The 105,200-nt window shown below is 56.9% G+C and overlaps 6 protein-coding genes across 7 annotated transcripts; 3 read left to right on the forward strand and 3 right to left on the reverse strand.

Moving 5' to 3' along the window:
- Positions 1 to 14,226: 14,226 nt before the first annotated feature.
- Positions 14,227 to 15,502, reverse strand: C2CD4C (C2 calcium dependent domain containing 4C). Its single transcript, XM_056112862.1, has one exon. It carries the CDS (start codon positions 15,489 to 15,491, stop codon positions 14,232 to 14,234), a length of 1,260 nt encoding a protein of 419 aa, XP_055968837.1. The 5' UTR covers positions 15,492 to 15,502; the 3' UTR covers positions 14,227 to 14,231.
- An 8,774-nt stretch (positions 15,503 to 24,276) lies between these two features.
- On the reverse strand, positions 24,277 to 51,459 carry SHC2 (SHC adaptor protein 2). The gene is made up of 13 exons (XM_056112858.1): positions 50,852 to 51,459; positions 46,956 to 47,026; positions 46,364 to 46,424; positions 46,066 to 46,185; positions 42,721 to 42,774; positions 42,559 to 42,610; positions 42,364 to 42,490; positions 40,960 to 41,113; positions 40,405 to 40,462; positions 33,313 to 33,456; positions 30,883 to 31,199; positions 27,347 to 27,480; positions 24,277 to 24,290 (listed from the first exon to the last, which is right to left on the reverse strand). Exons 1-12 carry the CDS (start codon positions 51,317 to 51,319, stop codon positions 27,352 to 27,354), a joined length of 1,755 nt encoding a protein of 584 aa, XP_055968833.1. The 5' UTR covers positions 51,320 to 51,459; the 3' UTR covers positions 24,277 to 24,290; positions 27,347 to 27,351.
- A 2,728-nt stretch (positions 51,460 to 54,187) lies between these two features.
- Positions 54,188 to 58,165, reverse strand: CIMAP1D (CIMAP1 family member D; the record flags this gene model as incomplete). The annotated part of the gene is made up of 3 exons (XM_056112977.1): positions 54,188 to 54,737; positions 57,101 to 57,211; positions 58,036 to 58,165. Coding segments are annotated over 3 exons (789 nt in total), but the record flags the coding sequence as incomplete, so codon positions are not given.
- A 14,531-nt stretch (positions 58,166 to 72,696) lies between these two features.
- On the forward strand, positions 72,697 to 76,991 carry MADCAM1 (mucosal vascular addressin cell adhesion molecule 1). The gene is made up of 5 exons (XM_056112978.1): positions 72,697 to 72,757; positions 73,014 to 73,286; positions 73,766 to 74,089; positions 75,167 to 75,541; positions 76,657 to 76,991. Exons 1-5 carry the CDS (start codon positions 72,697 to 72,699, stop codon positions 76,764 to 76,766), a joined length of 1,143 nt encoding a protein of 380 aa, XP_055968953.1. The 3' UTR covers positions 76,767 to 76,991.
- A 978-nt stretch (positions 76,992 to 77,969) lies between these two features.
- TPGS1 (tubulin polyglutamylase complex subunit 1) lies at positions 77,970 to 81,239 on the forward strand. The gene is made up of 2 exons (XM_056112867.1): positions 77,970 to 78,401; positions 80,511 to 81,239. Exons 1-2 carry the CDS (start codon positions 77,995 to 77,997, stop codon positions 81,046 to 81,048), a joined length of 945 nt encoding a protein of 314 aa, XP_055968842.1. The 5' UTR covers positions 77,970 to 77,994; the 3' UTR covers positions 81,049 to 81,239.
- A 14,384-nt stretch (positions 81,240 to 95,623) lies between these two features.
- Positions 95,624 to 99,945, forward strand: CDC34 (cell division cycle 34, ubiqiutin conjugating enzyme). 2 transcript variants are annotated; one of them, XM_056112877.1, is made up of 5 exons: positions 95,626 to 96,007; positions 97,658 to 97,744; positions 97,833 to 97,930; positions 98,094 to 98,228; positions 99,396 to 99,945. In XM_056112877.1, exons 1-5 carry the CDS (start codon positions 95,831 to 95,833, stop codon positions 99,601 to 99,603), a joined length of 705 nt encoding a protein of 234 aa, XP_055968852.1. In that variant the 5' UTR covers positions 95,626 to 95,830; the 3' UTR covers positions 99,604 to 99,945. The 2 variants fall into 2 exon arrangements, with proteins under 2 accessions (XP_055968853.1, XP_055968852.1); XM_056112878.1 differs by lacking the exon at positions 97,658 to 97,744 and having other exon boundaries at positions 95,624 to 96,007.
- Positions 99,946 to 105,200: the final 5,255 nt, after the last annotated feature.

Below are 105,200 nucleotides of genomic sequence, written 5' to 3' on the forward strand. Positions count from 1 at the left end.
GGGGACTAACCAAGGAAGGAACCAGCACCCCTGCAGCTACCCCAACCTCCCAGGGTCAGCTCTCCAGGGGGCAACCAAACATCATTTTATCTTGCTTAAGTGGGGCTTCTTAGGACTGACCAGCAGGAAGGGCGCCTGCCTTGCACGTGACCAACCGGGGTTTCAGTTCCATATGGTCCCCAGAGCACCACCAGGTGTCATTCCTGAATGCAGAGCCAGGAGTAACCTTTGAGCATTGCTGACTGGGTGTGGCCCAAAAGACAACCAAAAATCCTACAAAATTGTCTTGGAAGGGGACCACACCAGCTGTACTTCCTCCTGATTCTGCACTCAGGGATCACTATTGGCAGGACTCAGGGGACCATATCAGGTGCTGGGCATCAAACTCAGGTCTGTCACATACAAGGCAAGCACCCAAACCACTGCACTATTGCTCCTGACCCCAAACCCTACAGATTTGTAAGTCATAAGGGCTGGAGCGATAGCACAGCGGGTAGGGCGTTCGCCTTACAAGCGGCCAACATGGCCAACCCGAGTTTGATTCCTCCGCCCCTCTGGAGAGCCCGGCAAGCTACCGAGAGTATTCGATATGCCAGACACAGTAACAACAAAGTCTCCAATGGAGACGTTACTGGGCCCGCTCGAGCAAATCGACAATCAACGGGAGGGCCTTTACCTTTACCTTTACCTAAGGGTGGGCCACCCAGATTTAAAGTCAGGCACCTCTGACCACTGGATTAAGAGTGTTCTGCTCCCACAACTGACCCCAAGGCTGGTAGTAAGATTTCTGGAATTTATACCACCAGGGAACTGTTAGGGGGTAAGGGGTAAAGTAAAAAAGTAAAGGCTCTCCCGTTGATCATCGATTTGCTCGAGCGGGCCCAGTAACGTCTCCATTGGAGACTTTGTTGTTACTGTGTCTGGCATATCGAATACTCTCGGTAGCTTGCCGGGCTCTCCAGAGGGGCGGAGGAATCGAACTCTGGTCGGCATGTTGGCTGCATGCAAGGCAGACGCCCTACCCGCTGTGCTATCGCTCCAGGGGGTAAGGGGTAAGAGTGGAAACCTGAGTCTGAAGGACAGTGGCAGGGGTTGAGGGGAGCAGATGCCACCGCATGCCCCTCTCAGTCCTGTTTGTATTCAGGACTCTGGCTGGCTGCACGCACCCCACCCTCAGGGGTTGAAGCGCTCATGTTTGTCTTGGCTGTGGTGCAACCCAGCACCTCCCAGAATGATGTTTGACAGACAACTGGGAGATACAGGCCAGTGTGCCACCCACCTGAATCAATCTCCAGCACCATATGGTCTCCTGATCACTGTTAGGAGTGATCCCTGAGCACAGAATCAGAGTAAGCCCTGAGCACCACTGGGTGTGTCCCTGAGCCACAACCACAACCAAAAAACAAATAGCTTTGTGTCCTGGGGCCCAGCCAAGTGGACACATACGATTTATCATCACACCAGCGTTCTGGAGAAAGTTGGGGGATATGGGGGCGCTGCAAGAGTGAGTGGCTGAGTCATGCGGCAGGAGATTATTTTCAGTCTTAAGATTATTTTCAGCTGCTTGGAACAACCTAGGATGAAGAGGTTCTGGAACCAGACCCCACGGGTCCCCAACCCAGTCCTCCCTGAGCCCCGTGTCCTTAACACGGCACCCCAAGGAGGAGACCTCACAGCTACAGGGTATGCTACAGACCCCTACAGTCCTGAGAGCCCAGGCTTCTTGGGTAGAGAAACTGAGGCTCGGACATTGGACAGGCATTTGTGGGCGGGGCCTGAGAGAGGAGACCAGGAAAGGGTGAGCTAGTAGAGGGCGTGGCCCTGGAGAGGGGCGTGGCCTGGGAGAGGGGTGAGCCTGCTGGCCCTGGGAAGCCGCGAGCACAAGGGGCGTGGCTAAATTTATGGGCGTGGCCTGGCGGAGGGCATAGCCTATGAAAGAGTGGGCACTGAAGGGCGTGGCCACGAATATGGGCGTGGCTTCACATCCGTTGAGGATGGGCATGAGAGAGGGGAGCCTGGCCCTGGGAAGCCATGAGCACAAAGGGGCGTGGCTAAGTTTGTGGGCGTGGCCCGGCGGAGGGCATAGCCTATGAGAGGGTGGGCACTAAAGGGCGTGGCCACGAATATGGGCGTGGCTTTACATTAGTTGAGGATGGGCATGAGAGGGGCCGAGCCTGGGAGGCTAGAACTCGGATAAGGATACGGTGGCTGGGAGAGCTGAAGCAAGCATGGGAAAGGGGCGGGGCCCTAGAGATGGGTGTGACTTGGAGGGGTGGGGAATCAGGAAGAGGGGTCAGGTAGAAGGTTGGAGCCCCAGACGGGATTGGTTGGGAGAGAGGCAGGGAGCCTGGGGGAAAGGGTGGGACCCTGGAAAGGGGTGTGGCTTGGGGATGGGGAGCCTGCGAGAGGGGAGGGAACAGAGGGGGTTGGGGTTCTAGGAAAGGGGGTGGGGTTTTCTCTCCCTACACTTGGGCCTGTCCTGTTGTGCGCTGCCAAGGTGCTGGGCTCTCTACAGAAATCCCTGGACTTCTCTTCCATCCCTCCTGGACATCCTCATTACTCCTGTTCTTTTTTTTTTTTTTTTGCTTTTTGGGTCACATCCAGCGATGCTCAGGGGTTAATCCTGGCAGTGCTTGGGGGACCATATGGGATGCCGGGGATTGAACCCTGGGCAGCTGCTTACAAGGCAAATGCCCTACCTGTTATACTATCGCTCTGGCCCCTCATTACCCCTGTTCTTTTTTTTTTTTTTTTTGGATCACACCTGGCGATGCACAGGAGTTACTCCTGGCTGTGCACTCAGGAATTACTCCTGGCAGTGCTCAGAGGACCATATGGGATGCTGGGAATCGAACCCTGCAAGACAAACGCCCTACCCGCTGTGCTATCTCTTACCCCTGTTCTAAGGCACAAATGTCCCCATATTTCTGTCACAGCTTTTGGAGTCCTCTGTCTTCTTCTCTCTGTCTCTGTCCCTAATCTCTCTATTCTTTTTGTTTTTGTTTTGTTTTGTCTTTGAGTCACACACCATGGCGCACAGAGATCACTCCTGGAGGGCTCAAGGCACCATATGGGTGCCGCAGAACGTGTGCAAGGCAAGCGCCCTACCCACTGTGCTATCTCTCCTACATCCCAGAGCCTACATCTCCCCAGCCCACTGATGGGGAGGGGAGCATAGTCTCATTTGCGGGTACCCACCATCACTCTCTAGGTCTTGAGTGAGGAATAGGAGTATAAAGGACCCCGCCTGGAAACCCCACCCCAGACCAAGACCCCACATATAAGGGCATGAATAGAGGGGACAGTAGAGGCCTGATAAGGTACTCTGAAGTGATGGCCGTGATCAGGGTCGCCCGATATTCATTCCATCACCACTGCAACATCGGGGAGTTGGGGAAACTGAGGCACAGGCTGACACAGTGACGGGACTGGTACTGCTCTGCCTCAATTTCCCCCATCTGTGAGACAAACCTTTCTGGGTCCGAGGCAGACATCAGCAGTAGATTGCCAATTGACATACTTTTTTTTTTTGCTTTTTGGGTCACGCCCAGCGATGCACAGGAGTCACTCCTGGTTCTGCACTCAGGAATTACCCCTGGCGGTGCTCAGGGGACCATATGGGATGCTGGGGATCGAACCCGGGTCGGCCGCGTGCAAGGCAAACATCCTACCTCCCGCTGTGCTATTGCTCCAGCCCCACTCTCCCTGGAACTTTCTGTGACTCCCAAGGTACCATTATCTCTGATGTGCCCAGAAAAAGCTGGAATTCCTGCTGGGGAAGCCCCTCCCTCTTCCTTTAAACCCCACCTCTGAGGTGCGGGCTGGCTCGAAGGAGTGCGTAGCCTATCAGAGAGTGAGCACCAACAGTGTGCCCGCAAATGTGGGCGTGGCTTCGAGTGGGGGCGTGGTCGGAGAGAGTATGGACACGGGAGAGGCGGTGCCTGGGCAAGGAGTAACATTGGAAGGGGCACAGTGATAGTCCCGTGGGGAGATTGCTACCCTTGCACTCAGCCTTCCTGGGTTCTATCCCTTGCACCCCATATGGGTCCTCTGAACCCCTCCAGGAGTGATCCCTGAACGCAGAGCTAGGTTTAAGCCCTGAGCATTGCCTGGTGTGTCCTAAAACCCCCCAAAATAAAAAAAATTAAACGATCCCCCTCTCCAGAGAAACCCCTCTGATTCCCCTCGCCCCCTCCCCCTTCCCCCTCTGTGCCGGCCCCCCTCCTCCTCGCTGAGTCCCCTCCCTGCTTCTGCAGGCAGGTTCCCAGAAGGCTCAGTCCAGGCTCCTTGGAGCTGCTGCCTGCTGACCCAGCCACCTGCATCCGTTGCCATGGCAACAGGTTCGGGTACCAAGACCCCCTCCTCCCTCACCCCAAGGGACGTCGTCAGTGGAGCAGCCAATGACATTTGAATCCGGATCATGGGTGCAAGAGGAATCTTGTAACGACGCGAGATTTCCCGATCTGCAGAACCACCACGGATTATAAGAGCCTCCTGGTTCTCAGGAAATTGTGTTCAAAGCAGGTGATTCATCCCTGCATTGTGGTTTTGGATGTTCTAAAAACACACACGGAAATATATGGGGAGGGGTCAGAGAGAGCGTGTGTGTTTGTATCCCACTGGCCAGGTTTAAATCCCCTGAGTACTGACTGCCAGGGGTCATGCCCACCAAGCCCGGAGTAGCCCCTGGACACAGCTGACCTGGCCCCCACCCCCTGAATTATCTGGGAACAGAATTAGACATCAGTCCAGGCCTTGGTGGGAAGAAACTGACCCAGTCAATGGTGAAAATCAGCTGATGGCTGGATCTGGTCCCACGGGTCCCTGCCGCGGATCCAGAAACTTTCTCTAAGTTGAAATTAAAACAGAATTACCAGCCATGGCAACCAACCATATCGAGGCCTCCCAGACATTCGACTCTGCCTGCCTTGGCGGGTCCAGAATTTGATTTATTTTATTGGGGTGGTGGGGGGAGGTCTCCTAAGCTGTGCTTGGGAAGTTTGGGGGGGGGGGCCACTGATTATTGGTCAACTATATGGGCAATTCCATGCAAGGACTGATAGATAGAGTGATGCTAGGTATTACATAGGCTAGGAATATGGGACTATATGAGGCCACCGATAATATTAGGATAGCCACATGCAAAGCAAGCACCCCAATCTCTGTATTATCCGGTCCCTTTTATTGACTGAGAGCAGGGAGAGCCTTGGAAGCAGTGTTCCGGGTATCCAGTGATGGTCAGCCATGTGGGCGAGAAGGTTCCATGCTTGGGGATTGGTAATTCTCAGGCCCAGTGATGCTCGAGAGTACTGGGGTCACAGCAGGATAGACGCCTGCCTAGCCAGTGGCCGACCCGGGTTTGATCCCAGCATCCTCTAGGGTCCCCTGAGCTATTGAGGAGTAATTCCTGAATGCAGACCGAGGAGTGAGCCCTGAGTATTGCTGGGTGTAACTCTCAAAAAAAAAAAAACATTTTTGGGTCACACCTGGTGATGCACAAGGGTTACTCCTGGCTCCTGCACTCAGGAATTACTCCTGGTGGTGCTCAGGGGGACCATATGGGATGCTGGGAATCGAACCCGGGTCGGCCACGTGCAAGGCAAATGCCCTACCCGCTGTACTATCACTCCAGCCCCCAAAACAACAACATTTTAAGATCGTTTTTTGTTTGTTTGTTTGTTTGTTTGTTTTGGTTTTGCTTTTTGGGTCATATTGGCAATGCTCAGGGGTTCCTCCTGGCTCTGCATTCAGGAATCACACCTGGTTGATGCTCAGGGGACCATTTGGGATGCCAGGGATCGAACCCGGGTTGGCCACGTGCTAGGCAAATGTACCTACCCTCTGTACTATGGCTCCAGCACCCCCCCATTTTTTTTTTCAAAGAGAGGAGGGATCAGAAGAGAGCTGAAAGAGGTCTGGTTCTCAGAAAATTGTGTTCAAAGGCGGTGATTCATCCCTGCATTGTGGTCTTGGATGTTCTAAAAACACACACGGAAATATGTGGGGAGGGGTGAATCTCCAGCACCACGTGGTCCCTGGAGCACCATCAGTAGTGATATCCGAGCATTGAGGGAATATTTGCTGAGTACCACCAGGCATGGCCTCCCCTGACCTCCCCCCATCCCACGCACACACACAAATAAATAAAAGAGAGAGAGAAAGCAAAAAGTACCACAAGTACCACTGTTTATTTATTTATTTTTTTTTTTTGAGAGGGGTACTTTGATTCACACCTGACTGTGCTCAGGGCTTACTCCTGGCTCTGTGCTCTAGGATCACTCTTGGCAGACTCAGGGGACCTTATGGAATGCTGGGGATCGAACCCAGGTCAGCCCCTTACAAAGCAAGCGCCCTCCCCACCATATCTTTGCTCAGTCTTGGTCTAGCTTGGGGCACTGCTGATCTCTGTCAGCACAATGGGGAAACTGATCAAGTTCCGGGGACCCCATCTGAGGCAAGGAGCAAAACCCCCATTAATGTCCTTAGATTTGATCTCAAATTCCCCAAGGGCAAATTTCCCAGGTACTCAGAACTCTGGACAGCCACTCCACCTTGGCCAGACACCCCAGGAGGGGATGCAGTCAACCTGCACCCACAAATTGCTAAGGAACAAAGGGGTAGAGTCTGTTTGTTCACCCACCAACTGTGGGGCCTTGGAATTCTAGAACTCAGTTTTCCCCAATTCTGCCCGCATTTAACAGGCCACTGGACTTTTTTTTTCTTTTTGGGTAACACCCGGCGATTCACAGGGGTTACTCCTGGCTTTGCATTCAGGAATTACTCCTGGTGGTGCTCGGGGGACCCTATGGGATGCTGGGAATCGAACCCGGGTCGGCTGCGTGCAAGGCAAACACCCTACCCACTGTAGTATCACTCCAACCTGCCACTGGACCTTTGAATGGGATTTTCCTCCTTCCCCTGCCAGTTTAACAGCTCACTGGAAAAACTGAGGTTGGTCAAGGGAGGGGTCCGGGTGTTCATGATTTACCGAAACCCCAAATTTTGACAAATAAGGAAAAAGCTGTGATGATGAACTGGGGTTTGGGGGATGAGGGGAGCCTGGCGTGGGAAGACTCAGAGAATAATCAGAGAATAATCGGTGACGGCCGAACCCAGTGCCTTGGGATAAGGCAGAGGAGATTGCGGGGCTTAAAGGACCGGGAGGTGGAGGGGATGAGCTTGCTGTGTTGCCATGGCAACCCAGACCTTGTGTTCCCAAGGAGGTGCGGGGTCAGGGTGCCCCTGTATCACTCTAAACCAAGCTTCTTCCTGGAGCAAGTGACCTCATCAGCCCAGCCTCCCCAGTCCCGCCCACTCCAGACCCATTAAGAGTCTTGATAAGTGGATGAGCCTATCAATCACATGATAGGTGGATTGCCCCCCCCCAACACAAACACACTAGATGGATGATAGCCCCGCCCCAAGCCCCGCCCCATTCGCCTCCACTCAGTCTTAGTAGCTCGTTTCCTTATTACCCATCCCAGCCTTGATAGGCATAATAGGCAGATGGGTGATCACGCATCTGGTCCTCTTTTTTTTTTTTTTCTGCGGGGGATGGGCACATCAGGTGATGCTTGGGGTTTATTCCTGGTTCCGTGCTTCGTGCTGGTGGGGATCAAGGGACCCATTGTGGTACAGGGCATGATCAACTCCAGGTGAGCCATGTGCAAGGGCAGCGCCTTGACCCCTGAACTATCTCTCCGGCCTTACGTGTGTGAATTTTAGGAAGGGAAATGCTCAGAACAACCCCCACCACACACACACACACACACACACACATGCGCGCGCACGCACACACACACACCACAGGGAGGGGGAAACTGAGGCCAGAGAAGTCAGGATTCAAGAGCAATTGGACAGGATCCCAGGCTCCTCACCCAACCCCCCCAAGAGCACTGACCCCCAAAGGCATCCCAACACCCACTGGGCATAAGGAAGGACCATCAGCCGCCTGGCCGGAGACTGAGGGGGCGCACCAGGCTCCCCCTACAGCTCCCTTCTTATTGCAATCATTTTTCTCCTATGTCCTCCTGCTGCAGAGCAGCCAAGAGAAAAACAAAGGCTTAATCGAACCCCACTCCTGGAAGGGAGAGTCCGAGGGAGCCGCCTTGGCCGCCTGAACCGCCTGTAATTGTTGCACTGATGTAATTACCTGCTTCCCCCCCTCCTCCGTCCTCCCTTCCTCTGGCTCCCAGCTCTCCCGAGGGGGGGGTGTGGAGCAGGGGGGAGGCCCTATCCAGACAGCGCGCCGCCAGGGAAATCAGGGGGCCTGAGTTCCATCTTTTAATGCCCTCCCTGCCGTGGGTCAGGACAGGACTTCCCGCAGAAGTGGAGATGCAGAGTAGATGGGTTGCCCTCGGGCACGGGGCGACAGATGCCAGGAAGCTTCATAGCTAGAGTGGCAGAAAGAGCCATGGCATACGAGCAACAGGATAGCTGGGGTTTGTGGCCGTGCCGCTGAGGCTGTAAGGGTAGGATGTGGTCCTAGCACCCCACTGCCGAATGCTTCTCCACAGCCCCCGGCCCCCCTCACCCCTGCTTACATGTTCTACTCAGCCCTCTTCGATTCATGCTCTGCAAATCTCATACCCTGGCCTTTCCCAGGCTCTCTGAACTCCAGCCTGGCTTCTGTTTGGTTTTTTTTGTTTTTGTTTTTGTTTTTGGGTCACACTTGGCAATGCACAGGGGTTACTCCTGGCTCTGCACTCAGGAATCACTCCTGGCGGTGCTCAGGGGACCATATGGGATGCTGGGAATCGAACCCGGGTCGGCCGCGTGCAAGGCAAATGCCCTACCCGCTTTGCGATCAATCCAGCCCCTCCAGCCTAGCTCTTGAGGCTCCTTTTCCCATATGTCAGATTGAGGGGTGCCCTAGGGAAGCACATGCCCTCCTTCAGCCCGAAGACAGACTGCATTCATGTCCTGTAGCTGGAAATAGAAACAGAAAGTCAACGTGGCAAACCAAGCAAGGAGAGATTATATTGCCCCAGAACACTGGCGTGCAGGTGGATTTCAGGCTTAGCTGAACCTAGGAGTCCACAGGTCACCTGGCATCGTCCATCTGCCTCTCCTCTTCCTGGCTCCGTGTCCCCTGGACTGGCTGCCCCATGAGAAAGGGGCTCGTCTTCGTGATGTGTACACTCCCACCCTCAGCCCTTACTAGCCCAGGAAGAAGTTGAGTGAGTGTCGGGCCGGAAGGGGACTGTGCACACGCTTCTTCACTGACCTGAGACCCTGGGATGCTCCAGGTGTCAGTAGCGGGTCCGCAGGACAGAGCAAGGAACTAAAAAAGGAGGTTGAGCTCCTGTGAGTGGGGGCTGCCCCAGAAAAAGGGGGTGCTCACGGGACCATGAAAGAACCGGGATTCTCCAAGAGGCTCAGCTGCTGTGATGTCCTTGTAGGCATTTCATGTACAGGCAAAAAAGAGGCACACACGTGCACCCAGGAACACATGTTACACACAGACACACATGTGCATGTAGGAACACGTGTGCCTGCAGACATATACGTGTGAGCAGTTAACCAATGCCCTGACCCTGGCCACACATACAGGCCCCCACAAGCACATAGAGACCTACCATCACGTGATGTACTGACACATGGACGTGGCTACATGCACAGGCCCATACGGTGTCACTACACCCCTCCACGAGGTCCTCCTCATAGACATGGGCCACACGCCTGCACTTCTGCACAGGCGCACAGAGACACACACTGTCCTGGCTGCGTTCACACACATGGTCACGTGGCCCCTGCATCTGTCCATGCTAAGCTGTCCACGCATGTGACTGGCACCATGAGCAGTCGTTCCCATGCACATGACCACCGGGCACCACCCATGTCCAGGAATGGTTGCACTCATGTGTTCCACGCTAATACACACACACACACACACACACAAGTCCACAGATAGCTGTTCTCACACACATGTGTCCAGGCATGCACCCGGGTGCACACACATATAACGTGCTCACAGACATGCACGCATGTGCACACGTGGCTGACATTCTGTGCTCGTCTGCATCTGGCCACGTGAACGCATGCATGTGGTTACACTTATCCATGTGCGACTGTGCTGACCTGCAGGGCCCTGTTCACACGCACAAGGTCCTACTGAGGCACCAATGTACAAGCGCAGGACTGCATGCATAGCTCCCATACATGTCCTCTCAAACGTGTGGTCAGGTTTACATGCTCACCCATGCACTCAGGTACACCTGGCACGTGAAGGTCTGCAAACGCACATGCAAATACACACAGGCGCCCAGAGAGGAGAGGAGCGGCTGATGGGGAAGCCGGAAGAAGGCGCCGGTTGCCCTGGCAACATACCCAGGGACCGACCATTGCCGGCAGCTCATCTGGATGCGGGCGGGCAGGCGGGCGGGCGGGCGGGCGGGTGCGGGGTTGCTCCGGACCTCCAGCCCACAAAGGCTCCAGAGACTGTCACGTCCAACGTCTGGGCCCGGGCCGGGAGGAGAAGAAGGAGCTAGGTCTGGAGTCTGGGAGGAGACCTGGGTTCTGGGCTTGGGGGCCAGGGGAAAGACACCCCTGCCCTGGAGAAGGATTCTCACAACCTGCCTTGAGAGCCCCAGAGAAACCCTGTTCCGGACACCAGGGAGAGCACAGCAGAGGGGAGGACTCTGCCCTGCACACAGCCGGCCTGGGTTCTATCCTCGCTCCCCTCGGGTCCCCCTCCCCCGCACCCCCTCCCCCGCCCCAGCACTGCCAGGAGTAATCCCTGAGCACAAGAGTCAGTCCTAAGCACTGCCGAATGTGGGCTCAAAACAAAACAAAAAGAAGAAACAGAAGTCTTTTTTTTTTTTTTTGCTTTTTGGGTCACACCTGGCGATGCACAGGGGTTACTCCTAGCTCTGCACTCCGGAATTACGCCCGGCGGCGCTCAGGGGACCATATGGGATGCTGGGAATCGAACCCGGGTCGGCCGCATGCAAGGCAAACGCCCTACCCGCTGTGCTATGTCTCCAGCCCAGAAACAGAAGTCTTGATCTGGCATGGGGTCCCAGGGCTCCTGGCTCGGAAGCAGCAACATCTGTGTGTATGTGTGGGTGTGTTTTGTGTGTATGTGAGTGCGCATTTGTGTGTGCACTCGCATGTATGTGTGGGTGAGGAGAGCCCCAGTCTTGGCCATCTCCTGCCCTGAGGTCTCAGCCCCTGGCACCCAGGCCTGGAAGTGGGCAGGGCACAGCATGGATCCGGGGTGGGGGAGGGGGGACAATTAACAGGTGGATCCCCTGGGGCATAGCAGCTGCTCGTTGGCGCTGGCGGGGTCAGGGTTCAGTCCATCTGCCCGGTTCCTGATGCTCCCCCAGGCTGGGCTTGGGACAGGGCTGTGTCCTCTGACACAAGACTCAGAACCTGCTGGCATCGGAAATGGGACTTTGGGGGCACTGGCAGGTCCCACCGCCTGCCACCACAGTGCCTGTTTGTGGCTGGAAAAGGGTCCCCAAGTGTATGGGTGTGGGGGGTGCAGACAGTGGGGCGCTGGGAGGGCTGTGCTCAGACTCCTGTCTTGGCCTCTGATGCTCTCGCCGAGCCTCAGTTTCCCCACGTGCCACACAAATTCCCACACTCCCAGAGGTTAGAGGATTCCTCCGCACTCCACTCCAGTCCCCACCCCCCCCAGGAGGGCCGTGTCCCTAGACTCTGCCTCCCCTGCCTCCAGGTGAGGGGGTCTCCGACTCCCCACTGTGGGAGAACAGTGGCCAGAGAGCTTCCTAAGGCAAAAGAAGGAGTAGGCAGGGAAGCGATGGTACACCCACTTTTCAACCCCGGGACCCTAACAACCCTACAAGTACCAATATGGGTTCTTACGCATGCCTCCCCCACACAGATATAAGGCACCTTCCCCATCAGAGACAGCCAGGAGGGCTTCCTGGAGGCGGTGCTGTCTCATGACCCCCAAAGTGAAAAGGTTGTGTTAAGTTTTGTGACAAGGGCTCAGATTTCTGGCTGGTTCCTGTTGGGATCATAATGCTGGGGCAGGTAGAATAGAAAATTAGGTCCTGTGTGTGTGTTTGGGTGGGGGTTGGGGGGTGGAAATCTCAGTGTTAGAGGGAGGTCCTTTGGGTGACCAAGGAGTTTGAGTCTCATACCTGCCCTTAGGCACTACTGAGCCCCTCATGGGGTGCACCCACCTGCGGGAGTCCTTCCCTACCTCTACACCCCCCTACCTCTCCACCCGGAGCAGGAGAGGGGAGGAGGAAGGAGAGAGAGAGAGAGAGAGAGAGAGAGAGAGAGAGAGAGAGAGTAGGGAGGGCGGGAGGGAGGGAGGGAGAGGCAGAGAGAGTCTCCGGGGTTCCCACCTTCCTCCCTGGAATTCCAGGCGAGATTCCTCTCTTGTTATGAAACAACAGAGCAGGCAAACCGCCCCCGTCTGTGGAAGCACCTTTATTGCACTAAAAACAGCGGTTATAAACAAATACAGTCGGGGGTGCAGGGAGAGTCTTAAGGGTTTACCCACAGTCAACTCCAAACACAGATACCAAACAGAGCAGGGTTCTAAAGTGTGAGGGACCTCTGGCTGGGGGGGAAGCTGGGGTGGCAGATAAGGGGAGGGATGGGCAAACCACCCTAAACATTGACCCCCAAGCCTCCCCCTTTCCCCACCCCACCCCCAGCCCTGGGGAAGGGGGGGAGGGTTCCCAGGATGCAGCGGGAAGAGGAACCATCCCCAGATGAGAGGAGCACGAGGAACAGGTCCAGGATGGACGCAGGAGGGGGCGGGTTCCCAGCATCGCCCTCCGTGTGGTTATCTCGCGGGACCTCACAGGCCCAAGGGGGACTCATGCTTTCCCCGAGTCTTGGGGGTAATCTCCGTCACCCATCGCCACCACTGTGGGGCTGTGAGTTCAGATTGGGAGGGACAGAGTCTGGGGAGGGAACAGCCCGCAGGGTCTCCTGGGTCCCCGGGACCCAGCAGGCAGCTGCGGAAGACAGGCCTAGCCTGGCTGGCAGCGGTTGGCCCCTGGTCCAGACATTTCATCGGAAAAAAACACCAGAGACCAATCCAAGGACCCAAGACCGTTGAGACACCCTCCTCCACTCCAAGTCTACATACAGGCCCTGGGGGGGTCCCTCTGCAGCCCTGGGAAAGGAGCAGGAACTGATGGCCACCAAGGAGGTTGCAGGAAGGCCCCACCCCAAAAAAGTAAGCAGAGAAGGCCCTGAGGAAGAGGCCTGGAGAGAGATCATGGTGGAGGGTGGGGGAGATGCCCAGCTCCCGGTGCTCAGGGGACCGACCCTTCAGGCTGTTCCCTCCCCAGAAGCAAGCAAAGCTCCAGCCCTTGAAGTGCATCCTCTGGCCCTGTCTTGCTTCTGGCCTAACAGGGCACTGTGGGAGATCTGTGGTTCTCAGACATGAGTGCCTTGTCCCACCCTCGGTGGTTGGGTGGGGGGGCGTACCCAGGGTGCAGAGAGAGGGGCTTCCAGCGGGGTCTGCTGGGGAACGTTTCTGGAACAGATGAAGAGAGATTCCGAGGGGCCTGGAGTCCTTGGTCTGTATACCTCTGATCTATCTCCTAGATTGGGATACCCAGCCACTTCTAGGTGGAAGGGATGATGAGGGGCATGGAACTTTCTGGGAACAAAGGTGAAACACAGTCTCTCATCCAGTGAGCAGCGACCAGCCCCTCTCCTCCTCCTGGGAGGAAGAGAGGTCAGCAGTCAATCAGGGAAGCCGGCTCAGCCTGAGTTTTTGCAGACTCCAAGGTTCTAGGCCTGGCTTCCGAGACTCTAGGCTCCGCCTCGTGGATCTATTCTTTTTTATTTATTTTGCTTTCTGCGGTCACACCCTGGGATGCTCAGGGGTTACTCCTGGCTCTGCACTCATACTGCTGGCGGGGCGCGGGGGACCCTAAGGGATGCTGGGAATCGAACCCGGGTCCGCCGCGTGCAAGGCAAAGGCCCCTACCCGCTGTGCTATCACTCCGGCCCCTCACGGCTCGCTTCTTCACCACCACCCCTAAGTCTACAGGCCCCACCGCAGGCCTCTGGGCCCCGCCCACACGCCGCCAGAACCGCCCCACGCCCCACCCCCAGACCTCCAGGCCACGCCCCAAAAGGACGGGCCCCGCCCCATGCCCCACCTCCAGGCCACGCCCCGAAACACCGGGCCCCGCCCCCAGGCCGCTTCCTTCCTTCCTTCCTTTCCCGCTTCTAGGCCCCAGGACCCTGCACCTAGGCGGACGGGGGCGGGTGTGCAGGGGGGCGTTCTACAAGAAGGGGAGCAGGGAGGTGAGGGGCAGCTCCTTCTCCCCCAGCAGCGTGTCCCGCTTGAGGCTGCTGCCCTTGTTCACCACCTTGATGCGCAGCGCCAGCTTGCGCACGCAGGCCGGCCCCAAGCCGTCGAAGAAGAAATCCTCGTTGAAGACCGGGTGGCGGCTGTTCTTGATGATGGTGCTGCGCTGCTTCTGCAGCTTGCCGGGCACCAGGCACAGCCCCACGCAGCAGTTGATGGTGCGGGCGTCGCACAGCCGGTCGTACAGGCCCTCGGCGGCCAGCAGGCGCACGCGCAGGCGGGCCTGGGCCGCCTCGTACTCGGCCAGCAGCCGCACGCTGCCGCGCTGGCCCAGGCGCACGGCGTGCTCGGCCCGGGGCGCGGGGCCCGCGTCGGGGCCGGACTCCGGGCTGGGCCGGCGGGCCAGGCGGCTGCGGCGGCGGCGCGTGCCGGGGCTGGTGTCGGGCGTGCTGTCGTCGGCCGAGACCGAGCCGTGGCGGCCCACCGACTGCTTGAGCTGGTGGACCTTGGCCTGGCCGTCCTGGGCGAAGCCCTTGAGCAGGGACACGGAGCGCGAGAGCAGCGGGGAGCCGAACGGGGAGGACTCGGCCGACGAGCCCGTGTCGCTCTCGCCGCCGCTGAAGCAGCGGCCGGGGCTCATGAGGGCTCCCCCGCCGCCCTCGCGGGGGGACGCGTCCCCGCCGTCGGGTCTGGCGGCCCCGCGGCGGCGCGCGGCGCCCGGGGAGCCCACCTGGGCCAGCGCGCCGTGCTCGCTGTGGAACAGGGACTCCTTGCGCCGCGTGTGCGGGCTCTCGGCCAGCGTGGCGAAGCCGTAGGACGTGTGCGCCTTGGGCACGGCGGGCAGGGACGCGTCGGCGGCGTCGGGGCGCTCGTCGGCCGCGCAGTCCTCGGCGCTCTCGATCTGGATCACGTGGCGCGTGGCCGCGCGCAGCAGGTTCTTGCTCTCGGCCGCCAGCTTGGCCGGCAGCCGCGGGCTGCGCGGGGCCCGGCGGGGCGAGGCGGGCGCGGCGGCCGCGGGGGGCTGCTCCGGGGGCGGGCCCAGCTCGGCCGGCGCCGGACCCTCGCCCTCGGGCGGCGCCACGGGCAGCTTCGGGGGGATGAAGAAGTCGGGGATCTTGTCCGGGGTGAGCACGTTGCTGTACAGGGGGCCCTTGGCCTTGTCGTCGCCCCCCGCGGCCCCGTTCTCGCCCGACACCCGCAGCCGCTCCAAGAACCACATGTTGGTCTTCTTCATGGGGGCGGCGTCTGGGGAGGGGGGCAGGAGAGGAGAGCAGGGGTGAGGCGCTGCAGGGGGCGCGGGGCCCAGCCCCCGTCCCACCCCCACCCGGGCCAGCAGGGGGGCCACCAGGGCGGGAGGTGGGAAACGGGGTGTCGCAGGATCGGTTCCCGGCCCCCCGTTTCTGGAGCGATCCCTTAACTTCCCAGCGCACCCCCGCTGCAGGGGGCGGGGAGGCGGGGGTCTTGACCACCTCCCCACCCACCCCCACACACACTGGCCAGCAGGGGGGCCACCAGGGTGCGAGAGGGGAAACGGGGTGTCGCAGGATCGGTTCCCGGGCCCCCCGTTTCTGGAGCGATCCCCTTAACTTCCCAGCGCACCCCCGCTGCAGGGGGCGGGGAGACGGGGGTCTTGACCACCTCCCCACCTACCCCCACACACACTGGCCAGCAGGGGGGCCACCAGGGCGCGAGAGGGGAAACGGGGTGTCGCAGGATCGGTTCCCGGCCCTCCCCCCATATCTGGAGCGATCCCCTTAACTTCCCAGCACCGAAGCCCAAGGAGGTGGGGCGCTCCCTCGGGGGGGGGGGGGTGGTCCCTACCGGGGGATCGCGGGGCGCTGCTCCCGCCCCCTCCCCAGCCCCACTTTGAATCTCAAAGCGTTTTCTAGAAAGGAGACCGAGGGACAGACGGACAACCCGACACCCCCCCCCAAAAAAAAAAAAAACAAATGAGTTCCTTCTCCTTCCCACCTGTGGCTTCCTTAGGGCCAAGGGTCCAGCAGGGGGGAGGGGGCGCAGGGGCGAGGGGTCTGGGGGAGGACAGCGCGGCCACCTGACCCCTCCCCCTTTCGTACCCCCCCCACATCGCAACGGGGGTGGGGGTGGGGTCCCAGCCGCCCCCGCGAAACTGGAGGCTGGGAGGGGGGGTCCCCGAACTCACCTGCCCTAAGGGGGTGGCGTTGGCCCGAGAGTAGGCGGCCCCGCCGACACGGACGTGGACACGGACGCAGACACGGACGCGGACACGCGGGGTCTGGGCGCGGGGACGCGGTCGCAGCTGCCACAGCGCAGCCGGGCTCCTGGGCGGCGGGAAGCGGCCCAGCCCCGCGCCGTATTTCTCCTAATAGGGCCGCCTTGGCGCCCGCGCCGGGCTGGAGGTGGCCGGAGAAGGGGCAGAATCAAAGGGGAAGGGGGCTTCCTGGATTTAAGTGCCCCCGCCCCCACCCAGCGCACCCACACGCGCCTAGTATACCTTGGTGGGTGTGGCGAGCAACTCTCAAGGAACGGAAGTTCAGCCGCAGCAGTTAATAGAATAATAATCACAGCTGGATGTGTTTCTCCTTTTTGGCCCCGTATCCCCCTTGCTTTTTTTTTTTTTTTTGGAGGGGGGAGAGACAGTGCTCAGGGGACCATGCGATGACGAGTGGACACCCCGGAAGTTTGCAAAACGTGCATTCCTGTCCTTTGAACCGCCTGAGGAGACGGGTTTCCTACTAGAAATAAGGACTTTGGGTCACCCGGCAATGCACAGGGGTTACTTCTGGCTCTGCACTCAGGAATTCCTCCTGGTGGTGCTCGGAGGACCCTATGGGATGCTGGGAATTGAACCCGGGTTGGCCGCGTGCAAGGCAAACGCCCTCCCCGCCGTGCTATCGCTCCAGGCCCCTGGACAGCACTGTGCATTCATGTCACAGACATTTATTTCATGAGGACCAGCTGGAGGCTGGACAGTGGTCTCCAGGGGGGTAAAAAGCAGTATCTCCTCCTGTTCCCAAGCCATGGGGCAGGTGGCCTCATGAGGACACCCCTGGGTGGGACCCCGTGGAGAGGTACACACAGTTTGGTGGGGAGCATGGCCCCCAGAGCAAAGGAACTCAGGGCCTGGTGAATGAGAAGGGCCAGTCTGCTGCTCATACAGTGGACCTGGGGCTGGAGTAATAGGACAGTGGGGAGGGCTCTTTTCTTTTCTTGCACACAGCCAACCTGGGTTCGATTCCCCGGCCCCTCCATAGGGTCCATGAGTCCTACTAGGGCAGAGCCTTGAGCGCAGAGCCAAGAGAGGGCCCTGAACACAGCTTAATGTGGTCCCAAACCAAAACCCCATATCAAAATAGACCCCCCAGGGGCTGGAGCGATAGCACAGCGGGTAGGGCGTTTGCCTTGCACGCAGCCAACATGGCCAACACAGGTTCAATTCCCAGCATCCCATATGGTCCCCTGAGCACCGCCAGGAGCGATTCCTGAGTGCATGAGCCAGGAGTAACCCCTGAGCATCGGTGGATGTGACCCAAGAAGCAAAAAAAAAAAAAAAAAAGACCCCCCCACCCCATCTCCTGTCTGCAGTTAGGATCACAGGGGACTTCTGAGTCCTCGTCCCCTGCAACCGGCCCCCTCCTCCCTCCCTGCATCCCCTTCCACCCAGCCTCGAGTTCCCCTTCCAAACCCCAAGTTCCAAGTGCTGCCACGGCTCAGAGGAGCAAGCAACACGAAATCATCTCCAGGAACAAGGGAGCTCAGTGGGAGAACTTGCCTTGCATATGTGAGACCCTGGGTTCGATCTCCAGACACACACACACACACACACACACACACACACACACACAAATGCTGATCTGCCGAGGCAGGAGAGATAGTACTGCAGGGAAGGCATTCGCCTTGCATGCAGCCAACCCAGATTTGATCCCGCCCGCATCCCATAGTATTCCTTGAGCCCCTCCAGGAGAGATCTCGGAGCACAGAGCCAGGAGTCAGCTTTGAGCACTGCTGGGTGTAGTGCAATAACAAAAGGTGCTGGTCTGATTCAAAGACTATCCCTGTGCTTGGGAATGTCCTGAGATCCCACTGGCCTGGAATGAACTGACTCGACAGCAGAGAGAGGTACTGTCAGCGGGAGACCCTGTGGCTCTCATATCCCTACTTGAACTTGGTTCCGTGGTCCAGATGGGGAAAGTTGGGCTCAGAGGGAACAGTGACATGATCCCCATCACCACAAAGTGCCACACTGGTCTGAGAGGGGAGGCCAATCTCCAAGATTCTTCAGTTCCAGAGGGCTGCCACCCCCAGGTAGCCCACCATACCTTCAGGTCTGGACCAGACAGTCCCGCAGTGTGCCAGCCCCCATGAAAGCTGTCTTGAAGCACCTCAGGAGGATGGTTGTGGTGGTCTTGTCCCTGAGGTATCCCCAAGACACATGGATCTTTTTCTTTTTTTCTCTCACAATATTCAGAAAAGGGTTTATTAAACTTATTTTACTCAAGCATCATTCTTGATGGGGCAAGATTCTCTGCCATCAGCGCCGAAGTGATAAGACAGGGGGTAAGGCACTTGCCACACGGCCAACTGGGGTTTGATCCCTGGCATCCCATATGATCCCTAAGCACTGTCAGGAGTAATTCCTGAGTGCAAAGCCAGGAGGAACCCTGGAGCATGACTGGGTGTGCCTCCCTCGTTGCAAAAAAGAAAATGATCTGTCATCTCTGGGCAGAATTTTGAGTCTGAGACACAGGGGTCACTGCGGAAGATGGGACCCACCTCTTTTCCTGCAGCACGTGGGGGTGGCATGAGGGGGACCCCTTCCTCCAATGCAGGACAAGGACATTGGACTCAGAAGCAGAAGCAGCGACCCAGGAAGTGAAAGTAGTGACCCAGGAAGTGTATGCTTGCAAAAGAGAGGTCAAAGCCAAGGCTTTGATGGACAGGTCAGGCTGAAGATTTGGGGGTTCTCCACTGCAGCCGGGTCTCTCCTCCTAATTGGGTTGGGATCGGTGTTGGGGCAGGTCATGTGCTGGTTCTGAGCTAAGCAACTTGGGACACTGATCTGGGGTTCAAATGCTTATGGTAACTCTTCCCCTTGCTGTGTGACTTCTGCCAGCTTCTATCCATCTCTGTGTCATCAGTGACGCATGGAGCTCAAACCTTGCCCTGCATCTGAGGCAGATGAGGCTTCTCTCACTGACTGAAAAAATGATTAGGAGCTAGAATGTGGGGAGGTACCACCAATACAAGATCCCTTGGAGGGCTGGGAAGGGAGTTGGGGCTTGGTCAGGCTTCAAGGTAGAGCCCAGAGCCCTGTGCTTTGCCACAGCTCAGTCAGCTGGAACCCCACCCATCCGTTCCACCCTGGTGAGGAGGTCCCATGGGGGTCGTCCCTCCCCGGGGGCATGGTGGCCCCTGCCCTAGGAGGGGATTCAGGGCCTAGCTGCCTCTGTCTCCCTGACTGGAACATTACATAGCCCAGTGCCTCCATCCGCAGAGACCCCTGCGAAGCCCCCCTCACTGGAAACCTCCACAGATGGGGAGACTCTGGCCCCAGGTGGAGGCTGCCCAGCCCTGGATGGGGGGGAAGGCAGGGGGCAGGAGGGCCTGAGTGGCAAAGCCCAAGGAAGGAAGAGGAGGGCATTCAAAGATAAGGGCCAAAGGGACCAGAGCCACAGTCAGTGGGGAAGGTGCTTGCGGTCCCCCAAGCCCTGCCAAGAGTAATTCCTGAGCAGAGTCAGGAGTTAAGCCTTGAGCAATGCCTGTTGTGGCCTCATGCCTCCCGCAAAAAAGACAAGGCCAGGAATAATCTGGCCCCTCGTGGCCCTGGGTCCAGGCCCTCTCCGAGCCCTGTCTCTGCCCTAAGATGGGAATGACACCCTACCTGCAACTCCTGGGGGCCCCGAGGCCCTGGCGAACCCATGGGAAGAGAAGGGACTGTCTCCCTGTTTCCAGGCAAGAAACTGGGGAGCCCACATGTTTGTGTTGGGGTATCTGCACATGTGTGCATGCCTGTGTGTATGTTGATGTGTAGGACTAATGTCTGTGTATATATGTGTCATGTGCAGGCATGTATATATGCATATATGTACACACATACCAACGTACACACGTGTATGTGTCTTGGGCATGTATACACATCCAGTGTGTAACATGTACGTGTGTGTTGGTGCATGCATATGTATGCTTGCATATGCAAATATGTTTACGTGTGCCCATATGCATTCATATGGGTATCGTGTGAATGCATGTATGTATGCCTGCATGACTACATGCGTACACGTATTGTGTGCATATATGTATACGTACCTTGTGTGTGCCGCGTGTCATGTGCATGTGTGGATGTGTGTATACATGTACAGTATACATGCATGCATGTATGTACCTGTGTGCATGTAGGTAGCTTGTGCAATGAACATAGGGCTTAGGTATTGTATGTGAATATACAGGTATACCTTCGTGATGGGTACGCATATATATATGCGTGCATATGTATTTGTGTGCACGCGTAGCATGCTTATTTTGTGTGGTGCATGCATGGGTGTACACCCAGATCCATATATATTGTGTATCATCTATGTGTGTTCATGCATGCGCATGTGTGTTTCTGTTCCCATGGTCCTTCTCGCTTCTCAGGGTCCCTCCCTGCAGCATGGGAGGATCCTTCCGGTTCACCCTAGGGACATTCCTGAGCATGGCTGCGTGGCTGATCTGAACCCCCTTCCCTCCTGACTCCCACCTTGGGGGTTCCCTGGGACCGAATAACCGATGGTGAACTGGAGCAGAAGACAATGGTGGGGACCCAGCTGGAGCCAGGCTCCCTGCTTGCACCTCAAAAGCACCCCAGACCACAGCACTCCCAGCTCACGGGCAGGCCTCAGGGAAAGCGAAGGGGCCCAGAAACCAAGCTCTGTCGCCTCTGAGTGGTGTGGCCGAGGGCCCGCCACCTTACTTCTGAGTCTCTTGTTTCCACATCTTTAGTACCCAAAGGGCAGACCAGGTAGAGGGAGGCGATTGGATCCTGGAGGACCAGAGACAGTGAGTGAATGCATGCAGACAAAAATGCTCGCATAAATGGACGGATAATGAAAGAAGAATCCTGGGGGAACGCATGCACGCTTGCGTGGACGAATGTAGTCATGAATGAATGAGTGAATGTTCCGCTCTGATGTTTTTTTGACACTCCCACAGCCCAGTGCAACCACTCAGCGACCCTTCACCCCATGCCTACCCCAACCCCAACATTCTATGCCCCACTTGGAAATCGTGTCTCCTCTGTACCTCAAAGCCCTAGTACTAAGCTATACTCCAGCTGAGCCCGTTACCCGTTTGTTACTCCCTGAGCTCGTCTCCAGTTGCACTGCTCGAATGTGCCTCTGTTGAGAACGGGTCTCCCCTCCCCAGCCCGCTCCATCAAGGTCCTTTGTCATTTCCTCTGAGACACCCCGCCCCCTCTCACCCCCCTCCCCGCAACCGCCACTCAGGACTTCCTGGAAACTGCACTCTGATGTTCTCTGCTCACAGTTGTTAGGATATTTTTAGTGGTGATTTGATAATTAGTGGTGCTTCACTGCTCATTCCACTTGGGCTGTTTTGGTCACCGGGGCATCCCCATTACCCTAGGAGATACGAGGAGCAGAACGCAGGAATATTAAGGATGTGATGTTGAGGGCAGGTGCACCGGTGAGTGGAATGAAGGAAGGGTGGATGCTTTACTAGGTGGTAGATGGATGATTGGGAGGGTGAAAGGGTGGATGGGTGGGGGGTTGAATGGATGGATGAAGGATGAAGGGGTGGATAGGTTACTGGGTGGTGGATGGATGGATGGCTGAATGAAGGGTGGAGTGTAGGTATGAATGGGTTGGTGGGTGAATGAGTTTAATGAATGGGTGGATAAATGTTTAGATGGGTAGGTAGATGGATGAATGGATTAGTGGACTGGTTAACAGATGTATTACTGGATGGATGTGTGGGTGGGTTAGTAGATGGAGAATAGACTGATGAGTGGATAGATGGATGAGTGGGTGGAAGGATAAATATATGAATGGGTGGGTGTATAGGTAAATGAATGTGCATGTCATGGATGGATTGATGGAAAGATGGTTGGATGAGTAGATATGTGAATGGATGGAGAAATGGATGAACGCAGAACGCAGAAGTGTATAGCTGGGTCGATGGATGGGTGGATGGATGGACAGAAGGATGGATATGTGTACGCCTGGATGGATGGACAGAAGGATGGACAGGTGTACGGATGAAAGGATGGAGAGATGGATAGATGGACGGATGAACAGATGGACAGACAAATGTTTGGGTGGGTAGATGTGTAGATGGATAGATTGACAGGTGAAAGGATGGACAAGTGGATTTGAGTTGATGGATGGACAAATGGACAGATGGTGGATGGATGGATGGATGGATGGATGGATGAGAGTAAAAGTGTGGATGGCTGGACAGATGGATGGCACATGGTTGAATGGATGGACAGATGGATGAGTGAACAGATGGATAGATGGGTGGGTGGGTAGACGTGTAGATGGATGGACAGATGGATGGATGGATGGTTAAGTGGATGGACAGATGAATGGTGAGCAGCAGAACAGATAGATGGGTGGATGGATAAATGGATAAGTGGGTGGATAGGTAGGTTTCTGAATGAGTGGAAACAAATGTGACTGGGTAGAGGGTTAACAAGATGCATGGAGGGACAGACAGACAGAGGCTGTCAATCCCCAGGTCTCAGGTAAGAAATGTGGCATCAGGACTGGACTTAAGTAGACAACAACGTTTTTGCACAAATAGAAAAAAATAAAAAGAAATGTGGCATCAGAGTCTCCTTCTGTCTGTCTCCTTGAATTTTGAGCTAGTGACTGACTCATCTCAATTTGCAGGTGCCCCCCTCCAGCCTCGCTGACAATAGAGAAAGCCCAGTCTCTCTGTGGAGATGTGGACACTCAAGGCTGAGCAGAGACGAGGCAGGGCTAAGGGATAACCCCCCCGGAAGATGAGGGTCTCGGGACGAGAAGGTGGGCATTGAGCACAACACTGGAGCTCAGGAAAGGGGTCTGGAGGGACCCCGAACCACGTGGGAAGCCCTCTCTGGGGTCCAGTAGGAGTGGTGTGGACAAGAAACCAGGAGATCTGGCCAGCTATATTGGGATAGCTTGAAAAAGATTTGTAGCATTGGGGGGCTTAAATTAGGATGTGTCCAAAGAAGTGGGGGATATAAATGGAGATGTGGGAGAGTTGGGGGGACTGGGAGGGGGTGACACCCTCCCATCCCCCCCACAGGGCATTTCACAGCCTCTGGGGACAGGATGGGGAGGCAGATCTGGTACCATCTTGAGAGAAACTTCCCCCTGAACCCCCCGGGCCCCCCTTTTCACATGCAGGTAGCTCTGTTCCTTGTGGTCACCCCATGTTTAATGCCAAGATTCCAGGTGTCCAGCCCAGGTCGACAGCTGGCATGGGGGAGGGTCCCTGCCACCCCCAACCCCATAGTCTCGGAGGAGCCTAGATGTCCCTCTCTCATTCCAGATGAACCTTAAGGTTGCCACCCTGTTTCGATGTCACCCGGGACCCCAGCTGAGGACCACACAGCACCCCAATAGTCCCCTCCACCACAAAGACAGTTGGGTACCGATTTTTCAGGAGGTAAAACAGTGCAGCCGAGATCAGAATCCATCTCCAAGCCAGGAAACCGGGGTGGGACTCCCCCAGAAAGAGCACCTCCATCTGTCCGGACTGAAAAAGGGGGTCTGGGGCTCCTTGTGGAGCTCCACCCGGGACCCCCAGAACCAAGGCTGCTTTTGATATATGTTCTTTAAAGGCGAGAAGAGGTTCTGTCTTTGGTATATGCACCCCTCCCCCACTCCAGCTAATGGGCAGAGGCAGGCGGGAGGGGGGTGCGCTGGGGTCAACCCAGCCCAGCAGAAACAAGAAGATTCTGGAGACCCACGCGGAGGATGGAGAGTCCGAGGCAGTTCTGACCACGGTCCAGAGGCCACAACCAAGGTGCAGCGATGGGATGGATAGGATCGAGGCTCAGGATCATCCCCTAGGGAGAAAGAGGAGAGGTCAAGGGTCAAGGGTGAGTATGAGAACCCCAGCTTGCAGGAAGTAAAGTGACCCAGCTAGGAAGGAAAGGGGATGTGGCTGGCTCGGCGAAGCTAGCTCCCTCAGGTTCTTTTTGTTTGGGTGAGCCATACCCAGCAATGCTCAAGAATCACTCCTGTGGGGGGTTCGGGGGAATCCTACTGGTTGCCAGTGATCAAACCTGGGTCAGGTCCGTGCCAGGCAAACGCCTTACCCACTGGACTGGGACTTCACCCTCTCTGCACTGTTACCAACCAACAGCCCCTGCACAGAAGTATGGGAAGAGCTGAGAGCAGAAAAGGGAGGTAGATAGAGCCAGGCTGGACAGAGCAGGGGAGGACTCCTGCTCAGAGATAAAAGTAAGTGCTCGCCTTGCATGGGCCTGACCCCCCTGCTTCCCACAGGGGCCCCAGAGCCCCCCAGGAGTGATTCCTGAGCAAAGAGCCAGGAGTAACTCTTGAGGACCACTAACTAATACCCCTCCCCTCAAAAAAAAAAAAAGGAGGCAGGTGTTGACTCAACTTCCTGGTGTTCCAGAGGCCCCCGCCCCCCACTGGCTGGGCACCTCATCTTACCAAGGTGCAGGCCTTGGCCTGGCTAGGGGCAGAGAGGAGGTGGCGGGAGCTGAGTGCCGGAGGAGGCAGGAAAGAGGCGTTGTCATGGGGACGGTGAGCCCGCCCTGGCCCAGAAGCTCCGGTTTGCACCCTGGGGAATTTCCACAGTTCCCGGCCCTGCAGCCCAGTTACTGATCTCTTCTCCTCCCCTGCCGGAAGCAGCTCGGTCGCCCCCAGGCTCAGCCCTATCCTCTGCTGGCTGACGGGTCCCCAGCTCCCCCAGCCCCCCTGGCTCACCGGAACAGGCCTGAGGGCCCCGCTTTGTTGCTTTCTCTTTGCTGGGCTTGGGGAGCATCCCGCTAAGCAGTTACACCTTAAGGTGGTAATCCCACTCCTGAGTGTATGCCCTCGAAGGCCTGGGCACGCACAAGGCGAATTCTAAGATGCCTACACAGGGAATGCGAACTCGGTGCCCCCCATTTTTTTTTTGCTTTTTGAGTCACACCCAGCGATGCTCAGGGGTTACCCCTGACTCTGCATTCAGGAATCACTCCTGGCAGTGCTGAGGGGACCATATGGGATGCCGGGGCTTGAACCTGGGTCCCCCACGTGCGAGGCAAAAGCCCTACCAGCTGTACTATTGCTCCAGCCCGGTGCCACCCTAATTTGGGACTAGCTCAGTGCTCCAAGAGGCAGTAGCTCTGACGTACCCACATCCCGGGGACATGAGCCCCCAGAAGTCAGGAAACAACCAGATCCCTCCCCCTCAGAGCGGGGTGCCAGGGATAGAAACATCCAGAACATGTGCCAGAGCCATGGCACAGGAGGAGGGCACTTTCCTGGCATGGGGTTGACCTGGGTTCAGTCCCCGCCACTCTTACATAGTCCCCTGAGCCCGCTAGGAGTGATTCTTGAAAGCAGCACTAGGAGTCAGCATCACTAGGTGTGGCCCAAACACCCTCCCCCCCTTCAAAAAAGAAACATCTAGGGGGCTGGAGCAATAGCAGTGGGTAGGGCGTTTGCCTTGCACGTGGCCAACACGGGTTCGATTCCCAGCATCCCATATGGTCCCCTGAGCACCGCCAGGGGTAATTCCTGAGTGCAAAGCCAGGAGTAACCCTGTGCATCGCCAGGTGTGACTCCCCCCCAAAAAATCTAGGGATTGGAGTGATAGCACAGTGGGCAGGGCGCTTGCCTTGCAAGCAGCCGACCTGGGTTGTATTCCCAGCATCCCATATGGTCCCTCAAGCACCGCCAGAAGTAATTCCTGAGTGCAGAGCCAGGAGTAACCCCTGAGCATCGCTGGGTGTTGACTCAAAAAGCAAAAAAAAAAAAAAATCTAGGGGGCTGGAGCAATAGCACAGTGGGTAGGGTGTTTGCCTTGCACACGGCCAACACGGGTTCGATTCCCAGCATCCCATACGGTCCCCAGAGCACCACCAGGTTAATTCCTGAGTGCAGAGCCAGGAGTAAACCCTGTGCATCACCAGGTGTGACCCAAAAAAAGAAAAAAAAAAATCTAGGGGTTGGAGTGATAGCACAGCAGGCAGGGCAATTGCCTTACACACGCCGACCTGGGTTCTATTCCCAGCATCCCATATGGTCCCCCAAGCACTGCCAGGAGTAAAGTAATTCCTGAGTGCAGTCAGGAGTGACCCCTGAGCATCGCTGGGTGTGACTCAAAATGGAAAAAAAAAACACATCTAGGGGGCTGGAGCAATACCACAGTAGGTAGGGCATTTGCCTTGCACACGGCGAACACGGGTTTGATTCCCAGCATCCCATACGGTCCCCAGAGCACCACTGGGTTAATTCCTGAGTGCAGAGCTAGGAATAACCCCTGTGCATCTCCAGGTGTGACCCAAAAAAAGAAAAAAAATCTAGGGGTTGGAGTGATAGCACAGCAGGCAGGGCGATTGCCTTGCACAAGGCCGACCTGGGTTCTATTCCCAGCATCCCATATGGTCCCCCAAGCACTGCCAGGAGTAAAGTAATTCCTGAGTGCAGAGCCAGGAGTGACCCCTGAGCATCACTGGGTGTGACTCAAAAAGCAAAAAAAAAAAAAAAAAGAAAGAAAGAAAGAAACATCTAGGGGGCTGGAGCAATACCACAGTAGGTAGGGCGTTTGCCTTGCACACGGCCAACACGGGTTCGATTCCCAGCATCCCATATGGTCCCCCAAGCACCACCGGGAGTAATTCCTGAGCGCAGAGCCAGGTGTGACCCAAAAAGAAAAAAAAAAAAGAAACATCTAGAACAGACTGGAAGTGAGGTGAGGGGAGAGAAGTTGGACGGGGCGGGAGGGAGGGGTCTGCTGAAGGGGAAGGGGACCAGGCTTCCTTTTGAGGGGGATGGAATGTGCTGCAATTACAACGGTGGTGGTGGTGGGGTGCCCAAGGTGTAAAGGGACTGAAATGTGCTGAGCCTGCGAGCCTGGGGTTGACGGCAAGGGCATGGCACACACCCGGCTCAGGGCTCCCGCTTGACCACGCCGCGCAGGTGCAGCTCGCTCTCGGCGGCCACGATGGGCTGCCCGTTCTGCACGTGGTAGTCGATCAGGTGGCTGATGCTCTCGAACAGCACGTCCTTGGTCCGCACCTGCGGGAACAGGAGCCCCAGACAGGAAGTGGGTGGGCGGGGCGGAGCTCCGGTGGGCGTGGCCGTCTAGCGCCACGCCCACGCTGCATCTGCATTTTCTTCATCTCACCCGACTTTCTGGGTTTGGAAGAGCTTGGCCGTTTTTTAGTTCCCTTTTCCTTTTCTTTCTTTTTTTTTTTCTTTTTTGGGGGTTGGGGTGGGGGAGGCACACCTGACGGTGCTCAAGGCCTACTCCTGTCTCCCTGCGCTCAGGGATCACTCCTGCCCGGCTCGGAGGACCCTATGGGATGCTGAGGATCGAACCTGTGTTGGCAGTTGCGTGAAAGGTAAATGACATCCCCGCAGTACTATCGCTCTGGTTCCAAGACGGTTGCTTTCTTTTCTTTTCTTTTTAGCCCCCTTTTTAAAACGTCTGGGGGGCTGGAGCGATGGTACAGCAGGTAGGGCGTTGGCGTCGCACGCGGACGACCCAGGTTGGATTCCCAGCATCCCATGTGGTCCCCCGAGCACCGCCAGGAGTAATTCCTGAGTACAAAGCCAGGAGTAACCCCTGTGCATCGCTGGGTGTGACCCAAAAAGAGAAGAAAAAAAAGAAACGTTTGGGTCTCACCCGGCAGTACTCAGGGCTGACTCCTGGGCTCTGTGCTCTGGAATCCTTCTTGGAGGTACTGGGGAGAGCTTATGGAGTGCCAGGAATCGAAGCTAAGGTCAATCGCATGCAAAGTGGGTGCCTTCCCTGATGTACTATCTCTCCGACACACTCCCCTTGATTTACTTTTTAATTTTTTGGCTTGTTTTGGGGGCATACCTGGCAATGCTCAGGGATCACTCTTGGCACGTTCAGGGGACCTATGGGGTACCGGGGATCAAATCCCAGATTGCCAAGTGCAAGGCAAATGCCCTGTCTTACTATCGCTCCAGCCCCAATTAAAAAAAAAATTTTTTTACAGGTTTAGGCCAGGGCTGGAGTGATAGTACAACAGTAGGGTGTTTGCCTTGCATACGACCAACCCAGGTTCAATCCCTGTCATCCCATATAGCTAGGCGTGGCCCCAAACCAAAACAAAAAAAATGTTTAGGCCACATTAGTCGTGTTCAGAGCTTGGTCCTCCTCTACACTCAGGGATCACTCTTGGAGGGGCTGGGGGGACCCTATATAGCATAGGGAATCGAACCTGGGTCAGCCATGTGCACGGCTGTACTATCACCCCGTGGGTTTTGTGATGGGTACGCAAATCAGAGAAGCCCTGTGTGGGTCAAATAAGAGACAGATACTGTCCTTTTGCCCTCCTCTCACTCCATTGTCCCCTACACAACCCCCACAGTTTCTGGGAGGGAAGCCAAGGCTGACCCTGGGACCTGTCCTGGCCAGACAATCCCCAGATTGTGAAGAGAAAACACACGGGCAGGTGTTCTCACAAACTCCCAGGCGTGTTGTTTCCTTCTGCTTTTTCTCAGGGTTGTGTCAAATGCAATTGCCTTTTGTTCTGCCTGAGTATGGAAGCTGACCAGACAAAGCTGAGGTTCTTCTGCTCATGTCTAGGAATAAGCGACACCAAACCCCAGTCTCTCACCACCGACCCCCTTCTGATTTTGTGCTTAGCATTTAGGCTTGCAGACCTCACTGTGAGTCAGAGAGGACCCAGGCGGGGTGAAACTCAGAATTCCAGTACAGGTGGACCCAAGTGACAGTACAGCAAGAAGATACTTGCATTAAAATGGCCAACCATGCTTTGATACCCAGAACCCCATATGGTCCCCTGAGTTCCATTAGAGGTGAGTCCTTTGGTTTTCTTTTTGTTTTGTTTTTTTTTTTTTTGCTTTTTGGGTCACACCCGGCGATGCACAGGAGTTACTCCTGGTTCATGCACTCAGGAATTACTCCTGGCGGTGCTCAGGGGACCACATGGGATGCTGGGAATCGAACCTAGGTCAGCTGCGTGCAAGGCAAACACCCTACCCGCTGTGCTATTGCTCCAGCCCCTCCTTTGTTTTTTTTGTTTTGTTTTGGTGTTAACCCTCGGCTGTACTCAGGGGTTACTCCTGGGTCTCTACTCAGGAATCACTCCTGAGGGTGCTCGGGGGACCCTATATGGTTCAGGAATAGCCTTACCACTATTCTATCATTCTGGCCCCAGGAGTGATTCCTGAACACAAAGGCAGGAGTAAGCCTTGAGCACTGCTGGGTGTAGTTCCACCCCGTCCCTGAAAAAAAAAAAAAACTATAATTCTAAAATTGTGAAACAATGAGAACAGAAGCTACAAACATTAGGGCTTTGTAATCCAGAAAACACTTCACGAACCTCAAGGATAATGGGTTCAGAGATATCGTACAACAGGTAGGAAGCCTGCTTGGCATGTGTTTTACATAGGTTCCATCCCCAGCACCCCATACGGTCCCCCCGAGCCCCGCCAGAAATGATCCCTAAGTGTAAAACCAAAATTAAGTCCTCGGGGCTGGAGTGATAGTACAGCGGGTAGGACGTTTGCCTTGCACGTGGCCGGCCAACCCGGGTTCGATTCCCAGCATCCCATATGGTCCCCCAGGAGTGATTCCTGAGTGCAGAGCCAGGAGTCAGCCCTGAGCATTGCCGGGTGTGACCCAAAAAGCCAAAAAAAAAAAAACCCCACAAAAGAACAAAAGTAAGTCCTCAGTATCTCCAGCGGTGGCCCAAAAACTAAGAAATAAATAAATCTCAAAGATGCTAAATTCCGGGGCTGGAGCGATAGCACAGCGAGTAAGGCGTTTGCCTTGCACGCAGCCAACATGGTCGACACAGGTTCGATTCCCAGCATCCCATATGGTCCCCTGAACACCGCCAAGAGCAATGAACACCGCCTGAACACCGTCAGGAGTGCATGAGACAGGAGTAACCCCTGAGCATCGCCGGGTGTGACCCAAAAAAAGAAAAAAAAACTCAGCTTCCTGAGAGCCAGGACTGCTTAAGTCAATTAAAATGTGTTGGGGGCTGGAGCAATAGCACAGCGGGTAGGGCGTTTGCCTTGCACGCGGCCGACCCGGGTTCGATTCCCAGCATCCCATAGGGTCCCCTAAGCACCGCCAGGAGTAATTCCTGAGTACATGAGCCAGGAGTAACCCCTGTGCATCGCCGGGTGTGACCCAAAAAGAGAAAAAAAAGATGCTAAATTCCTTCTTGTATGTGGAAGGGCTCACCCACACCATGCATGCCCAGCTCCATCTCCGGCCAATTCAAGACAAGTACCTTCAAGTCATACCCTTTATCCCCGCCCACCAGTTACGATTGGTCCTTAGACATCCAATAGGATGCGCCTTGTTGACCACGCCCCAGGCCACGCCCCCACGCCGGGCCCTTCTGAGATCCCGCACCTCCCTGATCCAACCCCTTTTCACCCTGGCCTGAGCCTTGCCCTGCCCCTTACCACGCCTTCCGGGTCCACGAGCAGCAGGTGCTTGGGCTGCCCAGCGTGCATGCCAGTGAGCACGTACTGCCCTGGGTTCGTGACGCTGTCACGTACAAGGAAGTCCCCATCAGCGCGCAGCAGTTTCTCTGCAGCCCGACGGCTCATCTGGCCGTGGTACCAGGGCTCCTGCCGCAGCTGTTCCTCCGTGGGGGCGATGGGGGCCCGGCGGGTGGGAGGGCTGGGCCACTGGTCCTCCACGGGGACCGTGGCCACAGGGGCTGCCGAGACCGCCACCAGGGAGCACTCGTGCAGCTTCAGGGCGTCCTCAAAGGGTCCTGTAGGCAAAGACAGCGTGGGACGCAGGGGTACAAGGCTGCATCCTGCTGGGAAGTCGGCGGGGGTGAGGAGGACAGCCCAAAAACTGGGTGGTGGACACTGAATGCCCTTCTGCGTCTCAAGTTCCTAGTACCTAGTTCTGAGTACACTGAGTCCCCACTGGGCCCTTCCTTGTACCTCACCGGGCTCTGGGTCCACCACCGAGCGGGTTCCGTGCCAAGTGGAAGCTAAGAATGTGTGTCCCTTAGAATGGTAATGATGATGATGTTCATCATTGTGAATGTTAAAAATATTGTTGTGGGGCTGGAGAGATAGCACAGCGGGTAGGGCGTTTGCCTTGCACGCGGCCGACCCGGGTTCGATTCCCAGCATCCCATATGGTCCCCTGAGCACCGCCAGGAGTAACTCCTGAGTGCAGAGCCAGGAGTAACCCCTGAGCATCGCGAGGTGTGATTCAAAAAGCAAAAAAATATATATATATATATTTGTGACTAGCTAAATTTAAGTATGCCATAGTACTGTGAAATCTATCTATGCAGTTACTTAATCTCCATAAGGAAATCATTTTGGATCATTTAAAAAAAAAAAGAATGGGTGTCCCGGGCGAGCCGTCTGCATGAGCTGTGTGTACTTGCTGGGCGTGTGCTGAAGGCGTGTGTCGTCTGTGTAGAGCGTGTGTGAGCTGAGCATGCCTTTGGGAGCTGTGACTCACTACCCCGGCCACACGCATCCTCATACAAGAGGCATGTGGGATGACTTGGCCCAGACACCCCAGCGCCGGGCACTTTTTTTTTTTTTTGCTTTTTGGGTCACACCCAGCTATGCTCAGGGATTATCCCTGGCTCTGCACTCAGGAATTACTCCTGGCGGTGCTTCGGGGGCCATATGGGATGCCAGGGATCGAACCCAGGTTGGTCACATGCAAGGCAAATGTCCTGCCCGCTGTGCTATCACTCCGGCCCCACGCCAAGGCACTCTGCCCCCAAATCTTGCCTTGCACGCCTCTTCTTTGATGAGTCTGACACGTGACCAAGCCTAGCCGATCGCCATATGCCACTCATTCACACCTTTGCCAGTGAGTGACTGGGGTGAGCACGTGACCCGCGGGGAGTGGATCAGAGGTAACTGGCATTTTTCTTTGGGAACAGGAAGATACAGTCCTGCCTCCAAGGGGTTGTGGTTAAGTGGTGCCCGGAGTGGTTGAAGGGCATTACACTCTCATTCGGTCTGAGGAAGGTGGTGAGCCAGGAACCAGCTCAGGGCCAGAGATATACTCCAGGGGTATAGTTTATCTCTGCACATATAAATATATATATATATATTATATACATATATCAAGTGATCAAATTATATATATAATAAAATAAAATTAAAAATATAAAATAGAGTAAAAAATATATATAAAATCTGAACTGGCCCATCTGAGCTGGCCCAGTCCAACCCCTAGCATGCTTGATTCTCCCAAGTAACAGCAGGTGTAGCCCAAAAACCACCCCTTCCCCCAATAAAATAACAAGAACCAATTCAAGTATCTGTCAGTAAGAGGAAGTTGACAGGTGAGATGGTGGGGGAGGGGCTTTCCACTGGCTTGGGCGGTTCTCAGGGACCCGGGGGTCCCCGGTGGGGAGGCATGGAGAGAGAGATTAGACTAATGTCATGGACAGTGTGGAGGGTGTCCTGGATACAGGCCTCCTCCATTAGACAAAGCCCTGCCTCAGTCTGGAGCACCCCACCGCCCCCCCGGGAAGAAAATTGGAAAAGAGAAGAGTTTCCTAATTAGTTGTCATTGGTTGGAACCTCCCTTATCAGTCTGGGTTCCCCAGGGAGCAGAAGGTGCCTACTCCATCAGGCTGGAATTCTCACAGGGAGAAGTTTGGGCCTCCTCCCTCAGACTATGGAGTCAAGAAGGAAGAAGCTGGGAACTTGAGGAAGTCGGGGATGGCTAACGCCTTCCTGATTCCACGAGGGGAATTCCAAAGAAAACCAAGCTCCCATTTCATCAACTTGGAAAGGCCCGAGGGGAGAGGGTGGGGCCTCTGGGTTGAGACCCCAGGTTGCTGGGGCATGACACCCCCCACACACACACACACCCTCCGGCTTATCCCTACATACGCATGTCAAATAGGTCCTTCTGGGGACTGTCCTCAGGACGCAGGAGCTCCAGGCCATCCAGACCCTGTGTGTTGACATAGAGGTGATCCTCATAATCTTGGGGACCTCGGGCGTCCGCCTGCACATAGCCGTCCCCTGGCGGGGCTGGGGGGAAGCAAGGAAAGGAGGTCAGTTAGGGGGAGCCCAAAGGAAGGGCTTGCAGAGTGCAGGAATCCAGGAGGGAGGCGTGGCCACATCTGGAACCCTCCTGCAAACCTTAGAAGCTGGTTCACACCTGGGAGCACAGTTCACACTTGGGAGCACAGTTCGCACCTGAGAACACAGTTCACACCTGGGAATACAGTTCACACCTGGGACCCCCAACCACACTTGGGAATTCAGTTCACACTCAGGAGCACAGTTCACGTCCGGGAGCACACTTTATACCTGGGGGCCTTGGTCACACCTGGGCCCCTGCACCCAACCCCACCATAAGTGTCTCCCTCTGCATGGTCATGGGGAGGGAGACCGGGACGGATATCTACCCAGCCCCGTTCCGGGCAGCCAAGAGAAGCCAGTACGCCCCCTTGATTATGCTCAGTCTCCAAATTTCAGAACAGCCGCAGTAAGCGCTGTGCTTGCTGCAATTACGGTAGCACCCGGATCCAGAGGGAGTTTGAATCTGTTGTCATTCCACTTCCGGATTTCCTGTCTACATTTTATTTATTATTTTGTTGTTGTTGTTTTGGGGCCACACTCGGCGGTACTCAGGGCTTCCTCCTGGTTCTGTGCTCAGGGATCACTCCTGATGGGGCTTAAGTAGTGCCAGGGGACCCTTTGGGGGTGCCGGATAGTGAACCTTTGTTGACTGCATGCAAACAAAGCCCCATCCACTGTGCTATGTCCCTGGCTCTGCTTTGTCCCACAGTATCTGGCTATTCAGGATCCAATCTCTGTCTTTTTTGGGGGGTGGTTTTGGTTTTGGGGTCTCACCCAGTGGTGCTCAGTGCTTACTCCTGGGGTTGCACTCAGGGAACATTCCTGGCAGGGCTCAGGGGACCCTATGGAGTACTGCGGACTGAGTCGGTCATATGCAAGGTAAGTGCCTTCCACACTGGACTATTGCTCCACACCCCAGGATCCAATCTCTGTTTTTATTTTTATTTTTTTGCCAATATCATTACCCCTGGCTCTGCACTCACTGCAGGGTGTGTGTGTGTGGGGGGGGGGGGGGAGGTCGAATCATTTTGTGCCCCAGATACTGTCTTTGTGAGGTGGGGAGAGGACAGGCATGGGTGCCTCCAGAGATGGGGTGACGCCTGGAGCTTCCAAACTGCATCTGGTAAAAGTGAGGTTTCAGGGGCTGGAGCGATAACACAGCGGGTAGGGCGTCTGCCTTGCACGCGGCCAACCCAGGTTCGATTCCCAGCATCCCATAGGGTCCCCCGAGCACCACCAGGAGTAATTCCTGAGTGCAGAGCCAGGAGTAACCCCTGTGCATCACTGGGTGTGACCCAAAAAGCCCCCCCAAAAAAGTAAGGTTTCAGGCTGAGAGAGCTCACCATGCTGGAGCTTATGTTCGGCATGCAGGAGGCCCCATTTGATCCCCATTTTATTTTATTTTATTTTGGGGGCCACACCCAGCAGAGCTCTGTGGTCAGGAATCACTCCTGGCAGGATCAGGAGATCCTATGGGATGCTGGGGATTCAACCCAGTTGGCCGCATTCCAGGCCAGATCCTCCCCGCAGTGGTCTCTGTTTCTGGCCCTGATTCCCATTACTAAATAGTTTTCCAAGCACCGCTGGGAGTGACCCTGAGCACTGAGCTGGGAGTCATCCACAGGCAGCATTCTCTGTGGCCCCACCCGCCAAAAAATGTTAGGGTTGAATGTGGGCATTCCACTGAGTCAGCTTTGTGGGTACAGTAGGTGGTGGGTGGGGAACAGCCCACCCTCCCCCTCTCCAGAAGGGAGTGCAGGGTCCTCTAGACTATCACCAGTAGGATGCGGGGGAAGGATCGTAGCAGGGTCACAGGGCTGGAACCGTGGAGGGGTAATGCACATGCTTACATGTGTTCGACCTGGATTCCTTCCTGACAGAGGAAGGGAAAGGGGGAGGAGGAGGAGGAGGAGGAAAAGGAGAAGGAGGACAAGGTGAAGGAGGAGGAGGGAGAAAAGGAGGAGGAGGAGGAGAGGAGGAGGAGGTGGAGGAGGAGGAGGAGAAAAGAAGAGGAAGAAGGAGGAGGAGGAGGAGAAGAAGAAGGAGGAGGAGGAGGAGGAGGAGGAGAAAAGAAGAGGAAGAAGGAGGAGGAGGAGGAGAAGAAGAAGAAGGAGGAGGAGGAGGACGATGACAACAACGAGAGGAGGAGGAGGAGGAGGAGGAGAAGAAGAAGAAGAAGAAGAAGAAGGAGGAGGAGGAGGAGGAGGAGGAGGAGGAGGAGGAGGAGGAGGAGGAGGAGGACGAGAGAAGAAGAAGGAGGAGGAGGAGGAAGAGGACAAGAGGAGAAGAAGAAGAAGAAGAAGAAGAAGAAGAAGAAGAAGAAGAAGAAGAAGAAGAAGAAGAAGAAAGAGGAGGAGGAGGATTAGAAGGAGAAGAAAGAAGATAGGAGGAGGAAGAAGAACAGGAGGAGGAGGAGGAGGAGGAGGAGGAGGAGGAGGAAAAGGAGAAGAAAAGACAGCATCCAGGTTGTTGTAATTCTAACTGGGAAGAGCCTAGTGGATATTGGACATCGTTGCTAGGGCACTGACGTATTGCTAGGAGTTCTCAGCCACAGATTAAGGAGCGCTGAACAAGGAGCAACAAAGGCATCAGACCCCTGAGATGCTGGTGAGCCTTCTGGGTATCAGCCCACAAGGTGGACGCCCGCCTGGCACACGTGGGTGGCATTCAAACACACCAGCCGGGAGGCTTCTGCCGCCTGGTAGTGAAATGCCCAGATTATTTGGAAAGACCTAAAAATAGGGCTGCACAGATGTTCGAAGGCTAGGAGGGAACAGACCGCCATGACAGGCGGTGGGCGGCCACCTGGCAGCGCCCATTGGAGAACAGCCACTGCCACCACCGACGATGTGACTAAGACTGGTGGCTGGTTACCCAGTCGCTCAGTGCCCGGTTCCCTGGAGAAGGGTGTGCAGCAGGACAAGGGCAGGTGCAGCCCCTAGTTCCATCAGAGGGTCAGTTCACTGAGCAAACTCCAGGGGCCCTTGTTCAGAGACACAGGTGGGGGCTGAAGCGACAGGACAGCGGGGAGGGCACGTGCCTTCCAATCAGTCAACTCAGGTTCAATTCCCAGCATCCCTTAAGGTCCCCCGAGCACCAGCAGGAATGATCCCTGAGCATACAGCCAAAGAGTCAGCCTGGAGCACTGCCAGGTATGATCCCAAAACCAATGAACCAAATAAGAGACACAGACAGGTGGAGGATAGGGAGATAGTAGAACGGGTAGGGTGAATGCCTCGCACGTGACTGATGTGGTTTCAATCCCCGGCACCCTGTAGGGTCCCCTGAATACCACCAGGAGTGTGATCCTTGAGCACAGAGACAGGAGTCAGTCCTGAGTCCATGCTGGGTATGGCCCTGAAACAAACAACAAAAAAGACCAAACAAGGGGCTGGAGCGATAGCACAGCGGGGAGGGCGTTTGCCTTGCAATCGGCCGACCCTGGTTCGATTCCCAGCATCCCATATGGTCTCCTGAGTACCGCCAGGGGTGATTCCTGAGTGCAGAGCCAGGAGTAACCCCTGAGCGAAAGACCAAACAAAAGAGCTGGTAAGGCCAGGAGTGGGGAGCGTGAGGAGAACCGAACATTCTAGAAGGTGAAAGAGCAATAAAGTATAATAGAAAGCAACATGGAGAACTATCTTCAAAAAACAAAAAGGAGAGGGGATGGAATTGGAATGATAGCACAAAGGGTAGGGCATTTGCCTTGCACACATGACCGACCCGGGTTCGATTCCCAGAATTCCATATGGTCCCCTGAGTACCACCAGGAGTAATTCCTGAGTGCATGAGCCAGGAGTAACCCCTGAGCATCGCCGGGTGTGACCCAAAAGCAAAAAAAAAAAAAAAAAAAAAAAAAAAGGAGGATCAAATGGGGTGTTTGTTTTCCAAGTGGCCAACCTGGGTTCAATCCCAGCATCCTGTATGGTCCCCTGAGCACCGCCAGGAGTAATTCCTGAGGACTGTGGGTTGCGGCCCAAAAAATAAATAAAAAAGAGGGGCTGGAGTGATAGCACAGCGGGTAGGGCATTTGCCTTGCTCGTGGCCAACCTGGGTTCGATTCCCAGCATCCCATATGGTCTCCCTAGTACCGCCAGGAGTAATTCCTGAGTGCATGAGCCAGGAGTAACCCCTGTGCATCTCTGGGTGCGACCCAAAAAGCAAAAGGAAGGAAGGAAGGAAGAAAGAAAATAATCCAAATACCTGACTATGGATAAGTGAGTCAAGAAGCTGTGATTGATCCAACAATGGAATACTATGCAGCTCTGAGAAAGAACAAAATCATGCAATTTGCCACGACATGGGTGATACTAGAGGATATCATGCTGAGTGAAGTCAGTCAGAAGAAAAGGGACAGATATAGAATGATCTGTCTCGTAGGTGGGACTTTAAAGGACTTCAAGCAGGGCTGGGGCTTGCCTTGCACATGGCTGATCCGGGTTCGACTCCAGGAACCACATACTAGGTGTTGGATATCAACCCTAAGTATTTTAGGCTTCACCAATGAACTGCCCCTTCCTCCTCCCAGAGAAGCTTCTCATGTACTTGCTAACATCCCCAATTTGGTTAAAGTCTATCTTTAACCTTTCCCTTGTATCTTACCGCTCATTGTCACAGTTCTCTATGTCAGTCTTGATTACTAATAATAAGGCCCTCCCGTTGATCGTCGATTTGCTCGAGCGGGCCCAGTAACGTCTCCATCGGAGACTTTGTTGTTACTGTGTCTGGCATATCGAATACTCTCGGTAGCTTGCCGGGCTCTCCGAGAGGGGCGGAGGAATCGAACTCGGGTCGGCCATGTTGGCCGCTTGTAAGGCGAACGCCCTACCCGCTGTGCTATCGCTCCAGCAAACACCCCAAAAAGGAGGTCCCGCCGTGGGACTGGAATGGACCCGGGGCGAGTGGCAAAGCTACCTGGCATCAAAATGGGACATTCCAGAAAGCATAAATGCATGGTCTTGATGCAAGATGTTACAACTTAAGAGACAGGACCCCCGTGCGGAAGGACAAGCTGAACTGGCCTGAGGACTTAGTCTGGGATTTACGGTAAAAGCCTTGCTTGCAGGGGCTGGAGAGATAGCACAGCGGGTAGGGCGTTTGCCTTGCGCGCAGCAGACCCGAGTTCGATTCCCAGCATCCCATATGGTCCCCTGAGCACCGCCAGGAGTAACTCCTGAGTGCAGAGCCAGGAGTAACCCCTGTGCATCGCTGGGTGTGACCCAAAAAGAAAAAAAAAAAAGCCTTACTTGCTCTCAGTCCAGAGAACTAAGTGTTGGGATCTTTGTGTCTTAACTGTGTTTATCCAAACAACTGCAATAACTTATACAAGCAGAGGGAAAGACAAAAGCAATGCAGATGTCCCTGGGAGACAGTGTCTTCTTGAGCTGATCTCCCCAAGAGAATTTCCTCTGCCAAATGTTTATCTATGTAAATGTTTATCCTTATCTCAACCCCACTTCAGATGTTCTAGAAGTATGCTAGCAACTCTGCATTAAAGGGGCCATTTTAATATTCAAAGCCAATCAATTCCTAAGTTACAAAGCATATTAATTAATTGTCTTCCTGTATCTATGCAAAAAGGACACTGCATTAAAGTAAACTGCTCAAAAGGCATAAGGAGAGGAGAAAGGCAATATTAACTTACAGTACAGCTTCAGTGTCTAAGAAGGATGAGACCTTACGAATTGGTTGGCCAAGAGAGCACAGAAGTAGTCACAGACAAACAAAGTAATGGGAGTGACTCGGGAGCACTGTGATAGGTGCAACCTGATCAACCTAAGATCCGTGTACTCCAACACCCGTCTCCCCATCTCTCTGGTGAGGAGGTGGGGAGGCGGGAAGGCGACTCTGGGCCACTGAATGCATACCCGCATTGCACACCCGCATCGCAACAGCAGCCCCTGCGATTTACTTTGTGAACTCACGCACAGGGTTCCCCAAGCCTGCCAGAAGTGAGTCCTGAGCTCAGAGCCAAGAATAAGACCTGAGCACTGTCTGGTGTGCCCCAAAAACAGAATGAAAAAGATTCACAGGGATTCATAGGGTCAAAAAGATTCATAGGGTCAAAAGCAACATAATAGGGGAACTTACAATTGAGGTTTCAGGGTTTTCTGGGGGGAGAGATATTGAAAAGGAGGGACACTGGGCTCCTCAGGGGATGGAAGGTTCGTATCCTGGTAAGGGGTGTGCTGTTGGAATTGTGTGCACAGGAAACCATTGCTAAGAATATTGTTGGGGCTGGAGCAATAGCACAGCGGGTAGGGCGTTTGCCTTGCACACAGCCGACCTGGGTTCGATTCCCAGCATCCCATACGGTCCCCCAAGCACTGCTAGGAGTAATTCCTGAGTGCATGATCCAGGAATAACCCCTGTGCTAATGCCGGGTGTGACCCAAAAAGAAAAAAAATATATATTGTTAATCACAGAACTTCAGTCAATTTTTTTTTCTTGGTGGGCCACACCTGGCAGTGCTCAAGGATGACTCCTGGCTCTGTGCTCAGGGAATCACTCCTGGCATGATTCAGGGCACCCTATGGGGATGCTGGGGATCAAACCCCGCTTGGCCATGTGTGAGGCAAACACCTTCCCAACTGTACTATAACTGCAGCCCCTCAGTCAATTTGAGGGGGGAGCCACACCCGGCCGGTGCTCAGGGCTGACTCCTGTGTGCACTCAGGGATCACTCTGGTCAAGCTTGGGGGCCACATGGGATACCACTGGTTGAACTCAGGTCAGTCATGTGCAAGGCAAATGCCCTCCCTGTTGTATTATCTCTTTGACCCCCTCAACTAATGTTTAGAAAAAGCAAAAAGAAAAGAGAATGGAAAGAGACAGGGCGGGGCTCAGAAAGGGGAGCGGTGGGGTCCCTGAAGGCTGGGGACCACTGACCCATACCTGAGGGGCCCAGATCCCATTGCAGGCCCCGGGTGTCTCTTCGAGCTGGGGAGGTTCCCTGAAAAAAATGAGGAAAGGGTCTCCTGAGATGCACAAACCCCAATTACCACACCAGCCCTCACCCTCGCCAGTCCTAAACAGTCTAGGACCGCGATCAGACGGTCCCGCTGGAAATGCTGTCCTGTGTGACCCGCAGCACAGCCAGCATGTCCCCCCACCCCCTCCCACCTGGGAGGACAGCCTGCATTCTGCAGCAAGCCTCCATAAACTGCTCGGCAGGCACCCCAGGCAACTCCTATTCACCCATCAAAGCCCCAACCAGAAGCCGCCTCCTCAGGAAGTCTCCCTGACCACAAGGGGGCGCTCTAATGCAGCTGTGCATCCCCTTTGCTTGGCTCGGTAGGGGTGGCGGGAGCAGAGATGGGCCCAGAGGCTTGTGCAGTTTTCAGGAGAGGGAGTCAAAGGAATGGGTGGGGGGGAGGGGCGCAAGAGAATAATAAGTGGGTTGAGGGGTGTCCCTGCCCCGTTCCTCTCCCCCAAGGCCCAGAGGCTGACCTGGCCGAGGGCCCCGAGGGCGCTGGGCTGTGTGAGGGTGAGCCTGGAGTCCACCAGCCCACCCGGGGGCGGCTCCTTCCCCGGGATGCTGTTGTAGTAGTTATGTTCGTTCTCCTCCTCGTCCCCCCAGGCCGACTCCTCGGGGCCCGTCAGCCTGGGGACAGACACACACAGGGGAGCACCAGTAGCCGCCCTGGGTCACAGGGCTCCCCATGGGGCACCCAGCACGTAGCTTTGAGACGAATGGGACAAGGGCCTCTGACCTCCTCCTGTGGAATTGGGGGTGTGGAGGGGTGGCCCTGACCCGGAAATAGAACTGGCACACCCCCTTCGTCCTCCCGCTGACTGGACAGCAGAGGATCTGAAAGCCCACCCTCCCAACCCCCTCTAAGGGCAGAACCGAGGCACCCCCAGAACTGACATGGGGTGTGTGGGCAATCTGGAGAACCGTCTGGCCCCGCGCTGCCCCAAGGTGGTCATCCTTGAGGTATCGGAACAGGCAAGCAAGAAGTGCCCTGCTGCCTAGCTCACATCGGGGACAGGAGCGCCAGGACCTCGGGCAGGGACAGGCAGCGCGTGTGAGGGAGAGAGTGTGCAAAGCCGTGTGGAAAGAGTGGGAGGAAACCAGTATGGACATGGAGGTGCAAATCCCTTGCGATGTTGTGTGGCCCCCAGACACGCAGCTGCAGATTTGGGGAGGGAAGCTCCCTCCACAGGCTCATTCAACTAATCCAGATTTTGGGGAGCCCACCCCCCACGGGCCTGCACCAGCAGGCCCAGTGGCCCAAAGGGTTTCTAACATTTGGGGGGAGCAACTCCTGGCTCAGGATTGACTCCTGGCTCTGTGCTCAGAGATCTATGTTCAGCGATCTGTGCTCGGGGGATTCTATGGGATGCCAGGGATTGAACCTGGGTCGGCCGCATGCAAGGCAAATGCCCTCCCCGCTGGACTATTGCTCTGGCTCCAGGATTCCTAGTTTTGAAGCCATTAAACTGGCAAAACCAGAAGAAGGGGGGCTGGAGCGATAGCACAGCGGGTAGGGCGTTTGCCTTGCACTCAGCCGACCCGGGTTCGATTCCCAGCATCCTATAGGGTCCTCCGAGCACCACCAGGAGTCATTCCTGAGTGTATGAGCCAGGAGTAGCCCCTGTGCATCACCAGGTGTGACCCAAAAAAGCAAAAAAAAAAAAAAAAGAGAAGGAAGTTAGGTGCTGGTGAGTTTCATTTTTTTCAGTGAAATTCATGTGTGTGTGTGTGCGCACCCACGCGTGTGTGTGTGGGGGGGGGGTTAAATCAATGTCATTAGCACAAGTCCCTTACCAGTCCTGACCACTGAGGGGATGGCAGGGGGGGCTCAAGACCTAGAGGGAGGGGCAGGAAGACGGGGAGGAGGTGGCTGGTACCTCTCGGGGGGCACGACCACAGTCGGGGGGCTGTGCAGGTACTGTTTGAAACGCAGCTCGAAGGCCTGGCCCACGGTGCTGATGACACTCTGCGCCAAGCCATCACAGCACTCCAGGATGTGACAGGCTGCAGAGGGGACAGGCGTCACTCTGTAGCTGACAATCTCCACACCCGCCACCCGCCACCAGCCTCACCTCTCTGGTTGATGGGGTCCTTAGCGACATAGGCCACGTAATCTGTCATGTCCTGGGGAGAGACGTGGAGGTGGTGGTGGGAGGGAGCCAGCCGCCCCCCCACCCCCGTGGGATTCCCAGCCGCCCACCCCCAGCAAGGGAGGGCGGAGGAGGGTGACTCACCGTGTCGCCGCCCGATGCGAAGGAAATAGACTGCATATGATGGTTGGCGATAATCTGGTCAGAGAGACACAGTTGGTCATGGATGGGGGGGGGGCGGGGGCTGTGTCATGGCCAAGGGGACCCCGGGGTGCATGCCAGGCACAAGGCAAGGATAGGGAAAGGCAGGGATATATATCTGGCTCCTCGGAGCAATGAAGGAGGACCCAGAGCCACCAGCCACGGCATGGTAAGGAGGTCTGTGGCCAGGCAGGCTCAGAAGGGCACACAAAAAGGCCCCAGCTGGGGGGCTGGAGCGATAGCACAGCAGGTAGGGCGTTTGCCTTGCACGCGGCCGACCCAGGTTCGATTCCCAGCATCCCATAGGGTCCCCTGAGCACCGCCAGGAGTAACTCCTGAGTGCAGAGCCAGGAGTAACCCCTGTGCATTGCCGGGTGTCACCCAAAAAGAAAAAAAAAATAAAAGGCCCCAGCTGGTGGACACTCCCCATGACACCCATCCATACAATCACTGATCACACATGCGCAGGAGACAGAGTCCACTAAATCCTGCATGAGCCACGGCCCACGCATCTGACACAGTCACGACTGCAGACTGCAGGCTCCCGTACTTTGGGACTGCACAGGCACGCATGGACACCCGCCTCTGCATCCCCCACAAGCATCGACCCCCCAAGACTCTCCAGGAGTGGGGCAAGGGGCACAAAAACACAGAAACGCGGACAGTCACACTCATGCCCACGCACACAAACACACACTCACACATATACAAACATACACATATGCATACGTTCACTCTCTTTCTGACATAATTAACTCATGGGGATTTGGGGAGTTAAGTGGGGCCTCCCAAGAAGTGTTTAGGAGGCCCAGGGACCCCTCCTGGTCACTCATCCACGCAGGTGGCGGAATGAAATTCTTTATTTGTTGTCTGGGTTTTTTTTTTTTTTTGCTTATTTGCTTTTGGGGAGGCCACCCTGGGTGATGCTCAGGGCTTACTCCTGGCTCTGTTCTCAGGAATTACTCCTGGACGTGCTCGAGGGACATTATGAGATGCTGAGGATTGAACCTGAGTTGGCTGCATGCAACACTCTACCTACTACTGTACTGTTGTTCTAGTCCCTGCAGTTTGTTGCTTGGCTTTGGAAAAATTGCCCAGGCAGGCAACAGGAAGCCAGATTAGGGGTGGGCTGGTACAGGCAAGGCAGACCAGCCAAAGAGAGCAGTGGGGAGCCAGGAGTCAGCGCCAGTGGCCTGCATGTGTGAAGTCAAGGCCCACACACCCCTTCCAGCCCCATCCCAGGTGTGTGAGAAGCTGTTCTGGGGATCACAGCGTCCATCCCAGGGCTGGGAGAGGGGGCAATTCTTAGGGCCCACATTCAAAGATGATCCAGGGGACCATGGGTGTCAGCCATCACTATCACTGTACCCACTCTGGGCCCCTGATACACTTAAATATTTTTGTGGCTGTTTTGGGGTCACACTTGGTGGTGCTCAGGGCTTACATCTGGCTGGCCCAAGGGGACTGCATGGGGTGCTGGGAATCAAACTCGGGTTGGCCGCATGCAGGGCAAGTGCTCTACCTGCTGTACTATCTTTCTGTCCCCTGAGACATTTAACTCCTGCACACACCACGTATTCACCCATACTACTCCCCCATTCACATGCACACACGTGCCAGCCCCACCCCCTCAAGGCTCGTGCCAATGAATGCGGGCACCAGTGTACATGCTAACATCCCAGGCAGCCAAGAATGCAGAATGAGGGGCTGGAGCGATAGCACAGTGGGTAGGCATTTGCCTTGCACGTGACCGACCAGGGTTTGATTCCCAGCATCCCATAGGGTTCCCTGAGCACCGCCAGGAGTAATTCCTGAGTGCAGTGCCAGGATTAACCCTTGTGCATCGCCAGGTGTGACCCAAAAAGGGGGGAAAAAAAAAAGAAGAATGCAGAATGAGGAACCAGAGCCATAGTACAGTGGGGAGGGTGCTTGCCTTGCATTCTATTCCTGGCATCTAATTCCTGAGTAGAGAGCCAGGAGTAATCTCTGAGCACCGCCAGGTGTGGTCCCACCATTTAAAAATGGACAAGGGACTGCAGAGATAGCACAGCGGGTAAGGCGTTTGCCTTGCACGCGGCCGACCAGGGTTCGATTCCCAGCATCCCATAGGGACCCCTGTGCATCGCCGGGCGTGACCCAAAAAGCAAATAAATAAATAAATAAATAAATAATGGACAAAAGTGGGACCCAGTGGATCACCGTGAACCCCTGGGCATCCCTGGCTCACTCCTGTCTCAGGGCACTACCCAGCCCATCTGCCTGTCATCAGCACCCGCCTCAAAGCTCCTTCCCCCTCCATGATTTACATGCCTGCTGGCGCCCATTCCCTCATTTGCATGGCGGTTTGTTCATTTGCATGTATTTGCATCCCCGTTTACTCCTCTGCTTGTGTGCATGCCTCTTTGCCTCCATTCACTCCACCGCCATCATTTGCATGTCATTTGCATTCCTTTGACGCTGTGTGTAGGCTCATTTGCATGCATTCACTCATTTGCATGCATTCGCTCATTCATTGGCTCCTGTTTGCATGTTCATTTTTATGTGTTCGTTCATTCATTGGCTCCTATTTCATGCTCACTTGCCCCAGCCCGCCGTGAGCACAGGGGCCCCAGCGAACCTCCAGCAAGATCCAAACTGATCTGCCAGTGCTCTCCCTGGGGTCTCCAAAGATTTTCATCCTGCCTCCCACAGACCCTCTGGGTTCCCTCCTACCCGATTAGTCCCCAGGGAGGACAGGCTGTAGGGTACCTGGCTCCCTGGCCTGCCGCATGCGTGCCTCACAGACAGCAGAGCAGAAGCTGTGTTGCTCACACCTCTGCCAGCCAGGGCCCTGCTTCTCTCTTGTATCACGTGATCCCCTGCTCCATCCACCCAATGCTCTCACCAGACCGCTGCCCTGAACTCCGCTCCTCCTGGCACTGTACCAGCATAACCACCTTCTAGAAGCCCTCCAAGATGTGCTCTGGTGCCTTGTGCATAGAACCCCAACCTGACGCCCCCCAACCCAGTGCTTCTCATGACTCACGATTGGCCATCATTCCCTCTTGTTCCTTTGGGGGGGGAGGGGTAATGCTCTGAACTCAGAAACCACTCTTAGAAGTGCTCAGGGGACCAGATGGTTATGCTGGGTATCAAATCTAGGTTGGCTGCATGCAAGACAAATGCCGTACCTGCTGTGCTATTTCTTGGGGAGGACTGAGACCCCCCTCCAGGAAGGCAGCAGCTCCACGTTCCAGACACATCTAGGGTGTCAGGATGCTGAGGCCCAGGAGGGATAGCAGGACTCACCTGGCGGGTGGCAGGCACGGAAAGGTTGAGTCCATCCACGGAGATGCTGACGGCGATGCTCATGCCGGCGAAACGCAAGTTGCTCTTGCCCAGAATGGAGGCCAGGGCCTTGTTGGGGGCCTGGAGGTGGAGCAGAGGGCAGCGGGGTGGGACCTGCAGGGCCTGGAGTCTGGGGAAGGGAGGGGGCTAGAGAGGGGCTTCCGCCCAAGCAGGGTGCAAGGATACCCTGGCATCCTCCCTCTGCCACCAGCCCTCCCCTGCCAGCCCCAAGTGGAGGAGGGGAACACCTCTCGCCCACCTTCTTCTTCCAGGAGCCCCGCACACCGGGCACGGCCTCATGGAGCCGGTTGATTGCTTCCCTGCAGGGGGAGGGGCTTACGTTAGAGGGGTGGGGGGTAGTGGGCGTGGTTAGTCTGGACGGGGAGGTGGTGGGCGTGGTTAGACAGAACAGGGGGCGGGAGGGAGTGGGCGTGGCTAGGCTAAACACAGGTTGTAGGCGTGGTTAGTCTAAATAGGGGGCGGTGCTGGGTAGTGGGTGGGGCTTCTTGGCAGGTGGTTGGGTACCAGGAGGGAGGAGGGAAGGGTACCAGGAGGGAGGCTTGGATGGGTGCTCCCGGGGTAAGCAGCCCCTCGAGTCTGTTTGCATTTGGCACATACACCCACTCTCTCTGTCTTTTCCATAGCCCAGCGGAAACGGCAGAGCGTCAGAGAACCTTCCATGGGAAACCACACGCTGGCACGCACACTCCACACAGCTAGGTCCATCAGCACACACGTGGTTCCTGGTACAATCTCAGGAAGAGCATCTTCTTCTCAGTCTGAGCAAGACTGGATCGAGCTCCCGCCGTCGGACCCCCTCCCCCGAACACGCAATCACGGGGCACGCTCACCTGGTGACCTGGGTGCGGGTGTTGAAATCCAGGGAGCGCATAGAACGGAGCACCTCGATGCAGCCCATGTACTGGGGACCAGAGAAGGCGGGTCAGGGGAGTTGGTCCGATGGACGAGAGGATCGAGTCCGTCCTGCGCCCACTATTTCAGCCCTGTCCTCTGACCTGGCAAAGCCCACCCATACCCATCTCTTTCTGAGGCTGGTGCCTGCAGGCTAACTTTGGCTATGGTGGGCGTGGTTAGACTGAACAGAGGGCGGGAGGTTGCAGGAAGTGGGGATCAGGGCGGGAGGGACGTCTGCGCCTGTTCTGGCAGGACTGGCAGGGAGCCTTAGGTCCCCAGAGGCCTCCAACTCTCGGTTCCTTTGCTACAAAGAATGTCCACTGATCCCTGGTGGACTGAGAGCATCTGAGAAGCGGTGCTGAAGAGCTCAGAGCAGTGAGGTGTGGCCTATGAAGTTCCCGCCAGCTTGAGCTCCAGAGACCGAGATGAGGAAGAGGCTGAAGGTCTCACAGAATCTGTAAGTGATTCCACAAATAGAAATATGTGGAACAGGGGCTGGAGCGATAGCACAGCGGGTAGGGCGTTTGCCTTGCACGCGGCCAACCCAGGTTCGATTCCCAGCATCCCATATGGTCCCCTGAGTACTGCCAGGAGTAATTCTTGAGTGCAGAGTCAGGAGTAACCCCTGTGCATCGACGGGTGTGACCCAAAAAGCAAAAGAAAGAAAGAAAGAAAGAAAGAAAGAAAGAAGGAAAGAAAGAAAGAAAGAAAGAAATGGAAAGACGCGGAACAGGTGCTGGAGCAATAGTCCAGCGGGGAGGGCGCTTGCCTTGAACGCTGTAGACGTTGAGTTGGATCCTGATCCACGCGGCCAACCCGGGTTCGATTCCCAGCATCCCATATGGTCCCCCGAGCACCGCCAGGAGTGATTCCTGAGTGCAGAGCCAGGAGTAATCCCTGTGCAATGCCCGGGTGTGACCCAAAAAAGCAAAAAAAAACCAAAAAAACAAAAAAAAACTAAACCAAAATGCAAATCAAGCATGTCCCCAAGGACAGTGAATCCGGGGTTAGGTAACCTACCCTGGGACGCAGACCCTGAGAACTGCAGGTCCGTTGTGGGAGGGAGAGGGTAGACTTCTGGATCAACACGCCCATTAGTAGGAGAATACTCTAGTTTTGGGCCCGCCCACTGGGGGCGGAACACCCAGGCTGGACACGCCCACGGCTGGGCAACATGGAACAGGAACTTGCACGGGAGGCAGACAGATTGGGCACGCCCATTTACGGAGGACACGCCCACCATGGGCCCGCCCACTGGAGGAAAAGACACCTGTATGGACACGCCCACAGTGGGCGGGGACACCCAGTATTTCCACTTGGGGAAAAAGCACAGGCACAGAATGGAAGTAAGATTGTGGATGCCAGAGGTTGGGGCGGAAGTTTGGGGTGACTGCTCTGATGACAGGTTTCCTTTGGGGATGAAAGATTTTTGGCTTTTTTTGGCTTTTTTGGGGGGTCACATCCGGCAATGCACAGGAGTTACTCCTGGTTCGTACACTCAGGAAACACTCCTGGTGGTGCTCGGGGGACCATATGGGATGCTGGGAATCGAACCTGGGTTGGCCGTGTGCAAGGCAAACGCCCTACCTGCTGTGCTATTGCTCCAGCCCCTGGGGATGAAAGATTTTTGGATACAAAACTCTGTTAATGTATTCTTATTATTTTCTTTTTTATTCTTCAGTTTCACTTTACCCGGTGCTCAGGGCTTACTCCTGGCTCTGTGCTCAAGAATCACTCCTGAAGGGGCTTGGGGGACACTACGGGGTGGCCAGGGTTGAACCCGGGGTTGGCCGTATGCAAGGCAAGTGCCCTGCCTGCTGCTGTACTATCTCTCTTGCCCTTGTTAATGTACTGTTAAGTGGTAGATTGTATTTTTCAAATGGGTACATTTTATGGTAGATAATTAAGACCTAATTTAAATATATTCTTGCATTGGGGCTGGAGTGATATAGTCTAGCTGGTAGGGCATCTGCCTTGCACATGGCTGACCCAGGTTCAATCCCCAACATCCCATATGGTCCCCCAAGCAACGCCAGGAGTGATTCCTGAGCGCAGAGTCAGGAGTAACTCCTGAGTATCGCTGGGTGTGACCCAAAAAGAAAAAAAATCTTGCACAAGGAAATCTGTAGTTTCTCTTGAAACTGCATATTGGTGCCAAAAGACACAGATGGCCAAAGCACATGCTCTGCCCCTAAACCACATCCCTGCACCTGAGTTTTTTCTGGCAGTTCTGAGCTCCTGCCTCACCATCTCCCTGTGTGCCCGTTAGATTCAGTGCCACTGGGCACCAGCATGATCGCATCATAACCTGATTACATGCCAAGACCCTGTTTCCAGATGTTGACTTGGATCCCTAAGTCACAGTGGAGGCTAAGTGACCCTCAGGACCCAGTCTGCCAAGGACACCAGAGAATCCAAGTGGCCATCAGTGCCCAGCACCAGGACCTCCCAGTCCACATGACAGGGAGAGAAGGGCATGACTGCTTCTTGCCCCAAATGCGAACTGGACCCACACACACACCTGAACCCACACATATACCTGCATCCCCACAAACCTGAATCCCACACACCCTTGGACCCCAGACACCTGAACTCACACATACCTAAACCCCTACATGTACCAAATCCAAAAATCTGAAACCACAGACTTGAACCCACACATATCCAAACCCCATACATATCTGAACCCACACGTACAGCTGAAAGCCCACAGACACACTCCTGAACTTTGCACACACACCTGAACCCAAAGACACAAGTGAAACCCAACAACAGTCTCCATCCACAACTGGATTCCAGAACATACACCTGTATCCCAAAACACAAAACCTGAACACCAGAATGCACACCTGAAAATTTGACACAGGAAATTTGACACAGGTGCATCCAACACAGACCTGAATAGACACACCCGAACCCACACATACCACCACACATACCACTACACATACACACGTGCGCGCGCACACACACACACACCTCACACACCTTTGCTGAACTTGAAAACACACACACCTGCATACAAATCAGTAGGCACGACCAAAGCCCAGGTGTCCAGGTATGTACAGTCCAAACCTAATTACCTGGGTCCATACACTGCTGGGGTAAACAATATAATAATGATGATAATAGCAACTATATGGCGGTACTTCAGCCACATTTTGTTTTGCTTTTTGTTTTATTATATTTGTTTCATTATTTTTGTTTTAGGGTCACAGCCGACTATGCTCAGGGCTTACTCCTGGCTCTGCACGCAGGGATCGCTCCTGGCGGGCATCAGGGGACCGTCTGGCATGGGGAGGTTAGAACCCATATGGGCCAGGGTGCAAGGCAAGCGCCCTCCCAGCTGTCCCATCGCTCCGGCCCTGCAGCCACGTTTTCCTGCCCCAAGAGGAGAAAGGGTGGGCAGGTTGGGGTATTGGTACGCGGGAAGGGCTCTCGCCAGATACCCCGTCCCCCGCCTCTCAAACTTTTACTAGCTCGTCTTGCAAAGAGGCTCCTGACCGGGTGCCTGGAGGTGTCTCGGCTTCCCCAGCCCCAGAGGAATTGGGGGTTGGGGGGAGGAGTGGTGGGGTGACGCTTCATCTGCGCGTGCGCGCCCTCCGCCCACCTGTGGCCCTCTCTCCGCCCCTCCCCACGTGACGCCGTGGGAACCCCGACCCCGACACCTTCCCGGTGGGGCCCGGGTGGCGGGACGATCGGGGAAGATGAAGAGGAGACGTCTGGCTCTCGGTGGGGAGCCCGGGGTGCGCACGAGAAGGAAGGGGGAGGTGCCCAGGCTGGGCGGCCGGGGGGGATGCGATCCACCGGGGGTCCCGGCCGGCGCACTCACCCGCACGATGTAGGAGACCCCCGGCGCCAGGACCCGGGCGTCGGGGTGCAGCCAGCCGTGCGCGGGCTTGTGGATGAAGCTGCCTTTGCGGATCCACTCGTCGGCGGCGGCGTCCGGGGCCGCCCCCCGCGCCCCCCGCGGCCCCCGGGTTCCCGCGGCGCGGCAGCGGCTGAGCGCCGGCAGGGGGCAGGGCGCGGCGGCGCAGCGGGGCTCGCAGGCGCCCAGCACCGCGGCGGCCAGCGCGGGGACGCTGGCGGGGCCGGGCGGCTCGGGCTGGGGGTCCGCGCCCCCCGCGCCGCCCGCGCCCCCCGCCGCCCGCGCCCCGGGACCGCGCCCCAGGAAGCCGGCCGGGGCGGCGAATTTCCACTGCGGCATGCGGGGCAGCAGCGCGCAGAACGTGGTGGGCGCCTCGGGCTCCGGGGGCGCGGGGGGCGCGGGGGGCGCGCGCCCGCCCGGACCCTGCGTCATGACCGCGGCCGCCGGACCCCAGCCCCGACCGGGCGCTGCGCCTGGCGCCGAGGAGGCCCGTCCGCTCCCGCCCGCTCCGGCCCGCGCTCCCTCCCCGCCCCCCGGCTCGGTGATGTCATCCGCCTGGCCCAGCGCGCAGCCGCGGGGGGCTGCGCCCCTGGGACCCCAGCCCTCGGCGACGCGGCGCCGGGCGCGGAGCCTGGGGAAAACTGAGGCCCGCCGAGCGTCCACGTCCGACTCGGACCCAGCGGCCCCCTCCCCACGCGTCACGCCCGCTCCCACCCCCCAACCCCGCCGCCGGAGCGTTTAGCACTTGTAAATCAGGCCCCCCCACGTCTCTTTGTGATCGATGGGGAAACTGAGGCCAGCAGAGGGGCGGAGGCGCGGGCAAGGGGAGGAGAGAGGCTCCGGGCCTAAAGGTAGCCCCCTCCCCCGACCCCTTCCCACCGATCCTGTCGGAAGAGACGGGAAACGCTCGGGATTGATTTCGCCCCGGGGAGACTGAGGCTAGCAGAGGGCAGAAGCGTGCGAGGGAGAGCCGGTCCAGGACCGTCGGGCGGTCGGGCGGTCGGGCAGGCTCGGCTGCCTCGGTTTCCCAGGCTGCACGAGCCGAGCGCGGGCTGCGCCCCCTTTCCTGGGAAACCTTGCTGGGCATCAGGCCCTCCCCACTCTGAACTCAGGGCCGATCTGTTTGGGGGGGATTCCTTCTGCCCCAGAGGTCACCCCCAGAGACAGGGCCTTTGCCCTCCCCGCGGCCCCGCCCTAGGCGATTGACAGCCGGAAAACAAAGGGAGGGGCGGGTTTGGGCTGGTGGGGCGCCCGGGGCCGGATCGATAAATCAGAGGATGAGCTCAGGGCTCCGGGGCTGGCGGCCCGGGGCGGGGGCGGAAACTCAGGCGCGCGCGGCCGCGATTGGCTGGCGCGAGGGGCGTGGCCTGCGGGCCTGGGCGTGGCTTTCGCCCGGGGTCCTTGTTGTACTGCCGCCGAGTTCCAGTGCTTGGGGGTCTGCCTAGTTGGGCTTAGGCGCTGGGTGTTCAAGTTTGACATTTCCTGGGGCCGGGGAGATAGTCCAGCGGGTAGGTCGGGGCGGTTGCCTTTGTTTCTGGGTTTTTTTTGGAGGGGGGCCACACCCAGCGATGCTCAGGCATTACTCCTGGCTCTACACTCAGGAATCATTCCTGGGGTGCTGGGTGGGGGGACCGTATGGGATGCCAGAGATGGAACTGTGTCGGCTGTGTGCAGGGAAAATACCCTCCCGCTGTTCTATGACTCCGGCCCCCCAATCTGGGTTGTATCCCCCACGTCCCATAGGGTATCCCCCTGCCCAACATCACCAGGTTGGGCAGATACCTGAGCAGAGAGCCAGAAGGAACTGCTGAACATCGCAAGTGTGGGCCGCCCCCCACAAAAGAAATCTTATCTAAATTTGATATTTCCAAGTTGGGGTCAAGGGTTATGAAAGCGCTTACGACTCCACCCCCCCCAGGACCCCTGGATCCATCTCCTTGAGGACAAAGAGTCACATGCGCAAACCCCTGCCACCACCACCACACACACACACACACACACACACACACACACACGTTTAATTATCACACAGAGCGCACCATCACGTGACACCACCTCGTGTTTCCTTCCTGTCCTTGAAAAACAAGAGAAGCAACCCCCCTCCCCATGCGTCCCCATTCCCCACACACCCCAGCTCAGAGGCTGGGATTAAATGGCTGTATCAGACCTAGGGAGCAGGTACTTTTTAAATTTCCCCTGGGACCTGAGTTGGGTCTCTAAAGGTCCATTTCCTCTCAGCAAATATCTGCCTCCTGAGTTGTTGGAAAGCTTGGATGTTGTTTTTTTTTTTTTTGCTTTTTGGGTCACACCCGGCTATGCTCAGGGGTTACTCCTGGCTCATGCACTCAGGAATTGCTCCTGGCGGTGCTCAGGGGACCATATAGGATGCTGGGAATCGAACCTGGGTGGGCCATGTTGGCTGCGTGCAAGGCAAACGCCCTCCCCGCTGTGCTATCTCTCCAGCCCCCTATATTCTTTTTTTTTTTTTTTTGCTTTTTGGGTCACCCCTGGCATTGCACAGGGATTACTCCTGGCTCTGCACTCAGGAATTACCCCTGGTGATGCTCAGGGGACCCAATGGGATGCTGGGACTCGAACCCGAGTCGGCCGCGTGCAAGGCAAATGCCCTACCCGCTGTGCTATTGCTCCAGCCCCTCAAAACCCAGTTTTAATGGCCCCTCTTCCAGGAAGTCTGCCCAGCAGATCCCACTCACAGCCCTGACACTTTACCTGGGGTCTCCAGGACCCCCACTTCACCTCCAGATCCGCTTTAAACCCCCAGGGCTACAGAGTTGGAGGGGGGGCTGGCCGTGTTTCCTGTGAAGGGAAGGGGTTAAATGAAATTAGCAAGGTTTAAAGCCACCAAGGTTTATTGGCCAGTGGCAGGGGAGAGAGGGGCAGAGAGGTGTTCTGGGGAGCCTGGGGGGACCGTTTGGCTGAAATCACACCAGGCATCTGAGCATCCCGAGAAGCAGGGAGTAGCCCAAGTTTGGCAGAGAGCCCCCGTGCTGTGTTGGGGACCCAAGCCCTGACCAGCGGTTGGACACTGAGTTCTGGGTCACAGGAAATGCCATCTGCAGCCGGCCGCTGGGGAGGGCCAGGGTGTCCCTTTCTCAGTCTGGCACGGCTTGGCCGGGCGTCACTGGCCTTAAGGAACTGGGACGCTGGACGGAGGCTCGCCTTGCCCAAGGCAGAGAGGTCACTGCCCCCGGGGACAGAGAGCGTCCTGACCTAGAAGCAGCTCAGAGAATTCAGGAAACGTGTTGTGGGGGGTGGGGGGGTACCAGCTCTGCGCCCCCCAGTCAGACCAGGCCCACCAGAGCTTGGCACCTCACTTCCCGGGGTCGCAAGGTGGAGAGTCGGCCCACGCTGCAGGCATCGGTGCCCATGGTGGAGGCGCGTTTGGAGTGGCGGATGCCCATGGTGAACGCAGGGGCCCGGGCTTTGGTGACTGTCACGTGCTCGGGGCTGTGGGTCCCCGGCCCCGGGGTCTCCATCAGGGGCCGCAGGGCCCGGGCGCGCCCTGGCATGGTGAAGGCGGGCAGGCGCTGGCGGTAGGCGTCGGGGTTCGGGCTCTCGTACTGGCCGGGCCCCGGGATCTCGGCGGGGTCCTGCGCGGGGCGCAGCGGGGGCGGCCGGCCGGCCACGGTATAGGAGGGGCTTCTGGGCTTGATGAAGATGTGTGCGCCCCAAAGGGAGGGCAGCGTGTAGGTGTTGGGGGCGGGCGCCGAGGTGTCCAGCGGCTGAGGGCGCAGGCGGGAGCCCAGGGTGAAGGCTGGGGGTGTCCTCTGGCGCACGGGGGCCACCTTCTCTGGACTGTAGGCTCCAGGACCTGGTGTCACCTCCAGACCTGTGACAAGGGGCCAGAGCGGGGGACAATACACAAGTCCTCACTTAGCCAGAAATATGGGGGGGTTGGGGCTGGAGCAATAGCACAGCGGGGAGGGCGTTTGCCTTGCACGGGGCCAACCCGGGTTCGATTCCCAGCATCCCATATGGTCCCCTGAGCACCACCAGGGGTAATTCCTGAGTGCAGAGCCAGGAGTAGCCACTGTGCATCGCCGGGTGTGACCCAAAAAAGCAAAAAAAAAAAAAAAAAAGAAATTTGGGGGGGTTGTTTGGTTTTGGTTTGGAGACACACCCAGTGGTGTTCAGGGACTACTTCTGGCTCTGCGCTCAGAAATAACTCCTTTTGGGGCTGGAGCGATAGCACAGAGGGTAGGGCGTTTGCGTTGCACGCGGCCAACCCGAGTTCAATTCCCAGCATCCCATAAGGTTCCTGGAGCACCGCCAGGAGTAATTCCTGTGTGCGTGAGCCAGGAGTAACCCCGCTGTGCATCGCCGCGTGTGGTCCAAAAAGAAAAAAGAAGAAAGAAAGAAAGAAATTACTCCTTGCGTTGCTTATGGATCCTATAGGATGCAGGGGATCAAACCTGGGTGAACCACATGTAAAGAACTCACACCCTTCCCAGAATCCCCTGGGACCAGTCTTTATCTCCTCAGTCACACAGACAGAGGTAGGGGTGTGGGGGTGGGGGTCCCTCTGCCTTGGGCTCCCATGAGCCCCCATCCAAGGATGGGTGGAATTGCCTGACTTCAAGCCCCAATGCTGGTTGGATATTGGTTTGGGAAGCTGAAAGTGGAAGGTGGGTGAGGAGGGGGCGGTGGCCTGAGTCACCAGTGGCGGCTGTGTTGAGGATGGTCCTTGGGGACTTAGAAGGACAAGTGGACAGATGTTTGGGTGGATTCATGGATTCACAGGTGGGCATATTGGTGGAAGGATGAAACAATGAATGGATGGGTGATGGGAAGATAGTTGGGGGTTGGGCAGAGGATGGAAGGGTGGGTAGGAGGATAGAGGGATATTTCATAGATTGATGAGTGGGTGGTAGATTCGGGGCTGGGTGGGTAGTGGATAGGCGGATAGTTGGATGGATAGGTGGGTGGTAGGTGGGTGGATGGGTGGATCATGGGTGGGTGAATGGATGGGTGAATGGATGGGGGGGTGGATAGGTAGATGGGTGGTTTGTGGATGGATGGATGAGTGGGTGGTAGGTGGTGGATGGGTGGATGGTGGGTGGATGGGTGTGTGGATACGTGAGTAAGTGGATGGATGGATGGTTGGATGGTGGGTGGATGGGGTGGATGGATGGATGGGTGGATAGCAGATGAATCAATGTGTAGATGGTTGAGTGGGTCATGGATGGACAGAGGGTAGATGGATAATGAATGAGTTCATGGACACATGAGTGGGTCTATTGGTGGAAGAATGAACCAATGAATGATATGAAGGATAAGTAGGTAAGTAGGTTGGTAAGGGGACTCATGTCTGGGTGTGTGAGTGAATGGAATGTTATGGATGAATAGATGGATGATGGATAGGGTGATTCCCAATGGATCATGGGTAAATGGGTAGGTGGATGGAGAGATGAGTGGCTAGAATGACTGGACGGATGGAATCAGAATGGATGAACTATGGGTGCGATTGGGAAAGGGCTCATGTGTGGATGCTCTGGATGGAGGTGGACATATGGTGAAGTGAGTGACGTGGAGATGAAACAGTGGCCTGGATGGCCAACCGTTGGATTGGTGGAGAGGCAGATGGACCTATGGATGGATCAGTGCATTGATCTATCATAGGTTCCTGCCGAGGGACCAATAGAGAAGTGATAGGTCAGAAAAGGAAATGGAGTGCAGATGAATGTTATGTCTCCTCAGGAGCTGGGGGTTCAAGGGGGCTGAGCAGGACCTAGAAAGAAGAGAGATGAGGGAAAGAGATGAGGGAGAGATGGAGAGACGGATGAAGGGAGGGATGAAGGGGAGGAGTGATCACCTTCTCCCAGGTATCCACTGCCCAGGGTTCTGTGAAGGTCCAGCTCGAGGCCATGTGTGGGCTCATGCCTCCTCCCCTGCCCCCCGCCCCTCACTCTCCCCAGTTCTCCTGGGCTTTTGTCTTTGCTTTGGGGCCACACCTGGTGGTTCTCGGGGCCGACTCCTGGCTCTGCACTCAGGGCTCACTCCTGACGGGGCTTGGGGAGCCGGGGACCGAACCCAGTGCCCTCCCCAACTGTCCTGTGGCTCCAGCCCCCTCTTTTGGGTTTCCATAGGCACTCACAAGGCTATTCCACCCACCATTCCTCACACACACACCGAGCTCAGAGTATTTGTGGGGAGAGCCTCTGAACCCCAAAAGGGCAGCAATCCAGTACTCACCCCGGGATTTACCCCTGCCTTGTATGGAGTAGGCAGGGGGACAGATGCGGCCAAAACGGGTGACATTCGGGTCCAGGAAGTAGATGGGACCAGGGCTGGTGTCCTCAGCAACTGGGGAGAAATGCCTCTGGGTGAGCCCCAAGACACTCCCCTCCTCCAGGCAGCCCACCTTGCAGTGAGGACCCCAGACACTGAGCTGTGAACGTCCTTCGCTGCAGACTCTCGGGTCATCCAGGACCTTGTCCTTTGTGTGTGGTTTGGGGGTCCCACCCAGCAGTGCTCAGGCCTTACTCCTGGCTTTGCACTCAGCAATCACTCCTGTTGGGGATTGGGGAAACCTATGGGATGCCAGGGATCGAACCCAGGCCGGCTGCCTACCATGCCAAAGACTTATCCTCACTATATTATTTCTCTGACCCTCGGTTAAATTTGTTTTTATTTTTTTTTGGAAGGGGCCACACCTGGCAATGCTCAGGGCTTACTCCTGGCTCTGCACTCAGAAATTACTCCTGGTGATGCTCAGGGGAAATTATGGGATACTGGGGATACTGAGTCAGCTATGTACAAGGCAAACGCCCTACCCACTGTACTATCACTCCAGCCCCTTCGATTCATATTTTATTTGATCAATAATTGGTTGATTCATCGGCTCTATCAGGGGAGGAAACTGAGGCACAGGGCAGGACATCAGCTTGCCCAAAGTCAGGCAGCAGGGAATTTACAGATGGTGGTACAAGGGCCTATCCACTTCTTCCGGCCTCCAGCATGAGGAAATAGGATCAGAGAGGGACAGCATCTCTCCCGAGGTCACACAGCAACCCTTCCTCGCTTCCGCCTCTCCTCTTTTTACTGGGGACCTGGGGATGGTGGGGGGAGGGGGAAGGGGGGAGTCTCAGGGCACCTTCTCAGCCCTTTGGCCTACCCAAGAGCCTTACCAGAGCTGGAGTCCCGAAGAAGCGAGCCGGCCCCCGCGGCGCCCTTGGTGGAGTCCTGCTTGGCCGCGTCTGTCGTGGGTGGAGGGACTTGCGGGCTGGACTTGGATCCTGAGAGTAGAAAGCCCCACGGTCAGGTCTGGGTTGAGGCCCCCGGCCTGCCCCGCGCCTGGTCTGGGGCTCCCAGCGCCCCACTGTGGACAGGGGCCGGGGTGGGGGGGGCGCCCCCAGGGCGCCGGAGGGGCGGGGCATTGTGTGGCAACGCCAATCACAGAGGGGAGGGGCTGCGGGCCGCACACGTGGGGAAACTGAGGCCTAGACACAGGTGCGGGTGGGGAAAATGAGTCCGGACACATTTTCGCCGTCCCTGGGGAGAAACTGAGGCAGAACACGTTATGCAGTAGAGGATAGAGTTATGCAGTAGAGGTGGCAGAGATGCAGTTCCCGACCGTCTTTTTTTTTTCTTCCTGGGTTTCTTTTGGCGGGGGAGACCAGCCGGGGCAGTACCCTCAGGGGTTACTCCTGACGGTGGTGCTCGGGGGACGCTATAGGGCGCCGGAGGAGATCGGACCTGGGTCTGGCACGTGCAAGGCCAACGCCCTCCCCGATGACCGCTGGACTGTTGCTCCAGCCCCGCCCTGTCTCTGAGCTCAGGCTCGAACCCGCGACAGCCAAGTCTATTTGATCAAACAGGGAAACTGAGGCTCAACGAAGCTGCCCCACGCTGACCCGAGACTCGCAGCTGAGTCCTCCCGGTTCTTCAGCCCCGACCTGGGGCTGTCAGGTTTTCTGTCTCATTTCTGTCTCCTTCCTTCTCATCCAAGAACATTTCTGTCCCCCTCAGCCTGGTCCTATCCCTTATTCCTGGCATCCTCCAAAAGCACACGAAAGACTGAGATTTGTGGGTTGGAGCCATAGCACAGCGGGTAGAGCGTTTGCCTTTCACGCAGCCGACCCGGGTTCGATTCCCAGCATCCCATATGGTCCTCCAAGCACCTCCAGAGCCAGGAGTAACCCCAGTGCATTGCCAGGTGTGATCCAAAAAGCCAAAAAAAAAAAAAAAAAAAGACTGAGATTTGTTGAGGCTGGAGCAATAGTACAGCAAGGAGGGCGTTTGCCCGAACTTTGCAGACCCGGGTTTGACCCTGGGCATCCCATAAGGTTCCCCCCCCCCCGACCCCCAGTACAGTCAGGAGTCATTCCTGAGTCATTCTTTTTTTTTTTTCTTTTTGGGTCACACCCGGCGATGCACAGGGGTTACTCCCGACTCTGCGCTCAGGAATTACCCTTGGCGGTGCTCAGGAGACCATATGGGATGCTGGGAATCGAACCCAGGTTGGCTGCGTGCAAGGCAAACGCCCTACCCGTTGTGCTATTGCTTCAGCCCCAACCTGAGTCGTTCTTGAGTGCAGAGCTAGGAGGCAACCCAGAGCATCACCGGGGGTGTCCCAAAAACAACAAAAATAAACTGAAATATAAAGGGGCAGGTGGGAGACCCCTGGAACATTCCAGAACACCACCCACCACCACCCTCACCACATACCGCTCTCCGAGGTGGCCTCCCCGCCAGACTTCCTCAGGCCGGTTTCAGGAATGTGGCACTCAGTGGGCCGCCGACCCAGGGTCCCCGCGGGGGGCCGCGGGGCTGACTCACACCCTGGGGTGCCCATGGTGAGGCCCAGCCGTGCCCGGACTCTCAGCCCGGCCCGCGGGCAGGCAGCTCCCTGGCCTCACTGCGCCCGCTCCCGGGCTGGCCACACACTGGCCCCTTGTCCCCAGCAGCGGGAACCGGGCTCTGGCCCAGGGGTTGCGTGGCCGGCGGGTGCAGGATCGGGTGTCCTGCAGCTGGGCTGGGCCAGGGAGGAGTCCGGTGTCGGTGGCGGCACTGCGTGTCCCCCGGGAGCCGGCCCAGCCAGGCCGCCAGCTCCACATCCACAACCTGGCCCGAGGTGGCCCCATTCTGTAGCTGGGGAAACTGAGGTACAGCCCCATGTCATGCAGCCCAATTTGCTGCTAGAAGCTGCAGCTCAGGGTCAAGGATGGCTGCCTGGGGACTCGAGCAATAGGACAGCAAGGGAGGGTGTTTGCCTTGCACGTGGCCACACTGGGTTTGGTCCCCGACGTCCCATAGGGTCCCTGGAGCGGTGCCAGGAGTAATTTCGAAGCACAGAGCCAGGAGTAAGCCCTGAGCATCCTCAGGTGTGACCCAGAGAGGGGAAAGGATGACTTCCTGGATCCTGTTCTCCCTCCCGCCACCCCACACCCTCACCCCTCCCTTCCTCCCTCCAGCCTCCTCTCTGCTCTGCTCCGCTCTCAGTCCCCCTCCTCCAGATCACTCCTGTCCCCACACACATGTCCTTGAAGCCAATGAGGCGATGCCCGCCTCTCCCCCACACTGGTTCTCACCCTGGCCACCACCTGGGGTGTCTCTCCCTCAACCCCCAACTGGCTCCCCAAGTCTGCCCTGACGTCCCCTGTCCTATCAGACCAAGGAAGCCCAAACTTCAGAGCTGGGACAGAGTAGGGGAGATCCCCCCCTCCCCGCCACTGCACATCATCACCCCGTGGGACAGAGAAGCCACAAGGACTCTGGGTCAGGCCACCCCAGCACCGCGCCAGAGTTCTGAGGATCAGGAGGCGCTCAGGGCCTCGGTCTCCCCATAGTGAAAGGTGGTCCTCCCCTCCCCCCTCTCCCCTCTCTTTCTCTCTCTGTTTCTTCGGCTCTCTCTCTTCCTCACTCCAAAAACAAAAGCACACAGAAAGGGAGAAGAGGGGCCAGTGCGATAGTACAGCGCATAGAGCATTTGCCTTGCACGCGGCCAATGCGGGTTCGATCCCCAACAAATCATATGGTCCCCTGAGCCCTGCCAGGAGTGATTTCTGAGTACAGAGCCAGGAGTAACCCCTGAGTGTCGCCACTTGTGATCCAGAAAGCCAAAAGAAAAGAAAAAGAAAGGGAACGGAGGGGGCTGGAGTGATAGCTCAGTGGGTGGGGCGTTTGCCTTGCAAGTGGACTGACCCGGGTTCGATTCCCAGCATCCCATGTGGTCCCCCCGAGCCTGGCCAGGAGTAATGCCTGAGTGCATGAGCCAGGAGTAACCCCTGTGCATCGCTGGGTGTGACCCAAAAAGCAAACAAACAAATAAATAAATAAAATATTTAAAAAAAAAAAAAAGAAAGGGAACGGAGAGGCCACTCTAGGGCTGGAGCATAGCTCAGAGCATGAAGAGCTGGGGCTCTCCACACCCCCCTTCCCCCGCCCGCTCCAACCTACCCCCAGAAGCAACAAGGTTCTGCCCCTAACACGCTCTAGCTCCACCCAAGCTCCACTCAAGCGCCACTCAGGCCCCGCCCCCAACCACTCTGACCCATTTAGGCTCCACCCCTCCCACTCTGGCTCCACCCAAACTCCACTCAGGCCCCGCCCCCAACCCCCTCTGACTCAATTTAGGCTCCACCCAAGCTCCACTCAGGCTCCGCCCCCAACCACTCTGACCCATTTAGGCTTCACCCCTCCCACTCTGGCTCCACCCAAACTCTACTCAGGCCCCGCCCCCAACCCCTCTGACTCAATTTAGGCTCCACCCAAACTCCATTCAGGCCCTGCCCCCAACCCCTCTGACTCAATTTAGGCTCCACCCAAGCTCCACTCAGGCCCCGCCCCCAACCACTCTGACCCATTTAGGCTCCACCCCTCCCACTCTGGCTCCACCCAAACTCCATTCAGGCCCCGCCCCCAACCACTCTGACCCATTTAGGCTTCACCCCTCCCACTCTGGCTCCACCCAAGCTCCACCTAGGCCCCGCCCCAACCCACTTTAGCTCCACTCAGGCCTGCCCCACCCACCCTAACCACCCAAACTCCACTCAGGCCCCGCCCCCAACCACTCTGACTCTATTTAGGCTCCACCCCCCACTCTGGCTCCACCCAAACTCCATGCAGGCCCCGCCCCCAACCACTCTGACCCATTTAGGCTTCACCCCTCCCACTCTGGCTCCACCCAAGCTCCACCTAGGCCCCGCCCCAACCCACTCTAGCTCCACTCAGGCCTGCCCCACCCACTCTAACCACCCAAACTCCACTCAGGCCCCGCCCCCAAACACTCTGACTCCACTTAGGCCCCACCCCTCCCACTCTGGCTCCACCCATGCTCCACTTAGTTCCCGCCCTGGCCCATCCAGGCCCCGCCCTAAGCTACTTTGGCTCCACCCATGCTCCATCAGGCCCTGCCTCCAACCACCCTGACACCACTTAGGCTCCGCCCCTCCCTCTGTGGCTCCACCCATGTTCCTCCGCCCCTTCCCAGGCCCCGCCCTTCCCTCCACCCACGTCTCTCCCAGGCTCCACCCCTACCAAGCTCCACCCAGGCTCTGTTCAGGCTCCGCTTCTGGCTCCACCCCTTCTCCCCATGCCCCACCCTGGCTCCACCCATACCCCACCTGGCCCGGTCCTTGCTCTGTGTTCACCTGGGCTTCGTGGGCGTGCGCACACGCACACACACACACGCACACGCACACGCACACGCACACGCACAAACTGTCCTGAGCACAGTCAGGAGTAGCCCCAACATGGCCAGTAGGACCTCGAAACTAGAAAGAACAGCAGAAAGGGCCAAGGCTCAGGACCCCACTTCGGGACCTAGCAGTAGGGACAACCCCGGGTTGGGGAGAATCCCAACACAGCCTGTGGCCGGACTTCACACACCAAAGACCAAGAATCTGCATGGACGGACCTTCAACTTCCCATAATTCCCCGTAACTCCCTGCTCACATTCTGGGCTAGCAGCTGAGTTTGGGAGAGGGTCGCCAGTCCCCGAGTATGGGTTGTGATCCCCCTAAGCGCTCCGTACCCCCCTACTGCGGAGCCCGCCGAGCTCCCCTCCCTCAGAGCCCACTCTGGTTCAGGAGCTCCCTCTGGCGGCCGGATCGGGAAGTGGCCGCTGGTCCCGGAGGGTGGGATATGGCAGGGACTGCGGTATAGTGAGGAAGATTCTGTAAAGTTTGGGAGCCTTGAAGGAAAAGGATGGCAGCCCCGCCCAGAGAAGGGTCAGAGAAGCAGGGAGCGATTGGGTCGGGGTCTATTTAAGCTCTGTTTTTTTCTTGGGGGAAAGGAACATCTCAGGGTTTTTTCCTAACTCGATGCTCAGGGGATTGAGCCTGGGTTGACTGCATGCAAGGCGAGCACCCTCTCCACTAAATTATCCGCTCCAGTCCCTAGACTCAAATTTGTTGTTGTGGGGCCACACCTGGTGGTGCTCAGGGCTTAGTCAAGGCTCGGTGCTCACACAAACTCACATGCAGCCCCTGAGCATCCCTACATGCAGCATGTGAGTACTCATGCATGCACCCATAAACACGCACGCACCCGCACACGGGCACGAATGCACAGGCATGCACACACAAACAGACTGGAATCGGGGGCCTGGGAGGAAGGTCAGAGGCTAGAGTGGGTTTTGCCAGAGCAGGTGCTCCATCCCCGGGCGAAGGCAAAGCTGAGAGTCGCTCTTGGATTGTGGGTGCCCGCAGCCCCGCCTGATTTTTTGTTAGTTTTTTTTTGGGGGGGGGTCACACCCGGCGATGCTCAGGGGTTACTCCTGGCTCATGCACTCAGGAATTACTCCTGGCGGTGCTTGGGGGACCATATGGAATGCTGGGAATCGAACCTGGATCGGCCATGTTGGCTGCGTGTAAGGCAAACACCCTACCCGCTGTGCTATTGCTCCAGCCCCCTTGTTAGTTTGTTTTGAGGTCACTCCCCGCTGTGCTCAGGGAAAACTCCTGGCTCTGTGCTCAGGGAGCACTCCTGGTGGGCTCAGGGGACCCTGTGGGGTGTCAGGGATCCCGCTTGGGTTGGCTGTGTGCAAAGCAAGCGCCCTCCCCACTGCATTATCTGTGCAGTCTCTCACCTTTCTGGCATCAGCCCGGCTTGAGGGCGCCACTGGGCCGCGGCCACTGTGCGGATGACCCACTGTTTGGTGCCACAGCCGGGCTGCAGGCCACCTTCACTGGGGTCAGAGCCCACACCATGCCCGATCTGTCACTTCCACTCTCCCCCGGTGGGGGGGGGGGCTCGCCTTTGTCCTTTGTCCCAAGCCAGCTCCCTGACTCACACGCAAGCCTTGTTTGCCTGAACAAACAAGGAAGCCTTGTTTGTCCGGAAGGGTGAGAACTCGCAGACCTGCCAGCCTCCAGGCCGGCCCCCTGAAGCCAGGAAGCGGGCAGGGGCTCGCAGCTGTCTGTCAAGGACCAGAAGCTAGAGCCCCGGTTCCAGCACAAGACGGCCACATGCCAAACTCAGGTTCCCATCCCTGAAGCCCCATGGCTCCCCAAACATCGCTGGGTTCTTCCCAAATGGCAGTGGCCTCTAAGAATCAGACTCTTGGCCCCTGCAGGGACTCACTGGTCCTGCTGGGAAGGGGAAGACGGAAAAGAAGGGAGGGGAGCAGGGGGGGAAGAGCAGTAAGACAGCAGGCAGGCTGTTGGCTTGCATTAGGCCGATGGGGATGTCTGATTTCCACCAGGAGTCCTGTTTCTGTGTGCAGAAACAGGAGTTAGCCCTGAGCACAGCTGGATGTGGAGGAGGAGGCGGAGGAGAAGGAGGATGAGGAGAAGGAGGAGGAAGAAGAGAAGGAGGAGGAGGAGGAAGAAGAAGGAGGAGGAGGAGGAGAAGAAGAGGAAGAAGAAAAAGAAGAAGAGAAAGAAGGAGGAGGAAGAAGAAGGAGAAGGAAGAAAGAAGAAGAAGAAGAAGAAGAAGAAGAAGAAGAAGAAGAAGAAGAAGAAGAAGAAGGAGGAGGAGGAGGAGGAGGAGGAGGAGGAGGAGAAGAGGAAGAAGAAAAAGAGGAAGAAGAAGGAGGAGGAGGAAGAAGGAGGAGGAAGAAAGAAGAAGAAGAAGAAGGTGGAGGAGGAGGAGGAAGAAGAAGAAGAAGAAAAGAAGGAGGAGGAGAAAGAAGAAGGAGGAGGAAGAAAGAAGAAAAGAAGGAGGAGGAGGAGGAGAAGGAGGAAGAAGAGGAGGAAGAAGAAGAAGAAGAGGAAGAGGGAGGAGAAAGAGGTGGAAGAAGAAAGTGGAGGAGGAGGAAGAAGAAGAAGAAGAGGAGGAGGAGGAGGAGGAGGAAGAAGAAGGAGGAGGAGGAAGAGGAGGAGAGGAAGAAGAAAAAGGAAAAAGAAGGAGGAGGAGGAAGAAAGAAGAAGAAGAAGAAAAAGAAGAAGAGGAAGAAGACGGAGGAGGAAGAGAAAAAGAAAAAGAAGAGGAAGAAGACAGAGGAGGAGGAAGAGAAGAAGAAGAAGAAGAGGAAGAAGAAGAAGAAGAAGAGGAAGAAGAAGAAGAAGAAGAAGAAGAAGAAGAAGAAGAAGAAGAAGAGGAAGAAGAAGAAGAAGAAGAAGAAGAAGAAGAGGAAGAGGAAGAGGAAGAGGAAGAGGAAGAAGAAAGAAAGAAGACTGGAGGTGTTTGCCTTTCATGCGGCCAACTCAAGTTTGATTCCCAGCAAAAAATGTATTTAAAAAAAAAAGTTTGGGGGCTGGAGCGATAGCACAGCGGGTAGGGTGTTTGCCTTGCATGCAGCCAACATGGCCAACACAGGTTCGATTCCCAGCATCCCATATGGTCCCCTGAGCACCGCCAGGAGTGATTCCTGAGTGCATGAGCCCGGAGTAACCCCTGAGCATCGCCGGGTGTGACCCAAAAAGCAAAAAAAAAATTGATCCCCAGAACCCCATATGGTTTCCTGACCAGAAGTAAGCCCCAAGCACCGCAGGGGCCCAAAAACAAAAAAAAGGGAAAAAAGAAAGAAAAAAAAGGCAAGAAAAACACGCTGAATTAACAAGCGAACTTCATCCCTCGCAAAACTTCTTTGGTTGGAACCAGGCCCTGCGACCACCCCACAATCCAACTCTGGTCCCCAGAGAAAACCAGAGAAAACATCCTTAGCAAAGTCCCAGTTCCTCATTCCAGGCCAGAGTGAGCCCTGAGTGCGACCCAGGAGCGCGCTTGTCACCATCCCTGGCCCCTGCAGATGAGTGAACTGTCACCTCAGAAAGCCCAGGGCCCAGCATCCTGTCATCTCTCGGGCCCAGGGTGACAGCCTCAGGGCACGGTCCATATCCGTGCCACAGGGCCACGGGGCAGCACAGGTCCTGGTTGAACCCGCGGGTCGCCAAGTCACCACCCGTTCGCACGGTGGCACTGTTCTCGGCCGCAAGTAGGCGGCTAGAGAGCCCGGGCGCACAGCATGCTGGGAGTTGTAGTAACGATGGCGCAAGGGTTGCCGGGAGTTGTAGGCAGGACTGCGGGTGGTGCCTGGTGATGCGTGGAGTTTTTGTTGTTTTTTTGTTTTTTTTTGTTTTTGCTTTTTGGGTCACACCCAGCTATGCACAGGGATTACTCCTAGTTCATGCACTCAGGATTTACTCCTGGCCGTCCTTGGGGACCATATGGGATGCTGGGAATCGAACTTGGTCGGCCACGTGCAAGGCAAACGCCTTACCCACTGTGCTATCACTCCAACCCCTAGTTTTTGTTGTTGTTGTTGCTTTTTTGGTCACACCGGCGATGCACAGGAGTTACTCCTGGCTCTGCACTCAGGAGTTACTCCTGGTGGTGCTCAGGGGACCATATGGGATGCCGGGAATCGAACACTGGGTGGCCACGTGCAAGGCAAACGCCCTACCCGCTGTGCTGTCGCTCCAGCCCCTGGTGATGCGTCTTGAAGGTTGGGACCCTCCAAATTTCATTGCCAGCCTGACCCCAAACCGGAACCTCGGGCTTATCCCGATTTGAGACCCCAATAGTCACCCTGTTCCTTCTCCCATGAGTGCTGAGCTGAACCCAAAACACCCAGTGACAAAATACCCATCATTGCCCCTGACCTTCAGCAGGGAGGGCGTTTGCCTTGCACACTGCCGGTCTGGGTTCGATCCCCGGCACCCCTAGAGTATCCCCCGAACACTGCCAAGAGTAATTCCTGAGTGCGGAACTAGGAGTAAGCCCTGAGCACCGACGGGTATGGCCCCAGACCCCCCAAAAAATGTAGTCGAGGGCCAGAGAGAAGGCACAAAGAGCTGAGTGCCTTGTCTACATTCTAGCAGCCGGGATTTGGTCCCTGAAGCCTCCTAATCTCTCAGCTCTGCCAGGATCAACCTTCAAGCTATGAAGCCGGGACTAACCCCTGAGCACCCGCAGGGTGTGACCCAAAAACAAACCAACTCCCCACCCCCACCCCCACCCCCACCCAAAAAAAAGTAACAAAGTAGATTCACACTCTAAGTGGTTCCAAACACACTTGTAATTTTTCCAAGAACTGACGGGAGTTTTTGGCACCCAAACCCGGCTTGAAGTGGAAAGTGAAAAAGTGAAATTTACAAATGCACTTCCGGGAGGACAAAAACAATCCAAGGATCTGAGAGCCGGGGTGTGCCAGCCGCATTTGATCCCCAACACTGCAGAATTCCCTGCAGGTACCAGCAGGAGGGACCCCCAATTATCACAAGTTGTGTTCCTCAGAAACACATTTCAGGTGGTCAGTAACCCGATAACTCAAAGCTGGTCTTTGCCACCGTTCCCAGGACACACCCGCCTGACTTCAAAGGGCTGGTGGCTTTTATTGTTTAGGGGAGAAAGGAAAGCACAGGATTGGGGGTGTGGCGGCTGGGGTGGGACTTCTAAGTATCCCCCCCTCCGCGGACCTTGCTTCCTTCCTGTCCCAGATGTCAGCCCCCTGATATGCAGAGTCAGGAATAACTGCAGAGATGGGTAAGTCCCCATCCCTGACTTGTTCCATAGCCCTAGGGGAGTCCAGGGTGGGGGGGGGGGGTTTAGGGAGAGAGGTCATCACAGAGTATGTGGGGGTGGGTGGTAGGGCACTGTCCAGGTAGGGTCGGAGTGATAGTACAACAGGAAGGGTGTTTGCATTGCACATGGCCCATCCAGGTTCGATCCCTGGCACCGGATATGGTTCCCTGAGCTCTGCCAGGAGTGATTTCTGAGCACAGAGTCAGGTGTAAGACCTGAGCACCTCTGAGTGTTCCCCAGCACCCACACAGGAAAGAAAGAAAGAAAGAAAGAAAGAAAGAAAGAAAGAAAGAAAGAAAGAAAGAAAGAAAGAAAGAGGGGCTGGAGCAATAGCACAGCGAGCAGGGCGTTTCCTTGCACGTGGCTGACCCAGGTTCGAGTCCCAGCATCACATATGGTCCCCTGAGTACCGCCAGGGGTAATTCCTGAGTGCAGAGCCAGGATTAACCCTTGTGCATCGCCAGGTGTGACCCAAAAAGCACAAAAAAAAAAGAGAAAGAAAGAGAGAGAGAGAAAAAGAAAGAAAGAAAGAAAGAAAGAAAGAAAGAAAGAAAGAAAGAAAGAAAAAGAATCAGGAGTGACTTGGCGCTGGGCCGGGTCAAGGATGGCTGTGATGAAGAGAGACCCCCCAAGGAGACCCCCAAACAGAGACTCACAGGAGCAAAGCTAGCTCCTACCTACTGTAATATTTCTCTGGCCCCCTTTTGACCTGATAATATCGGGGGATTCATTCACATAAAATACAACCAATCATTGTAAGACTGCAGTCTGGCTCAGAGAAATGTCTCAGTGGCAAGTGATGCCACTCCAAGAGATGCCGGAGCCAGAGTGCAGCTGGGAGGGCGCTGGCCTTGCACGCCCCCAGGTTCAATCCTTGGCACCCCATAAGGTCCCCCAAGCCCCGCCAGGAGTGAGCCCTGAGCACTGCTGGGTATCACGGCCCCAAAAACAAACCAAAAAGAAAAACGCTTGCAGAAAGCGTGAAAGAGAATAATCAGTGTCCAGTGCATCCTCAGTCTTGTGCATCTCAGCATGGACTGTTTCTAGAACATTCCATCCCCGGAATGCCTCCCTTTGTCCCCGCCCTGCCACACTAGCCTGTGTTTGGTGGAGGGTGGGCTCACGTGCCCAGGAACCCACACAAATATTTTTTTCTTTTTGGGTCACACCTGGCGGTGCACAGGGGTTACTCCTGGCTCTGCACTCAGGAGTTACTCCTGGCGGTGCTCAGGTGACCATATGGGATGCTGGGAATCGAACCCGGGTCGTCCGCGTGCAAGGCAAACGCCCTACCCCCTGTGCTATCTCTCCAGCCCCACCCACACAAATTTTTCTGCACTGTGTGGCTGGCCTCTTCCTGGAAACCCAAAGCCCCCTCTGCACTGGGGTCTTCCCCTACAATGGGGGGGAAGGGCTGGAGTGATAGCACAGCAGGGAGGGCCGACCCGGGTTCAATTCCCAGCATCCCATATGGTACCCCGAGCACCACCAGGAGTAATTCCTGAGCGCAGAGCCAGGAGTAACCCCTGTGCATCGCTGGGTGTGACCCCAAAAGCAAAACAAAACAAAACAATACAATGGGGTGAGGACCCCCCCCCCTCACCGTGCATCCAACTCTGCCCTCCGTGGGTGCTGCCTGCATGGAGAGATGGGTTCGGGTATGGATGAGCAGATCAGCGGCCAGGTGAGGCCTCTGGGCAGACAGAAGCCAAGGCTTGTTGACACACTCCCTTCCCTTCTAGAACCTTCTGAATGGTTATGAAAACTCCCATTCTCCCCCACCCTTCGTCCATCGAGACCCACCGAGGCACAAGGTGTCAGCAGATGGGGGTCCAGGGGGGCCCTAAGCCCCCAGCCCTGCCTTCAGGATTCCCGCCCAGCTTCCCCAAACGTTGTGAGGACCCTCCCCCGAACAAAGCAGTGGTGTTAGAGAAGGAGCAAGCCCAGCAGGTGAGGATCCCTTGAGGGAAGGGGGCGTGTTGGATGCCCCCCTGGCCAGTGACACGCCCCCTCCTGTAGCTGAGAAGTGGAGTGCAGGAAAGGGGGGCGGGGGAAGGATATTGGGGCTCCAGGGGACTGAGACCCTCTTGAGGAGGCTTCCTGCCCAGGGCCACTGAGGACTTCCTCCAGGCAGGGACAATGCCGGGAAGAGGGGTCGGAGGGCAGGAAGCCCCGAGCTAGGTGGGGACAGAGAGGCCCCCACTGCACCCCAGAGGCTCCCAAGTGCAGACAGGAAGTGAAGTTCAAGCCAGAGTGCCCTGGGTTGGGCTCCAGGCCCCTTGAGCTAGCCTCCCCCCGGCCCTGTCCCCCTTGGCCAGGACCTTTTTTTTTTTCTTTTTGGGTCACACCAGGTGATGCTCAGTGGTTACTCCTGGCTCATGCACTCAGGATTTACTCCTGGTGGTGCTTGGGGACCATATGGGATGCTGGGAATTGAACCCTGGTCGGCCGCGTGCAAGGCAAGCGCCCACCCGCTGTGCTATCGCTCCAGCCCCAGCCAGGACCTTCTTCATCTGTTCTGTCCACTCAGGGTCTGCCTCCACCTCCCCAGGCGCCTGGGTCTCCCGCTGAGCCTTCATGTGTGTCTCTGCATTGGAAGGGTCGGGATTCAGATACAGATCTGTATTCACATACAGATGGGCTGGAGCAATTGCACACGAGGAGGGTGCTGGCCTTGCACACGGCGGACCCAGGTTCGATTCCTGATACCACATAGGGTTCCCCAAGCTCCTGCCAGGATTGAGTCCTGAGCACAGAGCCAGAAGTCAGCCCTGAGGAGCTGGAGCGATAGCACAGCGGGTAGGGTGTTTGCCTTGCACGCGGCCGACCCAGGTTCGATTCCCAGCATCCCATAGGGTTCCCCGAGCACCGCCAGGAGTAATTCCTGAGTGCATGAGCCAGGAGTAACCCCTGTGCATCATCGGGTGTGACCCAAAAAGCAAAAAACAAAAGTCAGGGCTGGAGAGATAGCACAGCGGGTAGGGCGTTTGTCTTGCATGCGGCCAACCCGGGTTCGATTCCCAGCATCCCATATGGTCCCCTGAGCACCGCCAGGAGTAACTCCTGAGTGCAGAGGCAGGAGTAACCCCTGTGCATCATCAGGTGTGACCCAAAAAGCAAAAAAAAAAAAAGTCAGCCCTGAGCACCCCAGACAAAAGCAGAAATGACAGACGGGGCTGGGATGCATGTAGGATGCAGAGCACTGTGGAGGGAGCACTCGGAGGGGTCGGGGAAAGGAGGTAGGAGGGGGTACAGGGAGGAGTATGGAAAGGACACGGGGAAGGAGCACAGAGAGGGAGCACGGGGAGGGAACACAGGAGAAGAATATGGGGAGGGAGCACTGGAGGGAGCACGGAGGAGCAGAGAAAGAGAACAGGAGAGGGGAGCACGGCGAGAGCTCAGGGAGGAAAGCTTCAGAGAGCACCGCAGCTCAAGCACTGTGGAGAAACGGTGGATGAGGGGCTGGAGCGATAGCACAGAGGGTAGGGCGTTTGCCTTGCACGCGGCCAACCAGGGTTCAATTCCCAGCATCCCATATGGTCCCCTGACACCGCCAGGTCCCCTGACACCCTGACACCGCCAGGAGTAATTCCTGAGTGCAGAGCCAGGAGGAACCCCTGTGCATCGCTGGGTGTGACCCTGTGCATCGCTGGGTGAGAGGGGGGTGGTGGAGGAGGCGCCAGGGCTGGCCAGGGGCGTCGCAGCAGGAAGCCAGGTCAGGGGCGGGAAGCTCACACTCAGCGGCCCCCGCTGCTGCGTCCTGAGGGGGGTTAAGAGCCCGGCGGCTTCCCGGGGCCGCCGCCGCGCCTCCGGCCTGGGAGCAGGGCTCCTTGGAACGGGCTTCCTGTGCCGCCTTTCCTGGCATTGCAGGGCAGGGGCAGGGGACCCACGAAGCCTGCGTCTCTCACCTGAACCCTCCCCGCGCCGCCGGCCTCAGTTTCCCCGGCTCCCCGCCCCACCTCCACTTCTGACGCTGAAGCCAGAGCGCAGAAGAACGATTACGGCTCAGAAAAAGTTTGGGCTGTCCCCTCCATAGTCAGGGAAACCGAGGCACAGGAAGCCCGCTGAGAAGGAGGAATCCGGGAGGCAGGGCAGAAAGGAGCAGCTAGTGGGCGCTGGCAGAGCCATGCAAAGGCCCTGGGGCTGCCTCGTCTGCTGGCGGAGCCACAGCGAGGCCGGAGTTCTTCCTTGCTGCCCTTGGCCGCCTTTCTACAGCCTCTACAGAGGCTCCCGGGCTGCAGGGCACCAGCCCTGGGCGCCTGAGTTGAGCGCGGGCGGGGAGCATGCCTGTCCCCTGTTTAGGATCGGCAGAGCGGGCCCCCTGCCTCTAGCTCCCCAACTCCCGTCAAGCCCGCCCGTTTGCATTAGAAGCGCCCAGCTCCGTGAACGAGGACGAAGCCGCTGCGTGGAGCCGGACCCCAGCCCCCAGCCCCAGGTACCCCCAAAACCTGCACAGCAGCTGGTCCTGGAAGGAGGCTGCTCTCCCGCGCCCCCGCGCGGCCGCTCGGGGAAGCGCCGCGGGATTGCCCCGATGGGGCGGGCGGGCAGCTGGCGCCCCTCCCAGCCCACTCGCATCCCCACCCCGCGACCCTGAACGGCCACCCCTGCCCGGATTCCACCCGCCTGTGTCCCCAAGGACGAGTCCTGGAGGAGGCCCAGCCCTTCCCTTCTGACCTCGAGGGCCCCGCTCCCCCTTCCCACCCTCATCTCTGGCCCCTCACCTCCTGCCTCGCTGTCGCCTCCAGGGTCTGGGGGTCAGGCCGGGAAAACCCCTCGGAAAACACCCCCTGGAGGAGCAGATGGAGGAGGGGGCGGGGAAGTCCTAGGCCCCCTCTATAAGACGCTCCCTCCCGCGGTTAGGACCCAGCAGGGGAGCGAGCATGGGGCTGGGCCTGGCCCTCTCGTTATTCTTCCTACTGGGGCCACAGCAGCGAGTTTCAGGTGACCAGGGGACCGGATGGGGGGCTAGGAGGATGGAGAGGGCTGGAAGGAGGCTGAAGGGTGGAGGGAGGCTGAACTGGGGGCCTGGGAGGATGGAGAGGGCTGGATGGACGGCCTAGAGAGAGGAGGGGGCTGGAAGGGGAGGGTCTTGGGCTTAAGAGGGCTGAAAGTCCGGGAGAAGAAAGGGCGTCCGTCGGGCAGGGGCTTGGAGACCCCCCCCTAGAGCGGGCGCTGAGTGGGGCTATTGTGCGGACAGGGTTGCTGGAGGTGGACCCCCCCTCGGCGGAGGTGGCGGTGGCCCTGGGCGGGTCTCTGCAGCTCACCTGCCGCCTGGCGTGCGCCCAGCCCGGGGCGGTGGCGTCCGTGCGCTGGTGGGGACTGGACACCAACCTGGGCGCTATGCGGCCGGGCGCTCATCACAGCACGCTCTCCGTGCAAAACGCCTCCCTGGCGGCCTCGGGCACGCGCGTGTGCATGGGCTCCTGCGGCCGCAACTCCTTCCAGCGCGCAGTGAAGCTCCAGGTGTTCGGTGAGTGCTCCCGACTCCTGTGGCTGGGGACGGCCCGGTTTTCACTGCCTTCCGGGGCCACCTCTTCCAGACAGCCATCCGTCCTGGACTGCTGCTCCCAGCCCCGCCTCCCCACCCCCTTTCAATTCCTTTGCCTCGTTCAGTTGCCTCCTCTGCACACCCGCTCTTGGTTCCCCCTCCAGACTCCCCTTCTGTCCCCCTTCTATTCCCGCCACTGTGCCTGTCCCTGTGCTTTCGGGTCCCTGTGCACCCCCAGTCTTGCTATCGCTCCAGTCCGGAAAAAAAATGCGGGTGGAATCTGGGCAGGGGTGACGGTGGGGATGGGGGTGGGCTGGGAGGGGCGCCTTCTGCCCACCCGCCCCGTCTGGGCAACCCCGCGGCGCTTCCCCGAGCGGCCGCGCGGGGGCGACGGAGAGCAGCCTCCTCCCAGGACCAGCCCCCTGGGCTCAGCACCCCCGGCTCAGGCTCTCCGTCCACAGCCTTCCCGGACCAGCTGTCTGTCTCCCCGATGGCTCTGGTGGCTGGGCGCGACCGGGAGGTGGCCTGCACCGCCCACAACGTCACGCCCGCGCACCCCGAAGCCCTCTCCTTGTCTCTGCTCCTGGGAGATCGGAAACTGGAGGGGGCGCAGGCTCTGGGTCGGGAGGAGGAGGAAGAGCTGCAAGAATTTGAGGGTACTCTGTTCCGGGTGACTGAGCGCTGGCAACTGCCCCCGCTGGGCAACCCCAGCCCGCCTGCTCTGCACTGCCAGGCCACCATGAGCTTGCCGGGCCTGGAGCTCACCCACCTGCTGCCCATTCCAGGTGAGTTTGCAGGCAAACTCTCACCTCTGTGCCTCTGCATCCGACGGGTCTCAGTAGTCACACGCGAGTGGAAAAATGCTTTTTATTTATTTATTTATTTAATGTTTTTGTGTCACACTCAGCAGTGCTCAGGGGTTACTCCTGGGTTTGTGCTCAGAATCATTTCTGATGAGCTCCGGGCACCCTATGGGATGCTAGGGAGCAAACCCAGGTTGGTCGTGTGCAAGGCAAACGTCCTCCCTGCAGTGTTGTCGCTCCAGCCTGGAAAAATGCTTCACCTGCCTGGGACCAGCCAGAGCGGTACTGCATCGCTGAAGACATAGTACAGTTGGGAGAGTATTTATTTGCCTGGTACACGGCTGATCTGGGTTCAATCCCCGGCATCCCATGGGGTCCCTCAAGCTCGCCAGAAGTGATTCCTGAGTGCAAGGTCAAGAGTAAACCCTGAGCAAGGCCCAACCCCCCCAAACTTAGTCAGAGTTGGGGAAAGTGCTGAATAGGGGTGATGGAACCTGACTTCCACCCAGACGACAGCCCTGCAATTCAGCTGGAGCCCAGCAGGGGGCGCTGGTGCAGTCGGCTGGAGAACCTGAGGCGGGAGGGGAGTCCGGGCCAACCGGGAGAAAACTCTACAGTGGGTGGGACGCTTGCCTTGCACTTGGCCAACCCAGGTTCAATACCTGGCACCCCATAAGGTCCCCCTAGCCCCTCCAGGCTTGATTCCCAAACTTTAAGTTGGAAAAAGTGCTGCTGGGGAGGGGAGATGGTTTGCAATTCAGTTGTGGCACAGCAGGGGGCGCTGGTGCACAGAGCCAGGAGCGAGCCGTGAACACTGCGAGATGTGGCCCCAAAACCAAAAAATAGGGGCTGGAGAGACAGCACAGCGGGTAGCGTTTACCTTGCACGAGGCCGATCTGGGTTCGATTCCCAGCATCCCATAGGGTCCCCTGAGCACCGCCAGGAGTAACTCCTGAGTGCAGAGCCAGGAGTAACCCCTGAGCATCACCGAGTGTGACGCCCCCCCCCCCCCAAAAAAAAACACAAAACCAAAAAATAAAAATGCACTCTATTTTCCAGTCCTACAGAACCCCACTTCTCCGGAGCCCCCGGTCACCACCTCCCCCGACGGTACTTCCACGCAAGGCTCCACCCACAGCACCAGACCGCCCAGCCCCACGCCCGGAAAAAGCACTCCCAGGCCCTGCCATCCCCACATCCAGCAACTGCCCATGCCGGGGGGTCTGCAGCTGCTGTGTCAGGCAGAATGTGGCCCCGGCGTGACTGTGCGCTGGACACAAATCCCCGGCCAGCTGGCGGCTTTTGAGAAGCGGGAGACAGGGCCCCGGGCTTGGCTGAATCTGCCCGGGGCCAGGTGTAGTGCCGAGGGCTGGTTCCAGTGCCGTGCAGAACCCGGGGGCCAGAAGGCCAGCCTGCATGTGGTCCCGGAAATCTGTGAGTCCTGGGGGTAGGAGAGGGGAAGGAAACTTGCCTCAGTTTCCCCAGCTGTGCAGAGTACGGTTGTTGGATTGCAGGCATCAGGACTGGGTCAGGCTTTGCCTGGAGGGAGCCCTGGGTTTGCTCCCCAGCACCAGAGAGTGTCCCCTAAGTTCCGTCAGGGACAGATATGGGAGCCCCAGAGCAGAGACAGACTTTGAGCACCATCAGGCGTAGCCTAAAAGAAATTAGAAACTGGGACTGGATTGATAGGACAGCGGGGAGGGCATTTGCCTTGCACATGTCCAATCCAAGTTTGACCCAGCATTCCATATGATCCCCTGAGCCTGCCAGGAGTGATCCTTGAGCACTGAGCCAGGAGTAACTCCTGAGCACAGCTGGAGTTACAAATATATATGGGCTGGAGTGATAGCACAGCAGTAGGGCATTTGCCTTGCATGTGGCTGGCCCAGCCGACCCGAGTTTGATTCCTCCGCCCCTCTCGGAGAGCCCAGCAAGCTACCGAGAGTATCTCACCCACATGGCAAAGCCTGGCAAGCTACCCGTGAGGTATTCGATATGCCAAACACAGTAACAACAAGTCTCACAATGGAGATGTTACTGGACCCGCTCAAGCAAATCGATGAACAACAGGAGGACAGTGCTACAGTGCTATATATATATATATATATATATATATATAGAGAGAGAGAGAGAGAGAGAGAGGGCATTTGCCTTGCTCGTGGCCAACCCAGGTTTGATCCTCAGCACCCCATATGATCACCTCAGTCAGGGGTTTGCAGAGCCGGGAGTAAGCCCTGAGCACAGTCGGGTGTGGCTCCCTCATAAAAAAGAATAAAACCTTTTTTTGTTTTATTTTGGGACCACACAGGGGTTACTTCTGGTTCTGCACTCAGGGATTACTCCTGACAGTGCTTGGGAGACCCTATGGGATGTCAGGAATCGAACCCGGATTGGCTGCATGCAAGGCAAGCACCCTCCTTGCTGGACTACTGCTCCAGCTCCCAAAAGTCTTTGTAAAATTCAGGGTACTTGGGGTATTGGGGAACCATGAGCAGTCTTCCCTCCCCAAACTTTCCAAGTGGGTCAGGGCCCTTTTGCTTCATCTTCAGGCTCCCTGCCAATGCCCGCGGAGCTGTGGGTTGGCACCACGGCCCTGGGGCTTCTGCTGCTGGCCCTGGTCACCTACCGCCTGTGGAGACGCTGCCGACAAGCCCGCTGACGCTGCCACCCCCACTCCCTGCCCTACCTGGACCTGACTTGTGGAAGGGCGCTGATCCCTCCTCCCTGTGGCCGGCATCCTGTCCTCTCGGATGCTGCCGATCAGAGGACATTTGGCGGGTAGCCCGGGCGACCTTATTCTGGTGGTCAGCACATGCAGATGCCCCAGATGGTCAGGCTTCCCCTTAGGGGCTCCTGGAGAAGCAACCTTGTCCAAACCTGGAGAATAAAGGATATGTGGACTGTGCCCCCTGGTTCCTATTTCAGCTTGAGGATGCTGGACCCTGCTTAGTTCAACCCCATTAGGACGGGCTTGGTGTCCGGGAGCACCATGGAGTGCTGGGAACATTAAAAATCCAGGTTTCACAGCTGGTAGGGCGTTTGCCTTGCACGTGGCTGACCTGGGTTCCATTCCCAGCATCCCATAGGGTCCCCCGAGCACTGCCAGGAGTAATTCCTGAGTGAAGAGCCAGGAGTAACCCCTGTGCATCGCCGGGTGTGACCCAAGAAAGCAAAAAAAAAAAAAAATCCAGGTTTCAGTGACCAGAGCATATAGGGTGCTTGTCTTGCAAGTGGCCCACCAGGTTTGATCCCCAGCATCACGTATGATCCCCTGACTTCCACCAGGAATGATCCCTGAACACAGAGCCAGGAATAAGTACTGAGCACAGCCAGGAGAAGCCCCCCAAAATATTCGTTCCTGGGTGTGAAGGCTGGGGTCAAGAGAATGACTAGGTGCTCTCTAATACCATTGGGGGCCGCGTAGACACAGAGGAGAGGAGAGGTGGCTTTCTGAAAGGAGACTGCATCTCTTTGGAGTGACTTTGGAAAAGGGAGTAGAAGAGAATGAGGGAGGGGTACGGTATGAGCAAAGCAAGGGTTAAAAGATGTCAGGGCTTGGGGAATCCTAGCCAGTTAATTTGGATCCAGAGAAAAAGTGCCCTCTTCCCTGGCAACCAGAGAAATTCGTTACTAGGGGACCACGCTAGGGAGGGACTCGCCCACTTCGAAGATGGCTGCAATCCGGCTTCACGCCAGAAGCTGAGTCCTTCCACGGAAACCATTTTGAAGTCTGGCAAAATTCGGGTTCCGGGCCAGGCAGGAGAGCGAGCCAGTGTACCCTGAACACTGGAGAAACAGTGCCACCTAGACTCGAGAGAAGAAATGATCCGCGCTATTTCCTTTTAAGTCCACCAGTGGAATCCGGGAGTCCTCGGCCCTTAAGCAAGATGGCCGCCCTAGGTGTCAGGGCGCTGCGGTCTCTGGCGGCGCTTCCGGTTCAGCCGCCCTCAGTTAAGATGGCGGCCGTAGAGAAGCGGCGGCCGGCCGTGGTTCCGGCGGCCAATTACTCCGATGGCAGCCGGTCCGCGGTACCCCGGCCGGCAGCCACGGTCGAGAGCGAAGAGGAGTTCCTGCGGCAGGTCGGCGTGACGGAGATGATGCGCGCGGCCCTGCTGAAGGTGTTGGAGGCGCGGCCCGAGGAGCCGATCGCCTTCCTGGCACACTACTTCGAAAACATGGGCCTGCGCTCGCCTGTGAACGGTGGCGCCGGGGAACCCCCAGGCCAGCTCCTGCTGCAGCAGCAGCGCCTGGGCCGTGCGCTGTGGCACCTCCGTCTGGCTCACCACTCCCAGAGGTGCGGGGACTGGGAGGGGCGGGGGCGGACAGCGACTGGACTACAACTCCCAGCACGCTCCGCGCGTGCCTTCACTGCCTCCGCGTGTATCAAGGCGCAAGGCTGTCTGGGAATTGTATTCCTCAGCGCCTATCGTTAACGGGAAGGGACCTTAACCCCGGTGCAAAGCTGGGTCGGGGTGGGAGTGGGGGTGTCTCATCATTAGCTTCTGCCTCTGCTCAGTTTCGCCACTTTTGAAAGTTATAGAGGAAAACTTCCCAGCCAGGTTTCTTGTTTCTTTGCTTGCCCGGTAGTATCCTGGGCCATTAAGGCAGAAAATGACTGTGTATGGCTGGGGATGGGTGGGGGGTATTATGGTTGAGGGACAGAGCTGTGGGAGATTGGGGCGGCCACACCTGGAGGCGGAGATTGGGGGGGTGGGGGCGGGGTTCAGCCTCCTGACTCTGATCTCACTGGGCTACCATTCCTCATCGGGTAACTTCCTGTCCCAGCCCTCATCCCCACCTCCACCCAAGGCCATCAGCACAGCCAGGCTGCACTCCAATGGGGACCCTCATGTGGCACAGTCAGGCAGTGACCCCGACTTGAAGACAGGTACTTTGGATCTGGGAAAGGCAGTGCATCCACAAGTTGCTCTGCAAACATTTGGGGAACCAAACAGGCACCCCAAATTTGGCCACCTGCAGGGAGGAGGGAGAGAGAACTGTGCAGGGGGGTGACCAGGTTCCAGAAATGAGATTATGGCCACTTAGGCTTCACTCTTAGGTATCACTCAAGATGGGAGATGTAACCCCAAACCTTTTGTGGTCTTCTGACACCTTAGGGGTCCTGCTTAGTCCCCAAGGTACCAGGGAGTGGGAGAATGGGAGAGCAGAGAACTGTCCCCCTTCCCCCTACAAGCCTTCACCTCTGCAAACCTGGTGCTCCAGAGAACTCACCCTGATGCAGAAACTGGTGCCAAATGTGCTGTTTCAGGCCAGTCATTGGGGAGCTAGTAACAAAGCCAGGGTGAGAGAACAGAGGAGGGTCCTGGAGAGATAGAGAGGGGTTAAGGCACTTGTTTTGCCTGAGGTTGACCCCTGGTGTCTCCCAGGCACTGCCAGGCAACAGAAAGTTTGCCCGCCTTGCCAGAGGTGCTGATAATATCTTCTCAGCTGCAAGCTTCTAGTGCTGGGGCTAAGAGTGCTACGCAGTCAGACTAGCTGGGGCCACTGGGGGAGACCAAACTCTGTGTCCCCCCTCTGCCGGCTAGGAGGAGCAGCAGTGATGGCTATCAGTGTGGGCTGTGGCAGATGGGAGGTGGGGGCTCCGTGCAATGTCCCCGCTTTCAGGCTAGGCTGCCCCATCCCGATGGTGCAAGGCATTAAAGTGTCAGCCAGGACAAGGTGTAGTAAGTGCCAAGGTGGTGAATGTTACGAAGTAGAAGGGAGGTGAGGTGGGGAAAGGGGTGGGGAAGGGGAAGGATTGGTGGAGGAAGTGGGGGACGGCCCATGACAAGGTGGCATCCCTGCCAAGGCCGAAGAAGCCCAAGGAGCTAGGGAGTACGGGGTCCAGCTGAGGTGCAACCTTTGGACCTGAGCAATACCTCAGCTGGGGAGGGCACTTGCCTTGCACACGGCCCGACCTGGGTTTGATTCTTTTTTTTTTTTTTGGGTCACAAAGACGCACAGGGGTCACTCGTGGTTCTGCACTCAGGAATTACCCCTGGCGGTGCTCAGGGGACCGTATGGGATGTTGGGAATCGAACCCGGGTCGACCTCGTGCAAGGCAAACGCCCTACCCGCTGTGCTATTGCTCCAGCCCCCTGGGTTTGATTCTTGCATCCCATCCGGTGGTCCCTCATCCCCCGCCAGGAGTAATTATTAAGTGCAGAGCCAGGAGTAGCCAATAAGGTGAGTCCCCTTACCTCCCCCCAAAAAAAAGCAACTCAGAGGAAGGCACTGAGAGTAGTGGGCGGGGCGGTCGCCTGTGGGCGGAGCCACATGGGCGTGGCCACGCAGACACGCGGCCTCTTAATTGGGTGGGGGCCGGCGCCTAGGGGCGGGGCCGGCGCCTGTGGGTGGGACATCCAGTCCCGTCCCGCCCAATCCCACGCCCCGCTGCCCGCAGGACCGCCTTCAACAACAACGTGGGCGTGGCCTACGAGTGCCTGAGCGCCAGCGGCCGCCGCAAGCGTCCCGGGCTGGACGGGCGCACGTACAGCGAGCTGCTCAAGCGCATCTGCCGCGACGGCGAGGCGCCCGAGGAAGTGGTGGCACCGCTTCTGCGCCGGCTGCAGTGCCGGGACCACGAGGCCGTGCCGCTGGCCGTCTTCCGCGCCGGCATGCTCACCTGCTTCGTGCTGCTGGAGTTCGTGGCGCGGGCCGGCGCGCTCTACCGCCTGCTGGAGGACCCCGCCCTGGCCGTGGCCGATCGCCGCGTGGGCCAGGCGGTGCTGGACACCCTGGAGGGGGCCCTGCAGGCCAGCGACAACGCCGCGGGGCCCGCCTGCTACCTGGAGGCCGGCTCCCGTCTGGGCCCCGACAGCCTGGCCCTGGCCATAGACCGCGCCCTGGGCGCGCGGCGGCCCAGCAACCCCATGTCGCGGGAGGAGTTCCTGGAGAAAGCCGCTGCCCTCTTCATCGCCAAAGTCAAGCCGGTGGGCTGAAGGCCAAGCCCCCTCCCCTCGCACCTTAGCGGCCGCCACCTGGGCCTCGACCTCGGCGGGCTCTGAGGTCCCGACCAGGATGCATGCAGGGGTGGGGACGACCCCCGGGGAAGACCAAGGGTCCCAGGAATCGGATCCCACACCCCCTCAACTCCCCCAGGGGCCCCTCCCAGCAGAAATAAAGCCATTTCCCCCAGCCCACCAGTGTGTGCTGCCGTGTCCTGCCCCGTGTCCATACACGCGTGACCCCGCAATGCTGGCCAGCCGGAAATGTCCCCGAACCCCAGATGTGGCTTTCAACGCATTGAGGTGCCAGGGCCCCCAAGAGGCCGGACCCCTCCAAGTGCTTTCTCCCTGTCCTCGGTGCCCCCCAGATGCCAAGAAAAGTCAGCTGCAGGTGGAGAGCACGCAGTGAGAGTACAGTGGAAAGATGTTCGCGTACCCTCAGCATCCCATATGGTACCCTGAGCCTGCCGGAAGTGATCCTGAGCCTACAACCAGGAGTAAGCCCTGAGTACGGCTGGGCGTGTGACCCCCAATTTTTTTATTTTCTTTCCTTTTTTTTTTTTCTTTTTGGATCACGCCCGGAGATGCTCAGGGGTTACTCCTGGCTTTGCACTCAGGAATCAGTCCTGGCGGTGCTTGGGGGACCCTATGGGATGCCGTGGATCGAACCCAGGTCGACCGTGTGCAAGGTGAACGCCCTACCCGCTGTACTATTGTTCCGGTCCCCCAATTTTTTTAAAAGGTCCCATCTGTGGTGGCCCCAAGAGTCCCCTTGGTGCATTTGGGACCGATTACAGTCCCAATGGTCTACAGTAAAGGATGAAGGAAAGAATGGGGGCCATCAGGCTGGTTGGTCATCGGTGGCCATTTATTCAAGTCTCAAAGCATGTCTTATAGAAAAATCATGAAGGGTTGGGTGTAGCAATTACACATAGGTGTGGTTGAACGATATCATAAACAATGAACAGATGTAAAGCCCTTCCTTCCGGAGCGATAGCACAGCAGTAGGGCGTTTGCCTTGCACGCGGCCAACATGGCCAACCGGAGTTCGATTCCTCCGCCCCTCTCGGAGAGCCCGGCAAGCTACCGAGAGTATTCGATATGCCAGACACAGTAACAACAAAGTCTCCAATGGAGACGTTACTGGGCCCGCTCGAGCAAATCGATGATCAACGGGAGGGCCTTTACTTTACTTTACTCCTTCCGGGGAAGTTGTTCTAGGGGATTAACTCAGGGACAAATCTCATCTGGTTGCTCATAGATTCCTGCTAGGAGATCCACCCAGGGGCAGAATTCCTTCTAAGGGTGCTGCTCTCATCTTTCCTTAGCCAATATTCATTTAAACAATCATCTAAAATTTAGCTTCTTTTTATTTATTTATTTTATTAGTGAGACATATGAGGTATAGTTGTAGACTTACAAATTTTTGTGCTTGGGTTTCAATTATACAATAATCAAATGCCCATCCCTCCACCAGTGCCCATTTCCCACCACCACGGATCCCAGTATCCCTCCCACCCCCCATTCCCTCCCCATCCCACCCTGCCTCTGTGGCAGGGCATTCCCTTTTGTTCTCTCTTATTGGGTGTTGTGGTTTGCAAGAGAGGCAATGGATGGCAATCATGTTTGGTCTATAGTCTACTTTCAGCATGCTTCTCCCATCCTGGGAGGATCCTCCCAACACCTTTATTTGGTGTTCCCTTCTCTATCTGAGCTCCCTTTTCCCCTAGCATGTGTGGCTGGCCTCCAAGCCATGGAGTAAAATTCCTGGCACTAATCTCGACCATTCTTGGGTGTTAGTCTCCTATTTTGTTACTTTATGTTCCCCAGTAAATGCAGTCTTTCTATGTCTATCCCTTTCTTTCTGACTCATTTCACTTAACATGATACTTTCCATGTAGTACCACTTGTATGTAAATTTCATGGTTTCATCTTTTCTAACAGCTACATAGTACTCTAAAATTTACTTCTTAATAGTATCTCTGGGCTGGAGTGATCGCACAGCGAGTAGGGCATTTGCCTTGCACGTGGCCAACCCAGGTTCGATTCCTCCATCCCTCTCGGAGAGCCCGGCAAGCTACCGAGAGCATCCCGCCCACATGGCAGAGCCTGGCAAGCTCCTCGTGGCGTATTTGATATGCCAGAAACAGTAACAAGTCTCTCAATGGAGACGTTACTGGTGCCCTCCCAAGCAAATCGATGAACAACGGGATGACAGTGCAGTGCTACAGTGCTAGTATGTCTAGCCATTTTGTATGAACACAGAAAGAGATATATAAAGCTTAAAGGTTGGCTTTTTCTGGGGACATCTAGCTATATATCCCAGACTATAGTTCTCAGGCCAGATTAGTCATTCCTAACCCCAGCAGCGTCCTTATTCAGTTACTTCTTTTTGGGTCATGACAGTTTGTTCCAGGACCATACTTTTAAGTTGTTATACTTCTATGGCACTTAGCCTGTTCCTTTTTGATGCTAGGGTAGTTTACGACTTGCCCTGGGTCCATCCAAGTCCCTCGCCAGTGCCCTCCTTTGGGGGTGTTAGGAACTAAGGACAACTGAAGCGTAAGTCAAGTAAATATGATGGATGTCCAGGAGTAAATATTATTCATTTCATTTTTTTCATTTCATCATCCTGTTATTCGTCGATTGCCTCGAGCAGGCCCCAGTAACGTCTCTTTCATCCTAACCCTGAGATTATATTCAAGGCTCTTTAGGAGAATGAGACCCATCATTGTTACTGGTATTTGGCATATTTGGTACGCCACGGGGAGTTTGCCAGACTCTGCCCTGTGGGCAGGCTACATTCGATAGCCTGCAAGTTTGTCCAAAGTAGGAATGAGATAATAAGATGTCATAAAAAGATGTCCTGATAAGATGTCACACGGCCGCAAATGCGGCCGCACGGTTCCGGGAGCTGGATTTTATAGTCTCTGAGTCTTGGCCGTTGATGGGATTACACGGCGCCAGGGGGCCAGGTGGTGGGTGTGACCCCCGCCTACTGGGATTTGGAGGATCTGGGTGGAAGATGCTCGACTCCAGTCTGAGTAGGCTTGGAGATCTCGGCCCCGGAACCCGCGTGGCTTTGTCCCTCTGCCAGTACCTTCAGGTGTGTGGAGAGTGGTCTCAGCATGGTGGTGGCTGGTCCTGGAGGTCTTTGGCTGCCGGAGCCCTGGTCGGGGTGGGGAGGTTGAAATATTATTCAAAGTTAATTAACTCCCATGTTATAAAAGCAAAGCATTAACTGTCTTCCTGTGTTTATACAAAAATAACATTGCTCTAAAGTAAACTATACAAAGGACATAAAGGAAAGAGAAAAGCAATATTTTACTTATATATACAAAAACCAGAGTCCTCAGAAGATTTGACCTGTAGGTTATAGCGTCTGATTTGGGGATATTTGTGATTAACAGATAGGGGAAGAAGAGCACAAAGGAGGTTAAAGATAGACACAGAGAAGGGCTGGAGCCATAGCACAGCGCGTGGGACGTTTGCCTTGCACGCGGGCCACCTGGGTTTGATTCCCAGCATCCCATATGGTCCCTTGAGCACCGCCAGGAGTAATTCCTGAGTGCAAAGCCAGGAATAACCCCTGTGCATTTCCAGGTGTGACCCCCAAAAAAAGCAAAAAAAGAAAACCAAGATAAACAGAGGATTCGGAGTTCCTGATGGAGCTCCCATGCTCAGAGCTGATTTCCACAGACTTGGCTGGAGCAATAGCACAGTGGTAGGGTGTTTGCCTTGCATGCAGCCGACATGGCCGACCCGAGTTTGATTCCTCCGCCCCTCTCGGAGAGCCTGGCAAGCTACCAAGAGTATCTCGCCCTCACGGCAAAGCCTGGCAAGCTACTCGTGACGTATTCGATATGCCAAACACAGTAACAAGTCTCACAATGTTACTGGACCCGCTCGAGCAAATCGATGAATAACGGGAGGACAGTGACAGTGACGGACAAGCCTCATCCATGAGTGAATCAGTTGAAAAACCTAGGCATGCAGGGCTTGTGACTGAAATCTTCAGGCTTGCACGGAGTCAGGAATGCATGCTTCCAGTAGCCTGGCAATGACACTCATGAACTGCCTCTGGTGCCATATGAGATCATTAATGGCCATGATCCAGAGACTCACAAATAAATCTCTAGGAAGGAAGCAACATGCCACTGAGATGCTCCTGGACCCCTAAGTCACCATCCAGTCGAAAAAAATTAAATTAACCTCAGTTGTAGCACCCCTGCCCCTGCGCCTAGCTGTCCTCGCCGGGGCCCCTTGGAGGGGAGCAGGTTGAGTTTTCCTCCCCACCCCAACCAGGGCTCCGGCAGCCAAAGACCTCCAGGACCAGCCACCACCATGCTGAGACCACTCTCCGCACACATGAAGGTACTGGCAGAGGGACAAAGCCACGCGGGTTTCGGGGCCGGGATCTCCAAGTCTACTTGGATCAGGGCTGAGCATCTTCCACCCAGATCCTCCAAATTCCAGTAGGCGGGGGTCACACCCACCAACTGGCCCCCTGGCGCCGTGTAATCCCATCAACGGCCAAGACTCAGAGACTATAAAAACCAGCTCCCGGAAGAGAACAGCACAGAGTCTCCTGCCCCCTGCGCCTGGCTGTCCTCACCGGGGCACCTTGGAGAGGAGCGGGTTGAGTTTTCCTCCCCGTCTCGACATCTTATCATCTCATTCCTACTTTGACAAACTGGCAGGCTACCGAATGTAACCTGCCCACTCGGCAGAGTCTGGCAAACTCCCCGTGGCGTACCCAATATGCCAAATACCAGTAACAATGAAGGGTCTCATTCTCCTAACTCTGAAAGAGCCTTGAATATGCCACTTTTTAAAAAAATCTCAGGGCTAGGACGAAGGAGACGTTACTGGGGCCTGCTCGAGGCAATCAGCGAACAACAGGATGATCGTGATCGTGATTGTGATTGTAGCACCATATTTAAAATTTTTAAATTCCTGGAGCACACGGCCATCCAACATCTCATACACCACATCACTGATGTACCAAGACAAGGGCTTAATGACTCCAGGGTGAAATACAACACTCTTCACACATTTTCCCCTAAGGAAACTATTTTTGGATCATTTTTAGCAGATTATTCCTAACAAGCAATACAAAATAAATTATGTAGGTCCTACTTTGGGATCAGGCTTTGGAGGTTTGGGTGGAAACATTCAGAATATGGCGATGGGAAGGTGTAATGGTGGTGGGATTGGTGTTGGAACAGTAATAAATTATTATTTATAAAAATAAAAAATATGTTTTGAGAAGAGTGCTTGAAGGGTTGGAGCAATAGTACAGCCGGCAGGGCGTTTGCCTTGCACGCAGCCAACCCAGGTTCGATTCCCAGCATCCCATATGGTCCCCCGAGCACCACCAGAAGTAATTCCTGAGTGCATGAGCCAGGAGTAACCCCTGTGCATCGCTGGGTGTGACCCAAAAAAAAAAAAGAGTGCCTGATGGAATTGGGTGTACCTCAGGAGCATAGCATAATATAGCAATCAATAAACCTAAGCTCCCTGCAGAGGAGAAAGGACAAACCAATGTCATGTCTTAAAATGCTTAGTACTGTAATCCGGGGCTGGAGAGATAGCACAGTGGGTAGGGCGTTTGCCTTGCACGCGGCCGACCCGGGTTTGATTCCCGGCATTCCATATGGTCCCCCGAGGACCGCCAGGGGTAATTCCTGAGTGCAGAGCCAGGAGTAGCCCCTGTGCATCGCCGGGTGTGACGCAAAAAGAAAAAAAAATTGCTTAGAACTGTAATCCAACAGTCAGCTGGGCAGGTGACAGGTCTACTGTGGTCTCCACAGCTGCCCTAAGAAGAAAATGAACAAGACCCCACGTTTGACAAACAGACAGACAGACAGACAGAGGCAATGGGAACCAGGGAAGGGAGGTGGTGCAGTGGGAGGGCGCCAGTCATGCGTGCGTGATGCTTCATGTGGTCCTGGTGTTGTGAATGGACTGGAGCCAGGGAGATGGCTCACAGGGCCAGAGCTGGGGCTGGAGAGATAGTACAGCGGGGAGGCACCTGCAAGTGGCTGACGGGGATTTGCAAGTGGCCAACCAGGCTTTGATCCCTGCCACCTCATATGGTCAAGTGAGCACAGAATTAGAATTAACCCCTGAGTATCACCCGGTGTGGCCATGAAACAAAGCAAAAAAAAAAAAAAAATCAGGGACTGGAGCAATGGCACAGCGGGTAGGGCCTTGCACGCAGCCGACCCGGGTTTGAGTCCCAGCATCCTGTATGGTCCCCAGAGCACCGCCAGGAGTAATTCCTGAGTGCATGAGCCAGGAGTAACCCCTGTGCATTGCTGGGTGTGACTCAAAAAGCAAAAAAAAAAAAAAAAAAAAAAAAGACTGGGACAATTGACAATACCACATAGTCCTCCAGAACACCACAAGATGTGGCTCCACTGTCCCCTGCCCCCCCCCACAAAAAAGAAAAAACATGGCCAGAGAGATAGTACAGCAGATTGGGCACTTGCCTTGCACACAGCCAACCCAGGTTTGACAACTGGCACCCCAATAGGTCCTCAATCTAATAAGCGCAGCATCAAAATTAAATTTTGGGCACCACCAGATGTGGCCCCTAAAACAAACAAAAAAACAACCTAATAGCAGTTCATTTAAACCCAGAGCCCACCCCAGAATTGTCACCCCCATACACACACACTCTCTCACACACACACACACACACACACCTGTGCTGTGTCTGGGCACTGGAACAATAGTATAGCAGGGAGGACATTTGCCCTGCATGTGGCCAACCCAGGTTCGATCCGTGGCATCCCATAGGGTCCCCAAGCACCGCCAGGAGTAATTCCCAAGTGAAGAGCGAGGAGTGACCCCAGAGCATCACCACACATCATCCAAAAAGAAAAAAATTGTGCATCTGTTCCAGTTATTTTCCTACTAAAGCCCCAAGCAACCAGAGTCCACCGGAAGTGGAAACATTTCCCCATCACAGAGTCACTGTTAGGGGGCCACTGCTGGCTGTGTTCAGGGCCTACTCCTGCAGGGCTCTAGGGACCCAGTGAGGTGTCAGAGATCAAACCTGGGTCAACAGGGTGCAAAGTAAATGTCCTATCCCCTGTACAATTTCTCCAGAGTTCAAGAAGGGAAACCACTTTTTTGTTTGTTTTTGGGATATGCACGCCAGTGCTCAGGGCTTAGTCCTGGCTCTGAGCTCAGGGATCACTCCTGGTGAGGCCCAGGGGACCCACATGGGGGTTGAGTTGGGTTGGCCATATGCAAGGCAAAGTACTTTACCCACTGTACTATTGCTCCAGGCTTTCAAAAAGCATTTTTTTGCGGGGGGGGGGGGGTCACACCCGGAGATGCACAGGAGTTACTCCTGGTTCACGCACTCAGGAATCACTCCTGGTGGTGCTCAGGGGACCATATGGGATACTGGGAATCGAACTTGGGTCGGCCACATGCAAGGCAAACGCCCTACCCTCTGTGCTATTGCTCCAGCCCCATCAAAAAGCATTTTTTAAAAGAGAGAAAACTTTGGCCAGTGAGAGAATTCAGTGGGTTAAGGCTTGTGCCTTGCATCCCAGGACCACAGAGCCGGAGCCCAGAGCAGTCCCTCAAGACCACCAATTGTGGCCCAGAAGCCAAACATAAATAAAAGAGGAGGGGCTGGAGTAGGGAGGGCATTTGTCTTTTTTTTTTCTTACAGTCACAAAAATTTCATGTTTGAACTTTAATCATCAAACACCCATCCCTTCACCAGTGCACATTTTCCACCACCAAAATCCCCAGCATTCCACACCCCAACCACTCCACACCTCCCCCTGCCTGTGTGTCAGACAATTTGTAAAATATTCTTTCTCTACTTTACTTACCTTCGATATTTCGAGACCAGTCCTACCACCCCTCATACCTGCAATGCTAGACAATGTGTTTTGTCTTGTTTGCTATGGGTATAATGTAAAGTCCTGCAGCTGCAAGAGTGGCCGCGCGCTCTAGGAATTCTAAGATTTTAATAATTAAGGTCTGAAGAAATCGCTGCAGCAAGTTGCTCGGGTCCGAGATTCGTTTGTGTGTCTCTGGATCGTGGCCATGTGGGAGCTTAAGTAGTCGATGGATGGGTGGATGTGGCATCACCTCGGCATCCCATTGGGGCGGGGGTAGGAGGAGGGCCCACTCCTCCTCTGTCCCGCGAGACTTGGGATTTGTGGTCACTGCTTCTGGTACCTGAAGCTTCTGGCTGGGTTCTAGAAAATAGCGCCCGCCAGAGCTCTTACAGGGCAGGCAGAGGAATAACACCTGCCCCATCTGGAACAGCCCAGCAGAGAGGGCCTATTGCAAAGTCCCAGGTCATCTCTGTCCTGAGTTGCTCCGTCCTGAGATTCGTTTGCGTGTCTTGAGGGCATTTGTCTTGACCGGGTGTGATCCTCAGCATCCCGTATGGTCCCCCTAGCCAGCCAGGAGTGATCCCTTAGAACAAAGCTGTGTGTGAGGAAAGCCGAGTACCGCCAGGTATGTGCCACCCCCCCCCAAAAAAAAAACAAACAGCAAAAAGAATTTACTGACAAGCAATAGGGGACAGGTAGGAGGAAAAAGAAGGAACCAGGGGCCGGAGGAGCAATAGTATAGTGGGGAGGGTATTTGACTTGCACGTGGTCCACCTGGGTTCTATACCTGGCTTCGGAGCCCTGCCAGGAGTGATTCCCTGAGTGTGGAGCCAGGAGTAACCTGAGCATCACTGGGTGTGGTCCCAAAACAAACCAAAATAAAAACTATTGAACGCTATTATAATCGTAATACCTGTAGTTTAAAACAAATTGCTTTTTAATGAGCAGCTATTATAATCGTAATACCTGCAGTTTAAAACAAATTGCTTTTTTTCTTTTTTATATGGAGGAGTACTACTATTTATTCAGCCAATGATTAGACTGATTGAATTGGGCGTGATCTCCACCTTACTTCCCCCCTTTTTTATAATTTTATTTATTGAATCACCATGAGAGCAGTTACAAAGCTTTTGGGTTTAAGTCTCCTTACACAATGAAACACCCATACCTTCACCAGTGCCCATTTTCCACCACCAAAAACCCCTGTATATCCCCCATCCCACGCCCTCCCCCTACCTGCAGGGCAGATGATTTCCACATTACTCTCTATTTTGATTACATTCAGTATTTCGACACCAGACCCACCATTATTATTTGGGATTTTACCCCAACACTCAGATCTGCCGAAAAGGCAACAGTAGACAATTTGTTTTCTATTGCTGGTTATGAATAACATATTATGCAGTTGTGGCCGAGGGATTTTGGAATTCCTAAATTTTAACAATTAAATCTGGAGGGATTTCTGCCAAAACCTGCTGGGTTCCGAGATTTGTTCCTGAGTCTCTTGGATCATGGCTGTTAAGCAGCTTTAAAAAAAAATTTATTAGTGAAACACCATGAGGTACAGTTGTAGGCTTACAAATATTTGTGCTTGGGTTTCAATTATACAACGATCAAGTACCCATCCCTCCACCACTGCCCATTTTCCACCACCACGGATCCCAGTATCCCTCCCACCACCCCCATTCCCCCCATCCCACCCTGCCTCTGTGACAGGGCATTCCCTTTTGTTCTCTCTCTCCTATTGGGTGTTGTGGTTTGCAAAAGAGGCAATGGGTGACAATCATGTTTGGTCTATAGTCTACTTTCATCATGCTTCTTCCATCCTGGGAGGATCCTCCCAACACCCTTTATTTGGTGCTCCCTTCTCTATCTGAGCTAAGCAGCTTGATCAGGAGCCAGAGAGGCTGTTTGTGGGTGGTGACTCGGGGTCTTGTTGGGGTGGGGAGGAAAGGGCTGGCTCCACCCCCATCCTGTGAGGCCCCGTGTGTCTCGTTATTGTGGGCTCAAACCTGACTGTGCAATGGCCACTTGAGAATGGCAGCCACCAAACCGCCAAGGGGCAGCAGGCGGAGGGACAACACCCTTTCCCCCCTGGGGTGGTCCGGCGCCAATCACCCATTGTGGGGACTGAACTCATCTCTGCCAAAAGCTGCTGGGTTCCAAGATTTGTCTCTGACTCTCTGGGATCATGGCCATTAAGCAGTTCGATCAGGAACCAGAGAGGCCTTGCCTCCAATTATATAGCTGAGCCGGAGTTGGTTTGTGGGTGTGTCTCCCACAAACCAACTTTTGGCTGTTTACTTTCTTGGTAAACTTTACCCCAAGTTTTTGGGGTCTGGCCAAAGGCACAGCAGCAATTATGGGGTATCTGGAAGTCTGAAGGTGCCATCAGGCTGCTGATGCATTCACCTCACAGGTACAGATTGACCTGCTGGAGGCACCATACCCCCGAACAAACTGCTTTTTAATGAGCATCCCACACTGAACCTAAGCCTTGCCAAGCTTTGTCTTTGCTTACACCTGGCAGTGTTTGGGGGCTATGCCCGCTGAGCACTTTGGCTGGCTCCTGATGGTACTCAGGACATGGGGTGCTGGGGATTGAACTTGGGTCTCCTACAGACACCCCAACCTGCTGAGCTGTCCTTTGACCTAGGCTTTGTTTTTCTTCCTCACAATGACTGCTACTGGAACTGTCTCCTTTCCATGACCTCTTACATCCCTGTCTTTTTGAGGACAAGGATGTTTGTTTTGTTCAAATCAAAACAGAGATTTGGCCATGAGTGAATGAATCGTGAGTCACTGATGCAGAGCAAGAAGCCAAGAGACTGTGTAATCACTGCCTAGGGCTGTTAAAGCAACAACAACAAAGTGAGGCCAGGGCGGTAGTCCAGCAGCCAAGGTACCTGACTTGTATGCATCCCACCCAGGTTGGATCCCGCATCCCATAAGTTCCCCCCAGCACTACCAGGAAATCAGGAGTTTTCGAGTGCCGAGCCAGGAGTAACCCCTGAGCACTGCCAGGTACGGTCCCAAAACAAAACAAAAATAACCACAAACCTAAGGGCTTAAAACAACCACACATTGTGGGCTGAAGAGATAGTACAGGCAACAGGTTGATAATTGCCTTGCATGCAACCGAACCCTGTCTGATCCCGGACTCCATATCTATTCCACTGAGCGCCGTCAGGGGTCACTCCTGAGCACAAAGTCAGGAGTAGCCCATCAGTACCACAACATGTGGCCTCCAGAAAAAATAAAACCGGGGGCTGGAGAGATAGCACAGAGGGTAAGGCGTTTGCCTTGCACGCGGCCAACCTGGGTTCGATTCCCAGCATCCCATATGGTCCCCGAGCACCGCCAGGAGTAATCCCTGAGTGCATGAGCCAGGAGCAGGAGTAACCCCCGTGCATCACTGGGTGTGACCCAAAGAGCAAAAAAAAAAAAAAAAAGAAAGAAAAAAGAAAGAAAAGAGATAATACACTAGGTACAATGTATGTCTGCACAGCACGTAGCTGAACTGGGTTTGATACCTGGCACTTCATATGGTCCCCTGAGCCTACCAGGAGAGTCATCTCTGCCCGTAGATCCAGGAATGAGTCCTGCGCACTGCCAGGTGTGACTCAGAGTTCAAACCCAAAAATAGTCTTGTTGTTTTGGGGCCACACCTAGCAGTGCTCAGGGCTTATTCCTGGCTCTGCACTCAGGAATCAATCCTGACGGGCTTGGGGACCACGTGATATGCCGGGGATTGAACCCCGGTCACCCACGTTCAGGGTAAAAACATCCTCCCCACTGTACTATTGCTCCATCCCCCCCGAGACAGGTTCATTCTCTTACTGGAGATTAGGCTTCCTAAATGCAAGATGTCAGCAAGGCAGAATACGTTTGGTTGCCCTTTTCAGCAATGAAATGGGCCAGATACCAAGACCGACCCCCTGCACTCTCTCTCCAGCTCTTAACTCTTAAGACTGTTGATGGGTGAGTTCCACATACTCACTCGTTGCTCTGAATTGGGCAGAGAATGACGCCAAGAGTCAGCAGCCAGAAGATGCGCTATTTCTAGGCTGATACAAATGGGTTCATTCTAGGGACTGGCCTGAGGGAGAAGCTCAGAGACTCTTTTATATAGAAGAGAAGTTGATCCCCCATCCCTGGGCAGTGCTTTCATTTTTCATTGGGAGGGGCCATACCTGGCTGTGCTCAGGGTCTACTCCCAGCTCTGGGTTCAGGGATCACTCCTGGTGGGCCTTGGGGGGCCAAAGAGGATCGAATCTGGTTATTGGTGAACAAGGGAAGTGCCTTCTCCGCTGTGCTATCACTCCGGCCCCTGGGTTTCCCTTTTTAAGACTTTGCTCTGGGGGCCAGAGAGATAGTAAAGAAAATAAGGCACTTGACTTACAGATGACTGACCGGCATTTGAGCATCTGGTACCACTTATGTCTCCCCAAGCACCCACTGGGATCATTCACTGAGCACAGAATCAAGCAGCACTCCTGAGCATCTTGGGGTGTGGCCCCCAAACAAAACAAGAACACAGCCCTAGGGGCCAGAGACAGAACACAAGGGTTTAAGGGTTTGGCTTGCACACACCAAGCCCACTTAGAACCCTGGAACCACCCAGCTCTGCCCCCAACAAAAGTCAGTCAGGTGCAGCCCCGGGAGGTCCCCTGAGCCTCCCCGGTGGGACTCTGGAAGTCCCAGCTGAAGTTCTCGGTTGCAGCGTGTGGGACCCATTAAATCAAGATTGTGGAGGGGCTGGAGCGATAGTACAGCAGGTAGGGCATTTGCCTTGCACTCGGCTGACCCGGGTTCGATTCCCAGCATCCCATATGGTCCCCTGAGCACCGCCAGGAGTAACTCCTGAGTGCATGAGTCAGGAGTGACCCCTGTGCATCGCTGGGTGTGACCCAAAAAGAAAGAAAAAAAGAATCAAGATTGGGGCTGGAGCAATAGCACAGCGGGTAGGGCGTGTTTGCCTTGCATGCGACCGACCCAAGTTTGATACCCAGCATCCCATATGGTCCCCTGAGCACCGCCAGGGGGGTAACTCCTGAGTGTAGAGCCAGGAGTAACCCCGGTGCATTGCCGGATGTGACTCAAAAAGAAAAAAAAAAATCAAGATTGTGGGCTAGACAATACAGTGGGTAGGGCATTTGCTGCCAACCCAGGTTTGATTCCCAGGGAATCAAGCGTAGTTAGGAGTAAGTCCTAAGCACCATCAGGTATGGTCCCAAGCCCCAAAGTTTTAAATTTTATCTTTTTATTTATTTGGTCACACCTAGCAGTGCTCAGGGCTTATTCCTGATTCTGTGCTCAGAGATTCTGGCACGGTTCAGGAGAACCTGAAGTGCAGGGGACTGAACCCGGGTCTGGCTGGACTATCTCCCCGGACCCAGTGCCCGGACTCTTTGCATAAATAAGTAGACACAGTTCTGCCCAGGGCTGTTTCCCAGCCAGCCGCCTCCAGCCGTCCCCCCTCCTTCACATCCTGTTGTCGTTCCTCGGAACAGGGACAGGTTTGCCGGCCTAGACAGCGCTGGGATGAGGTCAAAGGCTGCCGAGGACAGCTGGACGGTTACATCACAGACCGCTGGACACCTTTCAAAGCTACTGCACGCACAGTCGGGAGAGCTCGGGGGGCACCACCACGGGCCCCGGAAGTCCCGTCCACACACCCCTTCCTCTCCGGGGAGCTGGCACCCTGCAGATGGGGAGGGGGGCGTAGTCGCTGCGCCCCCCGGTGCTCCTAACCAGTTGTCCAATCAAGGGTGTGTGGGGGCCAGAACTCTGTCGGGTCGAAGCTCAGGCCGGCATCGGAGGGTGGCCAGTGAGAGAAGAGCCTGGCCAGAGTCAGAGTTCCGCGGAGGGTGGGCTCAGAGGGGGCGGGGACTGAGCCGGGGGGGGGGGCGGGGTTTGCCAGGATGGGTGCCCAAGGGGGCAGCGTTACGGCTTGATCTGTCTCCAACCTAACGGCTTCGTGCCCCTCCGCGCAGGTCTCCAATCTCCCGCTCCCTCTCTGCACCTCCGAGCCCGACCTATTCTCAGTCCCTCTCAGGCTGGGGAAACTGAGGCACCGCTCCATCCAGGACCTCGAAGCTTGCTCGCGCCGCCACCCCCTTCTCGCGAGCAGGGAAACTGAGGCTGGAACTCTCGGGGGGGGAGGGGGATCCCGGCCAGTGTCCCGGCCGCTCCGACGCCTGGGCGCGCCCCGCCCCCCTAGCGCACCAATTCCCCGCCCCCCACCCTGGGGCCCCACCCGCACGGCCGACGTCACAAAAAAGACCCCGCAGCCGGCGGGTCGGGAGCGGGCGGCGCAGCCCAGCCCTGCCCGCCTCCCCGCGCACAGGCGTCCGGGGGGTGCTCGTCCGAGCGGGGGGCGGCCTCGGCCTCCTCCAGGGGGGAGGGAAGCGCCAAGGCGCCTGCGCGCTCGCCCCCTCGCTCCCGGGGTCGCGCTCGGCGGGCGGGGGAGGGGAAACTGCACGTCCCGGCGTGCCCCGCGGGCGGGCGCGCAGGCGCAGTGCGGGCGCGGCGGCGGCGCGCAGGCGCCGTGCGGGCCCCGGTGGCGGCGCGCAGGCGCGGTCGGGGCGCCGGCGCCGGCGCGCAGGCGCAGTGAGGGGCGGGGCGCGGGCCGGGCCGAGCCGAGTGCGGGGCGGGCGGCGGCGCCAGAGCGAGTGGAGCGCTCGGAGTCCCCGGGCGGCGGCGGCGGCGGTGGCGGCGGCGTCGGCGGCGGCGGTGGCGGCGGCGGCGGCGGCGGCGGCAGCGTAGAGGACGAAGGCGGTGGCCCCGGCCCCAGCCCCGGCCCCAGCGGCGCCCTCCCGGGCCCGGCCCCGCGGCCCGGCCCGTCCCGCGCCCCCGCGGCGCTCCCGGCCCCGGGTCCCGCCGCCGCCGCCGCCGCCGCCGCCATGGCCCGGCCGCTGGTGCCCAGCTCGCAGAAGGCGCTTCTGCTGGAGCTCAAGGGTCTGCAGGAGGAGCCGGTGGAGGGCTTCCGGGTGACCCTGGTGGACGAGGGTGACCTGTACAACTGGGAGGTGGCCATCTTCGGGCCCCCCAACACCTACTACGAGGGCGGCTACTTCAAGGTGAGCGCGGGGCCGGGGGCGCGCGGGGCTCGGCTCGAGGGGTCCCCTGGACCCAGCAGCCCCAGCTCGGGCCGGCCAGCGCCGCCGGCCGTTGTCCCCCGCATCCTTGGCAGCCCGGGGGCCGCCCCGCACCCCCGGGTGTGTGTCCGGCTGGCCGGGGCTGCGACCCTGCCGCGTCTGGGGGCGACCCCAGCGCCCCGCCGGCGTCCCCCCGCGGACAAAGCCCCGCGGCCGGCGGCTATTGTCAGGGCGGCGGCGGCGGGGGTCCAACAAAGGCCCGCGTGGGGCCTCGGCTTTGGACCGGCGCTTAGCAACCGGCCAGGCCCTCCGAATTGCCTTGGGCTTCTTCGGGGACCCCGCGCTCTCCGTGCCCCCCCTCTGGGCTGCCCCGCACCGAGGGGACCGGTCGAGTCTGTCCCCGACCCCAGGGGAGTCGCGCCCCGTTCCCCGCGGCGAGCCTGGCTGGCTTCCTTGGGAGGTTCTGCCGAGCAGGTGCCTTTCTGGGGGTGCAACTCGGGGTTCCCAGGGTCCTAGGACTGACTCCGCCTCCTGGATCTTATCCTGGGGCCAGGCCCCCCCCCACACACACACGCACCCCGCTATCCAGCCCACCAAGAGCTGCGCAGCCTGGCCGGGTTCAGACTTGGCCGAGGGATCCCCAGGTGGTGGGCTCCGCTGGGGTCGTTCTGGAGTTGAGGCCCTCCGTTTTCCCGGGAAGAGGGGGGCAGTGGGAGGTGGGGGTGAGGGGCTGGAAACTGCCCCCCAGCCTTCCCGAACCTCCCCCCCCCCAAGAACAAGAATGGAGCCAGAGGGGCTGGAGCGATAGCACAGCGGGTAGGGCGTTTGCCTTGCACGCAGCCGACCCAGGTTCGATTCCCAGCATCCCATATGGTCCCCCGAGCACCGCCAGGGGTAATTCCTGAGTGCAGAGCCAGGAGTAACCCCTGAGCATCGCCAGGTGTGACCCAAAGAGCAAAAAAAACAGAATGGAGCCAGATTCTTGAAGCAGCTCAGCAAACAGCCACCCCCCCCCCCCCACGCACACACACACACACACCCCTGGCTCGTTGGAGCGTTTGGGGGAGCCCTGAAAGACGCCCCACTTTGCTGCCAGACTTCGGAGGAGGGACGTGGGCCGCAAGACGGGCGCCCAGCTGGCGGCGGGGGCTGGTGGCCAGCTTTCTAACGGGCGGATGTGGGGTCACTGCCAGGCTTGCATCGTGTCGGCCTGGGAGGCTGGAGCAGGAGGCAGGGGGCCCGGGGCCTGCTGAGGCCAGGCTGGCGCGAGTGTGGGATTGGCCTCTGGGGTGCTTGTCGCTCTCCGCCCCATCCCGCCCCACCCCCGGAGGCCCCGACCTTCTGGTGCCTGGGGGGGGGGGGCTCCTGTCGCTGGTCGACCTGCTGAGCACGGGGGCGCCCCGTTCCTGGCCCCGCTGATTCATCGCCTCCCTCGGTGGCTGCTGGGAGCCGCATCTGTTCTCCGCTCCCCACGCGGGACCTGGGGCTTCTCCGCGCAGGGCCCTGAGACCCTGGCGGGGTGGGGGTGGGGGGCCTGGCAGCCGACAGGGGGGGGCTCCGTGCCGGTGTGTGCACACGGGGGGGGGAGCCCCGGCCCAGCCGAGCCCCCTGACATCTGCCCTCACCCCCCAGGCACGCCTCAAGTTCCCCATCGACTACCCGTACTCCCCTCCGGCCTTTCGGTTCCTGACCAAGATGTGGCACCCCAACATCTACGAGGTGTGACGGCGCCCCCCTGGGTAGGGATGGGGGGGTGTGCCGGAGGCGGAGGCCGGGTGATGCTGACCTTGCCCTCCTGTGCCCACAGACGGGGGATGTGTGCATCTCCATCCTTCATCCCCCAGTCGATGACCCCCAGAGCGGGGAGCTGCCCTCGGAGCGGTGGAATCCCACCCAGAACGTCAGGTACGGCGAGGGGGGCCCTGGGTGGGGGCTCCCCCCTCCCCGTGGCTCTCCCGCTGTCGTCCCCGATAGATAAGCCAGCACCCCGCCTCCAGACCGCGGAGGGGCTGGGCCTGGGCAGAGCCCAGGACCGGGCGGCGGTGCCATGGCCTGTGCGCTCCCGCAGGACCATCCTCCTCAGCGTCATCTCCCTCCTCAACGAGCCCAACACCTTCTCTCCCGCCAATGTGGATGCCTCGGTCATGTACCGGAAGTGGAAGGAGAGCAAGGGCAAGGACCGGGAGTACACCGACATCATCCGGTGAGGGCCCAGGGCTGCTTCCCGCTCCGTGCGCGGGCCTCCGGCGCCCCCTGAGCAGAGAGTTCCTGTGTGGGCGTGCCTTTGCCCGGCATGGTGGGGGCCTCAACGCCCCGTGCCAGCTCCCCCCCCCACCCCGGCCCCTCCTGGCCTTTCTCGGCACCTGGAGTGACTCCCCGACAGTGTCTGCTCAGCCTGTCACTCTGCCTCCAGGAGCCAGCGGGTGTTGGGGGAGGAAGCACTCCCAGGGCAGAGTGCTCAGGCCTGGCAGGTTCCCACGTGGGTCCCTGAGCACCAGTGGGAGTGGGCCCCCCCACCCCAGCTTTGCTGCTCCAGCCTCCAAAGCTGCCGGGCACCGGGGGGTCCCTGTCCATCACCAGCAGCGGGGCAGCACCTGCTGTTCGCACGGCGCTTCCTCTTGTGGCCTTTGCACGTGGCCCTTACATCCCCCGGAGGATTCTGGAAAGCACTCGTGGGGGTCACGGCTTCGCTTCCCAGCCTGCGGCCACCCACCAGGAACAAACGCAGCCTGCACCCTTGGCGGTGGGGGAGGTGGGCCTTGTCCCCGGTGCAGGGCTGCGTGTGTCCCGGCGGGGCCCCACGATGCCCACACGCCCGGGCCGCTGCCGGGAGCTGGTGCCTCTGCCTCCCGTGGGCCGGCCGGGCTGCTGCTGCACCGGCACTCGCAGCAGAGTCCTCGAAGCCTGCGGGTGGCACGCTCCAAACGGGGCCCTCTCATGCACGCTCCCCACGCTGCGGGCCCGCCGTGGGGGTGTATGGCCCCGTCTTCCCGAGCGGCCCTGCCCACAAGACTAGCTGCCCCAGTTCTTCCCGGCCGCCTCCCACGTGGCACAGACAAGAAGCGGCTATTTTCGTCCCTGGGCTCCCTGGGGCCGCCGTGTATCCGCGTGAGGCTGCGGCGCTGTTTTTCCGGGGCCGGTGCTAGGTGCTGGGTCCCAGCCTGGACACCTGGGGCCTTCGGTGTGGGGGGCTGCCTCCTGCCCCCGTGACCTGGGGTCGCCGTGTCCAGGCCCTCCACGGGGGGCCTCCACACTGCTGACCCCTCGGGCCACTGCCGTGCAGGGGCGGCCCTGGCAAGGCAGACTGTCCTGCGGATCGAGGGGCTCGCGGGTCGGCGAGGGGACACTGATCCCCTGCGTGTGTCCCCAGGAAACAGGTCCTGGGGACCAAGGTGGACGCGGAGAGGGACGGCGTGAAGGTGCCCACCACGCTGGCCGAGTACTGCGTGCAGACCAAGGCCCCGGCGCCCGACGAGGTGTCCGACCTGTTCTACGACGACTATTACGAGGACGGCGAGGCCGAGGCCGACAGCTGCTTCGGGGACGACGAGGACGACTCGGGCGCCGAGGAGTCCTGACAGCCCCGGAGTCCCGACGGCGCCGCCCCGAATAAACTGACGGATCTTACCTCGCCAGGCCCGGCTGTGTGGGCTCGGGGCCCCTGACGCCCAGACTACCTCACGGAGGTGCGTGTGCCCCCCCCCCTTGTCCCTCGGTCTGGCCTCCCCGCACACCCCCACACCCCGGGGCTGGGCCCTCCCGAGGGCCCGGGCGTGGCACGGAGCGGCGGCCTCGCTGGCTGGGCCCCGGCAGGCCCAGAGCCGGATGGCGGCACCGGTGCGCGGGGCTCAAACTCGACCGCCTCTTCTCCGCTTCAGTTTGTTTGGAATCTGAATAAAAGGACTTTGCGAGAAGCAGAAGCTGAACCTCTCCTTGACCCAGCCCGGGGGAGTGCGGGGCTTCTCGGTCCCTCGGGGGCCGGCAGAGCCACGTGCCCCCAGGGTCAGGGCCCGGCCCGTCTCCGAGCCTGCGGCCGCTCTCAAAAACTTGGGCGGCAGATCCGAGCCATCCCTTGGAATGGCCCCAAACCAGAAGGGCCGACGGTCGTCATCGTCCGCCCCATCCCGGAGAGCATCCGACTTCGTGGAGTCCGGGGTCCCCTGGAATCAGTAGCACCTGCCTTGCAAGCAGGTGGTCACAAATTCAGATCCCCACAGTTTCCCATGCACAAGGGGAGCGTGAGGCCAAACCCTGTGCTGTCCGCAGTCGGCACGAGTGGTTCCTGGCCAGACTCCCGGACCCCGCCTTCCCCAGTAAATTCCCGAGCACAGAACCAGGAGTAACTCCTGACCATTGCCAGGTGTGGCCCCAGAAGCAAAACAATGGGGGGAGGTATTTGGGGTTTGGGACCACACCTGAAGATACTCCGGGCTTAGTTCCGGCTCTGCACTCAGGAATTACTCCTGGTGGAACTGGGGGAGGGGGGCATATGGGATGCCAGGGATCGAACCTGGGTTGGCTGTGTGCAAGGTTAGCTAGCACTCTCTCCCCACTGCACTATTGCTCCAGCCCCAGGAAATAAAAATGTTATAAAGAGGCAAAGGCAGGGGGCTCGAGCGATGAGGAATTGGGGAGGGCGTTTGCCTTGCACACAGCTGACCCAGGTTCATTCCCTGGCATCCCAAAGCATGCGCCCGAACAGAGCCGGGAGTAGCTGCTGGGTGTGACCCCATGACAGACAAAAGCAGAGTTTGGGTGTTGCCACTGTCACAGGAAAGCCCGCAGCCCAGTCTCCGCCCCCACCCCTGGCTGGCAGCGTGGGGCAGTGTCCGTGGGTTCAGATCTTGCTGGCTGTCCATGTGAGGACATCTGCTTTCTTGGGGTGGGTGGGGGGAGAATGGATCAGCGGGTTGGAGCAGGCAGTTCTTACTTTGATTTTTGGGCCACACCCAGTGGTGCTGAGGGATCCCTCCTGGCGGAGCTCAGGGAACCCCATAAGGTATCAGGGATCGAACCCAGGTCGGCATGTGCAAGACAAAAACCTCCTAGCTGTACAGTTGCTTCCCAGAAGCCCGTATTCTTTGCATGTGAGGTGTGATTCCCTTATGTCCCTATTTATTTTTTTGTTTATTTTTATAAGTGTTTTTATTGTGGTATTTGGGCCACACCTGTTGGTGCTCAGGACTGACCTCTGGCCCTGCACTCCGGGATCAACTCCTGGCAGGCTCAGGGGACCCTGTGGGGTGCTGGGAATCAAGCCCAGGTTGGCCACATGCCAAGCAAAGGCTCTACCCACTTTATTTATTATTACTCAGGCCCACAGGTGAACAGTGCTTTACTGAGGCTATGCCCCTCCCTTCACGCCCCTAGGGGCTATGTCCTATTTTAGACTTTTGGTTCAGTCTTGAGGTCAATCCCGGAAAGACCCCAGGATCACCCCTGGCGGGGCTCAAGGGCTCCATCCCACATGGGCTGTATGCAAGGTAAGCGCCTTCCTGACGTGCTGTCCCGTATCTTCTGCGGTGCACGCTTGGTCTGGCAAATACCCAGGGAAGCCCGACCATACACCCAGCAAGGCTCTTGCCTTCATGCAGCTGACCACTCCTGCCCATGGCTTTTTTTTTTTCTTCTTTTTGGGTCACACCGGGCGATGCTCAGGGGTTACTCCTGGCTCTGCACTCAGGAATTACCCCTGGTGGTGCTCGGGACCATATGGGATGCTGGGAATCAAACCCAGGTCAACTGCATGCAAGGAAAACACCCTACCTGCTGTGCTGTCGCTCCAGCCCCTCCGTGGCTTTCTGAGCCCAGCCAGCGGGGAGGGCGTTTGCGTTGCACGCTGCTGACCCAGGTTCCGTCCCCAGCACTCTCCGTGCCCTGCTAGGAGTCAGCCCTGAGCACTGCTGGGCGTGGCACAAAAACAAGCAAAAACCCAAGTATTTCCCCGAGCACTGCAGGGTTGTAATGAAATGAAGCGAGGCTTGGCTGGAGGGCCACACCTGGCAGGGCTGCTCTCCTGCATTGCTCAGGGTGTGACACATGGCTCAACCTCTGGAAACAGCCTCCCACAGGCATCCACCTGCACCCCAGCAGTCCCCCTCAGAACCTGCTGGGATGGCCCTTCATCAGGCCCTACCCTGTCAGCACCAAGGACAGAGACGATCACTTCCTGGAGCAATGCGTTCAGTGCCTGGGGGGTGCAGGCGGGCCCCGCCCTTCTAAGAACACCCACAACTCCGCCTTCACACAGGCGTGCAGGCACGCGTGCTCACAGCGCTTAGGAGGGGTGCAGGGCTGACTCCTGGCTCTGTGCGCAGGCATCACTCTTAGAGAGACTCAGACCCGATGGAATGCCCAGAATCGAACTGTTTGGCCCACGTGCCAGGCAAACGCCCGTCCCTGCTGTGCCATCGCCCTGCACCCACCTCAGGGCTTGTTCTCCTTGGATTCCTAGTAACGCTAAGGTTGGCAGGTTGGAACTGCCCAACTCTCCTGGTGGGACAGCTGATGCATGCCCATGTCCCATCACACATACTAGAACATTACGCACCCTTGAGGAGGAAAGACCGGGGGCAGGGAGAGTTTGAACCAGGAGTCCCAGAGTCAATCTCAGCTCCCAGCCCAAATCGCGCTGCCACCCACAGTGAGTCCAAGTGTTGCCAAGAGTGGGGGAGGGGCGGAAAGGACGGGAGGCTGGAGAAATGGTCACCCCGACCATTTCTGGGCCTCGGCATGTGAAGCCTGTCTGTCTGTCTGTCTCATTGCACATTGGCTTTCTGCTGCCCTCTGTCGGCCAGGCCGAGTATGGGGCTCCTCCAAGCTGGACCGGGACCGAGGTTTCCAGAGCACCCAGCAGGGGGCAGCATTGACCCATAAGAGCCACAGCCAGAGCTATTGGCTTCCTCGCAGCTGGGGAGTCGGGTGGCGACGCCCCCTCAAGGAATCTCACGCCCCAACCACCCTCACCCTCTGGCCTAGCCTCCATTCTGTCCTCAAATTCCTGGACCTGAGTTCGAGGCGATGCTTTTTTTTAATTTTGGGGGGAGGGGGATCACATCCAGGGATGCTCAGGAATTACTCCTGGCTCCGAAAACCACATGGGATGCTGTGGGTAGAACCTGGGTGGTTTGCGTGCACTGCAAGCACTCCACCCGCTGTTCTATCACTCCGGTCCCCTCAAGGCAGTTTTCTTTTTTTTTTTACGCATTTATTTTGCTTTTTGGGTCACACCCAGTGATGCTCAGGGGTTGCTCCTGGCTCTGCACTCAGAAATTATTTCTGGGGCTGGAGCGATAGCACAGCAGGTAGGGCATTTGCCTTGCACGCGGCCAACCCGGGTTCGATTCCCAGAATCCCATATGGTCCCCTCAGCACCACCAGGAGTAATTCCTGAGTGCATGAGCCAGGAGTAACCTCTGTGCATTGCCAGGTGTGACCCAAAAAGAAAAAAAAATTATTTCTGTCAGCGCTTGGGCGACCATATGGGATGCCGGGGATTGAATCTGGGTCGGCTGCTTGCAAGGCAAAAAGCCGTACGGGCTCTGCTATCACTCCAGCCCCTCAAGGCAGTTTTCTTAACAACTGCCCCAGATCTTCCTGCTAAACCTCCAGCCCTTGAAGAGACGCTGGGTTGCTGCCAACTTGCTCTTCGCTTTTTTTGTCTTTCATTACACTCTCTAGCTGTGCCTGCTGCAGGCACATAATTAGTTAATCACTGTCTCACTGTCATCCTGTTGTTCATCGATTTACTTGAGCAGGCACCAGTAATGTCTCCATTCATCCCAGCCCTGAGATTTTAGCAGCCTTTCCTTACTCGACTTTCCCAACTCTGCCATATTGGAGGCTCTTTCAGGGTCAGCGGAATGAGACCCATTATTGTTACTGTTTTTGGCATATCGAATACGCCATGGGTAGCTTGTCAGGCTCTGCCGTGTGGGCGGGATACTCTCGGTAGTTTGCTGGGCTCTCAGAGAGGCATATATAATATATATAGTTGTAGGGCTGGAGCGATAGCACAGGGGTAGGGCGTTTGCCTTGCACAAGGCCCACATGGCCGACCTGAGTTCGATTCCTCCGCCCCTCTCAGAGAGCCCAGCAAGCTACCGAGAGTATCTCGCCCACACGGCAAAGCCTGGCAAGCTCCCCGTGACGTATTCGATATGCCAAACACAGTAACAACAAGTCTCACGATGGAGACGTTACTGGGCCCGCTTGAGCAAATCGATGATCAACGGGAGGACTGTGACTGTGACCATAAATATTTGTATCTATACAATTACAATCGTAATTACGGTACAGGGGTCAAGGCGCTGGTATCGCACTGGGCCAACTTGGGTCCCATCTCCAGGATCCCACAGGGTCCCCCAAGCCCTGTCAGGAGTGATCACGGAGCATGGCCCGCAAATTGAAAAATAGATGCGTTTTAAGATGTTTCCTAGGGTCTTTTTTGTCTTTGTTTTGTTTTGAGACCATACCTGGTGATGTTTAGGGGTTACTCCTGGCTTTGCTCTCAGGAATTACTCCTGCCCGGCTTGGGGGACCACCTCTAGGTGACCTCAGAATAGACCCAGGTTGGCTGTGCATGCTGGAGGCAAGTCTTGTGTTATCTCTCCAGCCCCAAGGTCATTCACGTACATGTTGTTGAAGAGGGTTCCTTTTTAAAATCTTGATCATGTGCTAGCATCAAAGTAAGGAGACACACATCACCCCCAGTGTGCCCCACAGAGAGGGTTAGGCATCCCTGCCTCGGCCCCTCCCCCCACCCCCCCTCCTCATGAGATTCTGCATTCTTGGGGTTGGGTCAGACATGGGAGCAGGTCCTTGGAGGCCCCCTGCATTCACCCTTAGAAACGCCTCCTCCCCAGGAACCAGAATCACAGCTGGGGGTGACGCCAGGCCGCGGGCAGCGGGCAGGAAGGGAGTGGACCCAGCAAGCCTGAACTTTGGCTGAGGGCCAGCCCCAGAGGGAAGGAGCTGTGTTTGCAGTTCTGAGGAATTTCTCCCTCTTTATCAGCCGCTCCAGGGCAGCTGTGATCAGAGAGCCCCACCCAGCCAGGTCACCGGGCTCTAGACTCTGGGCTCTGGCTGGGAGAAGTGAGGACAGAAAATGGCATTGAACAAATGTCCCCAGGTGACACTTGTCACAAATCACGAGGAACTGCCTGGAGGCTTAGGA

The sequence above is a fragment of the Sorex fumeus genome, unplaced genomic scaffold (genome assembly GCF_029834395.1).
Source record: "Sorex fumeus unplaced genomic scaffold, SorFum_2.1 ptg000019l, whole genome shotgun sequence".
Classification (NCBI taxonomy): Eukaryota; Metazoa; Chordata; class Mammalia; order Eulipotyphla; family Soricidae; genus Sorex; species Sorex fumeus.

What these genes read in the sequence shown, in the direction of transcription:
- MADCAM1 (XM_056112978.1), top strand. Translation starts at nt 72,697, where the DNA reads ATGGGGCTGGGCCTGGCCCTCTCGTTATTCTTCCTACTGGGGCCACAG. An exon ending in GCCACAGCAGCGAGTTTCAG is followed by an intron (nt 72,758 to 73,013) that starts GTGACCAGGGGA and finishes TTGTGCGGACAG; the next exon opens with GGTTGCTGGAGGTGGACCCC. An exon ending in CCACCTGCTGCCCATTCCAG is followed by an intron (nt 74,090 to 75,166) that starts GTGAGTTTGCAG and finishes TCTATTTTCCAG; the next exon opens with TCCTACAGAACCCCACTTCT.
- C2CD4C (XM_056112862.1), bottom strand. Translation starts at nt 15,491, where the DNA reads ATGAAGAAGACCAACATGTGGTTCTTGGAGCGGCTGCGGGTGTCGGGC.
- SHC2 (XM_056112858.1), bottom strand. Translation starts at nt 51,319, where the DNA reads ATGACGCAGGGTCCGGGCGGGCGCGCGCCCCCCGCGCCCCCCGCGCCC. An exon ending in GGGGCTCCTGGAAGAAGAAG is followed by an intron (nt 46,186 to 46,363) that starts GTGGGCGAGAGG and finishes CTCCACCTCCAG; the next exon opens with GCCCCCAACAAGGCCCTGGC. An exon ending in ATGGGATCTGGGCCCCTCAG is followed by an intron (nt 33,457 to 40,404) that starts GTATGGGTCAGT and finishes GCTTCCCCCCAG; the next exon opens with CCCCGCCAGGGGACGGCTAT.
- TPGS1 (XM_056112867.1), top strand. Translation starts at nt 77,995, where the DNA reads ATGGCCGCCCTAGGTGTCAGGGCGCTGCGGTCTCTGGCGGCGCTTCCG. An exon ending in CTGGCTCACCACTCCCAGAG is followed by an intron (nt 78,402 to 80,510) that starts GTGCGGGGACTG and finishes CGCTGCCCGCAG; the next exon opens with GACCGCCTTCAACAACAACG.
- CDC34 (XM_056112877.1), top strand. Translation starts at nt 95,831, where the DNA reads ATGGCCCGGCCGCTGGTGCCCAGCTCGCAGAAGGCGCTTCTGCTGGAG. An exon ending in ACGAGGGCGGCTACTTCAAG is followed by an intron (nt 96,008 to 97,657) that starts GTGAGCGCGGGG and finishes CTCACCCCCCAG; the next exon opens with GCACGCCTCAAGTTCCCCAT. An exon ending in GGCACCCCAACATCTACGAG is followed by an intron (nt 97,745 to 97,832) that starts GTGTGACGGCGC and finishes CTGTGCCCACAG; the next exon opens with ACGGGGGATGTGTGCATCTC.